Consider the following 107,473-nt stretch of genomic DNA (forward strand, 5'->3'; position numbering starts at 1 on the left):
TGGCAAGCTTGGGCTCCTAGTGACCTTGACTCCTCATCTTCCGTGGTTGTGCCACTTCCAGTGTGATTGAAGTGGACAAATCAGCCTAAGGACATTGGTCATATTTTTCCAACACCCATTTAAGTCAACAGTTGTCCTGAAACTGTTCTCTTGGTGAGGCACAAAAGAAAAAGATTTAGTGGTATGATCAGGATACAATATCTTCCTTACTCTGCTGCACTTATTTGGACAGGGTAACCCGGGAAGTTACAGCAATCTTTCCTACAGTTCAGAGGCTAATATAAACATCAGATGCATTTGAAGGACTCCTCCACATTCACATGTTCCCAAAGGTAAATCTAAGGAAGACATAGAGAAGCAGAAGGTGCCTGTGCCTCCTTTGAGATTGAAAGACCACCCTGGTCTCACTGGAAACAATGAGTCAAGCTCCACCCTTTGGCTGCTGTTGATGACTGTGTTTGGGGCAGAGGAATAGCAACTTGCAAGATGGCAGCAGCTTAATGTTTGCAATTCTGTTGACAAATATTAGCTGAACTCATTCTGTTTTTCTTTTAGAATAGCATCATCCCCAAGAGATTTTAAGAGAGTTAATATTTCAAAGCCATGAGCATTGATCCGAGTATAAACAAAACACAAGCATACTTGCATTAGAGAATCACAAACCGGGTTTGTTAGCCTTATTTTGGAGTTCTCTGCTGTCTGGGGCACTCACTATACCTAATTGCAAATGAATTAGATATTGACCGCAACCTCTGGGAGAAGCCAAGACTTCTCCTATATGTATCCTGAATGCATAATACGGCTTTATGAGAGGGAGTGGGGATTTATACCAGCAAAAATTACTTGTTTAACAGGACAGTTTCTCCAATAAAGTGAGATTTACTGAAATAGAATCTAGATAATTACTAATTTTCTGTGCTTCTCAGATATCTTGCTGTTTTCGGTTTTAGCAGCCATGATTATTCTGTGGAAAATGCAATGATATGGATATAGCATTTACCAAATACCTTTAGCTCCATGATGGGGAAGCAATAGCCAATTTAATCACTAACCAGAGTATTAATTGTAACTCCAGTCTTTACTTAAGGAATAGATCCTCCATTAGAATAAACTGCTAATTCTTATATTTACTTTCATGTGGGTTAAAGAAAAAAAGTGAGTTTTAAGGTCTTTGGAGGATGGCTGCAGGGACACAATATGGAAAGGTATATGCATATTTATGTATTCCTAGACATGATTTTGAGAGCAAATGTCAAATCTTTGGAAAAAGCTCTTATTTGGGGGGATTTTAGTATCTTTTGGTTTCAATCTCTCACATTCTACTAGACTGTGTCCTCATAAGGCAACTCTGCAGTTTCCTGGGCATCACACAGCTACTACAGCTCAGAGTAAATCAGCAGTAGACGACTACCAGGAGCAGTGAAGGCCATCCGTCCCCCCTCATAACCTCCCCCCCATTAGTGAAATATTCACCAAGTAAACAGTGCCAGAATGCAAACAAACAGTATTGACTATATCCTCACCCCACTTCTAACCTCCTGTGATCTTTGGCTTCTGTTCAGTAATTGTATTTATTTTGATTTCATTTAAAAATGTGAGAAAAGGAATTTCACTTAGGCTTGAAGTTCAAAGATTTATAGCCCAGAGATAGCAGAGAGTTGTTCTGTGTTCGTATCATTTGGGGGTTAGAAACCCCAATCTATTTTTAGGATGTTTTCCTGCAAACCAGGTAACAAATATCCCTCACATTGTCTTAGCAAATTACAAACAATTCTGAACATGCCATCACAATCATTTTTCTCTCCTGGTCTTCTCAATAACTGTGAGTTGGGTGTGGTTACTCTCATTTTACAGATTTCAAGTCACTTCATTTCCTCAAATTTCTGAGTTTAAAGGTAAAATGCTTCAGAGGTATCACACACTGAAGTCAGCATTTCTTTCATTCATGGATGCTTACATGCTTGAAGTACTCCTTCCCTGTGTCAGGTCTACATTGGGCCAGGCTCACAGATAGGAAATGAGCCATAGTCCAAACTGTGTCGTGGATAACATACATGCCAGGGAAGAGGCAACATGTCCACATTTGTACTCCCACAAATCCAATTTGAAAACAATAATTCACAAATCTGTGTCACTAGACATAGTTTGAAATCCAATTCGAAAAGAATTCAATTTGAAAATAATAACTCACAAACCTGTATTACTGGACATCATTAAAAACACTTCCATGATCAGAATCTCCATCACCGTGCTTCTCCATTCTCTGTACCCCTGAGTCGTTAAACCACACTGCCTATATGTGACAGAATGAGATCTTACCAGGGCTCCGTTACTGAATGAGCATGTTGTCCTTATCCTGAGTCTTATCTGATAAGACTCCATCAACTGAAGGGAGCCACTCATTTTGTTCTTGCCATATTCTGTTCTAACAAATTACTATCCCATGTATAATATATTCCAAACTTCCAAGAGAGATGAGAAAACTAAGGATTAGAGGGATTATCATGTATGGAGGGGAATCAAGATGATGTGACCAAGAGTCCTCTTTTGGTTTGGTGATGAGCAGATTTGACTAATAAGTCAAGGGCATGTTGTGGAACAGCTGAGATGAGACAGCAGGCATATTCTCTGGGAATATGAGCAAGACAAGTGCTAACCACAGAGGCATGGGTTAAAGATGCTGAGTGTAGACAACATATATTGAAACGAGGACCGACACTGAGGGATCAGTGTGCCCCTCAAGGAAGATGAAGCACAGTGAAAAGAAGTAAATATTGTGAGTTTGTAAGTTCTGTGCATGTTGACACCCTCAGCTGCCAACAGAGTGCCTGGTTCAGAGGGGAGTTCGATCTGGTCTGCCAGAAGATCATGTGCTGCAGATGAGTATTAAGCCAACTGGATTCCCAGAACATCTAGGTCAGAGGGTTTGCTCAATAAAAGCAGTGCATTTTAATTTTCAAGTCTTTCCCCATTATAGGAGTCTGGCTGACACCCTGGATAATAATTCCTCAGTATTGAAGCTATTATTATTATATTATTCTTCAATGTTTTTCACCTTTTTCTTTTCATTATGAGTTGAAAGCCATGTCCCTAAAGGTTGACCTCAGTGATTTTTCCTCTCTCTCCTTTGATTACTGCCCAGAATGGCTCTGACAGTCAGTGTGCCTGTGTGTGTGTGTGTGTGTGTGTGTGTGTGTGTGTGGTGGGGGGGGTTGTTTTTCATTTCCTCTGCTTATTTCCATCAAATGAGGACAATAACAGTATAGAAAAAATCCTTAATTGTCCAGAACGAGCATGAGCATGGCGTTAGCACCAATTTATGACTTTATCCTAATGTGTCCCATATTCAGAGTGACAGACTTCTTTGAGGTTTTGGATCCTGTGAGACTTAAACAATGTTGTCGCAATAATCTGTGGAGATTGTCAATGTCTTCACCCCATGAAGCCTCACAAAGTTGAGGTCACTGAGCCTTCAGCCAGAGAAATGGTCAGTTGTTTTCTTCTCTCCTGATGCATGCTGTGAATTCTTTCCCCATTCAGGCCCTAGAAGAACTTTATAACCACTTAGATGGATGAAAGAGCTGACACTTTTGGGGCGGGGTAGGGAGGGAAACTCAACCACAATTAAAGAGATATGCTTGACAACTGTAAATAAAGGGGAAAAGACAGTAAAAGATGAAAAGCTAAAAATGAGGAGTATCTAACCACAGACATAAACTTCACATTTTACAAGAAAACACTCAGAATAAAACCACATTAACAAGTTTAAAAATGCCTATGAAATTAATTATTTCCCAGGAAAAGAGAAATTACCGAGATTACCAGAGGAACGTAGAGCTTAAACAGTCACCGAAATAGACTGTGGCAGAATGGTTCTGTGGTGGGGTAGTATGGATAATTTTTTTCAAACTTGCAACATTGAGATAATCTTTATACATTGTGTAACCTGTTCTGGAGAATATAGAAATGTGAGAAGTTTTCCCAAGTCACTTTTCTTTTCTTTCTTTTTTTTTTTTTTAAGATTTATTTATTTATTTATTTATTCATGATAGACACAGAGATTGAGAGAGAGGCAGAGACACAGGAGGAGGGAGAAGCGGGCTCCATGCTGGGAGCCTGACGTGGGACTCGATCCCGGGACTCCAGGATCACGCCCTGGGCCAAAGGCAGGCGCCAAACCGCTGAGCCACCCAGGGATCCCCCAAGTCACTTTTCATGTGAGTACCACGGTAGCAACTAAATCTGAAAATACTAAAGCAAAGAGGAAAACCTTAGGTTTAGGTGAGTTATGAATAGCAAAGCAAAAATTCTATACTGAAAACAAGCAAATAGGATCCAACAACATATTTCAAGACTAGTATCCTATGTTTGTTTTCTTCAGAATGCATTGCTGCTCTGTTGAAAATAAACCCATTTGGAGACTACCTGAAATAAATTGGCCAATGGGGAAATGATACAACCTCATTTTTAAAATTATCAAAGGTCATTTGATAAATTTCAACATGGAGTCTTCATGAAAACTGTCGTTAAATCAGCAATGAGCATGACAAGGAATATCTAATGAGATTCGACGGTGGACATCATTCATGATGTCAGACTTACAAGGTGTTGCTTTTAAAATCAGTTGCAAGGAAGTGGTGCCTGTGATTATCATTTACTATCTTCCTGGAATTTCCAGCCACTACACTGAGATATGGAGGTAGAAATAAGGGATATAGCAATTACTGAGTAGGTGAAGGCTAAAGATGTTTGAATTGTTGCCTTATTGATATCAATGGCTCTCTGGTATTATATCCAAATATGATACTTAGCATTGGGACACGAAGCTAGGAATCCTAGCCTTTTTCTCCATCATGGAGGAGGTAGGCAAGGAAAAGCAAGAGGTGCCAAATTCCTCTCTACTCTTTGTTATGGGCTGAATTGAGTCTCCTCCCAATTCATAGGGTGAAGTTATTCCCAGTACTTGAGAATGTGAGTGTATTAGGTGGGCCCATTAGGTGGGCTCTAATCTATATGACGTGTTCTTATAAGAAGAGATCAGGACATGGAAAGATGACACACACAGTGAGCAGGTGGCCAGCTGCAGGCTTAAGAGAGAGGCCTCAGAAGAAACCAACCCTGCCGATACCCTGATCTCAGACATCAAGCCTCCTGAGCTGAGAGAGATACATTTCTATCATTTAAGCCACTAAGACTATGGCATATTGTTGTGGCATTTCTGGCACACTACTATTTCCTTTTCTTCACCATGTTCTTGTGTTCTAGTTGAGGTTCAGTGACCTTGACTCTGTCTGCATAGCTCCCATGGTAACGCAAGATCTTTACAACCCAGTGTGATGCACAGATACCTGGTAGCACAGAGCTAGGGAGACCATGAATCTCAGTAACTCGAGTCTGCCTGATGAGTCTGACGTAGTCCAATTTCAGAGCTGCTGTTATGAACCTATCAACCAATCGGACGATATGTACTTAAGTCCCAATGATACTTGGCTGGCACCACAACAGTGATTCCAGTGAGCTAAGAGAAGCAGGCTTTTTTTTTTTTTTTTTTTTTCAAATTTTCAGGAATCTCTGGGTTCCAAAATTTTCTCTCTGAGCGAGTAGTCTCTGATGACTCATGTGCCATGGCATGTAACTGATGCTTGTAGCACAATTGGTTCTATTTCCAAAAGTTTGTCCGATTGAGTCATTTGAACGAGTGTCTTGTCAAACTCCAGATGTCCTATCCCATGAAGTGGACTTTGCCAGTCTTTCAGGCAGCCTGACCCTCCTTGCCTTTCTTGGATGGCTCTGGCAAGGTACACTTGTGCAGCCGGAGAAAAAGCATTTCTTAGTTCCATCCAAAGGCACTGAAACTTCTCCCTAAATGAAAGACAGTGTTCTAACGAGGAACACATGGAGGGCACAGATGCCTTAGCCAAAGGGCTCGGAAACTTGAGACAGCAAAATACCAATATTGCCAAATCCATCTGAGCTACAAGTTCAAAAACATGCTTCATTCAGCGACAGTTTGCAATTTGGTAATTCGAAAATTATAGCATTGCCCCATTGAAAAGTTCAGAGTCATGTGGAATTAAACAATAAATGAATTTAATCAAGAAGCTATAACTCTTGTACACATTCGACAGAAGGAATGTCTTCATTTGTCTTTAAGAGCTTGAGTCTCACACTTAAAAAAAAGGAAAAGAAAAGAAAAATGCAGTAATCTAAACCAAAACCAGTGACTAATTACCACATTTCAGCTGAGTGGAAAAAACATAACGTAGCAAGCAACAAATTGAGAGTGTGATGTCTTTGTTTATACATCATACATGGTAGTTTTGCCATGAGGGCTCTAAGCCACGCATCATGTACTAAATGTACACACAGCAACCAATTCTCCTGCCTCTCCCTTCATTGGGTGACATTTGCATAGCTTCAGATCCTTGTTTGCGTGCTTCCCTGTGGAAGGTTCTTATGGGGGGAACTACTAGCTGTGTGCTATTCCTGCAAACTGATGACAACAACAACAACAAAACTACAAAAACTGCAAAGTGTCTTTCCCTCATCTTTGCACTGGGCAGGCACAGAAAGAGAAGTAAGCATCCCTCTGGGGTACTTGCAGACATTTTCCCCATTCAGGTGAAAAGGCATGCACAGAAGATTGCAGTATAATGTAAAGCCTAATCTTTGAATATTCAGCAGTGATAGTGATTTTTACTACAGGATGGAGGATGAAGGGATGGAGGGAGATATGAGCTTATCAGAGGTCCTGGCATGTCTTTTCCAGACCCACACATTGTCCACCTCTCCTTATTCTTTAGGTCATTCCCCTCAATTCCCTGGCCCCGAATTCTAGAATTTTCCCCTACAAGCCCATATCACACTGGCTTAAAATGAATTAAAATATTCTTTCCAGAAAATATTCTCTCAACACCTCCAAATGTCCCAGATCTTTTTCTCTTACCTTTAGTCTTTCTTTCTATTATGAAAGGAAATCAACTTCATTAAAAAATTTACAAATACAGAAACGCTAAAGAAGAACAACAAAACCCTCCACAGCCCCATTTGCCTTTGAACAACCACTTAGCCCAAAGTTGGAATATGTCCTTAAATATCTTTTCTATATAAATTCCATCACATAAATTGTTAATACGTGTCTGAGAAACTGTTCCAGATAATCTACTGTTGGGCATTATCTGTTCCATTTTTTTACTACTTAAAGTTCTACAGAGTAGGAACAACAAGCTAAAATCTAATCATACCGGTGGACATTAGAGTTTCTGCTCCAAGGTAAATCAAAGTTTATAAAACTACCCACCAGGACATGTCCAAAGTGACCCAGGAGTTCCATGTTTGCTTTTGACTCAGGTGTCCTTAAACCACATCATCTTGGGGTTTCCAATATGAACGTCAGCCAACTTACTTTAGGCCAGTTTGCCTTTAGGCCAACACGATGTTGCTAAAATCATGTGTAACAATTCTAAGAGACTTTCTTAGTTTTTGTCTCAGTATTCTATTCCATTGAATTTGATGCCTTTTGTTCCTCTCTTTGTATAGTGTCTACTTCTTCTGCCTATTTTAAACCCTCTGTCATTCTCCACCTGGCCATCTGCCTAAATTTCTGTTTCTTCAAGTTCTTGTACTGAGAAGTTCAGAATCTCTTGAGGAAAAACCTATGGACATAAGTAAATTGTGTAGTGCATAGCAAACATCTGTCCCCAAACCAGTATTTACTATTATTTGTTGAGCCTTTTATCTAAAAACAAGTATAGCATGTACATTTTCTGTGTTAGGATTCATAAAAATCATAAAAAGAGTTCCATTTTTCCCACTTGAGTTGAAGGCACCAAGATGCAGAGAATGCATGTGATTTCCCCAAGGGCAGAGCTAGATTTTAAACAAAGGTCTAACTATTATAGAGTTTGGTTCTGCACTGAGAGTTGGTTGCAACATTTGGGATATGAGAGTTAGCTTTGTATGAAAGTGAAGGAAATGTAAGACTTGAAAAACCCAGTCACAAAACTAAAAACTTGCTGAGTTTTCAAATTCTATTATGGCAAATTCTTTTACAAACCTTAAATTTGCGAATGTAAATAACATTCCTCAAGGCAATGCAGAGCTATTATTTAGAAGTTAGGAAAACAGACTCCCCAAGCAATTGTTTTTGTGAACTTGGTTGGCACTGCAGAATGTGTTTTGCAGAAAGTCAAAGCAAAATTATTTACAGGGGGCTCTGTTGCTCAATGTGGCTGCACTTGCGTTTGATCAAATTTCCTAGAACATGAGGAAAATTCTCAGATTAGGATTCAAAGGGATCAGTGTGGCTCTGTTGGACAGCAGTGGCTCTGGATCTGATCTACTACAGAGTGGTCATTGGTACTTGGAGAGTGCTTCCTTTGTAGTAGTTACTACTCAGAGTATTTACATAATTACTTAATTCTCACAACAAACCTATGGGGTACACATTATTGTAATTTTATGGATGAACAGATGGAGGCATGGGAAGGGTAGGCACCCTGCCCAGATCACCAGCTACTTGTGGGGAGAACTCGGGGTTGAGCCTGGGCAGCCTGGCTCAGAGTTGCCCTGAGCAGTATACTACCTCTCCATGGTCTGTGAGGGCAGATCTGATGCCCTTGGTACTAGTTGGAAGCTTCACAAAAGCTATTCTTCAAATAGTTTTGGCTACTATGAAATACACGGCATTTATCCCATGCCCATGTGGATTCATCAGCCATTCCAATCGCCGTCTGTATGACAGTAGGTAAGAGGGGAAATGATGTAGTAGTCAGAGCTGTAAAGAACATCACCCTTCAGCCAGTCCCACAGCACTACCTATCTCTGCAGCTTCACTGTCTGCTCCTCTGGGTCTTAATCCTTTCTAGTCCCACATCCCAGAGATTGTTGACACCATGTGGCTTCAATTGGAACAAAAATAACACTGTGGCTCAGGGGGAGAAGCCCAGATCTACAAGGGGGAGGGTCAGGAAAACCTGGACAAAGGAGGCAGCTTGAATGCCGGTAGGATTTCCATGAGGTAGGAAGGCATGAGTAAAGAGAGATTTATTCCAGGGAGTGTGGGGAAAATCTCATGAGCCTTGAAGGGCCAGGCAGTCAAAAATGGGGGAAGCTAGGATCACTGATGCCCAGGCAGCACGGGGTAAAGTAGAACATGCTGTGATTTGACATGCTGTGATTTGCCACCTAACTCTTATGGAACTTTTCTTCTACAGGCTACTGTCCACCCCCCTGCCCCTTTATAAGTGACTTCCTCATCTGCTCTGTCATTGAAACCACGTAGTAGAAGGACTCAAATGCCAAGTTGAAAAGTTTCAATGTCATGTAACAAGGGGAGGGAAGAGGGACTCTATAGGGAGCTTGGTGCATGACTCTGGCCTGGTGGAGCTAGGAATTAGCACAGTAAAGCTGTTGTCTATCAGATGGATGGGGAAAGAAAGCCAGGAGGGAAGGAAGGGAGGAAGGGAGAGAAGGAAGAAAGGGAGCAAGGATAAAGGATGCAGGAGCCCAGAGAGAAGCCAAAGTGCAGCTTCACAAAGACAGGAGTGGTGGGATGGGAATGGGAAAGCCCAAAGATTCTCCTTAGGATCCTCCTCTCTTCCAAGCTTATGCCGAGTGAATCCAGCATTGTCACATGTCTGTTTTTCATGCTTCTCTCCACATTTACAGGGGAGAGGAAATTTCTACTTTACAAAAGAGGAGACTATGGTGCAGGAAGGAGGCCAACATGAAAGTGTTGAAGCTGGTGCTATGTGGAGAAATTCTGGTACCCAAGCAAATGCTTGGGGGAGAAAATAAGAGGATTTTTTCTAGCATGTTTCTCTTCCATCATGAATGTAGTGACTTCAATTAATCTATTATTCACTGTGTTTGAGTTGTCTCAAAATGTAAAACAGAAAAAAATAATTACTGTATATTTGACCTGTGCCTAGTCTCTACTGTGTGTGCACAAAATGTAATGATGAGTGAGATGAAGACCCTTGATTCACATAGAAATGAGGAAGGGGGCATCCGAATGGTGAGAGAAAGAGCCTTCCATTTTCAATCCCTACTGAATTTATCCTTCATTTGAGGTGTTATTTATTTGTGGGTGGAGGGGGGCGGCATGGAGAGAAAGAACATTTTGGACATAGTTCTGTAAGGGACTCTATGGCTTTGAAATCTTCACCTATGTATTTTTGTTAATGTTGGTCTGATTCTTGTGTGAGACTAGTTGCACATCAAGCTGACAGGGCACTTAGGATCAATATTCACTGTTGGTGACTCATGACAAACAGAGAGAAACCTCAGTGCACACGCTGTCTTCTCTTTCTGCCCATGGGAAGAGGCACTTTCAGAGAATTTAGAAGACAGTGACTCTGGCCTAACTAAGAATGTGTGTTGCAAGACAGGAAAAGTGTCTGAAAACCCAGCTGGCAATCCCCAGTCTCTTCCAAGGATTACGTTAGCTTCCCATTTCAAGCCCTGGCTCCAGGTCTATGGCTTTTGTCTTTTAAAGAGAGCCCAGTGGGACATTCACTCCTTGTGAGCTGTGGCAGAGCCCAGGGTGATGAGGGCGACCCGTGACCCTGCAGGGCAGAGCTGCAGGGGGAAAGACACCACCCTGTTGAGATTCTTCCAATTCTCCTCAGGGTGGGGACCAGCACAGAATGGACCTCATTTTGAAACGATAGCATAGTGAGAAGCTGTTTTTAAAAGTTTTTCTTCTCCACACACATTATAAAGGGAAACTGTTGGCTTTGGTTTCTTTAATAATAACAAGCTGGTTGTAACCATTTCAGAAACCCATTATAAAATTTTTCCTTCAAACAATGACAATTTTGGCCATTGTGAAGCTCAAGGTTATAGATGGAACCAGAGTCCAAGACAAGCTTTGGCCAGGAAGCTTTCCTCCCTTATGAGAACCTCAGACCAAGGAACCTCACATCTAGAGACAGGCTGAAGCCATTGGCTATTTGTCAACTCTGAATTATAAGAGAACCATCTCACACACAAATCCAACACACCCATGCACATGTGTACACACACAGGCATACCCCCGACCTCTCACATGCTCACGCACATGCACACACACACACACACACACAACCTCTCTCATTCGTACTGCCCACTCCACTTCATCCTGGTGTTGTGAAAGCAGGGTACCTTAGGGCCAGAGGCAAAAAAAAAAACATTACTTGTCTTATTTGGGGCATCTCTACCTGTATTACTCATCACCAATCAGAGGCCTTGTCTTGGAAGGAAAACTTAGCAGGAAAGTGGCAAACTCAAGGACATTGATTCCTCAGAAAAAGAGGGTTTGTGTAAAGCGGGGAGAGACCTGACACTCTCAAAAAGACTCAACAACTTGATATGGTGTCTATTCTCACAAGATCTTTGTGGCCTGCATGCCAGATGAGTATTCCCAATAATTTAGATGCATCTTGAAGGCCTGTCTGCTGATGGGTGCAGGGTTCCTAAGTAATAGAATAGGGTCCTGTGGCAAGGGGCCCCTCAAATCCTTCCAACTCTGATACCAGCAGAGCCCCTAAGATCCCCTCAGTAGGCACCAACTTTTCAAGTTCAGAAAACATCTGTATCTAGAGGATTTTATTTTGCCATTTCGGGACAGTCTGTCACTTTGGCCTAAATTCCTTTGTTTTTTTATTCATCTATGGTTCCCTACATTCAAATTCTCATAAAGCATGATAGTGAACTAACTGCCAAACCACTCTCAAGAAGAAATGAATAATATGCAGACCTCTGTATCTATTAAAGAAACTGAATTTGTAATGAAAAATCTTCCTACAAAATACCCTCTACTTCCAGGTAGCTTCCCTGGAGAAATATACCAAAGGAAAAATAATACTCCTTCTATACAAATACTTCCAGAAAACTGAAGAGGAGGGAACATTTCCTAACTATAGACCAATATCTCTCCTGAAGCAAGATGTAAGAACTTGAACAAAATTAAATGAAATTTAGCAAATCAAATCTGATAATATATTAAAAGGATGATACATCATGGCCAAGTGAGTTTTACCTCAAGAATGTGATGTTGGTTTAACATTTGAAAATCTATTAGTAAAATTTACTATACCAATAAACTAAAAAGGAAAAGCCAGATGATCATTTAAATCAATGCAAAAACTTTTGGACAAAATTTAACATCAGTTGCTGACAAACTTTCAGCAAAAGAGGACTTTCCTCAACCTGATAGAGAACATCTACAAAATAACTAAACTGGTTAATGAAAAATTGAATTTTTTCCTGCTTGAGATCATGAAAAAAGACAAGGAGTCCAATCCCATATCTTCTTTTCAATCTTGTAGTGAACGCTTCTTCAAGCCAGTGCATCCAGATTGGAAAGGAAGAAGAAACAAACTGGTTTATTGTCTGCCTATGTACAAATGGAATAAAAAAAAAAAAGGTAGTAGTACTAGTATTTGAGTTAAGCAATTTATAGGTTGTAATATTAAGAAATCACATTGTTTCTATATACTAGCAATGAACAATAAAATAGTAAAAATTTAAAAAATAACACTGTAATAACATAAAAAATATTAACTACTTACTGATAAATCTGAAAAGATATGAAAAATCTGTACACTGAAAATTAGGAAATATTGTTGAATGAAATTTTAAAAGCCCCAAATAAATGGAGAGGTGTACCTTGTTCATGGATCAGAAGGTCCAATACTGTTATGGAGTCAATTCTCCCCAAATCGATCTATAGATTTAATATAATCCTAATCAAAATCCTGACAGGCTTGCTTGCTTGTAAAAATTTACGAGCTGGTACTAAAAATTCTTATGGAAATACAAAAGATCTAGATTTGCCAAAATACCACTGAAAAAGAAGAGCAAAGTTAGAGGGCTAACACAAACTTATTTTAAGATATTATAAAGCCATGGTAATCAAAACAGTGTGATATTGCCACAAAACTAGTAAAAAAAAGTTCACCAATGCGACAAAACAGAGTCCAGAAATAGACTGGCGCACATGTAGGACAAGTACTTTTTGACAAAAGTGCAGAGGCAATTCAGTGGAGAAAAGAGTCTTTTAAAGAACTAGTGCTGGAGCAATTGGATTTCTGAATGCAAAAGTGGTGAACTTTGATCCAGATGCAAAAACTAACTCAAAGCAGATAGTAGATCTAAATATAAAGTCTAAAATGATAAAACTTCTATATGAAAAAATAGGAGAAAATCTCTGTGAGCTTATGTTAGGCAAAGATTTCTTGGTAACAACACCAAGAGCATAGTCTATTTTTTAAAAAAATGATAAATTGACTTCATAAATAATAAAAACACTTCTTTGAAAGACACCATGTGAATAACAACATAAACAATTACTGGTTGAAAATACCTGAAGAGCAAATATTTGATAAAGGACTTATATCCAGTATAGAATGTGCTCTTAAAAGCTAATAATAAGAAAACAAACAATCCAGTAAAAACAGTTAAGAGATTTGAACAGATACTTCACCAAAGAGCAAATAACACATGAAAAGATGTTCAACATTAGTCATTTGGAAAGTGTAAATTAAAATCACAATGAGATGCCACTTCACATGTGTTAGAATGGTTCATATAAAAGAAATGACCCTACCACGTGCTGGTAAGGATGGGGAGAAACTGGAATTATCATCCATTACTTGGGGAGAGGATGGTGGATGGGGATATGGAGTGATATAGCCAGTTTGGAAAACAATATGTCTGTTTTATATAAAGTTAAACGTATATCTACCAAATGATCTAGCCATTTCATTCCTGGGTATTTTCACCAAAGAAATGAAAGCATATGTCCACATGAAGACTTGTATATGAGTGTTCACACAGTTTTATCTGTAATAGCCAAAATCTGAAAGCACTCCTAATGTGCATCAACAGCTCGATGGATAAGCGATTGTAGTACTGCATACATTAAGATTATTCAGTAATAAAAAGGATAGAGTATTCTTATATGCAATATGGATGAGTCTCAAAATAATTATACTGAGGGAAAGAAGCCAGACCAAAAAGGGGACATCGTATTCCATTTATAAAAACTCCTGAAAATATAAAGTAATTATTAGTGACGAAAATAATATCAGTTGGATTGTCCTGGCATGGGGTTGATTAGGGGGATGTATTACAAATGTGCACAAGGACACATTTGGGGGGTGATGGTTACATTGACTGCAGTGATGGCTTCATGAGTGTATGTGTGGATCCATGTATGCAGTTTATTGTGTGGGAATCATGCCTCAATAAAGGTGTTAAAAATTGAAGAAGGAAGGAAGAAAAGGAGAGATTGGGACAGAAGGCAGAAGGGAGAGAGGAATAGAAGGGGAATAGAAGGAGGAAGGGAAAATTTGAAGAAAATATTCCCTTTGGAATGTAAACTAAATGGTGGTGAGTAGGTGACTGGAAATGTTCCAGAAGCTCTTCCAACCAGTTGGCATACTGAAGTCCACTGTTTCCATTTCCATATGACTATACCTCACTGATGGGAAAGACCTTGGATCCCAAAGGGAAGGATCTTCCATTTCCAAAGGCTTTGTCCTTAAGCCTGGGCATAACTTTTCCAGTATTTTGTGGCCTCTGAAGAGACATTTCACCTGCATTGCTCTTGGTGACATGCCCATATCATGGCAGAGAATTTTCTTTTAGTTCTTAGCATGGCCTACAAGGCCCTGAATCATGAGTCTCTGGCCCAGTATTTCAGCTCTGTTTTCTATCTTAATGCTCTCACTTATGGCTCTAGCCACAATAGCCTTCTTTCTTCTCCTGGAACCCACCAAACTCCTTTCTGCCCCAGGGCCTTTGAACATGCAGTTCTTATGCCTGGAATACTCTTCCCCACACTCCTGAGTCTATTTAGACCTTTAGGTTACTGACTTAAGAGGCCTTCCTTTTCTACCCCAGACTACATTTGATTCTTTTACATTGGCCACAAGTTCCCAGTTCCCATCCAGTACTAATTCAGAATCACAGTGTTCCCTTAATAAGGTAAAAAATGAGGTTTGCACTTTGTACTTCATCTCATTTGCAAAAGTATTCCCAAGCTCCACTTATTTCTGTGAGTAAAAGCAGACACCAACCTGCTGAATCTTCCTGGTCCTAGTCCCTGGGGGTCCTTGTGCATCAGGGTCCAGTGACCCTCCCTGACATTGTCACAAAACTCATAGAAATGAACATAAAACTCATAGGAAATCACCTGCTTCTGCACAGTTTGGAACTTGGGGATGTGGAAATTCTCTAGATTCCTTCCTGATTCATTGGGTTTGTAACTGGCTTTGTTGCTGTCCACTGCATAGCAATTTTGAAATCTGAGAGCAGTGACCTCAACCATGAAACACAAACTCAACACAATTCCTGCCTGGAGCTTATGGGTTCTTCTCTAAAACCCACAAGCTCAGCTTCCCAGCTTTGCCTGGGGTCTGTCCATAAATTACTTTTATAGGAACGTTATCACATAATTGAAAAGTAATAAAGCCCTTCTGTTTTTGTAATCTTGCTGTGAATGGGCTTCTATATGCTGCCTCTTCCATTATCTTCCAAGCTACCCAAACACTTTTTTTTTTTTTTTTTTTTTTACGTTTTAGCCAGAAGAGGAGCAAACTTCTATGTGCTTTGTGCATGAAGCTTGAGAACATTAGAGAAGGCCAGTCACAAATCCACGTATTCTACAATTCGATTCACATCCAAGTGCAAGGGGCCAAGTCTAGACATTCACTCAGTGGTTGCATTAAGATGGGGAACTACAGGAGAACTACAGGTTTGGTTTGGGGTGTTTTGCTTTCGTGAGGATGACAATGTCCTGGGATTGACTGTAGCTGTTTGCAGGACTGTATGTAAAAAACACAGAGTGGTACATGTTAAAGGGGTGAAACAATCTCAGTAAAGGTGTGAAGAGACAAAGCATGGACCCAAGCCCTGTGCTACTTAGAGGCGGTGGCCGCAGGCAGGTAGGTCTCCCTCCCTCCCCACCCACCTCCTGAGGTAAACCCGCAGCTTGTGGGCCACCATGAGCCCCGAGACGATGCAGGTACCCAACTGTGCCAAAGTCAGAAGCAAGCCCAGGACGGTCTCCTCTTACCCTGGAAGCCAAGGCAGGGGGTAGGCACTGCAAGGAGACCACAAAGTGAACCGATCCTTTTACTTTCCAGAGCAAGCCAAGGCTATTTTAACATGGAAAGAGGTATCACTGACAAGAGTGTCATGCTTTTGGTGCTAGACACGCTGAGATCTGTCCTAAAAGAGGTAGGTGCATGAGGCTCAGCCAGGGTGACGTCCAGGAGGGTCCTCACCCACTCCTCAGCTTGCATGTGAACCTCTGGTCTGGCCCCGGGTCTGCTGGGTGTGGTCGGCCCCTGCAGCCCTGGGTTCATATGGAACTCAGCACAGCAAACAGTTTGGTAGTTTCCCAATATTATTTTCCACACACATTCCCTCAGCCCATGGCCCAATTTGGCTAGAGGCCACCCTAGAATTTCTAGGATGACCAGATGACCAGTCTCCTCAGTGGGGGCTGGGACTCAGACTTTGTCCCTGGGAGAACCTGGCACTTGGTGACCATCACCTGCTGTGAACACCTGACCCCGGAGCTCTGCAGACATCTCAGCATCACCACCAAAGGCAGGCAGTGCCTTCGTGTCTTCCACGGAGGATCAAGTTTGAAAGACTCCGTATTCTTTTTTTAAGCCCTGACAATTCTCAGAACCAGCAGGGCTCTTGACTGCTGGCCTCGTTCCCAGCCTAGCTCTATAACCTCACAACTCAGAATGGCCCAGAAGCCCAGGGTTTGGAGCCCTCCTCCCCCCAGTCAGACCTTTCTCCCTGGCTCTGAGCCAGGCCCCGACAAGCAGCATGTCACTGCCCCGGGGGGAACCCTTCGAAACCTCTGTGAGGCAGCAGCCCCGGGAAGGCCCCAGCACAGCAGAACCCCCTTACCTGGGCTGTACCTGACCAAGCATGCCCTCCCCTCCGCAGCAGTTCCAGTACATGGAAGTCCCGGGCAACCACTATGTGCACCTGAACCAACCCCAGAATGTGGCTGACATCATCAGTGCCTTTCTGCAGAGCAAGGAGAGGCTCCCACACTAGCTGTAGCCTGGACCTGGGGCTTTGGAGGCCTTGTGCCCGTCACTCCCATCCGGATTCCAGGTGTGGTGGGGACACGGGGCAAGATTCTTTTAACATGTTGACGTCACGGGGGAGACACTGCTTGAACTTTGGGGTGTTGTCTGTTTTGTGGCTGATAATCTGCACCAAGCTGGTGGTGGGCGGAGGAAGGAGTGGCCAGGTGGCTGCCCAGCTGGATGGAAAATAAATGTTCTTGTATTCTCACTGCTTCTGAGGCTGTTCACTCCTCATGGGGACTTTTCCACGGAGGGAAGGGAGAAGAGAGTCTAGGAACAGGCTGGGAACACAGACCAGAAGGAAGCGACCGTGGCCTGGGCGGGTGGCTCCCTGTGAGCCAGGCCCTCATGCTGGACCGGCCTTGCCAGCACTGGGCCCCAACCCTGCTGAAGTTCCAGAACCAAGGGAGGATACTGTCCTTCACCCCACCCATGTGGGCTCAGATTGGAGACGAGTGTTCCAGACCTCTCCACGGGACCCCCGGATCAGCTCAGCTCAGTAGGGTCGGAATTTGCGCTGGGCCCGCATCAGTTCAATCCTCTGCTTGTCCTCCTCGAACTTCTTGCGCAGCTGGGCTAGATGCTCCATCTTGGTCTCTCGGTGCTGCCAGGCATAAAAGTTGAGCAGCTCCTTGCGGGCACGCTTCTGTCTCTCCTTCTCCAGCACCCGCAGGCTGGCTGCCTCTGTCCGGGGCAGTACAGGCCGCCGACCCCGACGGGTCACCTTCACCCAGCCCTCCTCGTCCGGAACCCCTTCCTCCTCCTTAGCCTTAGCCTCCTCCTCAGCTATCCTCTTGTCATACGCCTCCATGAACGTGTCCACTTCGACCCTCAAGGTCTCAGGGTCCAGCACGGAGTCTACGTAGTTGCTGATCCACTTGTGAATGCCACTCTTCACGGGGTGACTCTCTGTCGAGACCACTAAGGGGCCCTTCAGGACTATGGCCGCAGACACACCAGCTGGCTTCTGGAACACCACGTAGGCTACCTGGAAGCCTGGAACAGGTGTGGGGTCAAAAAACTTCGACTTTGGCTCCTTTGGGCTGTCGCCGAGGTCGGGCTTCTCCTGTAATTCCACAGATTGGACGGCACCACAGGGGGAGAAGAGGCGGGACAGGCACTCCTCTGTGCAGTATGGGGGCACATTGAGGACAAAAAGGGTCCGCTTCTGAGGCCAGGAAGACTTGGTGCCTTCTCGAACTTTGTGCTCTCTCACATAGAGGTAATGAGAAGCTTGCTGCTTTTCAGAGAACTTGATGGGGATGGCTGGACAGGAAACGGGGGCAGGAGGGATGGTGTGAACATCCAGCTCACGTGTCCCCTTCCAGTCCCATCTGTCCATCCGCTCTTGCCCTAGGCCCATGCGCAGTACGTGCAGGCTGAGTAACCTGGGGGGCTCGGAATCCCCGGCTCCGAGTCCCGCGCCCCACGCTTCCTCCTGCGCGCCGCCATCTTGCCCTACCCAAACACTTTTAATACCTCCTTCTAGATCTTTCCCATAGTCACCTCTTAGCTTAAGAACATGGAACATGCCCCACATGAAATAATGTCACTACCCAATTATTCTTATATCTCAGCTATAGGGAGCTAATGGTTTACTGAGCCAAACAAATGTGAATAACATGTGGATTTTATTTGTTGAACTCTTATCAACAGGGAAACTGCTGCTTCCTTATACTTTTTATAAGGTTTCTGTGCCTTTCATACAGGACTGCTTTCATATGCATGAGATCACAACTGCTCTTCAGATGTATTATTTTAATTGAGATATAATTGACACACAACATTTGTAAGTTTAAGATATACAATGTGTTGATTTGATATATTTACAAATCACAATATGATTACCACCATAGAATTAGCTAATACCACTATCATATCCCATAATAATCATTTTTTTGTAGTAAGAACAATTAAGTCTTATCTCTTAGCAATTTTTTTTGATTTTTTAAAATTTATTTATTCGAGAGAGAGAGAGAGAAAGAGAGAGAGAGAGAGAGGCAGAGACACAGGCAGAAAGAGAAGCAGGCTCCATGCAGGGTACCTGACATGGGACTCGATCCTGGGTCTCCAGGATCATGCCCTGGGCTGAAGGCGGTGCTAAACCGCTGAGCCACCCGAGCTGCCCCTCTTAGGAATTTTGAAGTTCATAAGACAGTATTGTAGTGTATAATCACTATGCTGTGCATTGGATCTCCAGAACTTCATTATCACTAGTTGCAAGTTTGTAACCCTGAACATCCGTCCAATTCCCCCACTAGCCCCATCCCCTAGTAGCCACCATTCTAGTCTGTTTTTGACTTCAGCTTTTTTAGATTCCATATATAAGTGAGATCATACAGTATTTATCTTTCTCCGTCTGACTTATCGCTTAGCATAATGCCCTCAAAGGCCATCCATGTTGCCGCAAATGGTAGGATTTCCTTCCTTCTCATGGCTCAGTAACACCCCATCTTCTTTATCCATTTTGATAGACACTAGGTTGTTTCTATGTTTGGCTATTGTGAATAATGCTGCAATAAACGTGGGAGTTCAGATATTTTTTTCAAGATCTTGTTTTCATTTCCTTTGGATATATACCCAGAATTGGAATTGCTGGATCATATGTTCTTCAAACTTAGTCCCAAATGCTTTGTTCTTTTAGCTCTGACATTTAGAAGATAGTCTCTGAGGCTAGGCACCCCCTCCGGCCCTGAGTGGCTGCAGAACATATCTGTCTTCTGTTGAAGCCCTCTCATGTTGCTCTGGGGTAAGCAGAGAAGTAGGAAAGGTGACATGTGGTCGTCCCAGCTCAGCGTTGTTCACGAGGTGTGCCCAGGACTGCAGAATGCCATCATCATTCACAGGGACCACTGGAGCAGTCTCGGTGGAACAAGCTTTCTGCTTCTGGTCTCTTCCCAACCATCCAATTCTCCTCTGTTGCCAGAATAAATCATCAGAAACTAAATCTGGCCATATCACTCCCTATCTAAAATTCTTTGAGGGCCCACATGGTGTGTAGGTTAAAGTGGGAGATCCTTAGCTGGGAGAGCAGAAGTACGAGCGCCCAGCCAGCCTGCCATTCCACCCTGGTCTCTATACTGTCCCTGACTTTTCTTTAGGTCTCTGACAGCTGCTTCTAATGACCCCACCTGCCAGGCTGGCCTCTCCCCCACAATGTTGCTGGTGCCGTTTCCCTTCTGTTACACATCTTCTCATTCCTTTTCCCCACCTGCCTAACTGCATACTCATACTTCAGGGTTCAAATGTGCTGGGTGCTCCCCTAGGGGAGAAGAGAAACCCATCAAGGTGGGAATGAGACAGTGGGCAGAAGCCTTGGGCAATGGCTAGAGCAGGAACAGGGATAGGCCCAGGAACCTCTCTACCTGCCACCTCCTGCTGTGTAATTTAGGGGCATATTAGTTTTCCAGAGCTGCTGTAACAAAGTGGCACAGACTGGGTGGTTTACACAGCAGAAATGTATGTTCTCATGGTCCCGTAGGCTCAGAAGTCTGAGATTTAGGTGTCAGCAGGTTTGCTTTCTTCTGAAGCCTCTATCTTGTTTGTAGAAGGCTGCCTTCTGCCTGTGTCTGAACATGGACTTCCTTCTGTGATGTGCACAAATTTCCCCTTTTTATGAGGATACCAGCTATTCTGGATTAGGGCCCACTCTACTGATCTCATTTTCACTTAATCACTGCTACAAAAGAACCCTATCTCCAAATTAAGTTGCATTCTGAAGTGCTGGGTAGGGGTTATGGCTTCAACATACAAATTTTGGGAGAGGGACACAATTCAGCCCATAATAGGGTGGAAGGGGGGGGGGTCCTTTATCCTCCCTGGTCTCAATTTAATCTCTTCATCTATAACATGGGAATTGGGGTGGTTGAACAGGTAATCATGTATAACCTTTACAGCTCTAGATTTTTCTGTATTGAAATCAGGCAACATGAAATAGGAGCTTGAGCAATCACATGCTTGTGCTTTCCCAACAGAAACAAACTAAGGGTTTCAGACCTGAATGATCTGTGTAGGTGTCTGAATCCTCCCTCTGCTTTTCTTGCAGTCATGCATCACTAAAGAAAATCAGTGTAAAGAAGGCAATGAGTTTGCTGCCTACTTTCCCCTCTCAGTGGGACAAATGGAGGAGGGAGCCAGAGAAGGCAGGAAGTGAAAGTGCCCAGACTTTTAAGTGTTCCACAAAGCATGAGAACCAGCATGGGCTGGCTTAGAGAGACAGAGAGTGAGTAGAAGGGAAAGAACACCACTAGTGTGTGTGTGTGTGTGTCTGTGTCCTAAAGGATAAGAAAAGCCATTTGAAGTCCAGGGTGGCCAGAGAAGAAAGTCCATTGTCACTCAGGAGAGGAGAGGCTGGAGTCTTTAACTTTACACTCTCCAATCTTTCGCATACCACAAGCACATGCCCATGTCACCAGGAGAGGTTTCTCCTCTGACTGCTGGGATACTCCAAGGGGTGCCCAGGGTCACAGGCTCCTGGCTGTGGACATCTCCTTTTGGGGTTCCCTGAGTCATCCTAGCCAGATGTCTTCTCTAGGAGATGTTGGGCATAGGGCTCAGGACTGTGGTGGTGTGCACTCTGGGACAGAAAATATCTAGCATTGCTAAAGAAGAAATGTTCGGCTGTATTTACTTTTGAACCACTTGCCAGCATGTCCTGGAGGATTGGAAGGCAAAATAATTTGGTAAATTTGGAGACAGATAGACATCTCCTTCCAATTTCAGGTCCATCTATAGAGATATTTTCTTTATAGTGGCCCAGGGATTGAGACCTTCACCCTAAAACCTATGCATTCTGCTAGAAACAGTATTTACATGGTCATAATCATGTAGATGGTACTTAATTGATTTTCATTTCATTAAGTGCATCTGTGACAGAGCATACTATGCTCAGTCATGATTATGACAAAAAAAAATGGCTAAGTTGGCAGGACACAGAGCCCCTGACTCCTCTTCTCACACGCTGCTTCCTCTACCGAGGACATGGTCCTTCATCTACCCACACCTAATTCACCTTTGAATCTCAGCCTCTATTGGAAACCTCACAGACCCTTTGTCCTTGGATGGGACCTTCTGATCCCATAACTCTCCTAGAGTTACAATTGATTTCTACTATATCTACTATTTCTACTATATCTCAATGAGCTGTACATGCCATTCTTGATTGACTTGAGTCGAAATAAGCATAATGACAAACAAAAGTCTAAAACCAGATTCTGTGTCAACACAAAGTAGATCTTTATCCACTAATCTATTTAGGGAGATGACCAGATGGTCAGGCAATTTTGTTTTTTTAGGATTTTATTTATTTATTCATGAGAGACACACAGAGAGAGGCAGAGACATATGCAAAGGGAGAAGCAGGTTCCCCAGGGGGAGCCTGATGCAGGACTTGATCCCAGGACCTGGGGATCACGTCCTGAGCTGGAGGCACTCAACCACTGAGCCACCCAGGCATCCTGGTCAGGCAAAATTCTTATTCATTGCTGCCACAAATGGGGAATAACTTATATGCTATGTACTTTCCTGGTAACACATTTAACCTACATCTGTCAGGTGAGTTCACTGAGCATTTCAGATGATATCCCAAACTGTTAAAAGACTGTTTTTTTCAAGAGGATATAACCAAATGTCTCATGCAGGTATAAAGGTAACACTTGCCAAGTGTTATACTTTACTCATTGATAATGTAATATAATAATTTATTATAATAATGTTGCCCTAATAATAATGTGATGAGTAAGATGTTTCTTTTAATTGGTTCACAGGTGAATTCAAAGTATCGGGGATCCCTGGGTGGCTCAGCAGTTTAGCGCCTGCCTTTGGTCCAGGGCGCATTCCTGGAGTCCCGGGATCAAGTCCCACGTCCGGCTTCCGGCATGGAGCCTGCTTCTCCCTCCTCCTGTGTCTCTGCCTCTCTCTCTCTCTCTATCATAAATAAATAAATCTTAAAAAAAAAAAAACAAAGTATCATGCATGCATAAGCAGAGAAAACCTGTTAAAATTAACTTAGTTGCAAAAATGGCATATCCACAGGGCAATAGTTACATTTCATTGAACACAATTAGTTTGTATTTCTATAGACAAGAGACATTTGCATCATTGTCTGTTTTCCACAATTTATAGGGCTGTAAAACAGCTCAAAGGCAGTGAAAAGCAGGATACTTTGGAAGTGTTCATTGTATAGGACAGTGAGTTATCTATTTTCTACTTCAAATTCTTTCATACTTTTTCTGATGTTCCAGTATGCCCCCAAAACATCTCATTTGGCAAGAGTACTTCTGACCACTACTCATGCAACACTGTATTACGTTGGACCCCAGGGAGGGTTTGCCCTCAACCTCCAATTCTCACATTTTTTTTAAAGATTTATTTCTTTATTTTAGAGAGAGAGAGAGAGAGAGTGCAAGAGCAAGGGAAAACATGGTGGAGGTGGAGGGGCAAAGAGAAAGGGAGAGAGAGGATCTCCAGCAGACTCCCTACTCAGTGTGGAGCCTGTTGTGAGGCTCCATCCCAGGACCCCAAGATCATGACCTGAGTCAAAATCAAGAGTTGGATGCTTAACTGACTGAGCCACCCAGGTGTCCTTCACCTTTTTTCTTTTTCTTTTTTTTTTTTATAGTAAAATAGCTCCTTTTTTTTTTTTTTTTTAATTATTGTCTTTTTAGTTCATGTATTACAGGTCAATCTATTGAGAGTCCACATATTGTAATCAAAATCACCTCTCCCTGCAATATGGGACCATCATCCTTGCTCCAAGTTATCATATTCCCATTCTCCGTGAATGGGAAATATACAAAATGATTTCTACAGGTCTGCCCAGTTACGCTTAAATTGAGAAACCAATGTGATTCAGGCTATTGAGTTGGAGCTTTCTATTGCAAAAACAAAACAAAACAAAAACAAAAACAAACAAACAAAAAAACACCAAAATTCAATATCCACGATAAGAAGAAAACAAAAAAATATCTTTTGTAATTAGAATCTATAGAGATTAGAGGATTCAGTCAGTGTCCTTGCATGAAGAAAAAATAGTGTGAAGACTAGACAATGTGATTCTTAACATTCCTTGTTAATCATTCGTTTATTTCTTTGCATAAAAAGAGCAGCTGCCATTTATCTCACCCATGTGCCAGGCTCTCTGCTAAGAATTCCTATATGCATTATACTTATTTAATCTTTATATGATGCCAGAAGAAAAATATTATTATTCACATCTTGCAAATGAAAAAAACAAAACAAAACAAAACAAAATCCATGTTTTAAAGAAGCTAAAAGTTTTGCCAGAGTCATAATTAAAAAGTTAGTACAATTCCAAAGCACATCCTCTTTTTTCACGCCCTTCAGTAAATGATTGTAGAATGATTCCTCCTGCTTCCCATCTGGCAGACTGAGAGGCAATTGACTTTCTTACTGGAATCTAGAAGCTGCTGCACATGATTATTAGTCCAAGGAATCTGCACCTCAGGCAGAAGCAGATCTTCCAGCTGATTACTCACACTGGAAGGTCTGGTATATAGTCAGGCAGGGACCACAGAGAACACACCAAATCCTGGGAATTTACAGTGAAAAAGTGGCCACTGAAGACCAAACATAGACCCTTGGGAGATTCTACCACCACTTTCCTTACAAACTCCCAGTTTGGTGGAGCTGCCTACGGAATAGAGAGCCAGCTGGGGGACCAGAAGGAGCCTAATTATCATAGGTAGCCTTTATCTTGCTAGAATTGAGGTTTCAGAGAGAATCACTCCAATGGGCCTTGGCAAATTTGATGGGCCTCCTGTTCAGTCTACAGCTTTGTCCCTAAGTTTGACTCCAAAGTACTGGTTACTTTAAGAAGGAGGAGGGGGAAACATTTGGTATATGTGCTGCCGAAGTGAGCATGGGGGGACACGTTTGGAAGCATAGAGTATCCAGGGCCAGGAGGAATCCAATGCTGATATTGGAAAAATTGGTATATGTGTAGAAGATAATCTGAAGTTATAACAAAGCAACCAGGGATCCCTGGGTGTTGCAGCGGTTTAGCGCCTGCCTTTGGCCCAGGGCGCGATCCTGGAGACCCGGGATCGAATCCCATGTCGGGCTCCCGGTGCATGGAGCCTGCTTCTCCCTCTGCCTGTGTCTCTGCCTCTCTCTCTCTCTCTGTGTGACTATCATAAAAAAAAAAAAAAAAAAAAAAAAAAAAAGCAACCAAAAAGTCTCAACAAAACTAAGAGCTATTTCTTTTTTTTAGAAAGATAAAACTAATCAATGCTTAACCAGACTAAGAAAAAAACAGAGAATACTCAAAGTCAGAAATGAAACAGGAGGCATTATGAGGGGTGTTTGGGTGGCTCAGTCAGTTAAGTGTCTGACTCTCAGTTTCAGCTCAGGTCATGATCTCAGGGTTTGGGGATCAAGCCCTGTGTTAGGCTCCATGCTCAGCATGGAGTCTGCTTGGGATTCTTTCCCTTTCCCTCCTTCTCCCCCTTGGCCCCCTTATTGCTCACAGTGTCTCTCTAATAAGTAAATAAAATCTTAAAAAAAGAAATAGGAGGCATTATAACTTATGCCACAGAAATAAAATGGATCATAAAAGACTACTCTGAATGAATATAGGCAATAAAATGGACAACCTAGAAGAGATGGATAAATTCTTAGAAATATACAACCTACTAACACGAAATCATAAAGAAATAGAAAATCTGAACAAACCTGCAACTAGTATAGAGATGGAACCAATAATCAAAAACCTCTCAACAAAGAAAAGCTCAAGACCAGGTGGCTTCATTGGTGAATTCTACCAAACATTTAAAGAATAATTAACTTTAGTCCTTCTCAAACTATTCCAGAAAATTGAAGATGAAGGCACACTTCCAAAGTCATTTTATGAGGTCTGCATTCCCCAGACACCAAAGTCAGATGAAGACATCACAAGAAAATAAAACTATGGCCCAATATCCTTGATGAGGGTTGTAAAACCTCATCAATCTAAAAAATCCAACCAACAACCTCAAAAATCCTTAACAAAATACTAGCTAACTGGATTGTACAGCATGTTAAAAGTATCATGCCCTATGACCAAGCAGGATTAATTTCTGTGATGCAAGGATGGTCAACATATGAAAATCAACTAATGTGATATGCCTCATTAATGGAATAAAGGATAAAAATCAAGTGATCATTGCAGTGGATGCAGAAAAAGCAATTAACTAAATTCAACATATTTTCATGACAAAAACACTCAACAAACTATGAATAGAAGAAAAACATTTCAACATAGTAAAGGCCATATATGGAAAGCTCAAAGCTAGCATTATTTGCAGTGGTCAAAACTGAAAACTTTTCCTTTACGATCAGGAAAAAGACAAGGATGCCCACTCTCATCACTTCTATTCAACATAGTCATGGAAGACATAGCAATTAGGAAAAAAAAGAAATAAGAGGCTTGAATATATATATATATACATATATATGTGTATATATATATTTACTCTATATATATATAGAGAGAAAAACATATATATTTATATGTATATATATTTATATTTATTCTCTCTCTCTCTCTCTCTCTCTCTATATATATATATATATATATAAACTTAATGACTCAAAAAACAAAACAAAACTGAGAACTAAGAAATAAATTCAGTAAGTATCCTTTGCAGGATACAAAGTCAGTGTGTTTCTATATACTAACAATGAACTATCTGAAAAGGAAGTTACAAAAACAATCCCATTTACAACACCACCCAAAAGAATAAAACACTTAGAAATAACTTAATTATGGAGATAAAAGACTCATATACTGAAAAGTACAAAAACATTAATCAACAAAAATTAAAGAAGACACAAACAAATGGAAAGGTATCCTATATTTATGGATTGGAATGTTTAGTATTGTTAAAACATCCATTCTATCCAAAGTGATCTTACAGAATCATTGCAATTCCTATCAAAATCTTACAGCATTTTTTTTTTACAGAAATAGTAAAAGAACAATTCTATAACTCATATAGAACTACAGAAGAACACAATTAAATCAACCTTGAGGGGGAGAAAAAGCTGGAGGCATCACACTTCATGATTTCAAAATATATTACAAAGTTACACTAATTAAAACAGTATGCTACTGGCATAAAGACAGACATATATATCAATGGGACAGAATAAGAACCCAGAAATAATGATCTTTGACAAGGCTACCAAAAATACACAATGGAGAAAGGATAGTTTGCTCAACAAATGGTGTTGGGAAAACTGGATATCCATATGCAAAAGAATGAAATTAACCCTATCTTACACCTCACACAAAATCAACTCAAAATTAGACTTAAAGGTTAAGACCCAGACTGCAAAACTCCAGAAGAACATATAGAAGAAAGGCGTCATGACTTTGATCTTGACTAAATCATAAAGATTTCAATGATTTCATGGATATAGCACCAGAAGCACAGTCAGCAAAAATAAAAACAAACAAGTGGGAATATGTAAAAATAAAAACCTTCTGCCCATCAAACAATCAACAGACTGACTTTTTTTCCTACAGAGTGAGAGAAAATTCTTATAAACTAAATATCTGATAAAGCAAAAACAAACAAACAAAAAAAACAAACTCAAATAACCTGATTAAGAAACCTGATTAAGAAATGGGATAAGGACTCAAATAGATATTTCTCCAAAGAAGGCATACAAATAGCTGATAGGTATATAGAAAAAAAAAATGCTCAGCAACACTAACTGCCCATGCAATTTATCTGTTTAAAAGTCTTTCTAAAGATCTCTCAAGATCCAGTCTAAAATTCCTCATGAGGCTACAAAGGCCTATGACCTGGTCATTCCATCTGCTATTGCTTTCTTCTTGTCCCTCTGCCACCTGCTCCAAATTTCCTATTACAGTTCTTGCCAAATTTGCTAAACTTTCATTTCTGTACTCATACATATAGGCTGCCTGAAAATGTTCTTTCCTCTCCTTGTGCACTTGGGAAACTGGTTTTCATCCATCTGGGTTCAGATCAAGATGATTTCTCTGTGAAGCTTTCCATTTGATAGCTTGGAAGAAATAAGCACCTGTAAAGGTATGGATTTAAATGAGAAATCAGGAGGTCCTTGAGGGTAGATAATATTTCATTCATGACCTCTCACTTTTTTGACAACCAAATGAAATTTCATTTTATGTATGTAAACTGAGGTATAGGAAACAAATATTACAAACTCAAAGTGCGCATTTCTCAACAGTCCATGCTGGCATGTAAATCTTGAAAACACAGGTCCTGAGCCACTCTTAACTAATTTGGAAGGAAGAAAGAAAGGTATGCCAGTCCAGTGTGTGTCCATCGTAGGCATGCCACAGCTACATTCTCCCAGCACCCATGAGAGCCCACAGCAGTGGCACAGACAGACTGGGCTGGAGGATCTGTGGGCCTACAACAGGGGTAGCCATCTGGGGCCCCCTCATCAGAAGTGCCCACCCTTGGTTTATTGTTTTGCTGTGGCCATTTTGAAATTCTTAACAACATCATCCTTGGACTTGTGTTTTGTAATTGAAGCCGGATGGGATGTGGGAGCATGTGTGTGATCAGAGAAGGCAGCAACAGGTGCATCTTGGGTCAGGCCCGGCGGATACCATGGACAGTGGGCTCCATGTGTGTCCAGCAGTCTTGAGCATTTCTGGATCTTGAAGGGATGGTCATTATTGGGATCTGGGTCCAGATTGGCAGCCACGACAGTGTGGCAGCAGCTGTAGCAGCAGCAGCTGTGGCTTTGCCCTAGGACAGCATGAAGTCATCCCTGTTCCTTTTATGTATGTTATACTGTGATTAAATAATATCACTATTGTCTCCTTGCATCTTATCTGTAATAAGATGTTATTACAGGAAACCTATATAGTTTTACATTTGTAACTCCACTCCTTTTCCTGTTTCTTTGAACAAGAGTAGCTTATTTTAATTTTGCTCTGGGCCTCACGAGTTACATAGCCAGCCTTGAAGACAGGACTTCGAAGATGGCAGAATACTTTAAATTTAAAAAATGCAGATCAAGCAGCAAGGGATGCATATGATAATAGGAAAATGCAGTGATTTGGTAGAGGTTAGATGGGAATCAGGAAACAGAAGTAAGAATTAAGTGTGTGAGGAAGACTGGTTCTATAAAATGGTTATTAACATAATTTTAACAGCAGCAATAAAGAAGTAGCAGGCTCAATAAACAGCTCATGAAATGAAAGATGAGTGTCAAAAAAGACCTAGTATGTGACCCAGGAAGTTGCAAAATAATTTTTTTTAATCGATTGCATTGCATTGAATGATGCCTAGCAGATAGGCAAGATGAAGTGCCAATAGGGACAGGTCCTCAGGAACAAAAGAAATTTGGAAAAGGAAGAAAGAAGGGTACATCTTTTTAAAAAGGTGTATTGCTGGTTAAAGAGATGGCAGTGAGGAAAGAAGAATGAAATGAACAATTTATTGTTGGCCAGTATTTGAATATCTAATCAAGGATTCTCAGTAGATCACTAAGGAGAGATGTATAGATATAGATATATATGCAAAGATGAATATATAATCAAGGATTAAATGATATATACATATACACATAGATGAATATATATGATTAAAGATTAAATGAATTAAAGATATTTAAAATTATAGATTTATATGTAAAATAACTTAATTAAATTAATCTATAATTTATACATAATCTGTATATGGATAAGCTATATAGGTTTCTTTCTATATAAAATCTATAAAAGTAAGATTAATAAATTACCCCAGATGACAGAGTTGGACTTGAATTTGGGATTTTTACCGAATCTTGTAGATTCTGTAATCTACCATGCTGCTTTACCTGCAGTCTATCTTCTGAATCTGCTATAGAAACTGCAATTTGACTACATCATTTTAGGACAGATTATTTCACTGTTTGGAAAAGTGTAAATAAATAGAAGATATTAACTACCAACTAATTTATCTAAAGTAAACATAGTCGGAAATATTTTTTTAAATAATGAAAAAGTACTCAACTTTCATTAAAAACTGTAAACGCGGGATCCCTGGGTGGCGCAGCGGTTTAGCACCTGCCTTTGGCCCAGGGCGTGATCCTGGAGACCCGGGATCGAATCCCACGTCAGGCTCCGGGTGCATGGAGCCTGCTTCTCCCTCTGCCTGTGTCTCTGCCTCTCTCTCTCTCTCTCTGTGTGACTATCATAAATAAATAAAAATTAAAAAAAAACTGTAAACGCTAAACCAGATAATATTAATTGTACCACTGATAGAAAGGAAAGGAGAAAGAGAAGCCATATGAAGAGACAACAAAAGACTCATTGGAAAAGCTTAGGAAAAGGAAACCAGCACTGAGTTTGTGGATCTCTATGGTTCATGAGATGGAGAGGGAGCGTCTTGAGAAACACCCTGCTGAGAATTTGTAAACATAGCCACCATGCCTGCCCCTTTTTCAAGGCTGAACTTTTGCAAAAGTTGTCTCAATAGGACATCTGCCTTTCTCTACCACTGATTCATTCTTCCACTCCTCTCTATCTGGTTTTGTCTACAAAAATCTCTGCTCTTGTTGAAGCTTCCAACAGTTTTCACAGCATCAAATCAGATAAGTAGCATTTTGCCCTCATCTTACTTTATATCATAGCAGTATGTGACAGGGCTGTCTACCCATGTGTTCTGTTGAGACCCTCCATTGCCAGCTTCTGTGATGCCGCATCTCGACGATTTTTCACGTACTACCTATCTGCAGCTCCCTTTCTTTGCCTAATACTACCATGCTGCTGTCGTTTCTCAAAACTGTATTTTGGAATCTCTTCTCTTCTTTAACCTGTTTCTATAACGGATGCTGTCTATTGCCACATCATTAAATACTATCTGTATGCCAGTGATGCATAATTGTCATCTCTTTATTGCATTGATCAGATTTTGTAATATATTAATTTACTTGTTCTTAGTACTCTTTTCCCCCTTACCATTAAAACGTTAGCTCCAGCAGTCATAGGACTTTGTAAATTTGAACATTAAGAGGTTAAGTAAACAGGTTCAAGTTCTCAAAATTAGTAAGTGGCAGAGCCAGAAATGAATCACAGATCTTTCTAATTCTAGAGTTGTTGAGGTATGTTAGTCTGTCTCTCATAAAATAAAATTAAAGGGATTTCTAAGTCTGACCAAAATAGAGTAGCTTGAAGTAGACGGACTCTTTTGCCAAGAAAAATTTTTAAATCCAGATATAATGCAAAATAAACATATTTTGAAGGCATTGAAGAGATACCAACATAGCTACGAATTAAGTGGCAGAAATTCGTGAGAGAAGTGAACCACGTAAAATAAGCCCAACTCTTGGTGGTTTTCCCCTCAAGGTATGCATTGAAATCAATAATAGATGGAGGGAAAAAGTGCTGAATAGACTAAAAATTCAACAACTCTTCTTGGATCTATAAGAGAGGGAAGAACACAGGGCAAACCACAGCTTTTAAGATTGGAAAGACAGGCAAATATAGGAAGTCACAGCTTACCAAAGACTCACGAGAGGAAACTGCCTGAGAACCAGTGGTGGGATAGGAAAATCAGAACAGTAGTTGAATTGCTAGAGGCTGAGAGCAGACATGTATGAGAGTTAAAAATTCTAGGGGTACCCATTTATAATGGGGCTTCCACAATGACCAGGTGCCCACCATAAATATCAGAGAAAAATCTGCTCATGCTTCTGGCAGGAGAAGAGGAAAAGGAATCATAGCACTCTGTTTTTGACAATGCTTGACCTCAGGGGAAACTAGTTAACCAGAATCTGACCTGCTGAGATATTATCAAACCTAACTGACCTAGAGAAAAGAAATACCTAACTCCAGCCCACTTTAGCCATCCTGTCCCACCTAAGTGGGTAAAAACATGGAGAAACAATTGTGAAGTTCACAGTCCAGAGGCATAGGTTTACTAAAAGGCAGACACCTAATCATAGGACGATAGGATACTTCCCCTCCATGACACTAGAACCAAATATGACAGTGATATTGGAATTATTGGAGTGGGAATTTAAAACAACCATGATTAGTTTTCTAAGGGCTTTAGTAGATAAAGTAGATAGCTTGCAAGAACAGATGGGCAATGTAAGCAGAGAGGTGGAAATCCTAAGAACCAAAAGGAAAGATTAGAGGTCAAAAACGCTGTAACAGACATGAAAAAATGTTTTTGATGGATTTATTAGTAGGTTGGACATGGCTGAAGAAAGAATTTCTGTGCTGGAGGACATAGAGTAGAATCCTCAAAAAACAAAAACAAAAACAAAAACAAAAACCCAAACAATTAAAAAACCCCAAAAAACTCCAAAACAAAACAAAAAACAAACAAAATCAAAGAGAATAAAGACTGGTGGGACAAAATGAAGGTGTGGGACATCTATAAAATGTATAATATATGAATAATGGCATTATGAGAGAAGAAAGAGAAATAAGGAGGAAATATTTGAAACAATAATAAATGAGATCTCCTCCAAAGTAACCTCAGCTACCAAACCACAGATCCAAGAATTTCATAGAACACCAGAAAGGATAAATCCTAAAACAACAATAATAACAACAAAAATCCCAAACCATCCTCCTCCCCCCAAAGAACCCCCCAAATCCTACACCTAGACATATCATTTTCAAACTATGGACAATCAAATACAGAAAAAATCATGAAAGAAGCCAGAGGAAAAATCACCTTATTACAGATGGACGAAGATAACATTGTACTTTACTTCTCATCAGAAACCATGCAAGCAAGAAGAAAAGGATGTGAATTATTTGAAGTATTGAGAGAAAAACTTACCAACCTAGAATTCTGTGCCCTATAAAATTATCCTCCAAAAGTGAAGGAGAAATAAGACTTTTGGACAAATAAGAACCGAGGAAATGTATTGCTATTAGGTTTGATTAACCAAAAAAAAAAAAAAAAAAAATATATATATATATATATAGATATAAATGGAATTTCTTTAAAAAAGAGAAGAAAATAATATAGGTCAGAAACTCAGATCTATTGCTTTCTGGCTAGAAAGTTTGCAAAATGTCTCAATAGTGATGCTGACTTGAAAACTCCACCTACTTGCCAGCAAAATAGCTCTGGGGCCTGCTGTCCTGCAGGTGGTCAATGACATGACCTTCCTGTATAAACAGTTACTGTGATCCAGACACAGTGGGCAACAATAGGGCTACTCACCAGAGACTGGGCTTCTCGTCTTCTAGAAAGATGGTGTTCCCAAAGTCATTTGTGTACTTCTTTCCCAGACCTTGGCTCTGGGGAACCCACTTGGCCATTCCAGCTGCTGCAGCTCAGCTCAGATTTCTAACATCTGCCCAGCTATGTGGTTGCCAGGGCCTGCAGCTGCCAGTTAGATGTAAACTTGAAAGGCTATGTGATCTCCAGATAAACAAAGCAAGATTTGTGGTAACAGACCAAATCAGGCAAATATTTGCCAGAGGAACTGCTTTTGAACTTCTCCCTCTCAGAAGGTCACAACCTGACCTCTGCAGCCTTGCCCTCTACTTGGAATTTTGGAAGAATTCATATTATTAAATAGGTTTTCAAAAGGTTCAGTTTGAGTCAACCAATGACCTCGTGACCTCAAAGCATGCTATTTAGGCTACTCTATAGGAAGACTAGTGTGGCTCCTGGGCAGGTGGATGGTGGGATTGTCTTTTCTGCTCTGGACAACCACATCTTGATGTTTTAGTTCTAGCACCTACCTTTTAGAAAGGATGCAAAAAAACTTAAGCCAGGCCTAAGAACATCTCAAGCAGTAAGATAGATCAAGCGGATGGTATAATATAAAAAATGACCTCATCTCCCATGCCTACCACTTTGTGGCTCACACACTGTAGCTTTCCTGGGCCAATAGAAAAGAATCTTCATCCTAAGAAGATGTGGTTTTATTGTTTAGACATCATTAGAAGAAGGAGAGGAAAAGGAAGAAGAAGAAAAGGAGAAGGACAAAAGAAAGAGGAAGGAGTGGTGAAGGAGGGGGAGGGGAAGGAGAAGAGGAAGAACTGGGACTTACTAGTGCTTACAGCATGAGAAGCATTTTGTACAGATTATTTTATTTTGTCATTTAAACAATCTTATGAGTAGGCATGAATATTTCCCAGACTTTCAGATGAGAAACTCAGTTCTAAAGAGGTTAGATAAGGTCATACACATTCAGGAGGAATGGAGCTGGAACTGGTCTGGATAGTGTGACCCGAGCCTCAGCTTCCTGCCTTTAGCCCATTCTAGTGATTGCTATCTGCATAGGATGCCAGTGTATAGGTGAGCTAGCCACCTGTGTTAATGGATTAATACTGGATGAATGCACACTTAGTAATAAACAGACAGTAATAAACACTTTAACTTCTAGACTATACCCCAACAGGAAAGGCCTGGTACCTAAAGCTTCAGCTAACAGTTTTGTTCATTCAAGGGCTTTTTGAAAGGGTAAACTTCCAGGATAGCCAATAGGATCAAAGACATTAAATTAAATCTTCTATACTTTCTGAATTGTTGTGCCAGTCCCAAGAAATTATATTCAGAACCATATCCCCAAAGTTCCAAAGTCTAATCACTACAGTAACTTGTGGAGTCTGGACCCTGAATCAGGGTGCTCATGGGTTCTGGTCCTGGTTCTGGTGATAATTCACAGGGTGACTTTGGAGGAGCTACTTAATATCTTTGAATCCCAGGCCCCTGGCCCGTAAAATGAGAGGTTTATATTTCCTGATCCTAAATAGAAGAAGATGAATACATCTAAATAAATGTCAAAACTACAAGGATGGTCATATTGCCATCCTAATTTGCCAACTGACTTGGATGGGGGTGGAGAAAATACAGGTCATTGTTGGTGTAGTCAGCAAAGGGACCATCCTTAGACTGATTTGGAGCTAAGTAAGAGAACATTTCAGAGAAAATAATGTTTTAGCTGGGATCTGAGGAGTGAGTTGTTAACTGGGTAAAGAGGAACAGCAAGGGAAGCCCAGAGGCAGGAGGGAGATGGCCATATAATTGATCATACAAATTTGGTCACATCAGTAATTATACCAGGACCTTAGGCACAAGTCAAGACTGCCAGAACAGCCAAGATAAGTGGCATCCTAAACACAGACCATGTTGAAATATTTGGTTTCATTCTAAAAGAGATTTGAAAGCCCTGATAGGGTATTAAATTTTTTCCCCTTTCCATAGATTGTATAGATTTATATATTTTCTGCTTTTATTTTTTGACATATCATTAACATATAGTAAAGTATACAAATGCTCAGTTCGTGCTTGATGAATGTTGACCTATTTATCCAGGTAACCATCACCTGGATCATAATATAGAACATTTCCAGATCTGCATAGGACTCCTTCCTACCCCTCACAGTCATTGCTGCCCCACCTCAAGGAGTAGCCACTTTCTTGACCTCAACTCAACTTCATCAAATGGAGTCCTACAGGATGCTAAGGGGGAGTGGGTTATGCAATCTATCTGGTTTGCATTTGGTGCATTTGGAAAGATGGTGCTGATGGCAGCATGGAGAACAGATGGAAAGGGCTGACCTATGGTTGGGACATGAGTCAGAGGTTCTTCAGATACCAGGACAAAGGTGGCAGGGCCTGAATGGGCAGGGGTGTGGAGAAGATGAAAAAGATGGAGAAGAGTGGTAAACAGAGATGAAATCCACCAGACCACATGACTGACTGTGTGTGGTCTGGGGATGGAAAGGCCAAGTCTGAGCTCCTGTCTGCTGTCTTCTCCTGGGGAGTGGAGAAGCCATGCAGAACTGAAGAACCTGGAGACTGGCCTTCAGAGAAACATGATGAGCAGATTTGGGGGGGTGAGGCATATTGAGCTTGAGATGCTTAGAGCCACCAAATGGAGGGGCTGTGCAGGTGGTCAGGCATGTGATGTGGGTCTGAAGCAGAGAGGTGGGACAAGTGAGGGGGACATGTCAATAATCGTGGGTAAGTTGATGATGCTGTGGGGATGGGGGTGCCCCGGGAGAAAGAAATCACTAAGGCTATAGACAGGAACCAGGGCTTATTTGGGGTAAGAGAAGGAGGGCCCACAGAGACCTTGAGGTGGACCCCAGAAGAGGAAGAGGACAACCAGGGGAAAATGAAACTGCAGAATCAGGAGGGGAGAGTGTTTCCTAAAGGCCGAGGGTGGGGATAAATTTTTATGAAGTTATGGATCTTGTTCAGCAGTTGTGAGATCAAAATTCTCCTTTTTCTACATCTTCTCTCCTGAGTAATAACTATTAGGCTCTTACTGGGAAATTTTGACTCATACTATTGGGGCAGGTCTGAAAAATCTAAGAAGCTTCTCAAGGTCTAAACCTATTCCTTTGTAACCTTAAACCTCTTCACTCTCTGCCTGGAGACTGGGGTGCCACAGGAGTTTTTCTGCAGCCTTGGACAAGGTCTCTTGAGGCAGGAGGAGTAGTTCCTCTCATCCAGGGGCTCCAGGGAACCCAGGTCTCTGCTCTCCCTTCCACCTCTAGTATCCCTGACATCATCAGCTCTGATGTCCTGAGTGACCTGGGTCAATTTCCTTTAAGAAAAATTGAATAAATAGAACAAAACAACAAAACAGACAAAGGACCCTGTGAGGTCATCAGGTATGATCATAGCAGCAATTGTTCACTGACCATCTGTGTGTGGCTGGGCACTTCACATGCTTTGTCTTATTGTCACAATAGCCTTGTAAGTTAGAATTCCCACTTTTCAGAAGTAAGAGCTGGGAGCCCTAGAACCACAGGGCTGGTAAGTTGTGGGAGAATCCATGTGGCTGATCGAAGAATGGGCCTGGCCTTCTATTCCACTGTAGTTCCTCTTGAGAGTGACACTCTCACTCTTAAGTGACGGATGAAGATGCCAGGGTGACGGTGTGTTGTTTCATTTCAACCAACATACATGAAGCCCCTTCTATGCCAGCTGTATTATAATATCATTGGCACTGGGGGTTCAGAGGATAGCTTTTGAGTAGCCATATTGTAGTTGAGAGACAGAGACAATAAGCTAGTGGTCAAGGAAAAGAATTCCAGGTCATAAGAAATGCTCTGATGGAAATAAGGTGATATGATCAAAAGTGACCTGAGTGAAGGAAGGCCTGGAAAGGAGGTGGGATGTGTTAGAGAAAGCAGAGACTTGCATCCCCCAAAGACTAGGGTGCAGTTTCCCTGGGTGCCACTTCGTGTATATGGTCTCGCTTCCATCTCCTGTCTAAGGTTGGACTTATACTTTGTCATGAAGATGCTTTGTTAAATGGACCTATCCGTGTCTGAACTGGAGGAACTGTGTACATGGAACATACTTGCACCCCCTGGCCCTCCCACCTCCAGAAACTCAGGTGGGAAGTCACTCAGTCCACATCCTCCCATTCTGTCATCTTACTTGTGATCTTGCCCATGGTTCATTCCCTGCTGGTCCCTCTGCTTCCAGTGTCTCCAAGTCAAGCTGTCTCTCTCTAACCTCACTCTGCTCATCGTGTTGCTGCCCAGATGTTTCAAGGATGCCTCTCTGCATGCAGACACTGCTCTTGGGTGTCAGAATGCCCCCATGCCCACCACTGATCCTCTGCAATGTGTTCTTGGCTCCTTTCCCAGGCCTTTTGCCCCATAGTCTCCTCACATTGGGAGAGGTCTTCCCCTGGACAGAGGTGGTAGGGCCTGAATGGGGCTCATGGTGGGCTTATGAAGGTGCCTCCACTGGCCTTCCCTCCAACTTCTCTGAGTCCATTCAGATTCAGCCTGTCCACAGAGACAGACTCTTTGCTCTGCCCTCCTCCCTGGAACTGTCACTGATAAGCATTCCTATGAAATCTTAGAGTCAGTTCTATTGTGTTATTAATTGAACACATATCATGTACTATCTTATCTCCTTCCTTAAGCAGAGCCCTCCTGAAAGATAATTGTCTCATCTATTAGTCATTATCCAATTGCACACAAGACACACAGGGCACTGTGTCAAAAGAAGAACCCCAATGAATCTGACAATCAGCAGGAAAAGGAAAAAACGCTCCACACAAAGTTGTAAATTAACAACTAAGACGCATATTAAGATGTTAACATTTGAAGGAGGAAGAACATAAGATGGAAACAGAAAGTAATAAAATAGGAAAAAAATACACTAGAGAGGATAAGTAAAACCAAAGTTGTTTTTAAAAGACTAATGAAAAGGATGCACTCTGGGCAAGACTGGCCAAGGGATAAGTAGGTAGTCTTGATGGTTCTTAATCGAAATGCCATCCAGATGTTGGGCTTAATTTATCAAAACAATTCTGAAATCCCTAAAAGACACTCTGATCTGAACCTGCTGGTTCATTAACATTTACTTAGTGCTCCTCTCTAGGCCTCTCCTCCCATTGTCCTGGATTCTTGAGCCCTCAAATCTGCTGCGCTGAAGAAGAGAAGAGGGAAGAGGAAGTAAGCAGAGGACTGGAGCATGTTAAGCTCCATGCTTTCCTGGACTCAGAGACCTTAATCAACTTGGAAGATAGAGATGCCATCCCTGAGTTCCTAAATGGCCACAGGTCACTAGAAATTAGAAGAGGTCCAAACAACACCCAAAGAAGGGTGTAATTCAACCCAACACTTGGAGATGAATGTGCAGCATCTGAGGAGGTGACTCCCTGAAACTCACCTTGAGGACAGCACTGCCTTGGAAAGAGGAAACCAAGACCAGGCTTACAAAGCCTGCTACTTAGCTGAGATAATTAGCCCAACTTGCTGAGCCATTGCACTAGAGTTTTAAAGTTCTGATTTATAAATGAGTAATTTATATTAGGGGGACATGGACAAGCATTATCAAGCATGTATTGGCTTGCTGTGAGCATCTATTTCAGGACTGATGGAAATGTTTCTAAGTTTGTCAAAGAACAACAACAACATAGAAAGTATCAATAGGAAAGATAAAGACCATTCAAGGGTCTTGGAAGTGGATAATATGTAAGAGAGAAATTTAGCTGAGGAGCTTGCCCTCCCTCTGTCTGCCCATCCAAACAGGCCATCCCCAAGGGCACAGGGGAAAGACCGTTCTGAGGGCTCAACACTAATGAAAGCCAGTCCTCCTTCACTGTTGTCTTTTAGCTGGTACTAGGACATCTTGTGATCCAGCAGATTTCTGCTGGGAATCTGATGTGTGTCAGCCATTGGGCTGGGATCTGGGGACATTAGATGAATTAGATATCAGTCCTGCCCTTGAGGGACCCCCAGTCTATCTGGGAAGACAGTCACCTGAACACAAATGTTGGGCCCAGAGTGATAACAGATACAAGGTAAGCAGAGGTCCTTCTGATTTCACATGAATGAAGGAGTAAATCAAGGAATGTGGATGCTGATGATAGGCAAGATGTGCTCACCAGCTTTAAGTTCTCTAGTTGTTCTTTGTTACCAAAGGCATATTGGATACAATGAGCATAATGATTATCACCCATGACACTTTTAAGAGTGAAAAGAACCCATGAGTAATTGCACTGGACGATGAGAGTGAATTGAGGTTGTCCTAAGCAAACAGGGCTAGCTAGTAATCTTAATTATAGGAAAGTGAAAATGCGGGGAAGCATAGTATGTGAAGGATATTCATCTTCTGCTCATTTTTTTCTTTTAAAAACAAAACCTATGTGGTAAAACATAAAATTTATCATAGTAACCATCGTTAAGTGTGAGATCATTCACATTCTTGTGCACAAAACCTCCAAAATGTCATCTTGTAAAATCTGACACTGAGTATCCATTAAACAACTCCCTATACCTTCTTCCCTTCAGCCCCTGGTGACCACCAGTCTATGTTCTGTATCTATGAATTTGCCTACTCTAGATACCTCATATCACACAGTATTATTCTTTTGTGTGACTGGCTTATTTCACTTTGCATAATGTCCTCAAGGCTCTTCTACTCTTTCTTGATAGATATTGTCACAACATCAAATTAACACTTGTAATGACATCATTGAGAACTAAAAACTATGTAAGTCGTTATGTCATGCCGTTGACAACTGATAAAATTTAGTTTGAGTTTTCTTTGTTTCTTTTTTTTTCTTTTATTTGCATTGAATTAGTTACATTTCAGAATTCTTAGACTCTTAAAGTGAGGTTCTACTGTGGAAAAACACAAATTGTTTGAGATGCTGTATGTCATAGTCTGGGAGCTACTCAGAGAATGGCCAGGGGACTCCTGGATGGCTCAGCGGTTGAGTGTCTGTCTTTGGCTCTCGGCATGATCCCGGAGTTCTGGAATCGAGTCCCATATTGGGCTCCCTGTGAGGAGCCTGCTTCTCCCTCTGCCTATGTCTCTGCCTCTCTCTGTGTCCTTTCTTTCTTTCTTTTCTTTCTCTTTCTTTCTTTCTTTCTTTCTTCTCTTTCTTCTCTTTCTTCTTTCTTTCTAGATTTTTAAATTTATTTATTCATGAGAGACATGGAGAGAGAGAGGCAGAGACACAAGCAGAGGGAGAAGCAGGCTCCATGCAGGGAGCCCACCGTGGGACTTGATCCCGGGTCTCTAGGATCAGGCCCTGGGCTGAAGGCAGTGCTAAACCACTGAGCCACCTGGGCTGCCCTCTCTGTGTCTTCAAAACCCATATATTTCACACTGCATTTATTGATAATTCTGTATTTTAAAGACTCAATTATTCCACTGAGCTTAGTGATGTGATCTCCTAAGGGTCACGTAGGATTGGGGAAAGGTAGGGAATAGATAGGTGTAGTGAGAGAGCCCCAGGTAGAACTTTGAATCCCAGCCAGTGCTGGGAAGTCACTATTTGCCCTTGGTGTCTGCCTTTTCATTTACAAAGTAGGGATGATTGTGATGTCTACCTCATACAGTGATTATGAAGTTTAAATGAGCCAGTGCCTGTGATTGATCAGTCATTATTTGCCTTATTCTGAGAGTTATTTCTCAGGAGAGTGGCCTAGCTTGGGATTCAGAATAACAGTTTATGCTGAGGAGGCAAACTGGATGAACATGAATGAACTCATTTTTTTCATGTTGGTCTCCTCATATTTGTTAGAGTTGGATACTTCCTGAGAAACATGAGCCAAATAGCCATATAGAACCTACTAGATGCCTGTCCTGGAGGAATTCAATCTGTGGCCATAGACATCCCAGAGTTACTAAGGCAATGGGCTTAACTTTAAACTTCGTTAATTGTATTTTTTAACCATGCATTTTCCCTGGACCCTACATTGCCTTCATATTTCTGTACACTGCCGGCATTGTACAGGGCCATCACAGAAATTTCTGTCTGCTTTGAGGGCAAGGGACTGGGGTTCTGGTTGTGTCCCATACACAGGGAAAGATGAAAGAGAACAAAAGGAATGTCTGTGCAGGAGTGAACATCCTCATGGAGGAGGGGACTTCCACAGGGAATCACAACCAGGAGCATTTTGGATGCATGTGAGCCAGTCTTCTCATGTTGTAAAGCAGTTACATTCTTAAAGATGGGTGCTTTGAGTTTTGTCTCTTACAACTTATTTGCTTGTGCCCTCCAGTGACTCATTTAACAGCATGAGTCTTGGTTTCCAGATCTGTAAAATAGGGATAGTACCTTATTATATTGTTGTGACAGTTCCTGGATAGTAAATGTACAGTTCTTAGGAGAGTGCTAGCAAAGAGTGACCGATGAATGATAGAACGTCATCTGGGCAATAATTGAGGCTGCTCCTTAACACTGCCTAGTGGGCATTATTCTTCCTGCTTCAGGCATGAGGAAACAGAAGTGAGTGAGCTTAAGTAAGTTTTAAGAGTAGAAAATTGCCAAGTGGTAGAAGCGGATCTTGAACTCAGACCTGACCCTAAACCCATGTACTTTATTATAGCTCATGTCTCTCAAATTTGAATATGAGAATATGAGAACAATAGACTGTATGGGAACAATGGAGGAAAAACAAGTGTTTTAAGGTGTTATGATGAGTAAAAAACATTTGGGATGTTGTGAAGCACTCTGCATCTGTAGGAGATAAGGCTTGCTCATTATCTCCTTATCAGCACAATACCCTCCCCAGAACTAGGAACGTTACTATTTTATTTCTCCAACAATTTACAGCTGCTCATCTACACCTAATTAAATAGCATTATATTTAAGTGGCTAAAGCTTAGCAAGCTTTTTCAAGCATTACCATTTAATTTTCATATAAACTACACTCTTTGTACTCATCATATTTCATCAATTTTAATAACATTTACTTGAAGTAAACTGCTTTGATAACAAGCATAGCAATCATAAACAGATTTGGGAAAAATGAAGCTGACCCTTGAGGAGTACTAAGTCAAGCTAGGAAAGGATGAGCAAGGGTAGCCCGCTGAGCAGTCAGCTCTGCATATGCCTTCAACATGTTTGCAAAGGGAGGATGAGTGTCTAGGAATCCAGAGAAGCAGCTGAGTAACAGCTGGTTAAGGAAGCTTCTATTGTGCATGCTAACCCTTTCATTAAAATGCACTCCTCACTGGTTCACCTGACCATCTTTTTTAAGTACTCCACACATTTATTACCTTATACAATATCTCCTCTGTAAAATTTCTCTCTCCCTTCCAAGACTGCCTGTGTCAGATTCTTCAGTTCCACCCAGAACTTTCCACTATTGTGGAATTTAAAACACCATATTGCCATTGTCTTTCCATTTTTAATTTCCACTACTAAATTATAAGTTCCTTCAGGTCAAGGCTTATGCCTTATTTACTATTGTTTATCCAGAGCTCAGCACAGTGCCTGTCACATAGCAAATATAAATGCTATTAAAAGAATAGACAAACTTAAAATTGTCTGATCCTACTCAGCTCTGAGAAAAAGCATAGAACCTAGACTAAGCTCTCAAGCCTTGTCATTCTTGCACTGACACCTTTAAGTCATCCTGACCTGCCCATTGTCTTAGTCAGTCTAGGCTGCAAAGCACCAGACTGGGTGGCTTATAAACAGCACGTGTTGACTGCTTCCAGCTCTCAAGGCTGGGAGTCCAAGATCAGGGTGCCAGCATGGTCGAGTTCCAGTGAGGGGCTGCTTCTGACTTGCAGATGGCTGACTTCTCTGTCATCACCTGGTGGAAGAGGCCAGAGAGCTCTTGGATCTCTTTCATGGGGACATGAATCCCATTTCTGAGGGCTCCACCATCTCAAAAGCCCCACCTTCTTATACCATCACCTGGAGGGGTAGCTTTTCAACATATGAATTTGGGGGAACACAAAAGTTCAGTCCATGGCACCCATGTACCCTACAATGAATACAAGCAATGCTGTTTTAGAGACTTCATTCAGGACCTTCTCATTCTGATCTGTTCCAATTCTGTCAGTCTTCTTGTGGCTTTGAAGTCTTGGCTACATGTTTAATTGACCCCTGTTCTGCCCCTTTATCGTGGTTTTGGGTTCTGATACCCCCAGGGATCTGAACTGAATCTACCCTTTTTGCTCTTCTGATACTAATATTCCTTAGACAGGGTATACTCTGTGGCCTTGACTCTCAAAATTCGACACCTGTTGCAGTGACCTCACTGGTGTTGTCTGAAGGGAGGATAATTGTAAAGGAGACTTCTTTAGTGACATGACTCCTACTAATCTGAGAAAAATGTCCTCAAAGCAGTTGCATGTCTTCTGACATTTTCCTAAATTGGAGTTCCTTAACTTCCCAGAGTAGTTCCTCTAGAGTCATAAACCCAAAGTCCTAGAGGTCTAAAGGAGTTTCAGATTTCCCTGTATTACTAAAAGCTGAGAAACTTCTTTGCTACAAAGACTATTGGTCTCTTGTTCTGTTGTTCCAGAGTCTTCAGAGCGAAGTTTCAGGGCCCATTTTTAAGTCCCCATTTTAATAAGTGGGGCACAGTAGGTAATGAATTGATTGATCAGGTAGCCATAAGGAAAACATGATCCAAGTTATGCAGAAATAGTTGCTTATAGCAAATATCAAGGTCTAAGAAACCCACATTTCGGTATTAACCCAGGTATTTAAATTTGCTGGACATAAATGGCAACCTACCACTTCTCAAGTTCCCAATAATCAACTTTCCTTCTAATTACCCATCAGTCGTGTATGCTACAGGCATTTTCATATCCATATTCACATATCACGTGTGCCATGTGCTTCCAGTATGCGTTACTCCTTATTTCTCAGATTGATTGCTTTTGCTTAGGATGTTGACCTTAGGGCAGACTGATTGATTGATTGATTCATTCATTCATTCATTCATTTAAAAGATTTTACTTGTTTATTTCAGAGAGAAAGAGAGCACACTGGCAAGCATGAGCAGGGGGAGGGGTGCAGACTCCCTACTGAGCAGGGAGCCATATGTGGGGCTCAATCCAAGGACGCTGGGATCATGACCTGAGCTGAAGGCAGATGCTTAACTGAGCCACGAAGGTGCCCCTAGGGCAGTTTTAAATTGCTGTCTTACAATATGATGAGGTAAGACCCTCTGGGAAATATTTTGTTTTTAATTGACAGCAGTTATGAAGTAAGTCTATATTAATACACTCAAGGCAAGATTCCAACTCTTGTTTGCATTCTGTTTGTATCTTACAGCAGTAGAGGAACACTCAGTGTGAGATGTTTTTCCCTAAGCAAGGGAGAGAGGAGAGAGCCTCAGGAAAGGAATCAAGCCTGGCTAACTCTTAATGAAGGTAAATAGCATCTGATCTCACTGAATCCTGCCTTTTATGAATGGTACATGGAAGAAATGTCATAATCCTGAACAAAACAAAGTACACACACACACACACACCGATACCAACAGGTTTCACAGGAGAAGCCATGCTTTCATTAGCAGGGTTGCAGTATTTCTGAGCTTTAGACCAGATACCATCTCATTTTGCAGTCAATCATCTATCCTACCCTTCCAAGACTGAGCTATGAGAAGAACATAGGTTTGCTCACCCCCATGGGCCCAGTCCAGTACTACCGCAGCCATCATGGCCTGCCACAAAACAGCAAGTGTAAAGAGACCTGAGAATTGAGGATCCTGGAAAGCCCTGGACCATGGAGAAGTTGGAGGTGCTGTGCAGCTAGCTTGGTCAGTATCTTCCAAGTGGATCTGACCATGAGATGCTCTTAAAATTATAATGTCCTGATAAACACTAATAAAGGTTACAAGATCATGCCTGCCTTAAAATAGGAAAATGAAAATGCGAATATGGTTGGAGTCTATAACAGAACAAAAAACCCATCAATTAAATGTATTTTTTATTATATACTTTTTTCGTTGATAGACATTTTGTGGCTGTTTTAAATAAGAGTAATATGTCCTCATCCCAGTTCTAAATCTTTCTCTCTCCCACCCTGAAAGGAGTCCACATAGTGAAGATCTGAGAACAGATGGGGCTGTTCTCCTGCCGGACACAGAAGCCTGACCTATCTGCCCAGCTGTGAGCCTGTAACCCCATGCATATCCCAGGTCTCTGGAGAGTGCCCCCTGGAATCACTCTCACTCCTCACTTGTCTGGATCCACTTGGAATTCTCCTCCCAGCACTGTCCTCAGGTCCTGGTGCTAGGGAGACAGGCCAGCAGGTGAGTGTGAATCCTGGGACCTGAAGAGGAGACAGAGGCAATGAAGGAGGAGGATCCTCCCAGCCTTCATCTGATTCTTCCTTAAAGTAGCTTAAATTCAACACACTCCAAACTGTACTATTTTTTTTCAATGCATGTTTTTAATTTTTATTTTAAGATAATGGCAGGTTCATTTATAGTTGTGAGAAATATTATGGAGACATCCCCCAGTTTCCCTCAATGGTGATGTCTTGCAGCACTGTAATACAGTGTCATAGCCAGAAAACTGACACTGATACAGCTAGTGACCTTACTTAGTTTTCACCAGTTTGTATGGGTTTCTCTGTGTTTAATTCTATGCAAATTATCACCTGTCCATTGATGATACTGCCACCATAATCAAAATACAGAACAGTTCCATCAACAGGATCCCCTGCATTACCTCTTATAACCATTCCTGTCTTAGCAGGGCATGTGCCTTGCAGGTGAGATATGAGTGGGGCCAAGTGTGACAGTGTCAGCCTAGAACATTTCCTCTCCTACTCCAGAGAGGGAGCATCAGGATGTGGGGGTATCAGAAAGCCACCCTACCCCTCAACATCAATCAACAAAGAGGGCACAGGTGAGAGGCAAAACAGATTGTCAGCAGATCCCCCATTAGTCTTTGCTGTGCCACATTCTGTGCTTTGCTTGTGGGGAAGTCATATAACTCACAAGGCTGTGTTCACACCTCCAGAGCAGGGAGAAGGGCTTTACCACTGCCCCAGAGCACAGTCCACATGAACTGTGTATGTCCACTGGGGGGTATGACCACTCAGGTGTATGACCACTGAGGTGAATGTAGGCATCCACTCTGCTGGCCAGATGGGTCCCTCTGGCCCAATGCAGGGCCAGGTCCCTCCTCCAGATAACCTCTGAGCCTTGGACCCATCCCCCTCATACGAGATTGTGAGGATTCATGGAGCATTTGGTGCTAAAATCACAGATCACTTTGTATAAACTGCCTCTCAGAGACCCAGCCAGTGGTCATTCGTTTCTGGTGGCAGATGGCTTCACACATGTGCATTTTCGCACTGACTCAAGGCTTCACCACGTGGTTGAGGCCAGAGACCTCAGAGAAGGATGTGTGTGGCAACAGGCTGCCAGGTGACATAGAACTCTCCCTGGAATTCAATATGAATTTTGGGGAACTACTCCCAGAGCTCCCAGGCCCATGACACTTGACTGTCTGATGCTCAGCTAGTCCATGCACCTCATAGACTTACTGTGATTTCCATAATGACCTCATTAACATATCACAGGCCTGGCATTACTTACAGCAAGCAGGAAACATGCCAGAAATGTCTGTCCCTGGCTTCACACATCCTGCAAGGGTGTCAGACATTTGGTTTTCACAAATGCCTTATAAGGTTTGGTCTCTAAATCTCAGGGAATGAGCCAAAAACTGGCATTATTGTCCATAGGCCACTATTCAGATGAGAGCTGTTTTTACACCTACCAATGCATGGTAGAGTTAAAAGAATCATTTTTCACCTGAGCAAGGCCCTTGTCAAGTTCCCAAACACTCCCCCAGGAGGTATCTAATCTAGTCCATGTCACATTATTTAGAGATGTTCATTCTTGTCTCAAATTATCTAACAATGTTAGGTGCCTGGTGTTTTTAAAACTGTTAGAGGAAAAAAAATCAGCTCTTTGGAGCAAAAGTCACATTCAGCTGGGACCCAAAGTGGCTGAGGGTGAAAAGATACCACCTGCTAGTGTCCTTAAGCAGTGACAACCATCTCTTGCTTCTGTCCTGTGTGCTCTGCCAGCTTTCCTGGTTTTGGTTTTGGTTTAGTATCCCCCCACCCCCCTGTCAGCTCACGACCTTTCAGAAACTCTTAGTATTGTTTTCCTGCCATTGGGTATATCAGCCACCTTGGCTTATTACTGATCTGAGTCTGCAGGATGATAACAAAGCACAATTGTCTGGTTGCAGTCAAGTGAAATATAGGTATGACAGTGGGCCATGGGGAGGCCAGCCTTCTTGCATTTGTTATTTCTTAAGAGAGGATATGACATGAGGCACCTGGGTTGTACAGTTGGCTAAGCATCTGACTCTTGGTTTTGGCTCAGGTTGTGATCTCATGGTTGTGGGATCCAGTCCTGCACTGAGTGCAGAGTCTGCTGGAGATTCTCTCTCCTTCTCCATCTGTCTCTCTAGCTCATTCTCTCTCTCCCTCTCTCGATTTATTTATTTATTTATTTATTTATTTATTTATTTATTTATTTATTTATTTAGTGTGTGTGTGAGAGAGAGGGAGAGAGAGAGAAGCTGACATGATGCAAGGCCCAGTACTCCACATAGATGCCTTGCATTGCTCTCTTCTTTCCACTGGGCCAGTTTCCAAGCAAAACCCTTTCACTTGTTAGCTCCACTGATAGGACTATCTTTGTGAGATGTGTATGTGTGCGTACATGTGTGCATATGGGTGTGGAACTGAGTTACAGCCAGTGCCAACCTCATGTCTCATCCCTCTGTAACCCACCTTCCTTCAGAATTCCACCTCCCAATATGATAGCCACTAGCCACACATGATAACAAATATTTAAACTTAAATTAGTTAAAAAAAATGAAATTAAAAATTCACTCACACTTGACAAATTTTAAGTGTTCCATAGTGACACATGGCTAGTGGCTACCATATCAGACACTGTAGATCTGGAACACTTATTGCTGCAGAAAGTTTCTTTGAGGAGCGCTACTCTAGAAAGTTTTTTTTTTAAGAATTTATTTATTTATTTATTATTTATGATAGGCACACAGTGAGAGAGAGAGGCAGAGATACAGGCAGAGGGAGAAGAAGGCTCCATGCACCGGGAGCCCGACGTGGGATTCGATCCTCGGTCTCCAGGATCGCGCCCTGGGCCAAAGGCAGGCTAAACCGCTGTGCCACCCAGGGATCCCTAGAAAGTTTTAAATAAAGAGAAGGTATGGCCTCCTTGCCTTGGACTGTTTTCATTTGAGGTCTGGGAAAGAAGAATTTTGTGCCTCTTGGTATTTCAGTCCTGCTTTTGCTGTTAGTGACCTCATAATCAAGCTTTACCAATATGTCATATCCCAGCCTGTGTTGCTCAGTGTCCTACATCCTGAGCACCAATCACTGGGGTGCTTGTTACAATCAGAGATACCTGTACTTACTCTTCCAGAGCTGCTGGCTTGGGAAGAGTGGGACTCTCAAATCTCCTTATTTTGAAAAAGCCTTGGGATGTAAATGGGCCAATGGTGAGCTTGGCTCCTGACTCAATATTAGGCAAAGCAACCCTGGGAAGAGAGAAAATCCAGAACAGAGAAGGGTGGTTGTCATTCATCTAGTCATGAAAACTCAAATCCAAATCCAAAGTTATCAATTCTTCTATTTCTAGAAGAAATTCCCAAATTTAACTGATTTTGTAGGAATGTGCTATGTGTTCTGCCCCTGAAGTGTGTGCAGCTGGGCCCAGGGATCCAGAGTACACCTTGGCTTCCCTTCCCGGCTAGTCTTCAACTCTTTTCCGCATCCTGAGCTTGCGGTTCCTTTCTGTGGCCCAGAAAGAGGCCGGTGTTCTGTTTCTGTTTCTGACCTCATCGTGATGACAGCATGGCCTGAGCAGCTCCTGGCCTTCGGCCTGGGACCCACATGATGGCTTTGCCTCCATGCTCTGCAGGCACATGGCTTTTTCCCATCCCCTCCTGAGCCCAGGTCCTAGGCCAGCCTTTTCTCCTTCTTTTTCCCAAAGAAGAATCCTGAGAGTCAGCCCCAACTTCTGGTCCATCGCCTTGCCCTCCCCTCTGAATCTCCACTCTCCCTCAGCCCCCATAGAGTGCACATCCTGCGTTATTACGTGCACTGAGAGCACAGTGGAGGCCAGGCTCTGTTCTAAGCTAATTCTATACTTTCACTCAATCTTCACAGCATCCCAACCATGCAGGTCCTGACATGCATCTTGCAGATGAGGAAACTGAGGCACAGCTAATTGATGGCAGAGCCAGAATTCACATCCAGAGACTTTAACTTTGGCCCAAATCATGTTAACTATGTTGTGGCCTTTTAGTGGTTACCAATTGCTTCATAATTTTCATTCAAAATTATGTCTAAGATATACACTTTTTATGTTTCTCCCACTGACAATATCTTAGCTGGGAATCAGAGTTTTAAGAGCAAAATAAATGAGAAAGGATTTGATTGCCCTCCAATTGTATGTCCTTTTAATTCTTTCCAACTCAAGGTAGGGGTCTGGGCAGCCCTCTGGGGAGAAGTATGACATCCGGATGGAAGTCAGGGCAGAGTTCCAAGTTGGCAGCCTGATTGCTCCCTGGGCATGCCTACTCAACCCAGAAACAAACAGAAGCATGTTCTAGCTGGACATGTCTCACCTCCTGCTTGAGACCACTCACCAGGGCTCTCCTGCTTGCCCCAAGCCTAGCAGGGGCCAGGCTAGGAGGCAGGGTGAGGCCTGTGGCTGCAGCACAGGGGAGATGTGCACTTATATGAGATGGAGTGAAGAGAACTCTGTTCTCCCTGATGACCCACAAGCCTGCTGATGCTCACTGCCTGCAAGGGATAGGATGATGCTCTAGAGGGAGAGATGGCCGGCTCAGGAATCAGCACCTCCCATAACACCTGGATGTGCTCTGGGGGAGGTTGCCACAGCAAGAGGTGCCAACTCAGAGGGAGGCTAGAGGGAGCAGAGACACCTTCTCTCAAAGGTGTGGGCTGGATGGAGCAGAGAAGCTTTGAAGAGCTGGCTGGAAGGGAACCTGAAGGCATGAAGATGCGGGAGGAAAGGAAAGAGGTCAACAGGGTTAGGGTTTGGACCTTTCCAGTCCTGTGCAAGGTGTCCTTGTTCTATGGGAGGGGAGGTGTCCAAGGCTGGTATGATTCCAGCTCAGAGACACAGGCTGGCTTCCGAAAATCAAATGCAGATGCAGAAAAGAGGGTACAGTGGGGTGACTCAGAGCCAGGGCTCAGGTCTCTCCCAGTGGGCCTCTGTGGGTCAGTCTCCCTTTCTCTGGGTGCCGGGAGGCTGAGCCTATTCCCCTACAGTGCTGCGGAAGGGACAAGCATGGTTTTCCCTGTCGGCTCAGCTACTTCTGCTCCCACCCTGGGGCGGTGACTGACTCGGAGCCTCCATCTCAGTCCAGCGACAGGGGCGCAGCCTCTCAGCCACATCCCTCTGGGCACAGCACTTCTGTCTTGGGGATCCGATGAGGTGATGGCTGGGGAACACCTGAAGAATGGCCTTTGGGCCCGGAGCGGGGGCATCTCGCTGGCAGCCTAGGCAGGAAGGGCTGGCCCCGCGCTGCAGGGATCAGATCTCCGGGCCCTCTTGGCTTAGGCGCTGGAGCCTGGGCAGCTTTCCATCAGGCAAGTTAGCAACCGAGCTCAGGTTAGATTAAATCCAGACACATCCGAGTTTAGTGCCAATTACTCAGCGCCGGCAGGGGCGGGGGAGGGGTCTGCACTCTGTCACTCCAGCCTTCTGGCAGCTGACTGCTCGTCCAGGCCCAGGCCCCAGGCAAAAGGCCCTGAAATAGCAAGAGCAAGAGTTGCAGCCTCGGCTTTGGGGGGCCTGCAGCTGGCACTTTGTTCAGATCTGCTGCTGCTGCTGCTGCTTCTGCTCAAGGGAACAGCTTCTCTCATCCCTGCTTGCAACGAATGAGAGGGCACTTGGGACCCTCTGCCTCTCTTCTGTCCAGGCTGGGCTGGCAGCAGATTCCCACGGGCGGCAAGGTGGGGGGACCGAAGCCTACCCTGCCCTCCTCACTCTCCCAGCCTGAGTGACTGCCCGCGGTGGGTGCTCGATTCTCCATCAGCAGAGGAGGAGGCGAGCCAGGGTGGCCCTACCGTCAGGGCCAAGAGATGCTGTGATTTGTCATCCAGCGCTGAGTTCACAGCTTGGGAGGAAAACAGCCCAGATTTGAGAGCATCGTTTCCCACCCTGAAATAGCTTAAATCAAGCAGTGGCCTTAAGACAGGGTGTGGGAAGCCGCACAGGCGTCCTCCTGAGGGCCACCCAAGCTCCTCCCGCAGCCGCCGCCTCCCAAAGCTGGGATGCACAGCAGGGTCAAGGACACTTAGGGTGATGAGTTTGGTACTCAGCTTGGAGCAAAGTATTAATGTGAAACAAGGAAAATGTTGGGAAGAAACTTGGAACGAGCCAGGAAGCACCAGAACCCTGGGAAATGGGGCCAGTGGTTTGGCACTGTGGCTTTGCCCCGCCACCCCCTCACCCCACCCTCACTGTGAGCAGTGGTGAGCACAGTATAACTCAGAGTCTTGCTGGTGTGACAAAGACCTGGAGGAGAGCTCTGTCTTTTAGACTAGAAAGCAGTTTTGTTGGTATTTTTACTCTCCTTTTTTTAATGCAACACTTTCCCATTGTTTTTATTGCTCTTTTACTGATAAAGTCTGTGTATTAGTTATTTACTGCAGTGTAACAAGTTGCCTGAAGATATAGCATCTTAAAACAGCAAGTATTTATTATATCACTCCAGTTTTGAGGGTCAGGATTCTGGGAGCTGCTCAGTTGGGCAGTTTTGGCTCAGGTTCTTTCGAGAGGCTGAAGTTAGGATGGTGGCCAGGGCTGCAGTCACCTGAAGGCTTGGCCGAGGCTGGAGGATCTGCTTCCATGATGGATCCTTACATGGCTGTTGTTCGTAGGCCTTGGCTCCTTGCTGACTGCTAGCAGGAGATCTCATTTCCATCTGGTGGATCTCTCTACGGGGATGCTTGAGTATCCTTGCTAGATGGCAGCTGGCTTTCTCCAAAGTGAGGGATCCCCGAGAGAGGGAGTGAGACGAGCAGGAAGACACAGGGGCTTTTATGACTTACTGTGCCAGGCAAAATTTTGTGATGGCCCCCCAGCTTCTGCCCCCTGGTGCACAGGCTCTGTGTAATACCCCACTTTGGGGTGTAAGCAGGACTTATAAATATGATGGGATCTCACCCCCATGAATCTGTCACATTATGTGGCAGAATGGATATTGCAGTGAAGACAAGGTGACTTTGAGTTAATGACAAAGCAGGTTATCCTGGGTTAGTCTGATCTAATGAGGTGGTCCCTTAAAATGGATCAGAGAGATTTGAAGCAGAGGTTTTCCTGATGGCCTTGAAGGAGCAAAGTGCCATATTGTGGAGGGATCCGTGTATCAAGGCTCTACGAGCAGCTCCTAGGGGCTGATAGCAGTCCCCAGCCAACAGTCAGCAAGATTATAGGGACTTCGGTCCTGCAACAGGAAGGAACTGAATTCTGGCAGTAACCTACATGAGTTTGGACGAGGACCCAGAGCTTTGGATGAGATGTCAGTCCTGGCCACACCAGATTTCAGCCTTGCAAGGCCCTGTGCAGAAGACTTCTTCACAATGTGCCTGGACTTCTGACCTACAGAACTGTAAGATAATAAAGTTGTGTTATTTAAGATAAAGTCATGGTAATTTGTTACATGGCAATAAAAAATGAATACACCTATTCTCTGACGTTGTACTTCTGCCATCACTCCTGCCATCTTCCTATTCGTCAGTAGTGAGTCACCAAGGCCACCAGGCTCAAGGGGAGGGGTTTGCTGTTTGAAGGGAGTGTCCAAGAATTTGTGAACATATTTCAAAGCACCGCAGACCAACAGTGAGTGCAAGTGGGGCCATGCTGATACACTCAACACAGAGATGAATGCTGGCCAGTGCTTTTGGTGTCTTGAGTGAACTCATGCAGGATGACCTTACAGTCGGGTAAGGCAAGCGAGAGTTTTCTTTTAGGAAGTGGCAACCCCAGCTATAATGTGGGAGGTGGGTGCTTATTTTTTCTTCTTTTGACGTCCTCTTATAAGCATTCTATAGAGTAATTGTGGAGAACCCGGATGAGGATGGCAAATGCCTGTCTTTAATTTGAAAGTTACAATGTGTTAATCAGCCCCAGCCTGAACTTTGCAGGAGTGCTGAATTCGGGGAGCATTAGTTAGCACCCCAACTTTCCCAGACGGGGTAGGGTGAGGAACACTTAGGGTGGAGTTCGGATGACAGCCCATAGGCAAAATCTTTTGGAACTCTTTCAGCAAGACAAAGCCAACTGTCCCCAAAGCAACACCCTGTTTCTCTGCTATAAAACAACTCATGGCTTTGGGTGAAATAGTCTTTAATATTTGTCATCATGTCAGTCCTGGAAGGAATAGGACTGGATTTGCTTGGACCATTAGAGATCACCCGGTAAAAGCACATATGCTACCTGGGAATTTCTTTAATTTCTACAACATTTCCTATAATATGGTTACATAGATGAAATGGAAAACAAAACAAAACAAAACAAAACACCTTTGCACTGTAGCTTCTCTCTCATAACTGCTTGCTTTCTGTGCTCCTAAAAGTTGAGGGCTTCTGAGGCCTGGGTTGAAATGATAACTGCAGTGAATGGAGTTCTGGGTGGGAGGCAATGGCCCAGAAAACCATCACTTTTAGGAACAGAGGACGACCACATGCCTGAGGCTTTATCTTCCCAAGAAGCAGAGGCGAAGGAAAAACAAAAACTGGATAATTTAAAAACATGTCAGCAATTTGGCAAAAGTCAGAGAAGTCAAAAAGCCACATGAGGTCATAAGTAAGCCACAGATTTAGTGACTGGATTTAGTACAAATCCCTGGAGGCTTTGCCTATTGACAGCAGCTCACAGTTGGTTTTCACTTCATTGTAGCTGTGGCGGGCAGCCGATGTGGGGCTGGGTGGATAGGCATGTGAGCATGTGTAGATGGTCCAGGAGCTGGGGTGGGGGAGATCAGAACAGAGGCCCCACACACAGCTTCGGAGCCCAAGGGGCAAGTCAGGACCACTTCTTGTGCTCCATCTCCATGGTGTCTGTTAACATAACTGTTATCATTGGTGATGATGGTGATGGTAGCAAATATAATGGTCAGGCCTCCCAAGAGAGGAGGGTTTGCCAAGAGGGTTTTATTTAATCTCTCAGTTCGAGCCTGGAGCTGTTCCTTCTGGGGAGAATGCCTCTCACATCTCAGTGCAGGAAAGGAGTTGTAGAGCTTCTGATGCCCTGTTTTGCCTATTCTTTTGGGAGTCTTAGTATCTTTGGGCATTAAAGATAGTAATCAGGAGGGAGAAATCGTCTTGCATCAAGGGGTGACTATCCTCTGCCAGAATCCAGGTTCATTCCCTGCCATCATCAACCTCAGATCACTGCTACTTTCTCAGGTTAGTGGAGGAAGGCAGGGATGCCCTCTGAGTCTCTGGAACTTCTTGAACTGACTGAGAAACAGAGTGGAGAACTAGGGCTTGAGTAGGATTGCTCCAATGATAGTAGACGTTATGATAATGAGTCTGCCCGCCGCCCCCTCTCCTAGCGCAGGGTTACTTTACCCCTGGGCTCCTGTGGTGCTAAGAGTTTGCTTTAATATACATGCATGTTTATCATTTAATCCTCACAAAATCACAAAATGTAGAGATGATTCTTGTCCCTCTTTGCTGATTGGAAAATCAGAAAGCAAGTGTCTTGTGGAAGAACAGAGGGCTAGTAAGTGGCAGATCCAGAACTTGAGCTCAGTGTTTCCCTATCACACTGTGGTACCCTGTATCCACACCCTCCCCAAAATAGGGTTTCTGACACTTAGGGTTTCTGACACATCCCCTGAGGGATGTCTGGGGCCAAACCCAGCAGAAGGACCTTGAATTGGCCCCAGCAGGCACACACAAGGGGCAGAGGTGAGTCCGCTTACCTCAGCACTTAGCAAAGGGAAACAAACCTTGCCTGGATACTGACTCACTGCAGCACTCATTCACTTGGGGGAATTGTTTGTGTGAATAACACAGACCCCCTTCAATACTTGACATCTGATATCTGTCTCAGCTTGATGAGTACCTTCGGTGGGTGTGGTAGGGTGAATGGTGGCCCCAAAAGATATGTCTATGTTCTAATCCCTGGAACATACGAATATCACCTTATAGGGCAAAAGATTTGATGAAGTCAATGATCTTGAGAGGAGGAGCTTATCCTGAGTTATCTGAGTGGGACCTGAATGCAGTCACATGTACTCTTTCTTTTTAACTTGAGGTATAATTGATATATAACATATTAGTTTCACACAGTGAATGTGACGTATGTATATATGCCGAATGATCACCGTAGTCAATTTAGTTAACATCAATCACCATACACAGTTATATACATCTTTGTTCTGGTGATGAGATCTTTTAAGATTTATTCTCTTAAGAACTTTCAAATATGTAATCTAGTATTATTAACTAGATTCATCATGCTATACATTGCATCCCCATGACATTTATTTTGTCACTAGAAATCTGTCACTTTTTGCATGCCCCTCCCCCATACCCCCTGCCTGGCAACCACCAATCTGTTCTCTGTAACTATGAGCTTAGGTTTTTTGTTTTGTTTTGTTGTTTTAGATTCCACATAAAAGTGAGATCAGACAAATGGTATTGTCTTTCTCTGACTTATTCACTTAGCATAATGCCCTTGAGGTCTATCATGTTGGTACAAATAGCAAGATTTCCTTCTTTTTTAAGGCCCAATATATATATCTTTGTCCATTCATCCATTGATGGACACTTAGGTTGTTTCCATGTTTTGGCTGTTGTAAAGAATGCTGCAATGAACAAGGGAGTGTAGATACCTTTTCAAATTACTGTCTTCATTTCAAATTACACATATCCCTATAAAAGTGAAGCAGAGAGAGTTTTGACACAGATCTACACAGGAGACAAGGTGCCGTAAAGACAGTAGCAGAGATTGGAAATATGTAGCCACAAGCCCAGGAATGCCAGGGGAGCCACTTTTCCAGAAGCTGGAGAGGTGAGGAAAGATCCTCCTGGGGGAGACTTTGGAGGCAATATGGCCCTGCTGACATCTTGACTTCAGACTCCTGGCCTCCAGAACTGTGAGGGAATGCATTTTGGTTGTATGAAACCACAGAGTTTGTGGTAATTTGTTACAGCAGCCTCCAGGAAACTAATACAATGCGTAAAGCCCCTTTCCCCAAGGCCCAGTCCACATGCACTTAACCTTACCCAAGGAGGGGGATGTCTTGCTGGGCGCTGCTTGTCTGTACCTGGGCAAAGAAGTAAGTGAGAAAATCAAGAAGCAGTCAGCCACGCTAGCTTCGAAGGCCATCCCCAGCTCCCAGGTAAAGCAAGCTACCCAGCCAGTGAGCACAAAGGATTCATGGAGCTGCTTCCCAGGACCCCATACCCAGAGCCTAGAAACCAGGAAACCTGGGAGTGGGGCCTGCCTGAGACTGAGAAAATGAGATCCTTCCAAATATGCTGTCCTCTAACTCTATTGTAAATTAATACTGTATCTGGGACTTCTTTCTGTTCCAGCCTGGAATTCTTTGCACAGTTAATGGCATCTCCTTGCAGGATGCCCAGAGAAAGAGGAAAAGGCAAGGTTTGGGTTGGAGTTAATATTAAGGTTAGGATTAGGATTCCAAGCTGGTGTTGAAATACCATAATTAGTCTAAAGTATCAGAATAATAGCCTTCGGTCCACCAAACCTGGAAAAGTAGAGAGAACATCTTTTGCCCAGAGAAACTCTGATGTAATTGATCTGGCATCGAACTGAAGGCAAAGGGTCTTGAGGAACCAAAGCCTCAGACCACACGTGACAAGCAGTTACCCAGGAGGATATCAGGTGATAGGCTTAAATAAGACTGTCAGGGAAAGAACTTTCAAAAATTCACAGGGAAAAGGACAGATTACTGAGAGAATTTAAAATAATCCTCACCTCCTCAGATGTGTCTCAGCCACACACGGAGCCCAGAAAGGGAAAGTTAGCCTGGGATCTTAGCACCAGGGTTGTATATGAGCTCAGGTGTCCTCGAGACCTGGTGGGATGGTCTTGTGTGGCAGAGGCACAGCTGAAGGAACTGAAGTCTATATGTCATGGTGGGATGATGACACATGCATGTGTGAAGATCTGGGGGCAGGGGTTGGGGGAGCTGGCTGGATGAACCCCTGGAGTGCACGTGCACTGTCTCCACTGGTCATGTTCTCCCAGCACCCCAAAGTGGCCCTGCCCCATACCTGCTACCAGTGGGCTCTGCAGTAGCAGAGCACATACTGTGAGGAGCTCAGGTTTGCTGCTCTGACTTGGCTTCTGAGAGCCCCAGCTATTGTCAGGCCCTCTTGGCCCTCCTGTTCAGATTTCCTGCCCTTGCATCATTGCTCCATGAGGCTGGATATGACTCATCTCAATGTCTGTGACATTTTGAAAGCGCCTTTTCAATGCAGCTGGGTCCAAATGATAACAGAGGAGATTTGCAGAATCTTGGGCTGCTCTTCCTTGCCTCCAAAGGCTTCGAGGAACAAAGACTCAAAATGGCTGTGCCCTGGGATCTTGCTCATATAATTAATAAATCAGATAGCTGATTTTTGTCCTTTTTCCATTTTTTGGTACTCTTTAATCTTTATGGTAATATAAAAATAATTAAAACTTTATAGTTAACAATGTGACTTCTTCATCCAAATTGCCTTCCCTCTCAGTTTTAGTTTCTCCTCATTCAAGCATATGTATTTCATCAGGAAAAAGATGTGATAAGGCGGGTAAAAAAAAAGACAGCAGAGTTTTTCTGCACATGGTTACAATGTCCAATGAAAGCAGCTGAGCAGACTTGAAGGGAAATATCTTGACAAATCATCCAGGTGGCAGCAAGAATTAAACACACCCCATTAACATGCATGGGAAGGGTGGAAAGCCATGATCCTTGCATGCCCTTCCCTTGCTCCCAAAATCACCATCAGCATTTGGGATACCATCTTTCAGATTGCATTACTATGCATGTTCTATGCTTTAAGCAGATAATGTTGTATTACAATCTAGTTTTTCATTTAAGATCCTATTGAGTCTTTCCATGTCAATTCATATAGAATTGTCTTAATTTTTCCAATAGCACATATTAATTCAGTTATCTGTTATAGCATAATCTATAGAATAAGTCCCTTTCCATGAAAAGTTGGGTTTTTGTAAACAAGTCTGCAAATGTATCCTACATAGATATGTCTTTACATACCTGTGTCCATGTTTTTGTATTATACTTTCATAAAAGTGGAATTTCTTGGTCCAAGAGTATAACAGTTTTGATGATATTTCCCTCCATTAAGTTTATACCTGTTTATAGCCCCATTGATAGGATGTAAGGAAGACTCAGACTAGCCTGTTCAGAAGTTCAGGAACCAAAACAAAGATTTAGGAAGTTGCCCAAAGCAGACAAGGCCATCAAAATACTGGGACAATTCACTGGATGGGGGATCTTTCTAAGGGGACTGTAGGAGTTCAAGACTGTATGAAGACAAAGAAGAGCAAAACATGGAAGGGTTGAGTAACTTGGGCCAGAAACCTTCAGCTGGCTGCCATGACAGGAGGAAACATGCATTCAACTAAGCTAATTAAACCAAGCTGTATTATTTTTCTTGGCATTCTTTGCTTCCCCTCTATAACGAAACTTTCTGGAAAGCAGCCTTCACTCTGTTCCTGGTAGGAAATTGATATCTCACCTAGGAATTGGGCATAGATTTCCTCTTTTTCCCCTTGATTGTGGATTCACCCACCAGATTCTTTGGTATTTTTGTAAATGTTTTTTAATTTCACTTCACACATACTAAAAAGGATTTTTACTTTTCATGTGTCTTCTATTAAAGTGATTTATGGAAAACATGCTGAGCTGTGGCTTTTGGAAACAATAGGGGTTGAATACCGCCTGCCTCATAAAATGATAACCAAGAGCATGTTGATGAGCAAAATGGCAGGGCTTCCAAGAGCTGGCATAATGCATCATGGGGGAGGGTCCTTTTGAACAATGCTGAGATGGCTCTTATTGCATGAAGTAGTGATGGGGAAGCCACAGAAAAACATGTATTTTCTCAAGCCCCACTAAGAGCTGACTCCTTGAAAATTCTCCTTCTTGTACCTACCATCTCATCAAGAACCTACTGACAGAAATTACAAAGACTTGTAGTTTATGCTTTGTACCTGGACTTGTCATGTGTTAATTTTCCTATCTTCTTCCATGTTCTTCCATGAACATCTGTCAGTGATCAATAGAAATCATTCATTGCAACCTAGGAGCCCAGGCCAGGTGGGCCATGAAAGCCTGCAGGGCTGGCTCACACCGTGCTCCCAAGGCAGACTGGATGTGCGGCTGAGGCTCCTGCCTGGCTGGGCTATGAGGTCTCTTAGAAAGTTCTCTGGGCCTTATGTCAAGTAATCTAAAACATGGCACCTCTTGTCAAGGCAAAGCAGGATGGAATGGTGGAAGGGGTAGAAGAAGAACGGGCAGTGAGGTGAAGGAAGAAAGTGATTAACATTACTCCATGCTGCCAACTAGAAAAATGAGAAGAGAGGAAAATATTTCAGTAGGTTTAGTGATAAGGTTACTCAGATTTTGCTAAGTGGTCTCTGTTTAAAAAGAAAACCAAGGGGTGTACCTGGGTGGCTCAGTGGTTGAGCATCTGCCTTTGGCTCAGGTCATGATCTTGGGCTTCTGGGATCCAGTCCCACGTGTATGGGGACTTCTCCCACTGCCTATGTCTCTGCCTCTCTTTCTGTGTCTCTACTGAATAAATAAATAAAATCTTAAAAAAAAAAAAAAGAAAATCAAATCTAAATTGGAGTCCCTTGCCCCTCATGGCAGCAAACTAAGACTTAATTACAGTTGCAGCAAACTAAAGACTTAATTACAGTTTCAATCCATCCCAGGAATCCCTTATAAAAGTCCATCTAAAATTTCCTGATCAGCACTAGTGGGGTCAACTGCATGATACAAATGTTGCCTTTCCCACCTTGCCAAAAAGAAGATGTCCTGACCTAAAACAATCCTTTGCTAGTAACCTATTGCCCTGTCTTTCTTCCTATAAAAACCTTCTTTTTGTACAACACTTGGGAACATCTCTACTTGCTGGATGGGATGCTGCACAATTCATGAATTGCTTAATAAATCAATTAGATCTTCAAATTCACTTGGTTGAATTTTGTTTTTCAACACCTCAACGGTTGAAGCAGGAACCAGATGTCTTTGCTGCAGCATGCTCCTCTATGGTTCTCATAGCCCTTATTCCTCCTCTCCTTCACAGAGGCCTGAAGGAAATAACACTAGACTCCAGAAGAGCCTCATTCATAAGCAGGTGCCATAAGGAGCTCAGGCTTACACTTGGCAGATACAGGGGTGGTTGGGGTCCTCTGGTGCCTTGCCTCCTCTGTCCCTAACAAGACTCTGCTGGCATTTATCTCAGTTAAGTGAGGTTGATATTTCAGGCAGGGACAAACTATATGCTATCCAATCATGACACCTCACTCAGCTCCCTCTTCTCCAGGATGCAGGGGACCACCAATGATCTGTTCCCTTTTCTCTCACTTCTTTCTCTACTACTCTCTGGTCTTCCTGCCACAGAGGAGCACGCAAGCAGCCAACTCTTCCCTATCAATTTTGAAACGCCCTCCAAGGGCTTAATTAGAGGGCAGCAGGTAACCACAATACAGGAGACCACTCTGTGGACACAACCTAGCTGCTCAGAGGTGAACTGGGGCCTGCTTGCCAGCCTCAGACAACATTCTGAGGCTCTGAGGGCCTCTGAAGGAGAGCAGGAAGCAGAGGACATTAACGTTCATCATCTGGGGGTCTTAGGAAAACACTAATAATCACTAAATTGCTACAGTGCTTGATGCATACATGTCTCTAAGCTCTCTGGACACATGACAGAGTTAAACCTTGCAATGCAGAGATAACCATCTCATATCCCCGCTTTACAGATGAAGAAACCGTGACCCCAAAATGAAGGTGACTTGCCTGAGACCTCCTAGCTGGAAGTGGCTGGGTCTATATTCTCAGGAAGTTCACTCTACTCAGGAACATGAGATGGGACAGTCTTTAGGAGTCAAACAGAAACGAGTCTCCAACTCCACTCCACAACTTACCTACATATATATGTATAAGCACGTGTATATGATATGATATGTACCATATAAATGTTATAACATAAAGGTGTGTGTGTGTGTGTGTGTGTGTGTGTGTGTGTTCCAAAATGTAGATACATTCTCACATGTGTTGAAGAAGGAGGGGGGCAGAGTGTGGGTGGTAGAGGAGAACACAAAGCTGCTTCCCCATTCAACTGCTGTCCCTTCCTGGGATGTTGGGAGCCTCTCTGCTCTGCAAAGCAACAAGCAGGAGAAGCGTGTGTGGCCCCACTGACACTCACAGGCGGGACACAGGGCTGGGCTTTCCCCCACCTCCCAGACAAGGAAGAGTAGCAGGAGGGCCCCTGAGACGCGTTGATAAAATCAAGTTATTTCTAAGCAAGCCCAACGTCCTCTGGCTTCACCGGGGCTGGCTCGTGTCGTGGAGGAGCCGAGTCTTCTCAGCAGACGGCCAGGTTGTGCAGGGGACCAGGGGCAGCCAGGACCGGGCGAGGCCACCTCCCGCCGCGCTCCCGGGAGCTCCGCCCGCCCGCCCGCCGGGCCTTCCGCCGCCAGCGGGGCCTCCTCGGGGGCTGCAGGTCCCCGCAGTCTCCAGAGCTCTGTCTTCCTGGCGCCCTCGGTCCTGGGAGGGCTCTGGCTCCGCCGCCCGCCCCGCCCCGACTGTGATAACGCCCTGTCCCCAGAAACAAAGGAAGCTGCTTCATCTCCATCTCCGCAGCCACATTCCAAAGGGCAGCTCGGGGCTTCCCGGGGAGTCTTGGTTTCCTCAGGGGGCTTGAGTGACTCCGGTCTGCAGAAGGCACCCAGGCCAGGACAGCAGGCAGGCTCAGGAGGGGGACCCCCGCCTCCCCATCTCAGCTGGGCCACCAGTCTGCCCCGTGACCTGATGTGAACCATTTTCCTTCCAGATGTTAGTTCCTCCACCGGTAAAGTCAGGGAGGTAGGCTGCATCCATTCCTGCTCTTAGTACCCGCGTTCCAGAGCAGTGGTTCTCAAAGTCAGGCACCAGTGGGTCACCTGGGCCCACCCCCAGGGCTGCTGATTCAGTTAACGCAGAGGTGTTGAGAACTTGCATTTTTCACAAGTTCCATGAGATGCTGATAATGTTGGTCAGGGACATAGTTTGAGAACCAGCTCCAAGGGAACATGATATATGTAAGAAAAACTAAAGTTTTTAATATGGATTCTAAGTTTGGGCATGGCATCCTTGTTTGATTTTTGCAAGTTATAATGTAAAAGACAAAGATTGGCCTAATATATTCTGGTAATATCTGTCTCTGCTTCACCTTCGTAAGTAGCTACAAATGGAATATCATATCCACTAGATGCACAACTAATGGACTTTTCCAAGAATTGGCTTGGAGGTATGTGCTAACAACAGGAAGATCGGCAGTGGCTACCCAGACTTGAACACCTGTAACTAGTTTCTGAAATCACAAGTTAAGAGTGTATACAAGAAGAAATCGCATGTTTAAGATTATCATTCTTAACTTTGTCAGAGCAAATCACCATGATGTTTAGATTTGGAGTGTTTGTTGTAATCTGGGTGCATATTCAGAGCTGAGTTCACACTTAATCTCATTTGATCTTTATGCCAACCCGGTGAGGCAAATGCTACTATTCTGGTCTATTAAGCCCCATTGGTAAAGTACACCAAAGCTGAGAGGATCAATTACTTGTGATAAAGAAAGATCTCAGTTTTGTTTGTCAGTCTCTGGATCAGTGGTTCTCAAAGCATGTCCCTGACCAGCAGCATCAGCCTCACCTGGGAATGTGTTCAAAATGCAACTATTGAAGCCTCACCCTGACCTGTGGAATCCCAAAGTCTGGGGGATGGTGGGAGGAACAGAAGTCTGTTTTAAGAACAAGCCCTTCAGGTGATTCCAGTGCATGCTGAAGTTTGAGAATTGCTGTCTGGAGATAAAGCCTTTAACCATTCTACAATCCACTTTTCTAAACTTGTCCTCTGAGGGAAATCAGATAATGCTTAGTCATGGTGCTTAAGGAACCATTAAACCTTGTGTCCCTGAGCAGATTGAAGTTAATGGCCAAGTCCATAATGCTGTGTATGGGCTTTTTGTACCCAGGTCAATGAATTGTTTTTTCTCCTATGACCTGCCAACCACATGTGAACGGCCCTCAATGCTGTTTTCGTTTGGCCCAATTCCATGAATGGATATTTGAATTCTACTTGCCTTTGCCAGCATAGATAAAATCCATATTCCTTCAGTCTACTTTAATTTATAAATATGTAAGAACCAGTGTATCACCTGATATGGCTGTCATACAGAGCAAGCAATCAGGGGGAAAGAAAAGAGAGTGATTCTAGATATATCTTCATGGTTAAATTGAAAATCTTCAGGGACAGCAACCTGGTAAATTGATAAAGTAACTAAGAGTGGAATAGAAACTGCAAAAATAAATTCAGCAGATTGACCTAAAAATTCATCTTGAGAGACAAATACAAGGGAAATTTGGTAACAATAGTAAACTAATATACTCTCATTTTATTTCCACCTCCCACTCCAAATCTTGAAAAGTGGCAGAAAAGATAGCTTACAAAATCAATAACAGAGCAAGAGAACAAAAACGTATCTCTGTAGTGGACCAGAAACTATGAGGAATCTTTAATAATCTGAAACTAAATGGGATCCATCTGAAGAAGGAAACTTTAGGCCAAATTCACACAGGAGAGGACTTTTGCAAAAGGTGAGTACAGAAGCAGCCAGGGCTGCGGACTACTTCCCCCTTCTCCACACCCACCCCCCTCTATCAGGTGAGGGTGGCCAGTTGTGTACCTGAGCCCAAGAGTCAGAGTAGTGACCTGAGTGTCTAGAAATGTACAGAAGAATAATGAGTGATAATAAGTGGACACCTGGCCTGATGTCCCATCCCAAACCTCTGCTGCTAGGTCCCAACAAGTAGGTCCTTGTGTACAAGCATACCAAATTAAAAAATGAGCAGCTACCAATTACCACTTATCCTTCCAAGGAAGGATAGTACTAGTAAGGGAACAAAATACAGCATTGGAACATGTTCATCTCTTCCATAATAGCCTTTTATGTTATTACGTGGTCAGCTCATCATTTTTCTTTCCTGAATATGATCTCTATGGCATAGGCAAAGCCACACTGACCTAATTTTCCCCCCAAGCTAGGGCAAATTCAAACTTCTCCCTGGCTGTCTTTCTAGCCATGGGATATCCAGATCTGACATAGGAAGTCAGGAGAAGGGAGAGAAATACGAGATCTGTCTTACTCTTCTAGAGCCTGTTTGATGGAAACCATTTCATTTTTTACACTTGTAGTGAAACGTGAGATCGAGATCAAGATCAATCAAACATAAGATTTTTGTGTTTTGTTTTGTTTTTATAATAGTATGAAGGGTAACCACTGGAAAAGAGAAAGTGGATATATAATTTGCCAAATTCTGAACAGACAAAAAGGGGAAAATATTACTGGATCAACCCACTGAAATAAAAGAGGATAAAACGGCAATACCAGAAATATGATAAATACAAAACATGAAATAAGTATATGATCAAACTTATTAGTTATCAGCTACATTAAAAAAAATAAATAGACTAAACTTTTCTACTCAAACACCAAGTATCTTAGAGTGCTTCAAAAGGCAAAATCTAGATGTACCTAAAGCAAAATGACACAGAAAGGTTGATACTTTGACAGTTAGGAAATGAGCAAGGATCTAACAGATACATTTTATATCAAATATAGGGGAAAAAAGTTTCAAAAATGGTAAGTGGGAGAATATATTTGTCTTCATAAAACATATAATCCCAAATTAACACATAGTCATGAATATTTGCATTCAAATGCTGGCTTTAGTACTGGTTTCAAATATTGAAATTATGCAAAAATACAAAACACATTAGAAAAAAAAATTAGTGTCAGTAGTAACGCATTGCACAAAATTTTGCAGATCAAAGAGATAAAAATGAGAATATTTATATTACTAGTAATATAATTAACAAACTTGACATACTGGCTACAAAGAAAGTTTTGTAAGCCCCAAAGAGATAAAATACATTCTTTTAAAATATAAAATATTAATATGTTCATGCAATATTCATAAACATTTATCATGAACTAGACCCAAAAACTGGGTCTGCTTTATTTAAAATAAAGCAGAAATTCTACCAGCCTTATTCTCTGACCACAACATAATAAAATTAGCAAGTAAGAACAAAGGATAACAACAACATTTAATTACATAGAAATTGTAAAAGTACTCTTCTATCAAAGGACCCCAACTCCAGAGGAGGTTTTTAAAAATGTAAATTACTGTCCTCCTCCTCCAGATCTCTTATCACTAATATAATTCATAGTCAGTTTTACTGTACCTTGATGGGATAGTTAAATGTGATACTATTATAAAGTTTCCAAAGCATAGAAAGTTTTTAGTGGGGCACCTGGGTGGCTCAGTGGTTGAGCATCTGACTTTGGCTCATGTCATTATCCCCAGGATCCTGGGATCAAGTCCCACATCAGGCCCCCTGTGAGGAGCCTGCTTCTCCTTCTGCCTATGTCTCTGCCTCTCTGTGTGTGTGTCTCATGAATACAAAAATAAAATCTTAAAAAAAAAGAAAACTTTTAGAAATTGTCTTAACGGATTATAGAAGGCTAGTATCACACTGAAGCCTGAACTTAACAGTGATAACAATAAAAAGTATCCGTAGAACAATTGTATTTATGAATATAGATGTAACATTTACATTAAACCCGGGAATATATTCAAAGAACCAAATGCCTTGAACCAGCCAGATTTATTCCAAAGGGTGTGGAAGTAATTTATCAGCATGAAATACGTTAATATAATTTATAGCAGCAATTTGTTAAAGAAGAAAATCCCCAAGTTATCTCATTTATAGCAGATAATAAAATTCAACAACCTCTCCTGTGGTTTCCCATTATGGAGAGTGTCTTAGAAATATCCTGTTTACACCGTACTTAGTAGTAAAACACAGAGGGTTTAGTCCCATGGCTAACTTGGGACTAAAATAAGGATGTCCACACTCAGTATCAAGTCTTAGTGTGGCATCATGTTTTTAGCTACTCACAAAAGGAAGGAGAAATAAGAAAATCATACAAATATTGGAAAGGAAAAAACCAAAATGCTTATTATATTTAAGTAAGACCATCATGGTTCTCTGGAAAGTAATCCACAAATCTAACCAAATGCCAGTTAGCATCCCAACAGTATGCAATTCTGAGTTTTCATCTGGAAAAATAACTGTCCAAATTAGCAATACGAATGCTGAGCAAAGGGTCCAGGCACAGAGAGTTTACCTTAACAGCTTTCACTATCTCTCATCATGCTGTAATGCCCACCACTGTGCGGAGGCGCTCTTGAGAAACGCCACAGAAGCACACACAAGGATATATACATGTAAAGGTGTCTTCTTAAATCTCCGGGAAGAGGAAGCATTAGCTAGGGAATGTGTTGTGACAAGCTACTAACCATGTCAGGGGAAAATAGTGTTAAACTCATGCCTCGTACGGAAATGAATTCCAGATGGGCTAAATATTTTAATGTTTTAAAAAAGAAGAAATCATGAAGGCAATAGAAGAAAATAGGGTAAAAAGCTGTATGAAAATCTGGGTGTGTGGGGTGCCTGGGTGGCTCAGTGGGTTAAGTGTATGCCTTTGGCTCAAGTCATGATTCCAGAGTCCTAGGATCCAGCCTGCATTGGCTCCCTGCCCAGTGGGGAGCCTGCTTCTCCCTCTCCCTCTGCCCCTCGCCCCCCAACTCTTGCTGGCTCTGTCTCAAATAAATCTTAAAAAAATGAAAGAAAAGAAAACCTGGGTGTCTAAGAATGCAACCAAAATCTGGAAAAGATAAATACATGTTAATACATAAAAAGTTAAAATGTGCTTCGCAATAAAACAAAAACCTGCCAAATACAAAGTTAAGAGATAAGGAAAACTAGGCGGAGGGGTAGGCAGGAAGGGAATTGCCAAATACACATAAAAGGATTAATATAGCTATTACTTGGAAAAATCTTATGAAACGTTAAGAAAAAGGTAAACAGTGATCTTTAAAAGCGGATAGAGAATACAAACAGGCAATTAGAATAGAATGAAATGAAATGCAAATGACCAATAAATATGGAAACACCTTAGTGTGATTTAATTTATAACCTTGAATCAGCATAGTTTAAAAAGAATCCTAACTGTTAACAAGGACTATGGCCATTCTTGCTCATAAACTGCTGCCTGGAATGGCATTACAACCTACCTGCAGGTCATGGGCAGGAATTCAAAGCACATTCCCCTGACTCTAGGAACTCCAGCTGCAGGAAACTGTTCCAAAGAAATAATTCAGGAAACCATCATGGTACTCTTTTTATCTTAACTGAAAAAGAAAAGGACACATTTTAAGTGTTGATCGATACAGGATTAAGGGTATGTGGTAACCTCTGTTCTATAAAATTTCACACACAAAAAATTACATATGATTCAGATCTATATTTAACAACATGAAAAATCTATCCATAATGACTAATTAAGTAAAAAATCTGATTAAAGAATAGCATGCATAATACAATGGAAAAATAAGATGTGTGTGGATCTGCCTCAGAATGTATGACACCAGATAGTAATATTTCAATTATGGCACACTCCTATTGATATAAGGAAATACTTATTCATGTAATATAAAATAGAAAGACAAGTCAAATGTAGAATATGATCTCTAGTCACCTCTCCCTCTAGAAATCTCCCTCTATATACAATATGGACTTTTTTAATTGCAAGAAGAATCACTAAAATACTAACTGTAATTTTCTCTGGGTGGATTTAGAAACAGTGTTAATTTATCCCTTTAAATTTGTATCTATTTCCTCAATTCTCCAAGGTGGGCTTGTGCCAATTCTATAATTCCAGGGAAGTGTTAAAACGAAGAGGGGGGGAGGGAGAGAACAGAAGGTCAGTGGTCCTTCCTGGCACCAGCATGCACACCCACCCCCCACTATAGAACCATGGCTCAGGAGTCTGGAGCAAGAGGCTGTGAGTGAAGAGGGCAAGAGCACTGCTGAGCCTACACCATGCTGGCACAGATCTGGTGGCCTGTGCCAGCAATGCATATGCCCAGAGAACTGCCCCACACTCTGAGTCTTTTCCCAGAGAAGCCCTGGCACCATGAAGAAAATTCCTGAAGCAATCTTCATAACAATCTCTGAGGTCCAGATCATTAGAGATATATGAGCATTTGGGGTAAAAATCTTTCATCTAATATGGGAGTAACTGGGAGATTTTAAAGATAAATAAATCTATTTATAAATAAATTAAAATAAATTAAATAAATTTATTTTGAGAGAATGAGAGAGAAAGAGAGAGAGGACATGAGCTGGGGGAAGGGCAGAGGAAGAAAAGAGAGAATCTACAAGCAGATTCCCTGCTGAGTGTGGAGCCTGACAGGGGTTTCATGTGGGGCTTGACCCCAGGACCCCAAGATCATGATCTGAGACTAAATCACTCAACCGCCTAAGCCACCCAGGCACCCCTAACTGGGATATTTCAAATTCATCCCAAAAGATTATTTTATGTGCTACATTATAGAACTGTGTACTAAAATAGCTCACTATATATTATGTATATGTATTATACAGGCGTATATATTGTATACAAAGAGAAATGTCTGGACACAGGCTCTGCTAACAATGTGGGATTTTGATAAAGTAATTTCTCTTTGCCATCCACTCTTGAGGTCATCCTCCAGCTCTGGGGGGTGGGAGGGCATTGTAGGCAGAGTTCCCCCTGAGTGGGAGGCAATTTGCAGGTCTGTCTGTCCCCCAGCTGAATGCCCACTTTCTTCCCGTAACACATGCCTGATCTGACCTGCCTGAGAGAAAGAAGGCCAGGGTCTTATGTCTTTCTAGAGTTCCTGGAAGATGGCTAGTGTTAGGCAGAGTAAGGCAATTCAGCCTTGCCAGAAATAAAGGGAATAAGTGATATAGAGATAAGGATGAACGTGAAGGAACTCATGTGGAAGTAGAGTTCTTTAGCCCCGCCCCCACCCCGTTCCCACATCACATGGCGTAACTTCTGTCATTGCATTTTAACAGACTGTGAATCTTTGTGTTTAAATCATGTCCTGGACACTGAGTTTCCTGACAGCAACAGCCACCTCTGTAGCATAGGCCCCAGCACAGAGCTTCATTCATCTTTGAGTCTAGAAATGTCTATTGAATGAATGCATGAGTGAATACATAAATATAGAAACAAATAGAGATGTTTTAGATCTAGAGATCATCCTGCAAGTCTATTATTACTGCTCCTGTTGTTATTACTGGCCTACTTCACAAGTTATTTGTCTGGCTACTTTTTTCTTGAGGAGAAGATACCTAACTGCTAATTTCTAAATGACTCAGCATCTGGCCAGCCTTAGTGAGGGACATGCCTTCGGCCTGGAGCCTATGATCTTCCCCCTGGAATTATGTGTGGTCAATGGTTCTGATTTTCTAGGGCTGGTTTACTGGCCTGTACTTCTTTACTTGAGATATAGCTACACTAACCACCTATCACTATTAGAGTTAAGTTCCCTGTGGCCATGGTCTTCTGGATTGTGATGGTCATGATGACACTAAGAATGTGTACATGTGTTAGGGAGAGGGGTGGTGGCTTCATTCTATCATAGAGAACAAGCAGCCAAAGAATGGCCAAGTCACTCACAGCCACCTGCTTCTGGCTTCCCTGGACATAATTAATCTCCTGCTGTCAGAAATCTGTTGGCCCTGAGTCATCAGCAGGGGAGGCTAGGATCAGCTCAGTAAGTCAGGCAGAGTTGGTAGGCAGAAGCCAGCACAGGGAGTCAAGCTTTGGATAATGAAGAGAGAGAGAAAAGTTGAGAGCCTGGAATATTCCTAGATTCTTGGACAGAGTAGCAAGTGTCAAATGGGTAGTGATGCTTGAGAGAAGAGCCAATCCCAAGATTTTTTTTAACAGCCCCAATAAGGAAAACATAAGGCCTATAACAAAGTAGGCCAAGATAGTTGTCAATGTTTAAGACAGAATATCAGGGAAATCTCTGTTGAAGCTGGAGTGGGTGGCAGGGACAGGGACAGGATATCCATTGCTGTAGAGGTGCCCAGTGCTTCCATCCAAGTGCACTGGGGATCCTTCCAGATCGAATCACTCAATGTGTTTACAATGTAATCAGTTACAAATTCTTTTAATATAGCATTTCAAGGGGAACATGGCATCAGAAAGTGGACGAGGACAACAATACCTATGTTGTATCACACATGACTGCTTGGCATTATTCCAGCTCTCTGTATTTGTTACAGAGAAGACTCATGTGATTTCTTTTAGAAGTTTAAAATGAACTTTTAAATAAACAGAGAGAACACCTCTTTATTTCTTCCAATTTCTTTCCATCAAATAAATTGGAGAATTAAGAAATAAAGATATTTAAATAACCAGGTGTTCTCTCCCTTGTCCCACTCATCTTCCACTCCCATTAAAGCCATGACCCAGGTGCCTCTCGTGCTGTGAGCCTAGAGGTTGTCTGAGGAGGTAGTAGAAGAGAACTAATCGGGTTATCCACCAGAGTGATCATGTGTGAAGAGCAGTTAATTGCTATGTGAGGTGCTTCCACTGCCATCACCATCTAGCATGATCATTTCCTCTACATAGTGACACAGTGTTAATAAGGCACAGGAAGCCAAGTATTACTCCATAAGTGATGCCAGTCCAGGGCTCTGCCCATGTGGGTCTCTAAACCACCCCACTTGGGGGGCCAGCAGAGGAGATGTGAAGGTGCCTCCCACCCGAATTATGAGGTGGCCTGGAGCAAAACTTTAACCTCAAGCTGTTGAATCTCTCAAGTCTCAGTTCCACATCTATAGAATGAGAATACAAGGTGGTTTTTAGGAGCAGACAAGTACCGACCCCGTTGCCTAGCGTCTTGCCACATACAGGGGTGCTCCATCAGGCTGGCTGCTGGCATAATCACTATTATTACTGCCCTGAGACTGTCATTCTCTGAACAGGGTGGTGACATAAAGTGTCACCTGTCTAAGGCAGCTTAGTTTATTGACAATAAATATTTGGAAGAAAATAAAAAACAACTGCAACATTTTTTGGCTTAGAGTCCAAAAATAGAGAGCAATTCTCAAACAGAGAAAACTAAAGCTAGACAAAAGGAGGTGCTACGTATGAACTGATCAAGGTATATCAGTGTGAGCCAAGGCCATGTATAAATAACATTTCTAGGATAGTGGAGTTTTACTGCAAGACCAGTAAAGGGATTCAAATGAGACTACTAAGGATATTAAGGAAAAGAGGGGATTGAATTTTATTATAAGTAAATTAGAACATTTTACCCCAGAGGGGTGGATAATGATGAAATAACTCCCTCTGCCCCTTTAAAAGTCATGAAATAGGAATGGAGTTTAAATAGACACATCAGAAACCATGAGCGCAGGAGCACTTACGAGACTGGGGTGCTGGGATTTGACATGGAAGGGGCCCTTGTAAAGGGCTCCCTTCCCAACCAGAGGCCCAGAGGACGTCAATTCTTGCCTGGTAGTGACAGTGCCAGGAGACCCCCAGGGATAAGAGGTCACCCTCCCAATCACTGTGCACCCTGGAGGACAGACTGCAATAAGCCTGCAACTCCATGCAGTTGGCGTGGGGCCGGCGGCTGGGGGCTTACCCATGGTTTCACCCTGGGGTCTCATTTGATCCTGCTTCAGCTCATTGTAAACTTCTAAAAGAAATAGCGTGAGGCCTCAGAGGCCTCAAGAGATCGACTGGCTGGCTTAGGAGAGCAGAGAGTCAGGGGCACAAATTGCCCCCCTGTCCTTCTCAAGACCTCCTGGTCTGGCCATCGCAGCGCACACACGGATGATGGAGTGGGAATCAGTGGGCACTAGGACAAGCCCGCAGGAGGCAGGGCGGCTGGACTGACATGAAGAGTGGAGAGAGGGAGAAGAAAAAGAGAAGTTAATACACTTACTTTGCAAAGTGCAGTGGCAAAAGAGGCTGTGAAAAATAAATAGAGCCAGAAGCAGAAGGATGGATATGGTAAAGGTACAATATGACCAACAGAAGTGCCAGAAGTAATGACATAATGCTGCGCATTCTGAAGAGCGAGGTCGGAAGGGAAGCAGGTGGTTGTGAGAAAACCAGAGCCCGTAGGTCTCCTGTGGAGTGAGCCTGGGCAGGTGGATTCCGCACAAAGAGGGTGAGGCCCAGCAGAGATGATGTGTGTTCCAGAGACTTACCGAGGTACCCACAAAACAATTGCCAACGGCAAGTGAAAAATCTCTGCAGGTTAGTTCTGGGCTATGGATGGATCTCGGAAGAAATGGTCACTTTGTATCAGAAACATTGGATTTGTCAATTATGGATTGCCCTTTAAAAAATGACATAGAACCAATTTTCATAAAAAACATTTTAAGGAGAAATCCCTCGGGATGTTATAAATAATGGGCTTGTCACTTTTGACTTCCAGGAACATCATTGCTCACATCTCTTTGTTTTAAAATATCTGTTTTATTCTTATTTAGGTAGAGTAAGGCCAAGAGATCAGAAGATGACTGCCTTTGACAAGACAATTTGTTCTAGTTCTCAGAGGAGGGGATACCCACACAGGGTGAAACAGGGCAGCACTGAGGCTGACCAGGAAGAAGAGGTGGTGGGAAAGGGGTAAGAGCCTTTCTTGTGGTTTCTGTGAGAACCAGAAGGATTGGGTAGGTTGAATAATTTCAGTAGGCTGTGGACATAGGGACTGTCCCCTGTTGTCTGGTATTTGTCCTTGGAGTGATTAGGGCAAGTGCATAGTGGCCCAGAGGATGAGAACCATTAAAGGGGGTAGGAGGGGTGTGGGCTAAGAATTTTGCCTTTGCACTCATTGTATTGGTTTGCATTTGACACGCATGCTCAAAGGAACGTCGTTTACTATCTCTAGGAAGTGGCTAACTCCAGGAGGGACAGGCCGTCCAGGTCAGCGAGGCCGTAAGATATCCAAGCATCGGAGTTAAAGAAGAAAAACAAAACAAAACATGATGTTAATATATCTTTTGAAATAGTTTTTTTTTTTTTTTTCTGTCCAAACACATCCAGTGTCCATCACCTACATCAGTAAAATAATACTAAAAAGAAAGTACTCATTGCTAGATACTGCCACACCGGGTAGTGGCTCTCAAAGGCCACCAGCCCATTAACCATCATTGATAGGTGGTGATAAAATCTTCTATTTCTACCTCTGCTATTTGCCCAGCATTTCCCATCATCAGCTGAGCAGCTGCTCTGAGCCAGAAGCACACACAGGGCCTGTCCAGGGGGCAGCACATCCTGGGAGTACACAGGATGAGTAACTCTGCTGGCCCCAGTCTTTGCAGAGCAAGCAATACTCTAGCTTGACTTTAGTCTGCTCCAAAAAAGAAAATACGCCTACACCACCCAGGGGAGCATGAGACATCTCGTATCATCTTAATAATTGATACTTTGGCTATCAACTTTTTTTCTTTTTAAGATTTTATTTGTTCATGATAGATGCAGAGAGAGAGGCAGAGACATAGGCAGAGGGAGAAGCAGGCTCCATGCAGGGAATCTGACGCGGGACTCGATCCCGGGATCCCAGGATCGCAACCTAAGCTGAAGACAGACGCTCAACCATGGAGCCACCCAGGTCTCCCTATCTATCAACTTTTAGTGCTTTTGCTTTGCATGAGCTAATTCCTACTCCCAACCCTTCCTAAGCCCTGTACAAACAGGGGATATATTTTTGGACCTCTAGACAGTTGTCCTCCTTAAAGCCGCTGAGTCCCATCTGATGTTTTGTCTGCGTACGCGCATGTTGTTTTGATCGGTCATTTGTCATCAGTTAAAGCCGAGAAATATGAAATAGCCGTGACACAGAATAAAGGCCTCAAACCCAGAAAAAGAGAAACAGAGCGACAGCCTGTGCTCTGGTCATACCTAGCTCGATTACATCTTCATAACACAAACAAACAGAAGAGTCCTCTGCTGTTAAAAAGGAAAAAAATCTGGAACCTACTAGTCCTTTTCATTTTTCCCAGTGAATGGTTGGCAGAACTCTTCCAAATTGTTTACTTAATAATTTGTTAAAAAGTATAGTTTTGCAGCTGGGTGATTTGTTTACTTTTTTCCCTCTGAGAATCAAGTGTTACATCCAGAGATTGCTTGTTATGATGGAAGCCGTGTGGACTATTTGGATTTTGATGAATGTCCCACCCCCACCCAGGCTGCAGGAGACTTGCTTTGGAGGCCTGCCCTGGCTCCCCACAACATGGATGTCATGTCCCCTCTTCTGGTCCACTGTCTCGTTTCCAGGATCTGCCATGGGGAAGTTTAAGGGTGGAGCATAAACAACCATGCAGGTTGGGCAGGTACGCATGACGCTGTGGTGCTGCTTGCTTGGGGGCGGCTGGCTGCCTAGAAAAATGAAATAAAATCAGTTTATAACAAGCAAAGTCTAATGAACTGTGGCCTCTCTTAATCATAAACAGACAGTTTATCCACTGAAAACATCACGTGGGCCAAAGAATCAGGGAACTTTTAGATGAATAATCCATATGGTTTTATATTCAAGAGAGAGGAGAGAGGAGGAGGGAGGGTACCGATTAGCTTCCCGCTTCCCCCGGCCAAGCGAGCTGGTGTGTGTGCAGGGAGTACTTTCAGCTTTCCACTTCCCCATTTGGCCTCCTGGCCCCAGATAAAGCTGTCCTAGAGCTGCCCTCACTCTGCTTGGGGTGAACAATTCACTGATGATTCTGGGTGACATGGGGGTGTGATGGGGGATGCTCTGTCCACAGACAAAAGCCCACACGTGGGAGCATCACCACAAGTACCCCCGTGCTGCCCAGTGGTGACATGATGGGGGGCAGTGGGCCAGGGGGCAGAGGGAGACGTCCATGTTTCAGCTTTATGAAAGGTCCAGGTGTCTCTGTAAAAAGTTGGCGGCCCGGTATAACTGGGAAAGACCAGACACTGGGCCCTGGAAGGTTGAGATCAGGGCTCTGTTCATTTCTGTTCATTTCATCTCTTTTTCTCCTGTGGGGAAGACACTTGAGATTGTTGAGTTGGCTAAACCCATGGGAAGCAAGATGCTTGAGCTTAACGGTCCAGTCCAGGTGGGACTCAACTAAGCTTACCCCCTGTGAAAACCTGCAGAGGCATTTTCACCTCAGAGTGTGTAAAGGTGAAAAGCCACTAAGGAAGCCAGAGACAGTAACACCGAAAAGATGCTTTCTGTCTCCAGGGCCAAATGGCTTGTCTTCGCCACCTCGCCCCAGAGCCCTGGAAGGTTCATTTCTGAGCAGCCGATTCCTGGAGGGCAAGGGAGAGAAAGCCCTGTTGGCGCCCACTGCCTGTAGGCGCTCACCATGCGACCAGGAGTTGTAGTGGGTGCACAGGGCCCCACTGGGAGGGAAAGGTTCGCCTGAAAAGAGGAGTGACCCTCAGAGAAGTGCAAGGGAAAATCCCCAAAGTGCAACCATGAGCAGCAAATGCTGTGGTGTAGCCAGCATTCCAGCCATATGGCGCAGAGCAAGAGGGAGAAGCGGAGGGCCCCAAGCTCTCCCATGGCACCTTCCAGCCACTTCACCCATTGACCTCAGCTTCAGTCCTTCCCATTCATGCCAGAGGTAGACACAGTGGTACCCTCGCTCAAGCGAAGACGTTTTTTCTCCCTTTGTATCTATCGTGTTTTCTCTCACCCGGTGATGAGGCCCCAGCCATCCTTCACTCTGGATCCCATCACTCGCTTCCCCTCGCACCAGCAGCCAGTGCCCAGGCCTCCGGCTCCTTGTTCGCCTGTAAGAGCGCCCTCTGCTGGCAATGGCGTCTCCCGTCTGGCCAGCCGGCTGGCTGCTTTTCTCAAGACTCAAAGCTTGGGAGAACATAAACCACTGGTCACTCATCCCATGTGTGAATCCCGGCTTGTGCCATACACGAGAAAAAAACTGTTCTGCCTCTGATGGAACACTTGCAGCGACAGGTGCCTCATTATCAGTCCATCCCACGGTTGTCAACTGAGACCACTGGAAATATCTTCTTTGTGTTGAACCAATACTTGCCCTTTGTTGCTCATTCCACTTGTCCTGACACTGTCCTCTCAAGTCATCCCGAGTGAGCACAGTTCTGCTTCTCACGACCACCCTCTTTCTAAACGCTCTTGGGTCCTCCACCCATCCCAGTGTGAGGTAATTTCACCTCACTGCTGGACACAATCCATTCCTCAAACACCCTCTCACACTGTGATACCCTGAAGTACACCTGACCCTGTAGGTAGAGTCTGATTAGTGCATAAGATGGGATGTCACTTCCTAGGTCTGGTGACTGGAATACGGAACACACAGGTGGGGAGGTCACAGAAGCTGACATGCCATAATCTCAGCACTTTTTTTTAAAGATGGGGGTGGTGGGTAAAGAGGCAGAGGGAGAGAGAAAATCTCAAGCAGACTCCCCTCTGAGCACAGAGCCTGATGCAGGCCCAATCTCATGACCCCAAGATAGTGCTTTATTTCTCTCCTGTGCTTACCAGTACGTTGTCTTGGCCAAAATGTCTCAAGTCATAGTGCCTCCCTGATGTCCCTGGGGAGGCTATTTTCATCTAATAATAGATGGTATTGTTAACAAGGACTTCCTGATATTAGTCATAAATTGTCCTGCACTGACTTCACACTATTATTCCTTTTTAAACCTTTTGTTTTTAATACAACTTAACACCCATCTTTTTGGTGTGTGCTCAAATATGTGTGTTATGTGTATGATATGTATGACAAGGACCTTATGCAAGATAGTTACTATTTTATATATATAATATGTACTATAATATATATATTAATATTATATTATAATATATACACATAAAAGTCAGAATTTTATCTCACTTTAAAAAATCTCAAAGTGGTGGTTGAGGCCTAAGATGTGACTGTGGAGAGGCAGATAAATGTGGGAGCATCTATGACTAGAAATCAAGAGTCCACTCTAACCTGCTTTGTGACGTTGGAGGATTACTACCTCTCTCTGGGCCTCAGTTTTCTTGCTTGTATGATGAATGGCTGGGCCATCGTTCCTAACTCACAATATTGACTCTTTGTCTCTGACACCTGTAACTTGATGCTTATAACAGTACCACTATTACTACTAGTACTGCAATAATGATTAACACTCATTGATTATGTGTTTGTGACTTTGAATTCAATAATTTTCTTCATTCTTGTAATATACCTAGGAGGTAGATATGCCATTTTCATTTATAGGTAGGAAAGCCTGAGGTCTCAAATCACTTACTGAGATGAACACACCATTGCATGACAGCTAATACGTCAGGTGTGTGTGTGAGTCCATCACATTCTTCTCCCAGGACTCCAGCACAGTGATCCTGAGCAGACATACAGAGTCTAGAACTAGTTCAGTGTTCCATGTGGGAGCCATCAGTGGTTATAGATACTTGAAATGTGGTCAGCCCAGATTCAAATGTGCCACAAATGTGAGACTCACATTGAATTTTTGTGCGTATGTAAAACATCTCATTAATAATTTTTTATATTGATACGTTGAAATGATATTTTGGATATATCAAGTTAAAGCAAATACATCATAGACATTCATTTTACCTGCTTCATTTTTTACTCTGCTTGACATGGCAACTAGACAATTGAACAGGATAGAGAGGCTCATATGTGGCAGGATTATTTCACAATTGGCACTTCAGAAACTTGTAGGGCACCTGGCGCTCCCCTCTGCATGAACTTCCCCACCAAGCAGCCAGGGGCTGCTCCATTATAGCCCGGCTCTGAAGCAAATTCTACTCTCCCTGGATGTCATTAAGCAGCTTCCTGGTAACCAGGGTCTGGCCAGCCGTCCAGATGTGACCCCAGAACGACTTGGCTGTTCAACAGTGACAGAGGAGTCAAAGGCCTTGGGCCCAGTACAGGGCCTTGGGCACAAGTATGACATCTGTAGTCCAGTGTGGCTGCTGCCAAAGCCTTGAGAAGGACGCTGGTGTCTGAGGAAAGCTATAACTGTTCTAGAAGTGGGAAGGATAGTGTGTTTCCTTGAGTGACTCCATTTGCACAAGGACTCCCTTTAGGGCAACTGCAAAACTTGATAACCAGACCCACGGCAAATCACTCCCGCTGTGTGTGGAAACTGCATGAAGATTCGAACATAGTCCTGGGGGTGGTGGTGGCTCTAATAAGAACAGTAATAATACTGAGATGTGTATGATAACAAGGTAAGAGAGAGGATTCATGGAAAGAGTGCCTCATAGAGCTAGAACAATCTCATCCAGATGCCTAAGAAAAGTCAGCTTGATTAAGAAGCTGGAGAGGGACTGGTAATAATTCCTCTTCACCCAAGGGCCAGAAGTAGGGCCAGGACTAGGGTAAAGGAGGGCATAGGTAGGTGTTCATGCTCAAGGTCATTCTGGTTGGAGATTGGCTCCCAAGAGCCTGTATTTTCTTAAGTGTTGGGCACTTGGTGGGGTGGTGCCTGGCTGGCTTCAACCAAGTTCCAGCCCTGACCAGAAGGGTTGTTAAGGACCTACTTACATTAGCTTATCTAATCCGTACAAAAGACTTGTGGTTCAAAAGGATTATCCCCATTTTGTAGATAGAAGAATGTGAGGCTCAGGTTCAAAGCCACATGGCAAATAAGCTTGCACACATTCCCCGCACTCAATTGAGTCTCTACAATCTGTGTGAAAAGATTTCTGAATTTTTCCAAACTTTAAAACAACTCTGAATCTGGTGAATCTGGTTGGTCTTAGTTCTGCCACTTACCACTCTTTGACTTTAGGCCAATTACTTAATTTCTTGGCTTTTAATTGGGAGAATTTGATTTTAGGATGGGAAAATGTACATAAAATGCTCAGCAAAGGGCCTGGCACAGTAAAGGCAGTAAACACTGACATGTGCGTACATATTTATGTGTGTGTGTCTATGTACACATCTGTGTGCGTGTGTGTGTGTGCATGTGTGCCTGCTCATATGTGTACAATAACCAATGACAATCAATCATTCCTTCAACAAAATATTTCCATTCCCAGGAGCCTCAATCAAGTTACTGTCTTTGAGCGGCTCATAATCTGGAGGCAGGACAGGAATAAAAAAGCACAAGGCTGGTGAAGGATTAGCCTGAGTTTTCTAGGCAGTGAGAACACCCCAGGGAGCTGCATTACAGCTCACAACCCCTTTGGGGAGTAGGAGAGGACTTCAGAATGCCTCGAGTGGAAAGATGGAGCAGGGACAGGAAAGGTTGAACCAAAAAGGTCTAGAACACCAGCTGAGGAAATGGTCATCATTGAGCTGTGAAATGAGCACCACAGAAGGCTTTAAATGGAAGACTGACAAGGTAACATTTGGGTTCTGGAACACGTATTGGTTTGGGAAAATGCATCTCTGCTATGAGGGCTTGTCCACAGTTGGTCCTTTTACACCCTGTTTTACAGAGCGTCTTCTAATCCCAAAATAAGTTTGTCCAATCCTGGCACCATACATAATTCAGGGAGTGCTGAGAGTCCAGAACATATCCCAGAAACTCCTTTCATGCATTCCAAGACATAACCATTGTTCCCTGGTGTGTCTTATTCTTACAGGGATTGGTTCTTTGCACCTCATTCATCCCCCGTCCACTTCCTATGTTTCCAAACAGGTTGCTTAAAAAAAGGGACATAATCCCTGTTTGTGTTGGAATCCACCACATACCTACTTCTGAGCTGCCATCTTACAGGTACTGGTCTGCATGGTGCTGGAGAGTGAGGGGGCATGGGTCCACGCAGCTTGACAAAGGGCTCCTGGCAGGCACGACAGAGAAGGGAGAGGACTGGTTCAGGAAGAGAGGACCTCCAGAGAAGTAGCCTGTGCCCCCTTAGACAGGGCCTCCTTCATTCAGATCCTCTGGCTCTCTTAGTTCCAGGGATGGCCATGGTGAAGGGGAAGTTGGCTTTTCCCCCAGGAGAGGGAGGGAAGGAGATGAGGGGGTATGATTACCAGCAAGATCATTACTCTTATTTCCATTTCTCAGGTAAAGAGATTGGGGTCCAGTGAAGGTCTGTTCTGCTCAAGATTACTCAGCTCACAGGTGACAGAAGTAAGATTCACATTCGATTTGTGTTGCCTCTGAATTCTGAGCAAATTCTGTACTACCTGCAGCCTCTCAACCTTGAACCAGCACCAATATTCCCAGTTTTCTGCTCTTGTTTGAATCAGTTCTCCATCTTCATTGTTTGAATGACACTTATGAAAGTTTACTTGGGTAGATTTCCTGTGCCTCACCTTCTTTCTGTGTTGAGACAAAGAGATTGGCCTTAAATTTACTCCTGGCTAGTCAATCAGCAGGTGCTTCTCCCACCAACCCCAATCCCTCCCACCAGAAGAGGCTCCCACCACCCTCTGCCCTAGCCCTCCAACACCCCTTTTCTATCAGCATTGACCCTATCAGCGTTGCCCCTACCCATCAGCATTGGTTCTGTCCATCAGCACTGGCCCTGTCTGTTAGTAACGGCCCTACCCACTAGCACTGGCCCATCCTACCATCACTGGGCCCTCCCACCAGCCGTAGTTCCTGCAGGCACTCCCACAGCTCTTTGCTGCTCATGACTTTAGGATTCTTCAGAACTTCTGACCTCTCTTTTGGACACTGCTGCCTGGGATCATGACCCCTAAATGGAGGTGGGACCCTTTGCTGTCCATATCTGGGTTCCCAAGACCAACCTCAAAAGTGAGTAGGGGTTTAGTTGGCCTTGAAATATTTTTCAGATGGGTGGGGGTTAAATGCCAGTGGCATGTAGTAAACAAAACTGAAGGTACACCAGCCTTGTTTTACAAAGTAGTCAGCGACCCCATGGCTTTGGGAGTTTCTCACTGAATACATTTCTTGTAAGTGGTCCGTGTGACTGTCCCCTCATTCCTCCTTCCCTCCCCTAAAAAGCATCCATTCTCATTGCTGGCCTCCTCCACATCCACATTCCCTTTGATTTCCTAGACAACATCTTTTAACTATCTCTTCCTTTTGCTGTTTCCAAATAACTTCCTGGAAGTTATAATAACTTCCTCCTCTTTTACAACAAAGACCATCTATTCTGTAGTGAGATTGCTCTGCTAGTTCAGGTTCAGAGATCAACAAAAATGAATTTGGGTTTTGTTTTGTTTTGTTTTTACTTTGCAGCACACTCACAGACACAAAGTGATCCTTTACTTTGGACTGTATCTAGTAGGGTCCAGGGTGCGTATACCAGCCTATATGTGTCCCAGCACACACCCCACTGGCACCTTCATCCCCAGTGCTGTCCCAGAGGACATTGCTAGCTGGGTCCCTGTGCTCCAAGGATGACAGACAAGGGAAAGTGAGTCTCTCTTCTCTGAGGCTGTTGGCTGTCACTGAACCAAGACCCTTAAACAATCATCATTTGGTCATCATTTTAAGAAGTCCCTTGGCTCCATTTTAAATTTATTTTAATTAATTAATTAATTTTTTGAGAGAGAGAGAGAGAGTGGAGGGCAAAGTCAGAGGGAGAAGAGAGAGAGAATCTTAAGCAGGCTCCATACTTAGTACAGAGCCTGACATGGGGCTCCATCTCATGACCCTGAGATCAGGACCTAGGCTGAAATCAAGAGTTGGTCACTTAACCGACTGAGCCACCCAGGCACCCTTGGCTCCATGTTTTAATCAAGGCAGCTGTGAGTGTCATAGCTGGAGTGGCATGCCCCTGACAATTTCCAGATTTACTCTTAAAAATATTTTCTCAGTTATAACTTGAGTTTATAATTTTGTCATCAAATCATTTAGCAGAAAATGCTACATTTGGATCCCATCATGGGTAATCACCCCAAAGGGAGGGTTCACTCCAGGAAACACCAAGATCAAGAAAGCTTTTGGTAAACTTAAGGCTCACAAAGTCAACCGCCTTGGCAGCAGAGCAGCATGTACTCACTCTGAAATAACCTGGCTAGAGAGGCAAGCATTGTTTTTCTCCACTACCCTTTCTGTACACCCTGAGTCAGGTACTCTCTGTGTTCTGAATCAAAGAAGTGCTCCCACTCCCCTTTCTTTCTAACCTGTGACCCCATTGCACATTGCAATGGAAGCCATGGAATAAAGGGGCCCCAGGCCCTTATGGGCTGTGGTGAGTGTTGCCTTCCTTTCTGCAGATGTGAAGGAGAGAAAACCTGTGGAGCCCTCTCTCCCTCTTTCTCATTATTGTAGTGTTGTCTTGTTATACTCTTCTGCCTCCAGAAAAATTACTTATTCTAGGCATCCTTTCTCATATTTGATGTCCTGTTTCCATTCATGGAGATACTGGTCACATGCATTCTGCAGCCAGAATATGAAAACCATAAACCTAGAGCACAGCTCCGGGGCAAATTGGACCTCTATATTTTCTGCTTGGTCTGTCTTCCTCATCAATGTCATCACTCTCAGAGACGCACAGCACTCTAAGATTACCATGCATTTTCATATCCATTTTTCTCATTTGCCAGTTATATACCTGGTTAGAAATTCAAAGCAAAGGCAATTTCCTTCCATTTTATAGAAGAGGTTAATGCTAAGCCAGGGCAGGTGCCTTTTCAAATAAGAACATGGTAGGTATTCTGATATTTGGCCTAAGCTATTTTAAGTTTACCAGAATGTGTCAAAGAGAACATATTTGTCTGTTAATCTATTAAATGCTAGAACACAATTATTCAGGTATTAATGTAGTATATAGATATAATAGGGAAAGTTGTCATCTGAAACTTTGATGACACCAACAAAGCTTCAAACAGCTTCTGAGGTATGTGATGGCTAGCAAATGAAACTAACTAGTTGTGGGAATCACCGTACAAAGCTAATTATATAACTTGATGAAGGGTATCCATGAAAAGCTCATGGTGACATCATACTTAGTGATAAAATACTAGATATTTCCCCCCTAAGATCAGGAACAAGGCAAGGATGTCTGCACTTGCCACTTCGATTGAACATTGCACTAAAGGTTCTAACAGAGTGGTGCTAGACAAGAAAAAGAAATAAAAGGAATCCAGATGGGAAAAAATTAAACTATATTTGCAGATGCTATGATCTTATACAGAAAGTCCTAAAGGATCCACTAAAAACCATTAAACTGTTAGGAAAGAGTTCAGCCAAGATTTTGTATTCAAGATCAATATACAAAAATCAGTCATATATCTATTTATTAGCAATAAACAATCAGAAAATAAAATTAAACAATTCCATTTTAATAGAATCAAATTTTACAAAAGAAATGCAAGATTTGCACATTGAAAACCTATAAGATATCATTGAAATAAAGAATTAAATTAAATAACTGGAAAGACTTCCCATATTTCTCATATTCATGGATTGGAAGACTTAACATTATTAAGATGTCAATACTTCCAATAATCTACAGATTAATGCAATTCCTATCAAAATCACAACTTCGTTTTTGAAGAAATGGTCAGGCTGATCCTCAAATTTATATGGAATTGCAAGGGGCTCAGAATAGTTGAAAAAATCTTGAAAAAGGAAAACAAAAGGTAGACAACTTGCACTTCCTCATTTTAAAACTTAAAAAACTAATCAAGACAGTGTGATATTGGCATAAGGATAGACAAGGAAGTCAATGATCTAAAATTGAGAGTCCATACAGAAACCCTCACACTTATTATTAATTTATGAGTGTCAAGGTCACTCAGTGGGGGAAAGCATAATTTTCTCAACACATGGTGCTAAAACGGCTGGATACCCATATGTAAAAGAATGAAGTTCAATTCTTACCTCATACCATATAGAAAAATAAACTCAAAAGAGATCAAAGATACAAGTGTATCTTTGTAAAAATTAAAACTATACATTTCTTTGTAAGAGTTGAAAACTATAATATTCTTAGAATAATATATAGAGTTAATCTTAATAACGTTGGATTTGTTAATGAATTCTTTTTTAAAAAATTATTTATTTATTCATGAGAGACAGAGAGAGAGAGAGAGAGAGAGGCAGAGACATAGGCAGAGGGAGAAGCAGGTTCTTCACAGGAGCCCAATGTGGGACTCAATCCCAGACCCCAGGATCACGCCCTGAGCTAAAGGCAGATGCTCAACCACTGAGCCACTCGTTTCCCTTGTCAATGAATTCTTAGACATGACACCAAAAGCACATGCAACAAAACAAAAGAATATTGTCAGGCTTCATGAAAACTAAAAATTTGTGCATCAAAGGATACCATCAAGATTGTGAAAAGACAGCCAATATGGGAGAAAATATTTACATATCATATATCAGATAAGGGTCTGGTATCCAGGCAAATAGCCCAATAAAAGTGGGCAGAGATTTGTTAATTATTAAATAAACTACACAAATGGCTAACGAACATATGTAATTATGTTCAACGTATTTGAAAATGGAATAAAAAACACTTCACACTCACTGGGATGATAACAATAAAAAGATGAGCAATAACAAGTGTTGAAAGGATGTGGAGAAATTGGAGCCCATATATATTATTATATAATATATATATATATAATATCCTATATGATATCCTATATCAACTATGATATAGGATGTAAAATGGTCCTGCCATTTGGGAAAACAGTTTGGCAATTTATGTAAAAATTAAACATATAGTTACCATTGACCCAGCAATTCCACACTTGAGTATATGTCCAAAAGAATTTAAAAAATGTCCACACAAAAACTGTACTTGAATGTTCATAATAGCATTGTTAATAACAGCTAGAAAGTGGAAACAACCCAACTGTCCACTAACTGATGAATGGGTAAACAAAACATGGCATATACATGCAATAGAATATTACTTGGCAATGAAAAGTAATGAAGTACTGACACTGGGTACAACACGGATGGACCTTGGAAACATGCTAAGTGAAAGAAGCAAAAGACCACATATATATGATGCTTTAACATTATATTTTCAGAATAGGCAAATCCATAGAGATAGAAAATCCTTGCCAAGGGGGAAGGTAGTTAAGGATTAGGGATGGGGAATGACTGTTAATGGGTGTGGGTTTATTTTTTGTTTATTTTTTAAGATTTTATTTATTTATTCATGAGAGACACAGAGAGAGATTGAGAGAGAGAGAGAGAGAGAGAGAGAGAGAAAGAGACAGGCAGAGGGAGAAGCAGGCTCCATGCAGGGAGCCTGACGTAGGACTCGATCCTGGGTCTCCAGGATAAGGCCCTGAGCTGAAGGCAGTAATAAACCACTGAGCCACCCGGGCTGCCCCATGGTTTTTCTTTTGAGAGGGACAAAATGTTCTGGAATTAGATAGTGGTGGTGATCTCACAACCTTATGAATATACTAAGAACTCCTCAATTGTACATTTTAAGAAGGGTGAATTTTATGATATGTGAATTAAATGTCAATGAAGCCATTACTAAAAATATGTTGATTATTTTTCAGTGTCACTAAACACCATATTGTGTTAAGTTTGAAATTTCTGCTCACTTTTTAAAGATCTGGTCATGGTCACCTAAGAAAAGAAATCATTTTTCAATCTGATGACTGGATATCCTATGAGGAGTTCTCATCCCTGAAATGTGAGGCTTAGATTCTACTGCCACAGGAGTGCAGATGTTGTGACCACAATGGTTATGCAACTGTCTCCAGGTGGAGCTTCCCTTGTAGGTAACAGGGCTTCCTTCGGTTACCACAAGCAAGGAATGATATGAAGGTTACCAAGGTTACCTTAATGTTGTTAAGTCCAACATAAAATGCATTTTCCAGAGGAGGCTTTCTGGTCATATTAGAAAGCTGTTCTTGCTCCCTCCTCCCCCAGGTCCTGGAAAGTTTATTATTCAGGTTCAGAGGCTAACATTTGCCATTAGTGAATATGGACTGTCCTCCTAGAAGCCCTGCCTCCTCAGCCTCCTGAGCCAAGTGGGGTGGGGTAAGGCTTGCTGAGCCAATGGCAGGAGATGCAGAGCTATGTGCCCACCTTCCAGCATAGCCACTTTGTGTATGTTGAGACATCAGCTTGCCTCTGCTGTCACCACCGAGGTGGCAGCTCTCCTACTGGTAAAACACGTATTCTGTCCACTTCATTAGCACTTCTTTTAGTTGCTAATTTCAGTCAGAGACTGTACCTGAGGCAATACGTGAGAATGGATCCTGCCCCATCCAAACCCTGCTGTCTTGATGGGTGATGAGGTGCATCATGCATATTATTAGTTAATGCATAAGAAAGCATTTATCCTGTAGACGGTTAATTTAAAACAAACAAACTTTTTTTTTTACTAGCAGTTTCAGATTCACAGCAAAATTGAGTGGAGATTACAAAGATTTCCTATATATCTGTTGCTTCTACACATGCACAGGCTTCCCCATCATTAACATCCCCACCAGAGTGGCACATTTCTTACAATCGATAAACCTATATTGAAACATCAGTATCACCCAAAGTCCATAGTTGACATCAGTGTTCACTTTTGGTGTTGTGCATCCTTACAGGTTTGGACAAGTGCCAATGACATGGGTCCACCGTTATCATCTCATTACAGAGTATTTTAAGTGCCTAACAATTCACTTTGCTATATCTACTCAATCACCTCCCCTCAACCTCTGGCAACCACTGTCTCTATAGTTTTTTTTTTTTAATTTTTATTTATTTATGATAGTTACACACACACAGAGAGAGAGAGAGGCAGAGACACAGGCAGAGGGAGAAGCAGGCTCCATGCACTGGGAGTCCGACGTGGAACTCAATCCCGGGTCTCCAGGATCGCGCCCTGGGCCAAAGGCAGGCGCTAAACCGCTGCACCACCCAGGGATCCCTCTATAGTTTTTTATTCTTTCTATAGTTTTGACTCTTTAAGACTGTCATATAGCTGAAATCATACAGTATGTATTTGCTTTTTCACTAAGTGATTTGCATTTAAGTTTCTTCTATGTCTTTTCATGGCTTGATAGCTCATTTCTTTTTAATTCTGAATGACTCACCTACTGAAGGACATCTTGGTTACTCTCAAGTTAGGGCAATTACGAAAAAAAAACAGTTAATTTTTAATAGAGGTTATTCAAGTTTATTCTCAGCAATGTCCCTCTCAATCCCCAACATCTCTTGATAGAGCAAGAGATAGAGGCTGCACTAGAGGCAGATCCCTGGGAATAAGTCTTGACAGTTACCTGCCAAGTGGACCATGGTGGGAAAATACAGAGAGAATCAGCTATAGACAACTAATTCCTCTGGCTTTCTTTCTCTTTTTTTCTAACCCTAGGAATTCCCATTGCCAAGATGGCCAATGCTGTCCCTACTATAGGAAGAGAAATGCACTTTGGAAGCCTTTAAGCAAAGCAAGACTAGGTCAGTCACCAGGAGCCCCCAAAGCCCCAAAGTTACAGAGAAGGCCTGGAGTCCTGGTACAAATCATGCTGTCTGCTCCTCAATCTTGCTTTCATCAACAGACCTGCTCTCCAGGATGGTCCTGCTCCAGCTGAGTCTGGATCCAACATCAGCCTCCCCACTGTAACTGTCCCTGCTCAGAGCTGTGACACATCCAGTTTAGGAGGCTTTTCTATGGAAACGGTTATGATTACTGCAGGGTTCCACATTCTGGCCTTGGGTTCCACATTCTGGGGCTACTCTGCATCCTGGCACTCTATGTATCCATTGACTCCCCGGTGGCCTAGAGCCAAGCCGATGGCATTCCCTCCAGAGGCACAAGCACATGCCAATGTCTGTCTGGTTTCCTGTTTTCCGAACAAAAATTCATTTTTCTGAGTGGGGTCACCTCTGGTGATAACAAATAGGAGGTAGCCATGATTCTTTGATGATCCTCACTAGGTATAAGTTACTATGATTCATGGAGCACTTTTAGTCCATTGTCACCCTTGATTCTCCAAAACTCCAGGTCAGGAATGATTGAGCATAACAAATGTCAGTTGACTTCCCTAGGGTCACCTGGAAAGTGCAATTAATCCAGGATCTGTGCTACCATTTTTGTTCAGAACCATAACTTCTTGAGTACCTCTGATCCAAAGTTAAGTCAACAGAGATTTCCTCCATGATTGATATTAACACTTGGCTGTGTGATTTTCCCATCAGTCTACTCACCTCCTTTAACCTTTCCCTCAATGAGCCATTTTATTTTCCTTTTAATCACACACTTGCTCCTCCTAGGTCTAGTTCTAATTTCTCCTTAACTTTTGGAAAATGGAAGTGAAATAATGGATGCCAATTGAGGATTGATCCAAAACCAGGTGCAGCTGGAGGGGTGGTTGGTGAGGCCATCATGCCTGCCAAAACAGCCATTCCTTTTAGCATGGACTTTTGGAAGAGCCTGGCTGGCCCTGTGTGATGGGTCTGCTTGGTTGTGGGCATAATTTCAGTTGCACTCCAGGGTAACAGTTAGCCTTTACCATTTTGGCTTCTAGCTGCTTCTGAGATTTCTACAAAATTCCAGGCATTCACATCAGCTCAAGGATGTGACCTCAGCAGAGTACACTGGCCTTCCTCTCCTTCTGGGCAGTCCCTTCAGACTTTCCGTCTATAGGAGCCTGAAGGTAACTTCACACTGATTTCCATCCCTGGAGGTGATTGGGGAGCATCTGGGGGGGGGGGGGATGAGAGTGAGGAGCAGCCCAGGATTCTGTATCAGAATTGGTTGGGGTCCAGCCCCAGCTCCCCCAGCTTCCCCAGCTGCTCGCTGTGATGCTGAGTAAGCCAGTGAGTTTATTCGCCTATAAAATTAGAATGATATTGCCATGAGTAATACTTACCTTGGAAAAAGTGTTATGAGGATTTAAAAAAATATGTAGAAAGGGCCTAGAATTGTGCCTGGTGCAAAACCAACCATCATTAATGTTAATGAGATAAGATTTAAAAAATGCTTTTTCCTCCAAATGCTCAAAATCCCTGTGAAAAGAACAGTTCATGGAAGGATTTTGAACAGCTGTTTGCTTTGAGGAGAAGTACTGAGGGAAAAAATAAGACATTGTTCCCATTTTTATGAACAGCTTTTGTAAATAACATAGACAGTCCCTCCAAACCAATCCTTTCCACATCCTCTAACCAGATTTTGTTATTCAAATATTTATGGACATTTACCATATTTGCTGAAATATTCATTTTAGAGACCAAATCTATGAGATCTAATTCTGTGTGTTTATGAAGTATTTCCCACATAATTTTAGAAGAATTTGAGACAGTTTATAGTAAAAGTCAGATTTATAATTTCAATTAACAATACAGTGAGGCTGGATTTTTACATGGCATTAACATTTTTTGAGGGATATGAGGTTCTTTTATATAATTAATACACATAGTACATTCATAAGTAACATTTTAGTGAACTGCATAAAAACAAGGTAAAAGGCATTTTCTGCCAGACAGTAAACTAGGTTTAGTTTGCTCTGTGCATTTAAACAGCTTTTTGATTTCAACAAACCTTACTGTTCTGAACTTCAATTTCAACCTTGAAAACCTGGGCATCTGAAAGAGTTCTGTGATGCCAATTATCTCTCCAAAATGTTAAAAGAATGAAAGTGATTAATTGAAATTACTTCAAGAATTTCACATTACCGTGTTTATAATCTTGTCCTGAGACATGTTGTTTTCATCTCTATGGTAATGTGTCTGCACACATATGTGTCTGTGTATGTAATTTTATGAAAGAATTTGATCAAGATTATAATTCCATGGTATCCTTGTGAACATATCTCTGGATTTGCTGTCCAACAATCTGATTCTTAATTTCTGGCAGTGTGGCATAAGGCAAAGGACTTAGCCTTCTGAACCGTAGTACAAGGGCTCCATCTCCACCCATCTCTGTTTCTCTGTTATATCCCAGGATTTCCTGTTTCTCCAAGGCCAAGGGGCCAAAGCTTGTTCGTCTCCATCTTTGCCACAGCTGGACAAGACGAATACAACACACACTTGTTTTCTGGTGAAATGGAATTTCGCTTTTTGTTTTCTGGCTTTTTTTTTTTTTTTTTGGTATCAATTTATATACTTATATGACTTTCCTTCCTCAGCCCGCTGATATGGTGGATTACACTGATGATTTTCAAATGTTAAACCAGCTTTGCATACCTGGAATAAATCCCACTTAGTCACGGTTTGTAATTCATTTTATACATTACTGGATTTGCTTCGCTAATATTTTGTTGAGGATTTTTTTTTGCATCAGAATTCATGAGAGGTATTCATCTGTAGTTTCCTCTCTTTCTTTCCTTTTCTGGTACTGTTTTGGTTTTGTATCAGTGTAATACTAGCCTGGTAAAATCAGTTGGGATGAGTTCTCTCCTCCCTGTTTTCTGGAAGAGGTTGTGTAAAGTTGATGTTAATTCCTCTTTAAATGTTTGGTAGAATTCTCTAGGAAATCCATCTGAGTCTGGAGATTCTCTTTTGGGAATTTTTAAATTATAAACTCAATGTCTTCCGTGGTTACAGGGCTACTCAGTCTATTTTATCCTCATTGAGTTTTGCTAGCTAGGTTTTTGAGGAATTGGTCCATTTCTTCTAAGTTATTGAATTTATGAGAGTAAAGCTGTTCATGTTATTTTGTTCTTATCCTTTTAATGGCTTCAGAATCTGTAATGACATCCTCTGTTTCATTACCCATTTGGTGATTTGTGTCTTTTTTCTTTGTCAGTCTTGCTAGAGGCTTATCAATTTTTTTTTTTTTTTTTTGAGGCTTATCAATTTTATTGATTTTTTCAAATAACTTTTTTTTGGTTTTTCACTGATTTTTCTCTATTGTTTTTCTGTATTAGGTTTCATGAATTTCTGCTCTTTATTATTATTTTTCTTCTGCTTGCTTTGGGTTTATTTTGTTCTGTTTTTTTTAAAGTTATTTGTGGTCGGAGCTTAAAATTATCAATTTGAGATTTTTCCTCTTTTCTAGACTCAAAATTTTAGACTATAGATTTTCCTCTATGCACTACATTAGCTATATCCCATGTATTTTGATGCATTGTATTTTTATTTTGATTCAGTTCTATGTATTTTTTTTTAGTTCTATGTATTTTTTAAAAATCTCCACTGAGACATTCTCTTTATCTCATGGGTTATTTATAAGTGTGTTGTTTAATTTTCAAGTTGTTGGAGATTTTCCTTCTGCTGTTATTGAATAGAATACTCTATAAATGTCAGGCAAATCCTGTCAGTTGATCACGGTGTTCTATTCTGGTTTTCTGTCTAGTGGTTCTATAAATTACTGAGAGCAAAGTGTTAAGTCTTCAACTACAATTGTGGACTTGTCTGTTTCTCCTTTCATCTCCAACAGTTTTTGATTCATGTATTTTGAGGCTGTGTTATTGGTTACATGCACGTTTAGGATCACTATGTCCTCCTGGTGAGTAAATGTTGTTATCATTATGCAATGTCCCTTTTTGTCTCATTCTTTGCTTTCCTCTGAAGCCTACAGTATCTAATATTAATAGAGCCATCCCTGTTTTGTTTTTAATTAACAATTTCATGATATATTTTTATCCATTTTTACTTTCAACCTACCTATGTCATTGTATTTGATGTTTGTACGTCGTTGTATATGTACATGTCTTATGACAGTGTATTTTTGACCACACTGTAAAATTCACTTTGTCAATTTCTACCTCTTGATTGGTATTTAGATCATTTGCATTTAAGGTACTCATTGATATGACAGGACTTAAGTCTATCATTTTGTTGTTTTCCTTATTTTCCGTTCCTTTGTCTATTTCTATTTGCCTTCCTTTGGGTTACTTGAACCATATTTTATTTTATTTTATTTTTATTTTTTTTATTTTTTGAACCATATTTTAATATCCCATCTTGATTCATTTATAGTTGTGGGTTGTTTTTTTTTTTTAATTGAGAGAAGCTGCCATCTAAATATCATGAGGGTTTTTTTTGTTGTTGTTTTGTTTTTTTCTGGGAAAGGCTCATTCCAGGCACCACATGTGATTAAGGCAAAAGCACAGCATCCAAGCCCCAGGTTTCTCTGGAGTAGAGCACCTATAATTGGGTGCATGGCTCTTTCCACCCTTCAGCATGAGGAGCCCTTGACAGAACTCAGTGCCTACAGCAATGGAGCCTCTGGATAACAATAATCACCAGGACCAATCTTTAGGGGCCAAGAAAGAATTTCCCAAATTCATCATGGGAGGGAGGTACCCAAGAGGGAAGATGGAATTTCCTATAGTTTGCAAAATGGGTGCTCCAAATTTAGCCCTATAAAGCTGTGTTGGCTTCAGTTTGTACCCCCAAGCTAGTGAAAATTCCCAAAATGCTAATCCTTTTCTTTTAGCCAGAAATGTGTCTCTTAACCACAACCTTCCCCATAGTGATGCTTTGAATCCAGATTATCTGCCTTAGTTGAGGGAGAAGAATGGTGACAACTTCTACCACCCACTTCTATGCCCCACACAAGATGAGAGTGCATGGTCACAAGTCCTGTGGCAAGTTTTTCCCTCAAGATGCTCAGAGCCTTCACAAACTCAGTCTCATTAGTCCCTAAATTAAAAATCAAAGTCTTTATCACTCATGTATAAGTGGGGATATGAAAGAACAACCGATACTTGCTCAAAGTCACATGCTAAGCCAGTAGTTGAATTAGTAGTTAAAGTCCCTCCTTGACTGTACCAGCTAATGACTGAAATGCTGATTATTTCTGATAATTTATAATCAAACTGGGACTTCTGCCCTCTCAGAGAGAAGCATGTAGTTTGCTTCAGAGAGACCTGGCTCATTGATGGTTTCTTGAGCATGTTATGTAATGATGTGTGTGATATGTAATGATAATAGCTCACCTCATCCCAAAGATTTGGGGGCTCTCACAGATATTTTTTTATTGGGTTTGTCCATTCATTACTTTCTCCATTCATTAAACTATCCCTGTCAAATGCCACCAGGGCCCCAAAGTCCTCCCAGATCAGGAGCTACAAAGGTGAATGTGATAGTTTGATGAGGAAGGCATCCAGGTGAACAATTAGAGACAGGAAAACACTTTATTGAAAGAAGAACTATGAAAAGCCAGGACATAGGAAAAGGGGGCTGGAGAAAACTTTTCATAAGTGGCTGCCCTTATTTAGAAATTTGGCAGGCAGCCAAGAGAGTAAAAGCTATTCTAAGCAGAGAGTGTTCCAGATTGAAGGAAGTAAGTGCAAAGACATTGATATGAGTGTTAATGTGCATCCATGAAAGGCGAGGAATTCAGCGTGGCTGGAGACCAGGAAGGCAAGCATAGATTTATGGGAAATAAGACCAAGAAGAGGAGCTGAGGCCAGATTATGAGTGTCTGCCACCTCCAAGGGACTGCATTGGAGTCAGACCTAGCTTCTGTGCCAGTGCTGCCTTGCTTTTGGGATTTCTTGCTTTCCTTTCCTCCCAGCCACCCAAATTGTTGTCCAAGGTGTGTAAGGCATTAGACAAAGAATGGATTTACAAAGTCATAAAAACACTGATGCGATGTCATCTAATGGTTTGTGTATGTATCTGGATTTAAAATTAGCCAACGGGGCCTTGAAGCCCCTTTGCTCTGGTTGTAGGATCTGGTGAAGCTTAAGAAATTGGCTGGAGATGGGCCCTGCAGAGTAATTGTTTGCCAACATCTGCTTCCAAGGTACCTGGAGCCACTACCTTCAGGAGTCAGACTTCCAACTGTTTCCTTAAAAATATCTTAGGAACATGTTCCCCAGGGTCATAGCTCAGCTTTAGGGACACTGGCATATTGATCTTGAAACAGGTTAATTGTGTCCACTGATAGCACTAACATCCACTTAATCTTTCCAAGCTCTTCTCTGGGAGAGAAGCATCTGGGATCATTACCAAAGACTGATATCTTTTGCTTCTCTCTCTTTTTCTAATTCTTTTTTTAGTTTCCTCCAGAGAAGATGATTTATTGAATATGGTAGCCAAAACTGGAAAACATCTAATACTGTGTCTATTAAACCAGAACCAATAGACTTACCATTCTGTTTAGAAAACTGTCTACTTGGGGATCCCTGGGTGGCTCAGCAGTTCAGCATCTGCCTTTGGCCCATGGCGTGATCTTGGAGTCCTGGGATCGAGTCCCACATCAGGATCCCTGCATGGAGCCTGCTTCTTCCTCTGCCTGTGTCTCTGCCTCTCTCTCTCTCTCTCTCTCTCTTTCCTCTCTCTCTCTGTGTGTGTGTGTGTATGTCTATCATGAATAAATAAATAAAATCTTAAAAAAGAAAAGAAATCTCTCTACACCTAAGCTGGGTAACAGCTGTGTTGACAGTCCTGGGAAAAATGAGGAAATGTTATAGGTTTAAAGTGTTGACTTAGTGACTTAATTCTTTGATGCTCCACTGTCAGAGGAGGATTATTAAGAAAGTTTGATTTTCCTAGAGCTGAATTCAGCAACTCCAAGGGTGGTCACAGTTTTTCAGGTTTATCTGAAGAAAGACATTTGATGTACACACACTATTTTGTACACATCTTACATCTAAGAATATACACATCACACAAATCTACACACATAGACATCACAAAATATGTGCAAGAGCTTCCTATTTACAGAAGGCTGTTACAAGTGCTACCATTATGCATCTCCTACTTGAGAAAAGGAGTGAGGCTGTATCAGCACTCTAGCGCTTTTGACCATGTATGCTTAGATGGTAGGCCAGGTGCCCTGATAACTATAGCCATTGTTCTCTTCATTCACAAGTGAGGAAACAATGCTCAGTGAGGCTAAGTTACTGGCCCAAAGTCACACAGCAGGTGACTCAGTTTGTCTGACTCTCCAGCCCATTCCCTATAATACATCAGACTAGACTGTCCCTGACAATCAACTGAATCAAAGAAAAATATGAAGGAGCCTGACTTCTACAAATAGGTATAATCATCTCTTCTATCTCCTATGAGCATCATTCATAAATGTATTCATACATTCAACAAACTCACATATGCAGTCTACTGTATGCCAAACAAGGTTCGTTTTGAGAAGTCCATCACAGTCTAAAATGAAGATATTAAGAAGCAGCGTCAGCTCCAGATTTTTGTTTTATTTACATCTCAGATACCAAGAAGCAGTCAACTAATCAAAAGAATAAGAAATTAGAAGTATTGTGATGTCACCTCAATTATTTCATCAGAGATACCTCTTCCCACTTCTAAGTATGTATACCAGTTTTCTAGGGCTGTCATAATAAAGTGCCCCTAATTGTGTAGCTGAAAATACCAGATATGTATTTTCTCATGGTTCAGGAGGCCAGAGGTTAGAAATCAAGGTGTGAGCAGAGCCATACTCCCTCCAAAGCCACTAGGGGAGGATCTTTCTTTACCTCTTCCAGCTTCTGGTTGTTGCCATTAGTCCTTGGCATTCCTTGGCTTGTGGCAACATAATTTCTACCTCTTTCTTTACATGGCTTTCTTCTCTATATGTACCTGTGTGTGCTCTCCTTATAAGGATACCAGTCATTCTGGATTTAAGATCCTCCCTAATTCGTTATAACCTCATCTTAACTAATTACATATTCATTTCCAAATAAGATCACATTCCAAGATTCTAGGCAAATATGAATTTTGGAGGGACATTATAGTAGGAAAGAAATCAGAGAACATCTAGATTAGCTTCCCATGCATTTGCTTCTTACCAACATGACTATTACTTAGTTTCCCAAATTTCTGCCTTGATATACACTTTTCTCATAGTGTACTTCTTAGCCTAACAGAAATCTCTGTTAGAAAATCCTTGGACTCACCTTCTTGCCCCATGACTCAAAGCCCTTAGGCAAGTCCTTTTCCTTCAGATTTGTTCCCAGGACAGTGGACCTAGTGCTATAAGACCCTTACTTAGCCAGGAGAGGATATAAGTCAGGGGGCAAGATGAGATCTGGAATAAGATTAGCTTGGGATTCGTTTTCAGCTGTACTACCAACTAATGACATCTTGGGATAATTATTTAGTTTCCATAAACTTCAGTTCCCTCATCTGTGGAATGGGGAATGAGTAATTCAGAAGGTTATTGAAAGGATTAAATTAGATCCCAATTTAGTGTTATTATATGGCTGCTATGAGTAGAGTAGTAAAGTGAAAAAGGTACAAGACCCATGGGGAAACTACAAGAAACTCTACTACTTGGTCCACTGGGAAGAGTATGACTCGAACTAAAGGAAATAGGAACCCTCTCCCACATTCAGATTATTCCAGAAAATGGTAGGGTCTCCCATCCATTGGACCCAAGTCACTCATTGCCTTATTTTACCTGCAATAAGAGGTTAAAAAAGAGAAATCTGAGGAACTCAGAATGCTTAACAGCTCTATCCTTGGCCATGAGTACTACTTCTTGGCACTTCACAGTATTCCACCAGATTTTGCTTTCAACTATCCACATATTCCTTTCTTCTTCCTGCTTCCCTTTCTGTTGGAAGAATAAAACTAAGGGACTAGTTTAAATAATTCTAAAAAGGAAGAAGAAAAGCAAGCAATGCATTAAAACATGTGAAATTTGTATTATAACACTATAGTAATTGTAGCTATACCAATGTGGCTGTTATGGACTGAACTATGTACCCCCAAATTCATATGTTGAAGCCCTAAACTCTCAGTGCTTGAACTGTATTTGCAGATGCACCCTATACAGAAGTGATTAAGTTTAGATGAGACTGTTAGTATGGTCTTCTTATAAGAAGTATAATCTGTGTATAGTCCTTACAGCCTGACCGGTTTTATTACAAGAAGAGGAAATTTAGACACAAACAAAGAGACACTAAGGATATGTGCAAACAGGGATGTCATGTAAGGACACAGCAAGTAGGTGACCATCTACAAGCCAAGAGAGAGAAGTCAGGAAACCTGCTTAATTTTGATCTTAGATTTATAGCCTCTAGAACTGTGAGAAAACAAATCTTAGTAGTTTAAGCCATCTAGTCTGTGATATTTTAGTATGGCAGCCTTAGTAAATGAATACAGTGGTGTTAGCACAGTAAAAGAGAAATAGCTAAGATTAAAAAACAATTATGTATCTATATGTAACAAAAAATTAGATAATTAAATATAAAAACATTCCACTTAACTAATATATGCCACAGATCTCGTAATAAGTTGAATAAAAGATGCACAAAACCTCTACACAAGAATGCCTAAAACATTATGGAGAGAAATTTATATAAAATGTAAATAAATGGAAAGATCTACCATGTTCATGGACTGGAAGTCTCAGCATCGTAAAGATTCTAATTCTCCTTTGAATCGACTTACAATTTAAGGCAATCTCTACAAAAATAAAATAAGGTTTTATTTTTTTAATATTTTTTTTATTTATTCATGAGAGACACACAGAGAGAGAGGCAGAGACACAGGCAGTGAGAGAAGCAGGCTCCATACAGGGAGCCTGATGGAGGACTCAATCCCAGGTCTCCAGGATCACTCCCTGGGCCAAAGGCAGGCACTCAACTGCTGAGCCACCCAGGGATCCCCCTCAAGTAAGGTTTTTGATGGATATTCACAAGCTGAAAGAAAATTTATATGAAAAAGCCGAAGTAGCCAAGGTACTTTTAATTAATTAATTAATTAATTAATTAATTATTTTTTTGCCAAGGTAATTTTAATAGAAGAACTAAGTGGGGGGAATAATTCTGCTCAGTGTCAAGTCTTACAAAACTTCAATAATTAAGAGTTTTTGATATCAGGAAAGAATAGACAAACAGATAAATGGAAAAATAGCTCATAAATAAATTCGATTAAATTTGGGTATTTAATTTATGATAAAATGGAGTTGCAGGACAATGGTAAAGAATAGCTTTTCATGTAATGGTGCCAGTGGAAGTTCCTTTAGGCAGAAAATGAACCTTGATCCCTATCTCACATCATAGACACACACATACACAAATATTTCCCAGGTGAATTATGACTATAAATATAAGAAATAAAGTTTCCAGAAAATAATAAGACAAGATTACATGATTTTGGAGATGAAAATATTCCTTAAATGGAAGCTAAAAGCACCAATCATAAAATAAAGGACTGATATGATAAATAGGACCTCATTCAATTTAAGAATGCCTGCTCATTGCAATGTACAATTAAGAAAATTAAAAGGCAAGTCATGGAGCAGTAGAAGATATTTGCCATAAAACAAAATAGAAAAGGGATTATATCCAGAATATATAAATTCTTACAAATTAGTAAGAAATAAGGCATTGAACACACAGAAAAAGGGCAAAAGGCTGGAACAGATACCTCACAAAAGAGAATATCCAAATGACAAACATACACAAATTGTCAACAGCATTAGCAACCATGCAAGTGTTAATAAAAACCACAGTGAAATACACATATCTGAATGGCTAAAATGAAAAAGACAGAGGTTGGAGGAATGTGGAGCAAGCTGACATCTCTTTCACTACTGATAGGAGTATAATTCTATAAATCACTTTATAAATCTGTGTGACATTCATATGATAGGACCTATACACAGATGTTAAGTGAAATGAACTACCTCATATATGTCAATGTGAAAAGAGCTCCAAAATACTGTTGAGACAACAGGTAAGATGAAGAATGAAGCATATGGAATAATATTGTTTAAATTACGCACATAGACACCCCAATACTATTGACAATATTGGTCATGAAGATATATGTTTGCAAGAATGTAAAAAGCAATGACTGGAAAGCACACCACACTTACAGCAGTGGTTGTTGCCACAGACAGAAAGAAAAGAAATAAGACAGAGGTAAGTGGTTAAGAAATGTTTTAGTTCATGGGATGCCTGGGTGGCTCAGTCAGTTAAGCGTCTGACTTTTGATTTCGGCTCAGGTCATGATCTCAGAGTCATGAGATTGAGCCCCAAGTCATGCTCTGCACTCAGTGGGGAGTCTGCTTGAGATTCTCTCTCTCCTTCTCCCTCTGCCCTTTCCCTTAACTCTCTCTCTCTCTCTCTCAAAAATAATAAATAAATCTTTTAAAAAATAGTTTGAGAATATCTACTCTCCTTAAAAAACAAAATAATATTGAAAACAATTGTTAATCTTGGATCATAGGCATTTGTTTACTTTTTGATTTTCAGCATTTGATTGTACTTTGAATTTTTTCTCAAAATATGTAAATAAATAAGAAGAACTAGCTCCAGTTTCCTTAACACCTCTGGAATTCCCCATTCTACTCCCCCCTCCACTAACTCTCCCCATCCCCATTTGAAACCTCTGCTCTGATATTTTCTCCCCAATATCTGTGCTTCTGCTTATAGCTGAACCCTTCCCTTCTCCACCCGGCTTGGTGATGAACACTTTGGTTTGACGGTCCAAATAGTCTCTGCCTGGCCTGAGCTTTTGAGGTCTGTCACCCCCTGTCATACTTTCCAGGTTTCCAGGACTCCTCCTCCACAGGAAAGAAATCAAGGTCAACCAAGTAGGTACCTCCATCTCTGCACTTTGTTTGTGGAAAGTCCGAGTGTGTGAGGGCCTACTTACAGGCGGGTGCTGCTGTTCCATGTGGGACTGGTTCAGACTGAATAATAAATCTGGGGGCCACCCAGGTCCAAATCCTGAATTTCACGCCATACAAAGTCTTCTTTCTCAGCTGTAATGAGGAGCGTATTCATCAGCAGCAAGAGAACCTGTCGGTGTGTCTTGCTTCAGCCTGGGACGCAGAAGCCCAGGTGAAGTGAGACTGACAAATCCCATTTTGGCCTCCAGCATTAGGCTGCGTCCCCTGTTTCCTTCTCAATTAAACGGTGACGTAGGATGCTTTCTTACTTGTGCCTTTCCTCTGGTGCTAGACGTTAGATGACCTTTTGGTGTGCCCCGGATATGTTGACTCTTGGCACAGCAGAGCTCCCATGTGAGGCCTTTGACACCAGACTTCTGAGTCACTCCCAGGTTTGGAGGAATTCGAACTGCTGTAGGAGGCGAGGGGAACTACGGAAGCAGTGGCCTTCTAGGAGCAGGATTTGTCTCCATAAGGTCAGAAAGGAAAAACCAGGGGGCATGGGCGGATCACAGAGAGATGTCTCTCAGCTGGAGTCTGAAACTTGCACAAGTGGATAAGCTAAACGTAATGCCTGAAAGATAAACTCCTGATAAAACGCTGATAAAATCAGCGTTTCCATCTGGTGAAAGTGAAAACCATGGGCATTTTCCAAGCAGAGGAGAGCCCCTGCTGGGATTTATTTTAATATTAATTTTACTGAGCTGTCCTGGCTACAAGGAGATAGGCGCCCTTCTAGGCATTGAATACAAACGTGGCCGTTGGAGTACTACGGGCGCATCTGCGTGTCTACGCCCTCGGAGGACCAACCCTGACAAAGTGTTCATTGTCCTTAAGCCAGACTCTGGACGTGTGCTCTTTGCTTTTGTCCTCTCTCACATTCCATGTTTTTGTTCCACCTTCCTTTATTCATTTTATGACATTTTGAATGACCTACAGGCACAGATTGCTAAGTACTCAAGGAACTTCACAGGCCCAAAATGTTCTCAAGCTACAGAGTTGTGAGCAAGTCATGGAAACCCACCTGCAACATCTTCAGGAAATCTGGGGTGCAGTGTGAACAGGGGCCCCCAAGCAGCTTATGCCATTTGCCCCACTCTCTTGGTTTCTAGGAATGACAAAGAAACCCCCGGGGACACACAGTGGTTTATGCATGGTGTTGTTCATTGCAGGGGTGTCTATTAGAAGGGATGTGTTAGATAAATTACAACCCTTCATAGGATGGAATTGTGAGAAAGCCATAAGATGCATTTTTTTTCAAAGAAACTTGAATAATGTTGGGAAAATACTTCTGTTGAAATGATAAGTAAAAAATCAACTGTATATAACTGAGACTATAAAGATATAAAAAATTGTGTATAAATGGTGACCCAAGTTTGTTAACTATATTTGCAAAGGTATGTGTCTACTAAAGACCAGAAGAAGATATGCTTTGATGTTAGCATGTGTGTATCTAAATTATGGAAATTTAAAGTTTTATTTTCTGCTTTACACTTTTCTATTTTTTCAAGACTTCCTACAGGTGAACTTGTGTTAATTCCATAATCACAGAAGAATAAAATAATATACTTAAGAGCGTCTGTTGGAAATTTACATGCCTGGTGCAGATCTGTTGTTAGTAAAGAAACAGAGAAAGAAACACAGGGGAGAAAAAGGTAAATAGATAAACAAAACCTGATGTTATTCTTCAAAAAGGGGAAAAAATCTTTTTCTTATGTCCTGCATTGTGCAAGGCAGATCACAGGTTGGGCTGGAGGGAAAGACGTGTGCCAAGTTGTCCAAGAGAGGCTGAGCTCAGATGCTCAAGGTCAAGTCAGCTACCACCCCAAAGGCATTTCAAGATGCGGAGCTCTTCCTGGTCCCAGGGGTCCTGCCCAGCATGGGGCTGGGAGGTCACCTCTGGATCCCATGCCCAGCCCTGCCCCTGCATCTGTGTGATGACAGGGAGCCAGTTCTTAACTCTTAAAAGCTCATATATCCATTCCACACATGGCAACAAATCAAGACACTGAGACACTCTTGCTCTGTCTTACATCTCTGAGCTTCTCTTAGGCAAGAGATTCGCATCTTTCCTTTGAGCACAGGTGCCTTATTGTCGGACCCTACTGTCCCATCCAGTTGTCTTCACCACCCAGTTTACACTCCCAACATTGGTGTCGTCAAGGAGGCCAAAGTTCAGAAAGGGAAGATTTACTTTCTTCTTCCTGCTCAGCTATCAACAATGCCATTCCAAATAATAAACTGGGAATAATTATTTTCAAGCCCCCTTCAGGTGCACTACTTGCTTAATTTCCCGAGGGCGTAAGGTGATCCCCTAATGCTCCAATCACTTCCATGTGCCAACTGAGCAGTGCTGCCTCCTTTCTTTCTTTTTTTTTTTTTAATTTTTTATTGGAGTTCAATTTGCCAACATATTGCATAACACCCAGTGCTCATCCCGCCAAGTGCCCCCCTCAGTGCCCATCACTCTGCACTTTGTTTTGTCTCTTTCCTCGCTGTCCCATTCCCCATTCTTTTGCAAGGACTCTGTTCTAAGCCTTTTGCAATCACCCGCACTGTGGGTATGTGTCTGTCCCATCTGCGTTTTCTCTGAAAGTCCAAACAGAGGCAGCTGCTCAGAGTCCACCAGTCCACACTGAGGGTGGCGTCAGGTTTCCAGTCACACAGTAAAGAAGCCACTAACCTCCATCCTTTTGCCTGGCCTTTGGATTATCAAGAAGATGAGAATCTGCAAAACCACCTGCTTTTCCGATGAGAAAGATCAACTGGGTTTTCTAGGGTAAGACAGCTCTGAGACTTGTGCAGGGGTTAACTGTAGTTATTATTAGCCGGGAGATGTTCATGACTCACAAGATACAATTAGAGACTAATTCCCTGCTAAATCCCATGGCCCTGGCCACAGCTGTGGTGGAAACAGGCCACAGTGTGGCTGGCGTGACCACGGAATTAAGAGACTGTGCAGGGGAAGGGGAGGGAGGGCACAGCAGGGCGAAGGTCGAGGGCAGGCATGAGGGCAGTGGTGTGCAGGTGCACCTGACCTGCAGGGTGCATCTTGTCTGCGTGAGCTGCTGGCCTGACATACATCCACACAGCGCTAGTGCTGGACGGGTGTCAGGGGCCCTGTCCTGTAGGTGTGTGTGCTTGTAAACTCTCAGTGTGAGGGTTTCTATGTCAATCCTGGTTTAGAGTGGAACAGAAACTTTAAGATCAGTTGTGAGGGCTGGAGAGGTGACATGGGTGTAACTTTGAGTCCACCATACCTGGTCTTTGAGGAAGTAGTCTAACCTCCCCGTGACTCAGTTTCCTCTTCTGCAGTAAAACAAGAGAACCCGCCTGATTGGATTATAGTCTGTTGAATGAATACATAGAAGCCCCCTTGCATAGGGTCTGGCACAGAAGAAGTCTTAACTATCATGATTAGGATGATGCAAAAAATTTCAATTTAGAGCCTTCTATGAAGGTCTTTAGCTATAGTTCAAGAGCCTTGAGTTCTCTTGTTCCTAAGACAGCTGCGTCGCCTTCCTGTCACAAAATCAGCCAGGACACTCTAGGGAGATCTTGCAGGCACTGTGCCCAGATCATGAAAAATACTTGGTGGAGATGGTGACCCCACCCCCAGTGAGCCCAAGGCTAGTGAGGGCTTTGAATGGTGCCCATGAGGAAGCAAGACGCAAGGCAGGAGGAGTAGGTGGGCCACCTACCAGGCTTAGTGTCCAGGGGAGTCCAGCCACCACAGCACATTTGCAACCTGAAAATCAACCTCCCAACTCCACCTTCGCCTCCTGTGCGACTTCTCTGGACCTCACTCCTCACATTCTGAGAGGATCAAAATGAACTAAGTCAAGGATGAGCTTTGCAGGAGGCATTGTTTTAACCAAGGTGAGCATGTCTCCTTATGGCTGGGCGAGCTTCTTGTACTCAAGCCTTTGGAGAGGATGAGACATAGCCACAGGCGGAGGACAGCAGGTCAGGAGGGCCAGGCACAAAGGAAGGAGGAACCTTCTCTGTCGGCTCTGGTTGAAGAATCTGGAATGGTTTTCTGCATCCTAACTGGACTTTTGTTGGGGGCTGAACATAAGAAACTGCAAGTAAAGGGAAGGGGGAAGGGCATTCCAGGAAGAGGACCGAGGCAAGGAAGGATCCAGAACAGACTCAGGGAGCATGCATTCATTCCTTTGCATATACAAGTACCTAATATAGGCTAGGTGCATGTGGAGATAAGTACGCAATGGTCCCGACGGTCAGGGAGTTCCTATGAAGCAGGCAGAGAACAGAGAATGGAGGATGCAGTAGAATCATACCGCTCACACTGAGGCCTGAAAGGACCTGCAGTCTGGGTTTGCTCAGCATTGCCCCAGCTTTAGCATCCCAAGTCCCTTCAGGCATCTTCAAACCAGGGCAATTCCTCCCCCTATTTGGGACTTGGTGTTATAGGCTGAACTGTGTCCCTCCAAATTCCTACATTGACATTCTAACTCCCAGGACCTTGGAATGTGGTTGTATTTGGAGATAAGGTCTTTGAAGTCATTAAAGTAAGGCTATTAGGGTAGGCCCTAGGCCAAGACACAAAGGTCAGGACACAGATACGACAAAGGGGAGATCATGTGATGACACAGGGAGAAGTCGGCTGTCTGCAAGCCAAGCGGAGGGCCCTGGGACAGATCCTTTCCTCAGGGCTCTCAGAAGGACCCAACCTTGCCCACAACTTGATCTCAGTCTTTCCAGCCATCAGAACTGTGAGAGAATAAATGTATCTGTTGTGTAAGCCCCCCAGTCCGTGGTGTTTTGTTATGGCGGCTCTTGCAAACTCATACCCTTGGCAAGAGGTAGTCCTGAGATGAGAGAAGAACCATTTGTCCAAGGGGCCCAGCATGTGAGGGAACATGCACGTGGTGTTGTGGTTTAGTGAAATACCCAACGAGGTGGTTAGCCTTTAGACACAGAACTCCAGTAATGAAGGCCATATGTGCAGAACTGGGGACTTCGGGAATTGTCTTCAGGACAAGAGGATTCTGGAATGGGATATGGAGCCTGAGACATCTGATCTGGTTTGAGTTTCAGCTGATTCCCCTGCTGGGGCAATGGGCCTAGAGAGACCCAACAGAAAGACCCAGCTGCCGTGAATAGAGTGGTTCAGAATCCCACAGGAAGCGCTTCGCTTCCAGCTTTGTCTCTTACTGATATGTGCCTTAGGCAAGTTCCTCCTGATGAACAAAACCATGAGGTGTTACCTCCACGGTCCACTACTCTGGCAGGGGTAGGGTCCTCCCATGGAGTTCACATGTGGAATGTGAAGACAGAACCCCAGCATTGAACTTCTCTACCAGACACCCCTCTTTTCCTCCTAAGGAAGTGCAGGGGGAGGGTGGGATGCTTTCAGCCTTACCCAGAGTGAGCCCCCTGGGCCCTGGTGGTCACTTCCACTCTGGGAACTCCACCTTCTTCCTGGTGGAGAGATGCTCCAGCATCAGGGCACGCATGCTCAGTGGAACCACAGTAAGGCATCACACAGGTGCAGGCCCCTGGGGACGACTAGCCCAGCCACTGGTGCCGAGCAGAAAGGAGATAAAGGTCAGCCATCCAGCCACTCTGGGCCTTTCCTGGAAGTTGAGCCTACACAGAGAACATCTGCTAAAGGGGAAAGATCTTTGACCTTCATTCTTGGCTCAGAAAAGAAAAATTGTTGAAACAGGTAAGGGACGTGATAACTTTGAGGAAAGTTAGCAAGAAAAAATAGAGATGTTACTTAAAATGTTTCCAGATCAGACCCTTTCAGGTGGCAATGAGTCCTACAACCTGCGATTCTGGAAAACAACCCTTGTCCCATTCACTTGATGGCCTGTGCTGGGACACTGGTAAGTGTGCTGGGCTGTCAGTTCAGGTCAGCAGGCAGGCAGCTGTCAGAGACAGCTCTGATCACAGTGCATTAAAGACCAAGCTCTGCCACTTGTGCTCATAAGTAGTTGGAAATCCATTGGGGAGAGTCTGTCTGGACCTCAACGATTCATTAGAGGCCAGTTGACCACATCCTGATCAGTGCCTGGAACATTTGGTACTGGAATGGCTAAGTTTTCTATTTTGCAGACTGACTAAAAACATTTTAAAAATCATTTATTGATGTCTCCAGTGATTTATACTGGATGGTTGGGCAGGGCCTAAGGAGAATGTAGGAGATAGGGCTCTAGGGACCAAGGGTCTCCATATTTTACTGATATATCTCCAGTCCCTCCCTCCAGTCAGCACTTGGTCCCCCCTACTCAGGGGGACCATGTGCTGGCTGTCCTTTGCTATTCCTCCATCAGAGAATTGCTCTGTGCCTCAGTAACCTCCAGGATCCCCTCGGTGGCACAAACGGAACATCCCTTACTATTGATAAGCTGATAAAATCATCACATTCAGTAAGAACTGCCAAACACTCTATAAAGAGCCAAAAAAAAAAAAAGTTGACAAATCTGATATTTGTCATATTTGCTATTGCTGAATTAGTCATTGGGCAAATTGATTTATTGCATAATTGGCTTTTCCTGCAGCAGAGAAACAGCTAGTAGCAGCCTGGAAGAAGAGACCATGAAATCTGCAGCACTGAAGTGGGGAATTGGGCCTAGGGTTGGGAGAGAGAGGCACAGGAGAGCGTGGCCACATCGTGGAGGGCTGGGGGAGAAAGGAGGGAGAAGTATTAGTTTCTTAGCACCTGAGGGTGCCTAGCCTTTTCTAGTCACAAAGAATCAAGAGGAGTCTTCCCATCCATTTCCTCATTTGATCTTCACACAATCTGGTGAAGGAAGGCAAGTCTTTTCGTTCCATTTGCAGATGAATTAACAGGCCAAGAGATGTGGATTTCCAAGATGATAAAAACCTTAGAGCTCAATGTCAATTCTTTAAGCACTAAGATCTATCTATGTTCTGGCCTGTCTCAGAAATGAATGCACAGAGGAGGATCTAGAGGAGCCGGGGATTGTCTAATTTACCACCGTGTTCTCAGTGCCTTATACACAGTAGTACACAGCACATGTATCTTGAATAAATTAATGATTAAAAATGATGATGGTGCTAAGAAGAATGATAATAATAAAAATAGCTAATATGTATACGGAGCCTGCAGGAATTATCTCATTTAATGTTCAGCCATATATGATACATCATACTATGAAATCCCTTCTGCAGAGGTGGTTTAGAAAAATCAATGGGCTTCAGGCAGAGCCAGGAGACTCTGTAATGAAGCATGGGAAGCCAAGAGAAAATGCTCGATCAAGCAATGCTCTTCCCCAGGCAAACTGCAGAGAGTAGCTTGATTGCATAACAGGAAACCGCGTCTGTAACTTAACCCCTGGGTCCTTAGTTTGTAGTCCAATTCTTGGGCCACGTGGTTCAAATATTTAGAGAAATTTTAGGTCGTCAACTGTGCCTGTGAGGTCTGTATGGGAGGCTGTGAGGGAGGGCTCTCTTCCTACACTAATCCAGTTGTGCATTACCTCTCTCCTGGAGACCAAGTCTGCTCTCTTATATTTAGCCTGCCCCGCACACCGCAACTAGGGTGATCTGCTTTAAGAGCAGCACAGATCATAGCATGCTCCGATCAAACCTGCCAAGAAATTCCCAGATAGCTGGGAGGGTCTCAAAACCC

The 107,473-nt window shown here is 42.5% G+C and overlaps 1 protein-coding gene and 4 long non-coding RNA genes across 6 annotated transcripts; 3 read left to right on the forward strand and 2 right to left on the reverse strand.

The window, feature by feature from the left end:
• The first annotated feature begins 15,565 nt into the window (after positions 1-15,565).
• On the forward strand, positions 15,566-17,313 carry LOC140621197 (uncharacterized). Of its 2 annotated transcripts, XR_012020947.1 has the most exons (3): positions 15,566-15,932; positions 16,134-16,227; positions 16,957-17,313. It is a non-coding gene; the product is annotated as an uncharacterized lncRNA (long non-coding RNA). The 2 variants fall into 2 exon arrangements; XR_012020946.1 differs by lacking the exon at positions 15,566-15,932 and having other exon boundaries at positions 15,939-16,227.
• Positions 16,110-18,558, reverse strand: LOC140621196 (ribosomal RNA-processing protein 7 homolog A). Its single transcript, XM_072806237.1, has 2 exons — positions 18,484-18,558; positions 16,110-18,370 (listed from the first exon to the last, which is right to left on the reverse strand). The coding sequence occupies exons 1-2, from the start codon at positions 18,555-18,557 to the stop codon at positions 17,602-17,604; spliced, it is 843 nt and encodes a 280-aa protein (XP_072662338.1). The 5' UTR covers position 18,558; the 3' UTR covers positions 16,110-17,601.
• A 29,993-nt stretch (positions 18,559-48,551) lies between these two features.
• Positions 48,552-49,750, forward strand: LOC140621200 (uncharacterized). The gene is made up of 2 exons (XR_012020950.1): positions 48,552-48,799; positions 49,470-49,750. It is a non-coding gene; the product is annotated as an uncharacterized lncRNA (long non-coding RNA).
• A 24,829-nt stretch (positions 49,751-74,579) lies between these two features.
• LOC140621198 (uncharacterized) lies at positions 74,580-88,009 on the reverse strand. Its single transcript, XR_012020948.1, has 4 exons — positions 87,880-88,009; positions 80,462-80,753; positions 80,177-80,265; positions 74,580-74,897 (listed from the first exon to the last, which is right to left on the reverse strand). It is a non-coding gene; the product is annotated as an uncharacterized lncRNA (long non-coding RNA).
• A 36-nt stretch (positions 88,010-88,045) lies between these two features.
• LOC140621199 (uncharacterized) lies at positions 88,046-90,519 on the forward strand. The gene is made up of 3 exons (XR_012020949.1): positions 88,046-88,225; positions 88,847-88,975; positions 90,262-90,519. It is a non-coding gene; the product is annotated as an uncharacterized lncRNA (long non-coding RNA).
• The last annotated feature ends 16,954 nt before the right edge of the window (positions 90,520-107,473 follow it).

The sequence above is a fragment of the Canis lupus genome, chromosome 29 (assembly GCF_048164855.1).
Source record: "Canis lupus baileyi chromosome 29, mCanLup2.hap1, whole genome shotgun sequence".
NCBI classification, from domain to species: Eukaryota; Metazoa; Chordata; class Mammalia; order Carnivora; family Canidae; genus Canis; species Canis lupus.

Excerpts from the sequence above, each read along its gene's own strand:
- LOC140621196 (XM_072806237.1), bottom strand. The coding sequence starts at position 18,557 with ATGGCGGCGCGCAGGAGGAAGCGTGGGGCGCGGGACTCGGAGCCGGGG. Across the intron at positions 18,371-18,483 it reads AGCCCCCCAGGTTACTCAGC|CATCCCCATCAAGTTCTCTG; the intron begins CTGCACGTACTG and ends TTCCTGTCCAGC.